Below are 144179 nucleotides of genomic sequence, written 5' to 3'. Positions count from 1 at the left end.
TAACGTAAGTCAATAAACTCACGGCTCTAATGCGTCATTCAATCATGGAACACAAAAACGCTTATTGAGATATCAAGTTCATTGGACTACTGATAATACTGCAACTAGGTCCACAAAACTTCATCACCTCTAACAGATAAACAACATGACATTGGTTACAATTCGCTGATCCGTCAATTTTAATATTCAGCTCATACAGGAGATTAGTTGTAGCACAAATAGCTCAGTGGTAACATCTTCAAAAGTGACAAGGGTTGATGTGAATTCAATTTTCACAGAGGGCGACAGTTCCCCCAAGGTTCCAGTTTCAGTCTTACAGTAACAAACTATCACTGAACCTAGGTCAATAGTTTCGTTACAACCACCTCCAAACACTTTCAACACATCACAGTGCACTGCAATGCCAAGCCACTTAAACTAGCGGTCACATTGCAACTTCCTCAATAGAATTTCATCACAGTTAAAGACAAAATCAATCACTCTGTTATCAGTTACTGAAAACACTTAATATGAAAACACTTCTGTGGATAAAACTAATCACAATGAGTGGTGAAATCTATCTCAAATATCACTAAGAAATAAAACCTGATTACTGCTCTAATAACCATAAGGTAACCATAACGAATTGGAATGAACAACAAACTTTCCTTTATAAAATAGTCTTTCGTGAGTGACGAAAATATCAGTATCACACTGATATGTGAATTATTTTCAAGAGACTGACAAAAGCCTGTGGAAAAGCGACCGATGTAATTGAAAATAACATGCCTTCAGGTGGTTACATGGATTTTCGTAGACATGTTAATGGATGTGATTTAAAATCCTTACACAAATCTATTACAAGGGTTGGTTCTCAAACATTCTGTTCAACATAACTATTCCACACGGCTATCAGAATTTACCACTCAAACATAACAACATTCTGTGACTCTTCGTGGATTGCCATCGCTAACATCAAGAGACGAACAGAGTACGTTGAAGTTACGCTGCTGCTAGTCGTGGTTTTTTGACAAACTAAACAGATCGTCTTTCCATAAGTAACACTATCCTGAAATGCCGATGTCACTCATGACTCCTCAGATTGTATTATATTTAAAGTCATTTCGTGACAAAGAGGTTGAGTGAGAAATCAAGAAACATTATCTGAATGAAGTCCATCCTTGTCATGCACGTTAGTGGTGTTAAGCTGACATTCAATGTTTCGATTAAGTCTTACGCATCAAACTAGCAGATATGGTTCCGAAGAAATTGCAGAACGCATTACGCGCAAGTATGAGTTCCTGTATAAACAAGTAGACAGAAATCGAATCTCAACCATACTGGCTACAACCAACCAGCGCTTCAAGTTTATTTCACAATATTAACAGGTAAATGCAATCTAACAACGAAGTTTGTTGAGAAACACAAGATTTATACGACTCACTTCAAGAATAGCCTTATGGAGTATATCTCGTATACATAAATTACTTGATTCAGACATGTTTGTAAAGTTAGCTGATCCTGGACAAAAAGCCTCTCTCATTCCCATTTTCTGTAGATAACCTACAAGGCTTATAGCACTGCCTTCCTTCAGTTTGAACTTTGGTAAGTACAAATGTATACTGGTATCCGTAAAGTTAGAAGAAAGAATTGATGAAAATTCATCATCTCTATGTAACGCATCTAGTAACTCAGATAATCCATCATTTGCGTTTGGAAGAATGACCAATAATGAGAATCTAAAACACGAAAAGGTTGGAAAATGGATAATACAAAATAGAATATTGAGCTATAAATGAACAATCAATAATATCTATACACTTCATGACTGAATCAACTCCTATTGAGTAAACATTACATGGAGCTAAATTGCAATAGTCTTGATTCTTAGATTTCGTTTACCGAATAATGAATCCAAATATAATCTGCCTAGCATGAATTGTGTTCATATGTATTTATCACTCTACGCTATTGAAATACTGTTTATTCATCAAATTCTTTATAAAACTTCTACACTTCGTATGTTTTTCTCAAGATATCTGAAGCTTAATACTTAAATGACGGTACCTGGTTAGGCAAAATAATACTACACCTGAACATACCGAAAAGAGAATTGATATAAAAATGATGTTAAGTAGAATGACACGGTATATTTAACTATCAAGCTGACTAAAGAGAGGCAGAAATGTCGACTCATTTAATCAGTGGAGTACCAATAAGTGTCATAGATACCTGACGTTCTGACATTAGCAAGCTGACTTCACTAAAAACTAACCGTATCCGAGTCAAGTTCAGAATACCTATTGAAATTTCCTTGTAGGTTTGCGAGGATCTTCAGAGGTTCCCAATTATAATTTTGAATCATATAGGTTCACCGTTCGTAGACAATATTTTGGTAGTTCACGAATCATATTGGTGTTTGGTCGTTTATCTCTATACTAAAGTCATATTACAAGAAAATACAGTTTGTATTGCTTAGTCCTTCGTTTTCAGTTGGTCTCCAACAAAACGTTTTAGCGAATACGTGTTTCACAAAAACCTTAACACGAAATTTTGCAAATCATTAGAATAAACCAAACTTAAAATATGATGTCAGATTCTGTAAACGAATGTTGCTTTCTAAAGTAAAGAAATTAGTTGTTGAGAGCTTGACAGTCAATTGTGATTGAAAAAGTACATATTAACGTGTTCAAAATGCAAAAGTAAACTACGCTTAAACAGACATAGGACAGTGAAATTACTTTTAAGTCATGTTGCCTAAGCTTTTGACTAATGACCTTAAATGTACAAAAAATCACAAACACTAAGTTCATATCTCTCAGATGACAGAAATTAGCAATCACTGACTTTAGAAATCTATGTGTATTTGTTGTAGGCTTTTGCTACATCACCCAGATTGTAGCCGAGATCGTGACTCATTATTAGGCCATGTGTTGCAATACAATAAACAAGTAAAAAGCCTGAACAAAGCTTTCTAACAACTACGGCCAAAAGATCTAATGGTTGTACCCAGTCATTCACGGTGATTTAGGAAAAATCACACCTTGAATAGTTATAACTCATAAACCAGTGCTTAAGCTACTAGTACATAGATCACCGAAAATAAGCTTGTTACGTTTGTCCTTAAACTCATTTAAAATAGGTGTTCTATACATGCTCCAAAATACACATACTTACCTAGGATCTTTAAATGGTATCTTAATAGCACGTGATTTCAAATGTGGTAAACTGACGGTTTCAAATGAGGAATTCATATACATTAACTTTACGTTCATCGTTGATCCGTCAAGTTTAAAGAAATCGCTTTCGTGTGAACTTCCTTGAAGAAAGGGTAGATTCCACAGACCTAGAAGACAAAACTATTTATGGAATTACTGATAATTACAGAAATTATAAACAATGACGAACTCAAATTTTAAAGGACATTCATAAGTATCATAGGTTGAATATATAAAATTACCTTCAAAGTATGTAGTGGTTATTACTAAAACTGATGTGTCGGTTGACAGCGATCCAGGAGAAAAAAGTTCACGAATTTTCCCTTTGGTCAGTTCACCAACCCAGTGGTTTATTCGTTTTCCAGCACCTTCCGGATCCGTCTGAAATGTCACCTACACAAAAGATTAGTAAGTTAAGATATAAACTCACAGATTCTGTTTGTGCGTTGTAATAACTCTTAAGAGTATTTTCGTAATCTTTTTTAACATCCACATCTTCTGCTGTAAACAATCCATTCCCAAACATTATCTCAACACCTTCACCACGTTCTGCACAGTTAAACAGAAGTCCACTGATTCCATGGTGAATTGTATGATGTTCCAAACAAGTAGATAAGTGCATCATTTTCATTATCTCCGTTTTTGTATTCATTTCACTGCCGGAAAGGATCATTCCCAGGGCAGTATATATATTAAAAGGAGAGAGAAAAGTATTCTCAAAATGACCTAAACATACCAATGAGCATATTTTGAAATACTGACTTACTCTGGTTTTCTTCCAACATTTCCCCATAAAGCTTTCCACTGAAATTTGTAAGGGATTGTAATACATCCATTTGTTTGTAGTCTGTAAAAATAAAGACGGAAATAATTTGTCTCTATAGTGCTAGAACATTTAAGACGTACCAATATATTTATATTTAGAAAGAGATATTGATGATCTAAGTGGACTGTGTACAACAATTGAACGCAATTTCTATCGTAAACATGATAGTTTTATGATTTTTTTCCCCATTGTTTCAGTATTATTAGCTATTTTTCCTTGATCTAATTACCTGGATGTCATCACGGTGAAATATTTGTCGCGGTATTTATGTTTATCTGACTCTTGCATCGATGAACTGTGCTGCTCTCAGACCGATATATACTAAACTTTATTCTTATGAATAATACACACCTGAAAGTCATGCTACTGAACTGAAGCTAAATACTCTAAACACGTTGATAAGAATGAATTACAGGACAGTTTATCGGCAAGACTATAATTTATGGACAAACCAAAGCATTTAAGAACAGAAAGCATTGCATTTTGGAGCAAAATTCATTTATCTATATAGTTAAATAGAACTTCAGAATTATATTTGATGTCAGTTTGAGACGAAAGCCCTTGTTTCAAGTCCCAACCCTTAAATTCCAATAATAATTCTTTATACTCATTTACAGACCCTTTTGACCCATAGTAAGTAGGTGGGTCGCCTCAAGGTTACTATCGTCGCTCAAGATTCGTCCACAAATGATAGTTTCACCTGTTTATCTTGCAAGTATACTTATAACCGAATGCCTGGAGCCATAATGAAACAAGAAGCAAGTGCAATGAAATCATTTGGTTCATACAAGCTCTTGATAAAAAGATTAAATATTAGACTACTGATTAGAATTGATAAAACTTAACTAATTATCAGAGTAGACACTGCATCAGGATATAAAACAAAGTAGGTATAAGCAACATTACTAGGAAATTAAATCGATGTGTTTTTAGTGAGGTACTTCAAACAATTCATCTTCGACAAAATGTAATTTTTAGGGCACGCATTCTAAAACAAGCCATTTAAAGAGAGTTCTAACGATAAAGATAGATTTATTTAAGAACATTTTGAGGCAATGGAGAATATTATTCAGCTGAGAAACAAATCTCGTCTGGAAGTTTCATTTACAGTGAAATTATTTACTCTGAACCAGTACACAAATATTCCAAATTTCCCAAACATCAGAGACAAGTAGGGCCAACCTTAGGAACTTCAATAAAATGGACATGTACTTTTAGGACCAGAAAACAAACCAGTACCTGATATACACAAACCTTGAACCAGAAGATTTGAAAACCAGCAACCTGTTAGTTTACCAGATGTCGCTACCTATATATGTTCTCGTCAAGGTTGTTTTCAATTTTCAACCTAGTTGTTTTAAGTTTACACATAATAGTTATTTTTCTGGTCTCCATTTCTTGATTTTTAAACTCTGCTTTTATGTATACCAATTCTAATAAGATAGTTAATCTATCCATTTAACTATACTCCTCCAACCGAGTTCTAACAGTGTCTTTTGAAGTTAGTGTTGAGATAGGAGCGGTGTAGTTGTTGAATTAGTAGCTATAATGTTTACGAATGTCCACGTAGGTATTTTAGTAGAAAGATTATAAAATTTAAGCTCAGATAGATGGCAAGATAGCAAAGGGTTTATTATTAAGTAACCTGGTGAAATATACGTGAACAGTTAATAGACAGATAACTTAAAGAAATTAAGACGGATCAACAAAATTGACGCGGGATTAACTGAAATACCTTTTGTTTTTAGGAGTAGCAAAAGCTAAGAAAAATTTTTTGACTTAAGTGGATCGCTACGTTTCTGTGTTTCACGAAACCCATTATTTTGATTTTATTACTTCCAGCCGTCATGTAAATAACCAACGACACCACCCTCTATTGACCAACGAATCAGTCATCACTACAAGTAACGGAAAGTCTGTGAATTCTCTTTTTTAAAAACATTGCACGCCGCCGATGTTTCCAAATCAGTCGAACGAATGTCAGTTGACTCACTATCTACCGAAAGTTCCGTATATATTGTCGTTATCGATAGTGTAACAGACGAGGGACAGCATCCAATTAATTCAGCAACTCTGTTATACAGAACATCAGCATTTTGATATTGTTTACTCGTGTAGTTAACAAGTCTTCTGAAATATCCTCAGAAGAAATCCCGACAGAGTGCAGCTTGTCCTTCAGTAAATGTGAAATTCGTTGACGCCTTTACCGAGTGTATCCTTAGATTCATGGTGTTGGAAATATCACAGTAGTGAACTATCGCTAACATCTTTGTGACAATACACAACTGCCTCCGACATTTCTTGATAAGTGACTTTCAAGTACAATAATAGTACAATAGTAGCAATCACTGAGGGGTTGTTTGACCAATGGTTTACAAGAAGATTTTAGGCTCAAGAAGCGGAAACATGTGTAATATTGTGGGACAATTCAGCTCTCAATGGAGTCAGCTCTTCCACTACTTTAATATACGCCTGATCATCCACAAATTATACAACATACTAACTTTGATTTCCCAGAGAAACTTCATATTATCAGTATACCGTAATTTACTTAAGACAGCAGTCAGTTACGTAATCCCGACCAAATTTACTTTCGCATATTTATTACTCTATTTCTAATCAGATATTAGAATCATAGAAAACTGAATACTTAAACGGTCTGAAAAATACGGCTTTCATTTTCTAATCCTTCATGGAAACAGGTTAGTTCATTTATTTACTCCAATAATTTACGTGCATGATCGTTCATTGCACAGACAACAAAAGTAATTCAAACAACGTCTAACAATAGGGGAACATGCTTCGTCTTGGTGGACAGTAAGTCTACATGAGGCCAACTGAAGAACAGTAACCTAGTATATCATCTGATGGGCATGAATTTTGGGTTGAACAAAACAACACACTTAATCAAGTTTGGACGACATCGGGAAGTAATTAAAAATCAAACATGAGGATAATTTATTGATGGTAACTATGAGCAGGCCAGAAGACAATAATAATACGATCGGCTATAAATGAGTAGAGGAGTAGCGTAACATGTCAGATGAAACAGGAATACGGAAATGTGGAACGTACGTATGTAAACACTTGCACACGTACAGGTGCATACACATATAAACGAAAAGTGAAGCCGTGCCTTATACAGTCAAAAGTTTCTCTAGAAAAAAACAACGTACCATACATCTAAATGCGATGACGCAATACACCTATTTAGTACTTGCAAGTAAACATAAATATGTTTGACAGAACGAGACTAGTTTTCCCTCCTAAGAACCAATGGATTTTTCATGCCTCTAGGTAACCTTCGTGCCATTGATAGAAGAAACCAGACAAGTAGTCAATAGGTCTTTATTTAGATCTTCACGCAGTCACAGTGGAGCTTGAGATTATTTGTTAAGACAAACAAAACTTCTCTACATTCAATATAAGATAATAGGAAATATAACGTCTATACAAAATTAGGAAGTGAATGAAAACGTGAACTATACTGTTTCGACATATGCTTAGTTGTTTGGGGTGAACTCTTAACCAACCAACCTAAGCTGTTACAGACTGACAAACACTTGGAATAGACAGTCAAAAAGCAACGGCGATCAAGGACTTCACACATCTTGCTTTGAGTCAACTACTACGTTGTTGTAATTAGTCTGTCATTACACAACAACAATAATAAAGCGATCAGCCGAAATTTGATCGGAGTGAGATAAAAAGACTTTCATTAAAAGAGCTTGAGAAATGTGAAACATGGCTGCTTGTGTCCTGGATGAAAGTTAATCCACAAAGCAGGGCAAAAGCTCTAAGATGTAGACGGCGTTATAGAATATGCTGCACAGGGATTTTCAAAGCATACAATTTCTCTACGGCGATCGAGTAGTTTGAAAGCACCCCCCAAAATGAGTTCTTATTCTCAGCCAAAACTCTAGTTCTATCAAAGATGTGATACGCATTTAAAGTCATGAAGAAAAACGTGATCGTGCATAATCTGTGACTATTTTGGCAAAAGAAAAAACATACAAGAGCATGTGAAGCCGCTGCGCACATCATTCACCACATTTTGTTGGAACATCAAAAATGGAACGAACGAAGTCAATGTGTGATAGCACACAATCAAAATAATTTCTTTGATACTTCAAAATGGTTCAGATCGTAAAAGTTACTTATTTTTTATGTAGATTAGATAAATTCAAGAATTGTCCAGAGAACTATCCAATAGCCTACGGGCATTCCCGTCGCTTGCGGTCTCTGGAAATAGATACCGATAATTGGCGTGCGACTGGAAATTATCGAAGATCCAACCACCACTTATCGTTACCCCTTGTCATACATCCAAGACCTGACATCTATCTTAAAAGTTATGGCTGTCTTTTCGAAAATCGATTCTCTTAAGGCGAATAACCAAGCCTCCAAAAATGGCTTCCGTCAATTTGTCGGAACACCATGAAATTTTGTCGATTCTTTTTGGCAGAAACTTCTCAAGGAGATTTATCGATGACGTGCTCAAGAGTATCAAGTCCGTAATTTCTTGTAGCCATGGAAGGGATAGGGGGTTACAAATTTCTTTTGTACACATAAATTGGGGTAACATGTACGAATTCCAATGGCTTCAGCTATATGCAGGAAATGGGAACGAACTCCGTTGGGAAATGATCATTTACACACTTATTACGTAATGATTTTTATGTTTTGTGATTACTATTTCTAGTCTATTTACCCACGTTTGACCCTCTGTTCCCAACGTTTAACTATTGATAAGACTTTTGTTGTCGTATTTTATTATTCTTACCACTATCAGTACACCTGTCTTCCTACTATCTATTTGTATATTTACCTACTATGTGTAATAATAATAATAATAATTTATTCCCAAATAACAGTTTGTTACATGAGGCATGCCAGTTTACAAGCAAGATCAAATTGTTACAGATGATACATTACCCACTGTAGTAACTTACTCAGCTGGGTTGATAATTTAAAAGATATGAATGTAGATGGTTTTAGTCAGTATCACAGTTGGTGCGCCACATGAAAGTTGCGTTGAGAATGTATAACTGATGGTCAAAGATAGGTCCATTGAAGGTGGGAGCTTCTAGAAATCGCAACCTTATGTCCCTTTGGAATATTCATGGCTTTAAGGATGGTGCAGGATGAAGTCACCCGTTCCATATCTCAAGGGGGTGGAAGAGGGAACAAGTAAAAGAAAACACTAGAGGCAGAGTAGCCAATATTCATGAACGAATGTTCAAGGTATGATTACTCAGTCTAATTTTCTTTTATTAGGGTATTTGTTAAGCAAGGGAATTTTAATAGGTCAAAGAGAATAAGTGTCAACAAGGTATGGGCGGACATACAACTGACAAATGGAGGGGGTTCAGAAAGGAGCTGAGAGTATGGGATTATGTGTGGTTTTCGTGTCTATAGGTAACCCTCGTGCTATTGATAGAAGAAACCAGACAAGTAGTCAATAGGTCTTCATTTCGATCTTAGCGCAGTCACAGTGGAGCGTGGGATTATCTGTTCAGACAAACAAAGGCTCTCAACATTCAATATAAGATAATAGGGAATATAACGCTTATACAAAACAAGGAAGCGAATGAATACTTGAACAATACTGTTTTGGCATATACTTGGTTGTTTGGGGTCAACTCTTAACCAACCAACCTAAGCTGTTACATTAGCTTCCCCCTAGAATCGACTTCCGTAGGAACGTCGGTTCGATTAACCTATCTATCGAAAACACCTTAGTTCTATTTCTCATCCCAAGGGAAAATTAACAACTCCCTCACTGTTTGACTTACAATCAGTGACGACTGACGCTGTCAACGATAGTCCATGGATGTCTCTTCTTTACTAGCTTGTCATCTTATTTTGTAGCATGTGATTTCTTCTACAACTATCGACGACGGTCTGCTGCGTGCTTTCAAGAGAAAGTGTGAGAATGTGGAATAAGAATATCTGAGGAAGTGCCGCGAGCGGGCTACCCAACACCATGTTGGTGAGGTACGATTTTTCCGTGCTCAGACCGGCCATCAGGTGTTTACTCACCTGCCTCTTGAGTCGCCCTCAAGTAAAAAGTAAAGAAGAATCTACTTCAAAGGTAATGGTGAAAATCAAGCAAACCTAAAGAACTGCTCCACTGCCTGCATAAAATAATGAGATACAAAATGGTAATACATAAATGTAATTGATAGTTGTTCGGTTCCATGTAAGTGCTTGGTCTCCAGAACGGATTGGTATTCTGGAAGAGAATATACATAGTGTAGATATCTTGTGCACGAAAAACCATGAAAACAAAAAAATACTCTTTTGTAATGCATATATGTAAAAGGGTCAACTTGCTAGAAGTTGGACTCTTTAACAAAATCGATCAAACGCATGACCTTGAGGCTGTGACGACCGCGTTTTACAACTAGGTGCGTAACCAAGGGTGCATCAGAATACTCCACGAAAAGGAAAGGAATATACGGTTAAGAAGCAAAAAAATTGTGTAGAGTATGCGGATCAAGTACAGTTGTGTCAAATACCCTTTTCTTGTTTGATTTAGGTATGCATGATATATTGAAGCAATATATCGTCAATTCATCCAAGTAACGAATTGGTTTGCACCTCAGAAGTGTGTAAGTCCTATTACTCATTAGTATTATGAGTGATTAATTGGTGTAAGGAAATATTGAAGTCACTTTCTCCGTGGTCTGATGTGGCTTAACGGCTAAGCACGCGGTCTAGCATTCGGGAGGGCAGAGGTTCGAGTGCGTGTGGAGCCTGCGTTTTTGTTCACCAGGCCCACCTTCAATACGATGTTTGTTGCCCGTAAGTCGCGCACATATGAGAGAAAAAATGACAAGAGGACAGATTGATATATCAAAGTGCCATATTGGAAAAGTATAAGTTCTTTGTTTACATGAATATTATCACTATAGAAAAAAACTACAAGTTTAGTAAATTTCCATTTTACGTTATATTTAAACTAACGAATATATATATATGTCAGTTATTGACATAAAATGTCTTTTTTATAACGCTAATGTTAAGTTCCAGGACTTTGTATGGGCCACTAATAATAATTGGTTTAACGTTAGCATAGTCGTGATATTCATATTGTCAGTTCAATGTTATGATTACTAAACAGTTCCCTTATAAGTTGTTTAAAATTAGGTATGTGGAATCAATGCGGCTGATATAGTAACCTTACAGTAACGCACTGTACTATATCTTCACGGTTATTGATTCTTAAATGTCAGAAATTAAAAAAAAATCTGAATATTGCCAATAAAGATGGGTTATATGATCACACCAAAAAGCATGCTGCAGGGAAACTGGTTAAGTCATTACGTAAGTTTCCTAAACATGAAAAAAAATGATGAGAACTTTAGTAAGTACTTGACTATGGTTTAATCCAAAATGTTTTGTCTAGAAAACTACTTATTAATGGTAGTATTAATCGTATCAAGCTACTAAACATATCCTCAACCGAAAACTTTTAGAAGTAGTTCATATGGTTATATGTATAGCCAGTCTACGTGAAAAATGTATATAAATATATAAGAAGTACAGCCAACATAGTTAATTAACCAGAAAAAGATTATAAAACTCGCCTGGGTTGCTTTTTGAATTCGTTGTATTTGCCAGTGTTAGTTGTATGAGTTTGATTAAAATCCTCAGCCATCGTTGCGGAATACCTAGCTTATGTGTCCAGTATTTTAAAAAAATATTTAACATAACACGTATATATCAAAGGTAAAAGGTCTGAGGAGTTGTCGGTGAGACGGAATGAGGAAAAAAATTATTTTTAAGTAGATGCAGGGTGTGATTAGCTGCGTGGTTAGATTTTATCCTGCAGCCGAAACTGTCAACATCCTTGACTGACAAATTGGATGTGCCCAGCGAACCGTTTTAGTCATTTGTAAAGATTTATTATCTTTACATTTCGATTCCGTAATGGATTTGTCAGTTAAACGATCTAACAACACGTATGGTGGTTCATGATCTAGATAAGCCGGCTTTAGCCTATCAATACTTACTGTGTCGATGTTTCCATGTTTTTCTATCACGAAATATTTAGATTTTCTTGAGACGACTTTGAAAGGACCTTCAAATGGAGGACTGAGTGGTGCTTTTATTTTGTTACATCTTATCCAGACGTGCGTGCAATTGCTTAGGTCTTTAGGTATATATACGGCGCGCGATTGTTCACGAGTATTAATCGGCTTAATTTTAGACATGTGGTCCCGTAGTTGATCTACATAATTTTCTAAATTAAGTTTTTGACTGTTAGTATTAGGGTTAATAAATTCACCTGGTAGTCTCAGAGTTGTTCCGAAAACCAGTTCCGCAGCTGAACACTGTGCGTCAGTTTTGACAGATGTTCGTATTCCCAACATAACTAACGGTAGGAATTCTGTCCACTGATTGGGGTTTGAGTGAGATATAAGGGCGGTTTTTAGCTGACGGTGAAAGCGTTCTACCATCCCATTAGCCTGGGGATGATATGCAGTGCAGCGTATCCTATTGGAGCCTAGAAGTTTAGCCAAGTTATTAAATAGTTCGGATTCGAATTGCGCTCCTCTATCCGTCGTTATTGTTATGGGTGTACCAAAAATGGTTACCCAGTTCTGCATGAAAACCTTGGCTACTGTTTCCGCTGTGATATCCGCTAACGGGATGGCTATAGGGAATCTGGTAAATCGATCTATGCATGTAAACAGATAATTAAAACCGTTTGAACGTGGTAAAGGACCTACCAAGTCGATATGCACATGGGCAAAACGTGCATCTGGTCGCGAGAAAACACCTATGGGTGAATTTGTGTGACGATTAATCTTTGATTGTTGACATGCTGAACACTCTCTAACCCATTTGTGTACATCCTTCTGTAAATTCGACCATATATATCTGGCATTGATTAGTTTTGTTGAAGCTTTTGCGCCAGGATGAGACAAAGAATGAAAGTTATCATATATCAACTTTCGCATATTTTTGGGAACGAAAGGTCGCGGCATTGCCTTGGTCGTGTCACAATAAATTAGAATACCATCGATATGTGATGGGAATTGTTTTAAATTAAGACTTGAATTGTTTGTTTTAAGTAGGTTTTGTAATTCTAGATCCTGCTCTTGTTCGTGTCTCAAAGTTTCGAAGTTTACTGTAGACTGCTGTAGCACGTTCATTTCTAGTCTGGATAAAGCATCTGCCGCCTGATTGTCCTGACCTTTGACATGTCGGATATCGCTTGTGAACTGTGATATATAGTCAAGGTGTCGGACTTCTCGAGGTGAGTATTTATCGGCTCTCGCTTTTAATGCATTCGTTAATGGTTTGTGATCCGTAAAGACTATAAATTCCCTACCTTCTAACATGTGTCGGAAGTGTTTAATGGTCAGGTAGATTGCAAGAAGTTCTCGCCCGAAGGTAGAATACCTTGTTTCGGCTGGAGCGAGTCTTTTCGAGAAGAAAGCAATTGGTTTCCAGGCGTTTTTAACCAGTTGGTTAAGGGTACCGCCTACTGCTTTATCTGAAGCATCCACCATCAAAGCAAGTGGGGAAAGAGAATTCGGATATATCAACGTAGTTGCTTGAGCCAGTTTATCTTTAAGCTGTTTATTAGCTTCGATGGCGTCAGAAGACAGTTTGAATTCTTTTGGTTTTCCTTTAAGTGAATCTGTCAAAGGTTGCATTAATTGTGCACAACCTGGTATGAATCTGCGATAAAAGTTAATTAGACCTAGAAAACTTCTCAGTTGTGTTAGAGAACTAGGTATGGGGTATTGTTTGATGGTATCCACTTCTTTTTTGATCGGTTTAATCCCTTCTGGGCTTATTGTGTGACCGAGAAATTCTAAAGTTTGAACACCGAAAACACACTTACTTTGATGTATGTTTATTCCATGTTCATCCAGTCTTTTCAACACTGCTTGTACATGCTGTTCGTGTGATTGCAAATCGGGGCTGGCAATTAACAAGTCGTCTATATACCCCTGCGCAAATGGCATATCTCGAAGTAGGTTATCTATGAATCTTTGAAATGTCTGTACTGCATTTCTCAGGCCGAATGGCATGCGTACAAACTCGAATAAGCCAAAGGGTGTAGTAATAGCTGTCTTGGGAATATCTTCATCAGCCACCGGGATATTGTGATATGCCCTGACTAAATCAATTTTAGTGAATATGTTCATACCCTGTAAACCGTTGGTGAAATCTTGGATATGAGGTATTGGGTACCTATCTGGTACGGTTTGACGGTTTAGGGCTCTGTAATCCCCGCACGGTCGCCAGTCACCTTCATTCTTCTTTGGGACCATATGCAAAGGGGATGCCCATTGACTATCAGAGGGACGGATAATACCCAATTGTAGCATATAATCAAACTCGGCCCTAGCGATTTTGAGCTTATCTGGTGCTAGTCTCCTGGGTTTTGCAAAAACCGGTGCACCTTCGGTTTTGATAGTGTGACTTACTTTTAGTTTGTCTTTAGAAGGCTGTGGGTTTGGTTTAGTTAAGTTTGGAAATTCCACGAGTATATCTTGGAATTTCGCTGTTGTTACTGGAGGAGTTTGAATCAAGTTAAGAGAGCTGATGTGACTTTCTTCGCCCTTTGTGTAATACGAAGTTTCTTTTAGTGTTAATCGCCGTTTCTTGGTGTCAACTAGAAATTCGTATCTCTCTAGAAAGTCCATCCCCAGTATTGCCAGATCTAAGTCGGCTACCGTGAAAACCCAAGGGAATTGCCTCCTGAACCCCAAATCTAGGGTTAAAGTTTTCTGCCCAAATGTCGCGATTTTAGTTTTATCTGCAGCTTGAAGTGTAATTGATGATGTTTCTCGACTAATCTCAGTTTTATTTTGAGGGATGATGCTAAGAGCAGCGCCAGTATCCACCAAGAAATTCAAGCCAGAGTTTCTGTCTCTAACATAAAACAAGCGACTGCTTAGGCGACCCTCCTCAGTCGTCGCGACCTGGGGAGGGGTTACTCGTTTCCCGCTGCCTTAGGATAATGCTTAGGCCAGGCGCATGGTTGCATGCACTTGGTTGAGTTGACACCAAACTTCCAGTGGTACCAACAAAACTGCCCAGATTGTCTGGACATTTGTGACCTGTTTTGTGACTTGGCTCGTGGTCGTTGTGGTGACCTGCTCCTGTTTCTATGACCCATTTGCATTCTGGTGACAGCCTCAGTGAGACTCTTAACACTCGCAATGAGTCCTTCTATTACGGGGTCTTTTGTTGATTCTACTTTTTGAGTGTGATTTATTGTGCCTGATCCAGTTGGAGGACCTCTTTCCATTATTCTGTCGGCTATACGCGCTAAATGAGATAATGAGGTTTCAGGATCTTGTGCATCCAAACAGTGTTGGACGTAGCATGGGAGAGCTTGTATCCATCCTTGTTTTAGGACTGCTTCACCCACTGTGTTATCACCCACTAAGACTTGGAGGTGACGTAAAAACTGTGACGGCGACCGATCACCTAGTGTTTCACCTTGAAAAAGTCATTGGATTCTTTGACTATCTGATAATGATAAACGGTTCATTATCTCTCGTCTTAAGATGGTGTGTGGTTGTGGTGATGGTGGATCTAAAATCAAGTCACGGACTTCTTTGGCGACTGAAGGAGGAAGGATAGAACACAAATCTCTATAGCGAATCCCTTCAGATTTGATATTGTGTCTCGTGAAATAATGCTCTAGTTGAGCAAACCACAACTCAGGATCACTACGATCAAATTCTGGGAGTCGGGATTTCGTAGTCATAACAGTGTCTATCTCCACTGGTGACAAATCCTCCAGATTATGGGTTTCTATTGAGTCTGACATGAGGTATGTGACAAATATAGCAATAAAGTTAGCACGAAAAAATGGTTTCTATAACACGAATAACTTGAGGTAATTAAAAAAAAAGAAAAAAACTATTTATATATCCAACTTAGTTTACGGATAATCAGGTCTACTTTTACGATTGAGTACAAAAAATATAATATTAATAACAAAAATGAGGTTAAATTTGTGTTCAAAAGGGCTCACCAATTTCGTGTCTATAGGTAACCCTCGTGCTATTGATAGAAGAAACCAGACAAGTAGTCAATAGGTCTTCATTTCGATCTTAGCGCAGTCACAGTGGAGCGTGGGATTATCTGTTCAGACAAACAAAGGCTCTCAACATTCAATATAAGATAATAGGGAATATAACGCTTATACAAAACAAGGAAGCGAATGAATACTTGAACAATACTGTTTTGGCATATACTTGGTTGTTTGGGGTCAACTCTTAACCAACCAACCTAAGCTGTTACATGGTCATAAAATATAGTGCTAAAAACAGTTATTATGATATACAATTGACTATCTTCCTTTTTTTCGAAGCTGTTGGAGCCCTTTTCATCTTTTTTTGTATTAGTATTTTTTTAATTTTTAGTTTATTTTTTTAGTTTTTAGGTATTATAGGGTCTTGAGTAGGTTTCGTATATTATCGAATTGTCTAGTTTGCTTGTAATAGGATTACTGGGTAGGAAGTGAAACCAATTCAACGTTCGTAACACGATATAATGAGGTATTTTGCATGATAAATCAGCATTAATACCTTAAGTTCGTGACATCCCACAAAACTATAAGGAGCCGTAATTAAACAAAATGTTCTGCCCTACAGACATGGGTGAATTGAAGTTATCTTCCCACTGTCATGTTTGCTGGTGAGTAACGCCCCCCTCCTTTTGTGATGTTAGGCTCTCTTACGTTTGTGGTAAGTATGAATACTGCTTAAATCAAAGCAGTAAGGTAACGGAATTTGACGGCTTTAATACAATCCACGCCGATTCCTTCAGTTTGTTTAGTTTAGGCATATCACATAGTAGTGAGTTTAGGCTACAGTGAGCGTAAATAAGGCATCCTCCGCCTCGTCCATTCAATCTATCACTTCTATATAGGAAATAGTTATCAAGAGATATACTTCGGTCGGAAATATTACTGTTTGTCCATGTTTCAGATATCATTATAAGTGATGGTTGATACATGGATACAAACAGGGCTATATCCGACTTTTTGTTGCAAATCGATGGAGCGTTGATAAGACATATATTAAGCAAGTGGCCTACTAAGTTAAAATGGGTGAGGGTATCTCGGATAAAGTCGTCGTAACCCTCGCGGGTGCGAGATGAGTTTGAAGTGAGGGATAGAATTTTCTTCATTAGCTCGGTATTTTGATAGCTAGACTTAGTGGGAGATGTATCAAATGAGCTAGTGAAGTTGGTTGGGGAGTTTACCCAGGAGGAAAGGGTGGGAGTGCACTCTGATGGAAACTGTACGGAGGAAACAAATCTATGGTTTGCATGTGGTTTGAAATAACTTGGGCTATATGCTTCAACAGAGGTGTCACTAGGGGTCTTATTCCAAAACAATCTTGTACAGGCCTACTGTGAAGTGTATGGTTATTTTCAAAATAGTCTTGATGGTTAGACTCGTAGCCCCTGTTATGGCTGTTTACGTTAGCGTGAAAGGGGTCTGCTGCGCGTAACTGGAAGGAGTTGCGACTGTTATTATATATAGGAGCCTTTTTTGTGGTGGGTTGGTACTAAAGGGTGTGAAGAGTTTTCTTTCTGAGAATAATTACAGTTGTGATCCTGGGGGATGTAGATGGGGTGTGGAATGAGGAACCCATTACTACCATTCTTATTAATGGTTTTAGGCCTCAGGGGGCGATTTGGGTGGCCAGTTCTCTGGTAGTTTTCGTTAGTCTGTGTGTAAGACGGCTTGTTACGCTGAAGTCCACCACCCATTTTCCAACTTAGTGGTTTTGAAGGCAAGTTATACGATAGCAGCGGGAAGAACCTGTTCACTGTTCTTGGGATACCTATAGAGCAGTTGGGTTCAATCTTACGTGTTTCCCTATTCGGCATCGTGAGTTTTGTCTTCACACCCTTTATTGTCAGAGCTGGAGTCCTTCGTTGTCTCTGTGAGATGAACTCAGGCTCTTTCAAGTCTACTTGTGGGGTATCGTTAGAAGGACAAATTTTCGAGTGTATAGGTTAAGTTGGATGTGTGTTGTCCCACGACTCACATTTTAGTACATTACTGAGCGAACAGCTGGGATTAGTCATGTCGTCATGGTTTTTGGTGTCAGTTGGGGTCCGTATCTCATCCAAAGGTTTCTGACCTGCAGACTCATCTAGATCAACAGAGTGATCAGCCGTATGTGGAGTGGTGTCATACTTATTGTTCGTGTGTTTCAAACTATTTGCTGTGTTGCAAACTGTCTCTGGCTTATTATTAACTGTAACACTCCCATTCAATCCTATCGATTCACGTCTTCTTACACGACGTTGACAGGGCGTAAGGTCTGGAGTGACTTTTATATTTTTGTGTGGAATTGGTGAGCTAATATTTTTGCTCGAATCAACAAACGGCCTAGCATCGTTACAACAGCCAAACATAATCAAGAGGGGAAAGTTGATCTGTCTGACTTTTCTCTAAGGCAGATGACTTTGCAGTTAACGTTCGGCATACCACATGCTCTAAGGCAAATATCCCTTAACTTAGATGGGTGCGTGCGGTCGGGGAGGTTATACACAACTACATTGAGGGAGGACATCACTCTTTTCGTCACTTCTTCAGCCACAAACTCCGAAACGCACTCAGCTTTAGTGAGTTGCTCAAGATTCCTGTCTGTATCGAGGCCCCATATATGAGTGAGGGGTGCTATTCGCTCATGTTTGCCGTTAATTTCGGATAGAGAGTTTTGTAGCTGTCGGATATCATTACTATTTCTATCAGTATTTTGGTGTGTATGAGATGGACCACTGGACTCTTTAGTTCTTGAAATTTTAGATTTAGGCTTTGGTAGAACATACTGTCTAATAGACTGTACTGACTTTTCGATGCACGTCAGTATAATGTCTTGTATGTCAACCAGTCTTACCGTTGGCATACTGCACGTAGAGATAGAGGGGCTGTGACATAGAAAATCTGGTGGTGATAGAGACTTTTGTGTACAATACACATATTGTTCAGTAGTTAAAGCTTCGACATTGTCAGGCACCGAGTCGTCAGTTATAGGGGTTACAGATTTGGACCTTTTATTTGGCTTAGAAGTCGGTGAAATTTCTCTTCAACTGGAGTTATTGGTCATGATTTGAAGATGGGTGAGCATAGTGCTCGTTAAATAAAATATAATATCTGAGTATTAGTTGTTATTAAGTATTAACTTGGTTAATACTAGGATTAGAGACTATGAGTATATAATAAATTGCAGATCTATTTAAGACTTAAGTCCGCAATTGGTACAATACGAACTGGTAATTGTCCGTCGAATAAAAAAAGTTATTTTCTTATTTTTCGGGGTAAGATGTACCCCATGTACAGGATAGGATGATAATCACAGTATATTACACTCTACAAAAGAGCAAGTCGGAGAATTCCTAAACTACGTGAAAAAATGTTACCACTTTCAAAGTTCGCGCCAGACTCATTCTATTTCATTGTGATTATTGACCCATATTGCCTTGATTGGTTTACATTTTCGTATAAATATTCATGTATATAAGAGTAGAGCCTGATGACGATCTAATTGAAAACAATTGTTCGCTTATATTTGTTGTTCTAATGACTATTTGACCGGAAGTTCAGATATAGAATTTCATCTCCAGCAACCTCACCTTAACTGTAAAACAAGATATTACTGCAAACTTTCTGAAATGTCGGATCAAAACCGTCTCCCTAAACTTTATTGCAGCATTAATATTCAAGGCATTCACCTTCTGCTAAAGAGACAGTCAGCCTGGACTGCCAAGAACTCATCACAGTCAAGCTATTCAGGAAGTTTAGCGATCTGATGCTTTTTCAACGATTTTACATAACGGACCACCCGTATCTCATGAGATTCTTAACAGACCAACTCAATAGAAATCACAAATCTATGGATTCAAACGACAATAAAATAGCATTCTACACAGTTAAGTAAACTATCTCAAAATCAAATTTACTCACTCATCTCAACCCAAAGGCTTTCATCCTCGTAAATGTTTCCGACGTGGCAGTCAGAGAAGTCTGACGACAGTTGCTAAACAACTGGTAACCCTAGGCATTCTTCTTGAAACGATAATAAAACACTGGATCGAGGTGCAACACTTTCAGAAGTTAACTTTCAACCATTTATCGGGATGTAGGGCTCTATAAATACTATTTGGCAAACCGATAATTTACCATGTTCATGGGCCATAAACTCATGACCTCTTCATAACTCGTTTCCAAACGATCACACTGCTCTAGAGTCGCAATATTTGAATATCTTTCAGCCTACTGCAGATGTATAACATAACTTTCTCAAGTACTTTGAAGAACTTTGACTCCTATAAACCAGCTCGGATCACAAAAGCGGATGTCAATTTTCAACATATGCTACCATTGACAACTCTGAAACTACGAATGAAATAATCGGAAAGTGGTAAGGAAACCTTACTGTGCAACACACGAGTATAGATTGTCCAATCTTACCGAAATGTTATCGATGCAGTGTCTTTCATAAAGTGCACAGACTTGAGCATCCGGATATTTTAACAACGATCACATTTATAGCAGTAAGATTTTGGTGACCTAGCATGAATAAAAATTAAAACAGGATAGCGTGCAGTTATGTAAGGTGTCAGGCATTGAGGATGGTTTGGCACAATAAATTTCCCTTAAGTTCTTAGGCAACTGTAGAAGATCGTTTGGACGACTTCGTGGAAGGGTGGGCAGCAAACATTGACTGCCGTTGTCAATTGGTGTACATCCCCAAATTTTCTACAGCAGTGAGGACACATGAACGGTAAGCAATAGATCCTGTGCAAAAATGTATCTTCTGTATTATCCGGACTCATGGACTCAGATATATAGAAATGCTAAATACAATACTATGAAGCGGCATGTCATCAATACCAGAATGGTAACGTTTGCGACACTTTTGTAAGCAAATCAAGTGACCTGAATAGTGATGAGCTGACTGTAATATATCAGTTGTTAGAAGATGAAACGAGTAAGCGAGTCGAATCAAAATCAGAATAAAAGCTATGTAAAATTGCCAATTAAACCATTCACATTTGAAATAAATATGTGTACTGATTGCGCACAAGTTCTCACTGAATTTTACAAAAGAATGTCTTTCTGACTTAAACCTAGTGCAAAGACAGAAATTTCAATATTCCGACTAAACTCCTGAGTCTAGCCAAAAACAAATCCATTGACAATCGCAACATGGAACTGTAAGATAAACTTGTAACGGTTAAACTGTAGAATTATGATCTACTTCGTCATTACTACTGTTCTAATAATAGACCTTATCCTAAAATTGTAGATCTGTCATGATGTAACTTCCATATCTGTAAGATCTTACATGGAAATCACAGCATTGTCTACACTGACTCATCATATCGTAACAATCACAAATATATGATGGGGAACACCTATAGGCAAGATATAGAACAATATGTTTAATATGATTAAACGTTATAAGCTACACAGGAGTGACCACGTTTGCAAGGCCGAGCCATTTCATTCGATTAGTTGAATTTCGAATGGGCGTTACCGCGTACACAATTATTGACATTACTTTAGTGTTGCTGTCAAAAGTCCATTTTCCCAGTTATCTCATTTTCAGCCTTGGAGATTGCGGCTAGGGTCCAATGCCATCACAGATCTCTGACCAAAGCCAAATAATAAAATTGTGGACTGCAGAATATAAAACATGGTTACAAGAGACCTGAGAAAAAAGTAAAGTATAAAACAAGGAAAAAGAGCGAGGAAGCAGCAATACTGTTCAAAATATCGGTTTGAAGAGATTCTCAGCGTACGCATCCTTTTACAATGATGCCCATTTAAATGTTTTCATGATAATTAGCTGGAGGATAATGTTTGTGCCCCTCGTTCAACCGATAGTAGAAACCAAACTAGTGGTGAATAGGTCTTTATTTAAATAGTGAAAGTGGACAATTGGATTACGAGATTATCTTTATCGGACACATAAAGTTTTGCAACATTCAATACATAATAATAGGAAATATGATACTTACACAAAATAAAGAAGTGAACGAATACTTGACCTATGATGTTCTGACATTACTGAGATGTTTGCGGCCAACTATTAACCAATGAACCTATGTTGTTACATCAGCTTCCTCCTACAATCGACTTCCATAAGAATGTCATTTCACTCAACTAACCGACCTAAAGCATATCAATCTAGCTTCCGCATCCTAAAAAAAGAATAACCAGCGTGTTCATTGTTTGACTCTCAGTCAATGACGATCAACGCCTAGTCAGTATTCGGAGGTACTCCATAGATGTCATATACTTTACTAGTTTGTTATCTTGTCTTGTAGCATTTGACTTTAACCACAAATTATCATACATGAATTGTGGAACGTATTCTCTCTATGAAGTCCAGGACTTGTAAGAGAATGGAGGTTAGAAAACTATATCCCTGCTGCTCAACAACGACACAAACCTCACTAAATACACGAAGCTTCAAATTCAAAGTCTACTAGAACTCATCGATTTATGCCTAACAACACTTTCAATTCAACAACAAAATCTACGAACAAACGAAAGGGACACCAATGGGATCAACAATATCAGGACTGATCGCAGAAACAGTGGTACAAAGACTAGAAGCCGCGATATTACCAGTGATCAAGCAAAAAATTTGGATTCGCTACGTAGACGACACCTCCGTCATCGTCAAAAAGGATGAACTGGAAAACACATACAAACTGATCAACAACGTTTTCAATGACATCAAGTTCACAATGGAACAGGAGTCAAACAACCAACTAGCATTCTTGGATATATTGATCACTAGAACCGAAACAGGAAAACTGGGAACTCAAGTATATAGGAAACCGACTCATACAGATCAAATTCTCAACTACAACAGCAACAACCCAAGAGCTCACAAAATCAACTGCGTACACACATTGTTCAAGAGGGCGAGGACACACCGCAGCACACTGGCAGCACGAAGAAATGAAGGGAAATACCTAAAGGTTGTATTTCAGAAGAACGGCTACCCCATCAACTTCATCAAAAAAATACCAACCGCACGCAGCATCAGAACCCAAGTCAAGCACAGAAATCAACAAAAGGATCCCCTACCATACATAAAAGGCATATCAGAAACCTCAACGAGACTGCTAAAAACCTTCGGGATAGGTGCGGTACACAAACCAACAAAATCACTACAATCAATCTTATGCAAACCAAAGGATGAAATAACAAAGGTAAACAAATCAAACATCATCTACAAAATAAATTGTGCCAACTGCGAAAAACACTACATCGGACAAAGAGGACACCCCCTTCACCTTCGCCTACATGAACATCAATTAGTAGTCAAACGGCATGATATCTCTTCACTTATATCAATACACATGAACAACTGCGGACACTCATTCGATTGGAAAAATGTGGAAATCTTAGACAGAGGAAACTTTAAAACCACCAGAGAATTTTTAGAAGCCTGACACTCAGGTCAGTCAGCAATCAACAAGCACATTGATATCAATCCAATTTATCAAACAATCAGAAAAATCATGCACAAGCATAAGAACAAAAATCAAAACAATGGGAGACGCAACCAAAAAAACGAAGTAAACAATGACAAATTTAAGGTCAATAAGAACCAATCAACGTCGAGGTGCACAGAACAAGCTTTGAGACACATATGGAGAAATTCAAACACTTCACTTCTATCTGAAGTTTGTGCTGATGATGTCATTCAGAAGAACGATGAAAGCTCCACGACCAAACCATCCAGCTCAGAGAACAAAACTCCACCAAAATCATCCACCTGAGCTACAAATCTTCTCCACCATCTCAATATTGAGACTATATTTCCTACGGTCACCTAGGAACCAAGTTGCTTTGCCCCCCAGACGAAAGGATGTTCTGTTAGTTGTGGGTATCGCTAATAATTTACTAATGTAAGGAGATATTGCAGTCAGGTCTACTACGGACCGGTGTTGTCTTTTGGTAAAGTGCGTCACCTAGCATTTTGGGGGACAACGGTTCGAATACGTGCGGGGTCGGTGCTCTTTCCCATAAACCTCACATTCATACGATATTTGTTGAACGCAAGTTACTCAGACATGAGAAAAAAATAAAAGAATGGGCTATTACACCAAGGTGTCCTGATAGGTCACACTGGAACGCGTAGCGTTAGTCGGCGGTTAACCGCTTAAATTATGAAGAGAATAAGTGTCTTCTGCCCACATGCGTTGCAAATTTTAGTTATGCACTAAAATATGTGGACTGTTATAAATGTAAAACAGGGGTTCGTCACATGGCTCTAATGATGACTTCCAGAATTTCGTACTGACGACTGACAACGTTTGTTTCAACAGGTTTATAGCAGCGAGGGTGATGCTGATTACCTAGAGGACGAGCTATCTGTATTGGTGCTAATAGATGGTTAGTTGGGAATAACCGCGAATATAGGCTAGTTATAAGCCTTAGGTCAAACAGAATCTGTAATTCAGTCCATTTGAAATTAAGTACGTGAAATCATCATAGCTCATGAAATAATATTAAATGTGATGTAATGTTCGAAATCTTCAGTTAATTGATTATCTATAGGTACATAAAGCGGGTGCCAGTCATGTGGTTATCAGAGACCACACAGGTCATCGGCAAGGAGTTCATAACTCTCAACTCATTTCCATAATAATAGTACGAACGTTTAGTCGGTGTTTGTATAAAGTTGACAATGATACTCACAGTTTGCAGGAGATTCGCTCGACTGCTGACGTCGAAGATATGCGCAAATGACTGTCATCAAACCTCTGGTCAAACTTATATTGTTCCATTGCCCATAACAAGGGGCCAACTGATACCAAAATAATAACCATCGATTAAGGATAAAGATGATCGTTGGGAAACAATACTATTTGTGGAAGTAGTCATCAATCGGATCATTGGCTCCTACAGTTCTTGGTTTCATTGTTTACATCGACCATATTACGTGACTGTTATATCGTAACAAAGGCTTATGACGATGTCGAGAGACCATTATAAGTAGTTACTTATCGCTATGATTTGACGTTAGCTATGGGGGAAACCAGGTTATGTTGATTGAGATGCCGAACAATTTCGATCGTTTAAGATACGATCTCGCTTATTGTTTCGGAAATGTCAGCAAATAAAAATCAAAAAAACCTTTGAATAAAGCTAAATAGTCTGAGATGCTGATTACATTACAAGTCGTGTCGCAGAAATTTTCGTTAACCTAGTGCACAACGTTTATATGCATGTAACAATAACAATCAGAACCACCAATAAGTATTGAGCGATTGATTGATCTAAAATGCTTCATCTAAGAACCATTCGTCCATAGTAGTTTGTCTTACAAAACCAGTAAATATGTCTTACACAACAAATGGGTGTGTGAGTGATGTTTTAAAGATTATATATATATATATATATATGAATAATCCAACTCCGCCTGGAGTCCCTCCGGGGGCTACTGCCGGTCCCAAGCCCGGATGAAGGAGGAGGGTTGGGCATGGGGTTAGCGTCCCCATCCCGTAGAAAACTAACTCGCTAAAAAAACGCTAACCAGAAAAAATTATTCAAACCTTTTAAACTCTGCCCTGGGAGTCAGAAGATCTTCATTTAGAAGAATTATGACGCCTCATGATGAAAGCCGAATCCCTTCGGAAGTTACGAGGCCGATGCCCCTTCTGACAACCAGAGCGACCATTTATTTAGGTACATGGAATGTTCGTACAATGTGGGACACCGGAAGAGCCTTCCAGATTGCTGCAGAAATGAGAAGATACAACCTAGAGGTACTTGGGATCAGTGAAACACATTGGACACAAGTTGGACAACAACGACTAACTACAGGAGAGTTCCTGTTATACTCCGGCCATGAAGAAGAAAATGCACCACATACACAAGGAGTTGCATTGATGCTGTCCAAACAAGCGCAAAATGCACTTATAGGATGGGAATCTCATGGGCCAAGGATCATCAAAGCCTCGTTTAAAACAAAGAAAGAGGGCATTTCAATGAACATCATCCAATGCTATGCGCCTACCAACGACTACAATGAAGACGCTAAAGATCAATTCTACAATAGGCTGCAGTCAATAGTCGAGAAGTGCCCAACAAAGGACCTGTCCATTCTGATGGGAGATTTCAACGCCAAGGTTGGAACGGACAACACTGGATATGAAGACATCATGGGACGACACGGACTGGGAGAAAGAAACGAAAATGGTGAGAGATTTGCAAATCTATGTGCCTTCAATAAGCTGGTCATAGGCGGCACCATATTCCCACATAAACGCATACACAAAACCATATGGACTTCACCGGATCACTCTACACAAAACCAAATCGACCATATTTGCATCAACAAAACGTTCAGGAGGACTATAGAGGACGTGAGAACCAAGAGAGGAGCTGATATAGCATCAGATCATCACTTACTGGTCGCTAAGATGAAATTGAAACTCAAGAAGCACTGGACAACGGGGCGGACAATATCACAGAAGTTCAATATGGCCTTTCTTCAGGATACTAACAAACTCAACAAATTCAAGATAGACCTCAGCAACAAGTTTCAGGCCTTTCATGATCTACTCAATGGAGAAGGAACTACTGTGGAGAGCAACTGGAAGGGGATCAAAAAGGCAATCACTTCAACATGTCATGAGGTCCTGGGTCACAAGAAGCACCATCACAAGGAATGGATCACTGTTGATACACTGGATAAGATTCAAGAAAGAAGGAACAAGAAGGCAGCGATCAATACCAGCCGAACAAGAGCAGAAAAAGCCAAGGCACAAGCTGAATACACGGAAATAAACAAACAAGTGAAGAGGAGCATCAGAACCGACAAACGTAAATATGTGGAAGATCTAGCAACGGCGGCGGAAAAGGCTGCAAGAGAAGGAAACATGAGACAATTGTATGACATAACAAAGAAATTCTCTGGAAATCGCCGCAAACCAGAACGACCAGTGAAAAGCAAGGAAGGCGAGGTAATCACCAACACTGAAGAGCAACAAAACACGTGGGTAGAACACTTCAAAGAACTCTTGAATCGACCAGCTCCACTGAACCCACCCAACATCGAAGCAGCACCCACGGACCTCCCAATCAATTTTGGCCCACCAACAATTGAAGAAATCAGCATGGCTATCAGACAAATCAAGAGTGGCAAAGCGGCAGGACCGGACAACATTCCAGCAGAGGCACTAAAAGCAGACATAGCGGCAACTGCAAGGATACTCCACATTCTCTTCAGCAAAATTTGGAATGAGGAACAAGTACCAACAGACTGGAAAGAAGGACTTCTGATCAAAATACCGAAGAAAGGCGATCTCAGCAAGTGTGATAACTACAGGGGCATCGCTCTTCTCTCAATACCGGGAAAAGTCAACAGGGTATTGTTAAACAGAATGAAGGACTGCAAAGACTCCAGAATTCGTGACCAACAAGCTGGATTCCGTAAGGATCGATCGTGTATAGATCAAATCGCAACTCTACGGATCATTGTGGAACAATCACTTGAATGGAATTCATCACTCTACATCAACTTCATTGACTACGAAAAGGCATTTGATAGCGTGGACAGAACAACACTATGGAAACTTCTTCGACACTACGGCGTGCCTCAGAAGATAGTCAATATCATACAGAACTCATATGATGGATTACACTGCAAAATCGTGCATGGAGGACAGTTGACAAAGTCGTTCGAAGTGAAGACCGGTGTTAGGCAAGGTTGCTTACTCTCACCCTTTCTCTTTCTCCTGGTGATCGACTGGATCATGAAGACGTCAACGTCTGGAGGGAAGCGCGGGATACAATGGACATCTAAGATGCAGTTGGATGATCTAGACTTCGCAGACGATCTGGCCCTTCTATCCCAAACGCAACAACAGATGCAGGAGAAGACGAACAGTGTGGCAGCAGCAATAGGTCTCAATATACACAAAGGGAAAAGCAGGATTCTCCGATACAACACAGAATGCACCAATCCAATCACAATTGACGGAGAAGATTTGGAAGATGTAAAAACCTTTACGTATTTGGGCAGCATCATTGATGAACAGGGTGGATCTGATGCAGATGTGAAGGCGCGGATCGGTAAAGCAAGAGCAGCATATTTACAACTGAGGAACATCTGGAACTCAAAGCAACTGTCAACCAACACCAAGGTCAGGATTTTCAATAGAAATGTCAAGACAGTTCTACTGTATGGGGCAGAAACCTGGAGAACTACAAAAGCCATCATCCAGAAAATACAGGTGTTTATTAACAATTGTCTACGCAAAATACTTCAGATCCGTTGGCCGGACACTATTAGCAACAACGTACTGTGGGAGAGAACAAACCAGATCCCAGTGGAGGAAGAAATCAGGAAGAAGCGCTGGAAGTGGATAGGACACACATTGAGGAAAGCACCCAGCTGCGTCACAAGACAAGCCCTCACATGGAATCCTGAAGGTCAAAGGAAAAGAGGAAGACCAAAGAACACATTACGCCGAGAAATGGAGACAGACATGAGAAAAATGAACAAGAATTGGATGGAACAAAAAAGAAGGCCCAGGACTGAGTGGGTTGGAGAATGCTGGTCAGCGGCCTATGCTCCATTGGGAGTAGCAGGCGTAAGTAAGTAAGTAAGTAATATGAATAATCCAATTGAGTGTAAGATGCTGCATGTTATAAATTATTGAAAGCCCTATGGATCATTTAGTGAAGCAGTGAAACTCTCCTACATTAATTTTGGAATTAGTCGTTATTGTGAGGGTTGATTGCATGTATTTATAATAATTATTCATAGGGATTTTGTTACATGTTACCATCCAACTTTCGCATTGTCTTCTATTAAGAAAAGAATATAAAAAGTGATTGATTACTGCTCTTACCACTCACTTTAGTCGAAGTATCTTTGTTCCTTTATGAGTTACTCGTGCTAGTATAGTGTTTTCCACATATATTTATCCGTGTATCGTTTAGGGATAAATCGCTTATGTACTTAGTGTGGTAAATAAAAAACACTCTCCCGGCATTTCATATTCTGGGTTTCGAATATTTTCAGGCAAATAAATTGTCTCTCTAGGAAAATTAGCCTGCTGAAATACTCAGTTAACGGAACATATATTGGAGTCAAATAGAAAGGAATTAATCTCTAGATACACCAGATTACTCCTTTCGATGATGACATTCGTAATACTGTTGACTTAACAATTTTTTCTACTCTCAGATTACAACCTTCAATTCGTTTGTTATCAAACCATCTGGGGCCTACTAATTGTTGACCATGTAATATCCTCTATGATTTCATGATATATGATTAGAGTTGCAATATGACATGTAGAAAAGGATTAAAAGTTGGAAAATACATAGTTAAAATTACACGACTACCATGATGGACATAATGATTGTGATTAATCTAAATAAAAAAAAGACTGTACTTCTTATATCCCATGGAATTCATTCAATGAATTGTTGAGCTCATCCTAGAAATAAAGGGAAACATTATTAGTATTGTCTGTGACGTGCGTTGTTATTCTTGCTCATCGACAGACAGGCTAAATATGAACAAATACTAAGATCGTCAATTTACCCAATTACTTTGTTTTGATTTCAACCGGGCAAGTGCGAGTATCTAACCCACCTAGACAGCTATTCTTCAGTCTAAACCTTAATTTGGATCTAAAGTTTCCCTGAAACAAACAGGCTACACTAGAGGATAGAACTTACCGAAGCCTGTTACACCTTGTAGAGCGTGGGTCGCTCACCAGAAGTCCCCAAAGAACTCTGTCCTGGGCAATCGTTGGCAAATGTTCCTAGACTTTTTGATGTTTGCCTCCGATTCACAGCGCGATTTCTTGCATGGTCTTTTTCCCTCCAACTGCGGCTTTCATAGGGTTCCGTTAGTCCTAAGCCCGTGTAAAAGAGGAGGGTTTGGCATGAGGTCGTCAACTTCATCCCGTAAAATACAACCTTGCTAAAAATGACGTTAGCCAAAAAAACCTATCCTTATTACTGAAGACTGACTGCAAGTTACACATAATCACAAATAACCACCAAACTAGCTGAAACTACCGTAGTTGATTGGCTAGACTAACATCAGTTGGACATAGCCAAATACCTGGAACCGTACTGAAACAATAATAAACGAGCAAAAAAATCAATTGGTTTGTACAAGCATATTGCTACGGTATTTGTGGGAATAGTTAAAACAGACCTGTTTTGTAATCAGCTGTTGTTGTTGCTTGCATTTTTCATCAATTCTCACAATCTTTACAATTACCATCAATAATTGCAGAATTGTTGCTTAGAAAATAGCGAATTGACCTTTGACCTTCCATTCCGGTTTGTGAACAAATATAACATGACACACAGAGTATCGCTCACAAATACACTGCTACACTCAACGGCTATTCTGGTTTTGAGACAGATCAACCTATTCATTCTTCTCAATCCACATTTTCACCTTGTCACTTACTGGCATATTAACCCCAACTGATTTTATATGATCGTATGTGTGCTGATTGCTTGTCCTACTCATTACAACTTATTTTTGGTCCGACTATAAAAATTGAGTGACGTTTGATCAGATTGGGTTGGTTCACTAGCCTTCGTCGATCCGCTTCGCGTTTCTGCTCCCTATCATGAGTCTCTGTCTAGACAAAGGAATGCTTAAAATAAATTACTCCAACATCATCCACATTTGACTTCTTATTACCACCGTCAAACAAACGAGGTTAGCCTACATAATGCACGGAGATAATCGAAAGATTTATATTTTAAGCATATTTATACATTCATCCATGGAGGAGTACGAACAACTGGCTCACTACATATTGATATTGGATATTGGATTAAGTGTTAAGAGAGCGGGAGGATTGGAATTTGTTAGGCGTTTTCACTGTGATCGTCAAGATCTTCGAGCTCATGACTACCATGTTTAACCAGATAGTATTTAATTCGTTTGAACAACAGTGATCTATATTTTGATACAACTGTATTCATAGATTCAAAAGACTCCATTATCTTTGTCCTGTTAACGAAAACGGACTTCGAATTATACGATCGTAAACATAGGGATAATTAACTTTAAGTACAAACGTTAGTATGATCCGTTTGTTCTCAGCAATCCCCAATATTGGGATAAAATAATAGAAGCAAATATGACGAAATCGCACCACATTTACAGCCTCGAGCGAATAACCAAAATTAAGCTAGAGGATGTATGGATTTAAGATACGATTGTGGTTAGTATGTTGCTGAAACTCGTGACTTCTATTGAATTCCGTGTTTTGGAAGTATTGAGTCTTGGGCTAGGAATTATGGTCTAGTTAAAATGCAGCACTGTAATTTAAATCCAAAATCTTCTGTATTTGGTGCTAACAATGATTTCAAGACTAATAACCAGTTTTTGACGTTTTTATGTGTCTTGGAGCTCTCAAAAAGCCGCATTTTGTCTGTCCTTGGTTGATTAATCTCAAGGCTTTTCTAAATTTTCTTAGAGTCCTTGGCAAAATATAGTTTTTCCGCTACACCATTCAAACGGTATAATTAATCTTTAAACATTGTGTTGCAGATATTTAAGGTTGTGGTTTTTATCATGAACTGACGTCATTTATAATGCTCAAATGCTATCTAATCATGTGGATGAATGAATTTTACGTCAAAATCCAAGTTTTGTTATCCTAGATCTAGTTGGTTCATCCACAAATCATAATCTTGCCGCCATTCTCTTTGAAGAACAAACTACGAGTGAATGGGACCACTCTCAAAGCCTTTGATCTAAAGGTGTCATCCACAAAACAGTGGGGGCAAAGTCAGGAGATTCAGTTTCATAATAGCCGCTAACCAATAATTGGTTCATACACCATTTGTCCCCTCAGGATTCTAAAGCCCGTTTGCACGGTTGGTTTGGAATCAGGGTTTACCTACTTTCCCTGGGTGAATCCTCCATATCTACCTGCTCGGTTAAGGTGCCGGACATTCTCCTTTGGTCCTTTCACGTTTGAGACAACACCCCCACCACGAGAAGGCAGTGAGTAGGACTTCCCTGTCAGTGGCTGTTTACGCGTTATTATGTGAAAGCATTTCGAGATGGAGAGATGACTCTCCCACCCTCGACCGTATTCGGGGGCACTATTAATACAATGTAGGTTTTGCGTGTATCCTAAGTAGTTCATTAACAGCGTACCTTTTTCTTACATGACAATAACTTGTTATTATAATAATGAGTTTCAACACAGTATTTTAAAGAGCGATCTATTTGTATATAGTTTTAGGTATTCTTGTCACACAGATAATTAATTCTAGTTGTCTTGACAGACTGCAACTTCAAACAAGATGGATGTACGATTATCGCTTATGAACTTCAGCGAAAAGTTTTATGGGAAGTTATTGGAAGAAAACAAGAGTAAGATAGTCTTCCATAGTACACTGGTTAGTATGCTTAGACAAACTGGAGAATACTTTCCTCTCTCCTTTCAATATCTATACTACCCTCGGAATGGTTCTGTCTGGAAGTGCATTGAACACAAAGGCTGAGATAATGAAAACAATGCAATTATCTGAATGCTTAGAACATGATAAAGTTCATAGCGGAATAAGTGAACTTCTCAATAACTGTTCAGAACGTGGTGGTGTTAACATTATCCTTAGCAGTGGACTTTTCGTTGAACGTGATGTTAGTATCAAGCAGCAATTCGAAATTTATTTGAAGACTTACTATAATGCACTGATAGAACATGTGGGTCTTTATTTTGAATCATTAATTATCTGTGTAGATGACATTTCAGACGGACATAGAATGTGCTCGTAAACGAATAAACAAGTGGGTTAGTGAACAAACCAACGGAAAGATACAACAACTCCTCTCACCTGGGTCCCTAAAAGAAGACACACGGGTTGTAGTGTTAGCTACTACATATTTCAAAGGTGAATCTATCTGTTTGGCTTACACTACCTATAAATGTCTTTAAAGTCTTAAATCCTTCATTTTATTTGGCGATGATAATTTTCATGTTTGTTAACAATTTTATAACCAGTTTTGCTTTCTAGGTTTATGGAAATCGGCTTTTCCTGTGCGCAACTCTCACGTTGATAAGTTTTTTCGTCTAGACAGGTCAAAAATAGACGTAAGGTTTATGTATATTAATTCCTCATTCGGCATGGTCAGCCTGCCACATTTGAAGTCACGAGCTATCAAGATACCTTTCAAGAGTCCTAAGTAAGTGCAAGTATTTTGAAACCTTTTTAAAATACTTATTTTTATTTTATTTTAGTGAACAAAGTTTTAGGTTTGTTCACGAGAATCCTCATGCTATTCTTTCAAGTACTGAATTATGAGATTTTACTACTCAAGAAGATATGCTTCTTTCCAAATCACTGTAAGTAAGTGAGCTTATGCAGCCATTAGATCTGTAAGACAAAGATGCTGAGAAGTTTCATAGTCCTCATGATCGAAAATTCGAAAACGTTTGACAACTATTACAAATGCTCAGTAATTTTCAACTAAATAGTTTACTTCAACGTATAATTTAATTCAATCGTAATTTTGTCTAAACTGCGAATGGAGTAGAAAAATCTCTAGTAAATAATATCGATATTTAAAGTCTCTGACTTAATGTAGAATAGATGGGTTGTGGCTGGCAGTGAAGTCCAGGACGCAATGATCGCCTTGTTTTAGACTATATCATCTAAATCTACCTGCATTTTGAACCTGATGTTCGTTATGGGGGCCGAGCTCAGCACCGTATATTTCAAGCACCACCTCATCATCCAGTTAGCTACTGAGTCCAGATAACCCACATCACTTCACGGACCGTTAATTTTTGACATCTGGGAGTTATGGGCTTTGTCGTTGTGATCAACTATTTAGCTGGGAAACTTCAATAATGTATCCTCAAAGTAAATAGGCTTTGTCTCATTTGGTTAGGCGTAATCCCTCTTTGAATTTATAAAACGCTGCTGTATACGTTTTATGTACGATTAAATTTCAGTAAATATTCTTGTGTTTTTCCTGTGTACTATTTAAATTTGGATTATTTTTAATTTGGTTATTTGTTCTCTGAAGAATTGGCTTACACTGAGTCACGAAACTTCAGCAAATCTAATTTTTCCACTCATTGAGATATTATAAATATATTATTTATTTATAGCAGTCTACCAGATGCTAAATTTATTCGAAATTATCAAGTCAAACCTTGGTAATGATGCCTATAATCTATCTCTAAGTTAATCTTTATATCGATATATCCAATCTTTGCATGCCGAAAATTCTAATAATGCAGAATGGTTACATAAATTGTAAAATTCGAGCCTGCTCCCATATGGTTTTGCTTGCACATAAAAATTTTGACAATCAATTATTAAAATCTTAAAAATACTATCAGGAAGTATAAGATTTATTTACAAGATCTAATAGGTGAATAGTATCCCAATCAAACGAAGTAATCATTTCAATTTAAGAAGCAACGACGTCTCAAAATGTAAAGTGGATTACTAGGTGTATACACAACTAGCAAAGATGATAGAATAACTAACATTTATCGAAACTCTGTATATTTACGAAGTAATTCTTCTTAAGTAGATCTTCCGGTTAAAACTGACCGATACTAACATGATACAAATTTTGTGCGAAATCAGATAACTGGTTATAATTAAGCCGTGAACACAATCAACTGGCTCTAGCCAAACCTAGAGGTCATCGAGACACTTGGACGCCTATAATTTTTACCTGGTTTTTATGTTTGCTGTTACTCAATATTTTGAACAATTACATGTTAGGGTTTTCGTGAAATGTCCTTTTGATGTGTGTCCACGGATCCTTTTTATTTAAAACCAGATGAAAAACTATGGAGAAAATGAAGAACTAAGCAACACGATTTGTGTACTTGTTTTCATCAAACAATTCCTTAGCCTCATTATAGATGATTGTATAGTACTAAGTTCGGTGACTATCAATAGTGAAAGCAACCATCTATGCCATTTCTTGAAACTTCACCGCTAACACGAGATTCTTTCCATCCTCTCTATAGTCAGCTTAGCAGTCTTGCTTTCATTAATCTTTAAAAGTGACAGAATATAATATTTCCTCTTGACAGATATCATCTGGTTTTCTTGACAACAATCTGCTGGATACTTTTAAGTAAAATATTTGAGGAACATGTTATCAATTAGTGTCATATAAATATTGCACTTCAGAAGTCTTAAGAAAATAATCCGCGGACTGGAGAATTTTCTACATCGCTTAATGAATCAATCAAACTTTAGCTTTGTAGAATGATCCACACTATTGAAAAGGAGGCCAAAAGTTATATATTATAGAAACCTAAAGAGGTCGATTAGTCTTGGTTAAGGGACTTAAAATTTGTTTGCGAAATGACTTTGATCTTTTTGCTAAAATGTTGAATACTTAAATTATTCACTTTTATGTGTAAATATCTATGGTACTAGAAAGACAACGGTGTGCAGTTTTAGTTACTTCACGTCATTGTGTAAATAGTTGTGAATGTTTACTTTCTAATACTTTAGTTGAAATCATCGCGACAATAATTCAGATTGAACTGTTAATGTGTCATTACAACAAACAGCAGACATACATATCTTATACGGTTTGAAAAGACTTACAATATGTTATGCAAAAGTTGAAGACAGCTGTGCAATGACTTGATAAAAAATTTGTTATGACTGCGAAAAATTGCTACTTATTACAGTGTAACAAAATTGATTATACATCTATCCAAAAAGCTGGCAAGACTAAAAATGAGGATTCATTGACACCACAAAGTAAACCCACAAAAGATATGTTCACTGATTCAAAAACCATGTCGAAAATATAATGACATCTATATTTCACTTGTCTGGTCGGCATTAAAATTACCCTAATATTCTGTTTTGTATTATCCCTTTTCCAACCAATTCTTGTTATAGATTCTCATTATTGGTTGTTCTTCCAAACACAAATGACGGATTACCTGATTTACTGAAATCATTGTGTAAAGACAAAGGAATTTCATCAATTCTTTCTTCTAACTTTACGGATACCAGTATACACTTGTACTTACCGAAGTTCAAACTGAAGGAAGGCAGTGCTATAAGCCTTGTAGACTATCTACAGAAAATGGGAATGAGAGAGGCTTTTTGTCCAGGATCAGCTAACTTTACAAACATGTCTGAATCAAGTAATTTTTGTATAGGAGATATACTTCATAAGGCTATTCTTGAAGTGAGTCGTATAAATTTTGTGTTTCTCAACAAACTTCATTGTCAGACTGCATTTACCTGTTAATATTGTGAAATAAACTTGGAGCGCTGGTTGGTTGTAGCCACTATGGTTGAGATTTGATTTCTGTCTACTTGTTTATACAGGAACTCATACTTGCGAGTAGTGCGTCATGTTATTTATTCGGAGCCACACCCTTCAACATATAGAGCCGATTACTAGTTTGATTCGTAGGACTCTATCGAAATATTGAGTCAGCCTAACACCACAAAATTGTATCACATGGATGGACTTCATTCAGATAATGTTTCTTGATTTCTCACTCAACCTCTTTGTCATGAAATAACTTTAAATATAATACAATCCATTAACATGTCTACGAAAATCCATGCAACCACATGAAGGCATGTTATTTTCAATTACATCGGTCGCTTTTCCACAGGCTTTTGTCAGTCTCTTGAAAATAATTCACATATCAGTGTGATACTGATATTTTCGTCACTCACGAAAGACTATTTTATAAAGGAAAGTTTGTTGTTCATTCCAATTCGTTATGGTTACCTTATGGTTATTAGAGCAGTAATCAGGTTTTATTTCTTAGTGATATTTGAGATAGATTTCACCACTCATTGTGATTAGTTTTATCCACAGAAGTGTTTTCATATTAAGTGTTTTCAGTAACTGATAACAGAGTGATTGATTTTGTCTTTAACTGTGATGAAATTCTATTGAGGAAGTTGCAATGTGACCGCTAGTTTAAGTGGCTTGGTATTGCAGTGCACTGTGATGTGTTGAAAGTGTTTGGAGGTGGTTGTAACGAAACTATTGACCTAGGTTCAGTGATAGTTTGTTACTGTAAGACTGAAACTGGAACCTTGGGGGAACTGTCACCCTCTGTGAAAATTGAATTCACATCAACCCTTGTCACTTTTGAAGATGTTACCACTGAGCTATTTGTGCTACAACTAATCTCCTGTATGAGCTGAATATTAAAATTGACGGATCAGCGAATTGTAACCAATGTCATGTTGTTTATCTGTTAGAGGTGATGAAGTTTTGTGGACCTAGTTGCAGTATTATCAGTAGTCCAATGAACTTGATATCTCAATAAGCGTTTTTGTGTTCCATGATTGAATGACGCATTAGAGCCGTGAGTTTATTGACTTACGTTATTGACTTTCGATTTCCAATTATGTCACACATATTTCTATTTACCCAGAATCAATCACGACGCACTACGATTTGGAACCACATTGGTTCACAGAGTTTAGTTAACGTTGGAGACAAGGTGACTCAACATAATTAAATCTGAGTTGACTAATCCCTCTTACATTGTTCACGTTGATGAATGCTTCAGACAAAACGATAATGAGTAAATCTGGAATTTCAGATGACGTGGAATATTGTTATTATTTCTACTGTTTCTTCCACTTAAAAATTGTTAATATAAGTTCTATTGATTTTTGTCCATAGGTGGATGAGCGAGGTGCAGTGGCAGCTGCAGCCACTTCTGTAGAATTTATTAATCTTTCTTTATGTGAATCTGAAGAACCTGAAGTGGAATTCCGTGTTGATCATCCATTCTTTATTTCAATTATATGGAACAATACTGTGCCAGTATTTCTTGGACATGTAGTAGCTCCAACGGAGTAGTAGCCTAAGTAGTATATTCAATAATTAAAAATATTTTACTGATCAAATCAGTGTTTAAATACTTTCTTAATTTTATCTAATCATTTATTCGGGATCTTTATACTTTTAATATTAAACAGTTCTAATGAGCAGTTGCTTATAATTTCATGGACATGATATGTTTTTTTTTTCAATGACCCCTTTGATTGTTGTCACTTAGATGTCGTTGATCAAGGTAACTACAAATGTTTTGTTATTTCGTCATACAGAATTTATTAAATTTCATTTTCATTAATTTCTTGTCGATTGTGAAAAATATAAGTCGACTACATTAAGGAATTCCATTTGCTGACTAACTCAACTTTTGAAGATTTATGCATAAACTTTTGAAACATATTTAAGTGTGAAGACAAGTGATACTACATAGTTGTTTAAGCACAAGTAGACTTAGTGGGGTTGGAACATGCAAGTTTGTAGTTGAGACTGGAACACCTCAAGCCACTGAGACACTGATCCATGGAATAAGGATTAGACTGCATCATCTATTATAAGTCCAATTATTTAGTTGATGAAATTTCGGAAGTTGAAGAACTGTGTGTTATTATAGTCGTTAGCAATGTCAACTCAAGGTGATAGCCTTGGTTAAGTTCATGATGGAGTCGAGAAAATCCCATGTTGAACAGTTACAAGTAGCTATTGATAGCTCAATGATCACCATTGTATTTTAACTGATACTTAAGCTGCACATTATCTCAGGCCTTCTCCATCAAAGCTGTTATGTGAGTGAGTCGAAACTGTCTGAGAATATTCTCTGTATATGCAAATCAATTGTGAAAATTATTGACTTGATAAGTTTTTGAGCAAACATATTGAATGTTGCATCTTACCAAAAATCTCTGCATTTATTCGACATATCTACAAGTTTAACCTGTTTGATTTGTCAGCTTTTCGCTACATTTAAACCTTTGATCATACTAGAGTGAAATTTCGTACCGGTCTTCAGGATGTCATACACTGTTGAACCACTGTTGTTCAGGTACTGTGAAATAGAATTGGGGAGATGTATGAAAGAGGTAGAGATTGATAGAGCATGTAACAAGTGGACTGTCTAACGTCAGTCCAGTTATTTATATAAATGAATCTAGTATAAAATCCTATTTAAAAACAATGAAATTTAACATTTTATTGATGAAATTTCGAAAGTTTAAGAACTGTGTGTTATTATAGTCTTCATACAAAATTGAAAAGTGACAGGGTGAGGATCAGGCTATGGTTGTCGGCAAAGTTTCTCTTTGGGATCATGAATCGACTGATGTCTGATCACTAATGAAAACCTAGAATCACTGAACGGCCGTTTCATCCTATTGCGAGACCCTTCAGCAGTGTGCGCCTGCGATCTCTTTCGCCAACGCTTAACCTCTAAAACCACTGAGTCGTCACCTAACAGTGTTAATGTCCAACCTCAACAAATCCACGAAACAGCCATTCAGTGCTTTCAGGTTTAAATGTTGGTCTAACATCAATCGATTCGTGATCTCAATCAAAAAATTAATAATCTCCACAACCTCATACTGATAGTTTTCAATGTGAAATGTTTAAACAAGATATTCTCATGCATCATTTCACATGAACATTGTACATAATGATATGATGAAAAATCCAAAAAGAAATCTTCACACAATATGAAGTGGCACAATTGAGATTGTATTCTAATCATCATTAAACTAATCGTTTGTTGTATAATCTCCATCGAAGTAATAATCAAGTGTGATATCAACTTTGTACAAGTTATCATCATCATCTGATGTATTTACATGTGTCGTAATTTGCTCAAATGGTTTCATCGAAACAATACAAACTTTTCATTTATTATGTACATGATAAAGCATCATTAGATTTCCTAAAAGAGCTGTTGTTTGTTAAGCACAATACTTGACATAAGTAATTCATTATACATTAAGGAAATATCAATCATTATAATATTAAAGATTGTAACTATATGCTGTAAAGAGGGATTTCACCAAAAGTAATTACTGCATTACCAATGATAAGCTATTAGTTTTATTATTTTGGAAATGATTGAAAAGTTTATGATTTAGGTAAATTGATTTTGTATTCTGATACCTTTCAGAGTTTTATGGTTTGAGTCTGTCAGATAGTTGATAACTATGGTTATTGTCATGAAGTCTGTGTGTGTTGAACCAGTTTGTTTTCTATGTTAGCATGGATTTATTTGAAATTGGCAAATTCATTTGATTCATATCACGTTACCATGTTTTGATTTGAATTAGTTGATCACACGGTAACATTGTTTTGTTGTGTGTGTATGTATTTCAGTTAGGTTACTATGGTTTTCCTAATGCCAGACTAACTTATATTTGCAAACAGTATAGATTAAAGATTGCTGTGAAACATGTAAACCAAAATGTTGGACAATAACAAATTAGGAGTTTGGGGTTTTAAGGACTGTTTAATTTGACTAGAACCATGAATCGATTTGAGTTAGATAACTGTTGGAAATATGGAAGCATATGATGGTCGTTTCATCCTAATCGACGACTTCTCAGCATTACGCCTTCACGACCTCGTACTAGGATGAAACGCCTGTTCAGTAATTTTGTTGGTCGGACTGGCTCATGATTTCGTTATTCACCTTTTCCCATATCGATTTAGATAATGACATGGTGTCAGTGACCTTATCTAGGTGAATAATCTATCACCTCACCATTACCCATGATCAATAAGTTCTATTGAGATGTTGATATAATCTATTGTTAGGCTGCAAGTAAACATGTTTTATTTCCAAAGGTTTGATAGATCAACATACATTCTTATTAGCGACCAATAGTATGATCGTTATCATGTTAGCTGTTAGACATTGCAAACTCAGATTTCTGGGACAGAAAGCTTTATTCATTTTGACATGAAGTACCATTTCTTTATTGTGAAAAACTGTCTAAAAAACCCTACAGAAGAAAACTTAACAAGTACCAATAACCAGTAGACATTGTTCAGTTAATATTACTATCTGATTTCAAAAACATTCCCACACAATTTTCATCACTTTATGAGCATTTGGTTTTCTCAGAGGTGTTTCATTATCCAAAAATTTGATATACTTGTTTTCCTTCACTTGATATTGTTTATTTGTATCTTTCCATTATTGTTTTAGGACTGAAATTGATCAGCCTCTTTTTGACATATGTACATACTGTTCGTATTGCCTCGATATTGCCTGAAGTCACAAGCTTTATAAGCAAAGATGGATAGTGGCTAGCAGTGGAATCCAGGACGCACGTTGCATCCTGTTTAGGACTTGTCAGCTGGATGTACCTGCATCCCAGAATTGATGTTCACCCTGGGACTCGAACTCAGCACCGTTCATCCAGCTGACGAGTACTAAATACGATGAAACGCAAGTCTTGAACTCCACTGCTACCCACTATTCATCTTTGCCTACAATACTCATTTTTGTTTTTAAAAATACCCAGAAAAATTTCACAGATTTACAAAACGAAACGAATTTTTGCATATTTTTAGTTGTTCTAATCCTAGTTTACATTAATAGATTACTCATCTAATTTTGTGCAGAAACCTTTGGAATCACGTTATTTTCAACACACATAGATTTATAGTAGTTTTGCAGATTGATACAATAAGAACGAAACACCTAATTGGCGTATACAGTATACTATAAGAAAATCAATAGATTGAGACACAGTAACATTGAAATAATAAATGAAGTAATAAATGATTATCGAAATATTTGATGTAGTTCACTTGATATTGTGAACTTGAATCTTCTCATTGATGTTTATGACTCCAATTTGTCGGTCTAAGTGGATAACGCGACGGCATTTGAAGCGAATGGTGCTGGTTTGGAGTCCCTAAGTGAACCACCCATTCTGAAATGCAGGTATATCCAGCTGACGAGTCCAAGGATAAGACGAAACGCGCATCGTAGATTCCACGACCAGCCACTACCCATCTTTGCTTAGAATTCTTGTGAATTAAGGCAATATCGAGGCAATACACACCGTATACACATGTGTCAATTAGAGACTGATCAATTTCAGTCCTAAGCATCAATGGGAAGATTCAAGTAAACAACAATACCAATTTAATTTAAACTTCACTCGACTGCAAAAGGAAGTGGCTATGTGGATAACGCGATGGTGTTTGAAGCAGACGGTACTGTATTCGAGTCCCAGAGTGGACACCGATCCTGTGATACAGGTGCATCCAGCTGACGAGTCCCAAATGGAACGAAAAGCGCATCCCAGATTGCACTGCTAGCCACTATCCATCTTTGCTTATTTTAGGAGGTAGTTGAAGTTGAGAATATGAATTAATTGAACAAAGTGGACTGAAGATAATTTTATCGCGGTGTATTCTAAAGTTTAAAGGTACAACTTAGAACACAGTCGTAGATGTTTGCTATCGTAGTGTGACAAACAAGGATGAAAAACTTATCCTCTATATTCCCCAAGTGATGTTGTTATATCCCAGTGAAGATTAAATTACGGGCAACTTCCGAGGACTATTAATGGAATAATATTCTATAAATATTCTTATTGTATAATTATTCAATAATTAGATTATGTGTATTAATATTCCTCTTATTATAAGCTTCATTTTGACCTATAATTTATTATTAAACGACCTACTGTCCCTAAATTATGCTCAGTTTATTAACTACTGCCTCCCATGCTCACAGCCACTTTTTGGCTTTATTGTGCACAAATGTTATTTCCTATTTTATGGTGCGTTGCTGTCTGGTTGTTTGATATATAAACACAGTATGTTTGAAATATATGATTCGCGTAGTGGAAGATGGTATTTGTGTTCTGGACTCAAGTGGACGGGCTAAGCGGACATAGGACCAATAAGGACGCTAGGCTGCTCATATCGGTCGAACTTCATTGGTTTGGCACAATGTTAAGATAGTATAAGTCGTATTTTGATTGGTGGATAAATCACGTGACAAAAAGTCGGACATAAAGTCATAACAGATGTCAACGGGTAATATAAACGAACTAGAGATATTATCTATCACCAAACAACCCCAGTAACTATTGGATATCATAAAGTTATCAAAGAGGTTTACATCTGACGATTAAGTTTGATCACAGATGCACAAAGTCGAATAAGAGTTATTCCTTTAAATAGCTGCTTATGTGGGATGCTTTCAGTTACATTTAACAATAACTACAATCAGACAGAACTAATTTAACGTCTCGTTGTAGTGTGAAAAGAATTAGGAGTGTACATCAACCATTTTACATAATGTCAAAGTACCTGATTCTTGACTAGTAGGTAGCGGATGTGAATTGCAGCAAGGTAATATTGCTAGTTTTTCTAAATAAACAGCATGTAAATTGGCACTGGATAAATTTAATCCAAAAGTGTTTTTATAGTTGAACTCGTGAGTCAAATAAAACTAGACCATCATAGAAAACCTGGAAGCACTGGACGGCCGTTTCGTCCTAGTATGGGACTCCTCAGCGAAGCGCATCCAAAACCCCGCACGTGTGACTCGAACCCAACACCTTTTGTCTCGCACGCAAATGCCTAGCCCGTAAACCACTGATCTGACGTCCAATGGTGTTATTGTCTAACTTCAACCAATCCATTATATTGCGCGATCGTTTTCTTCAGTGAGTAATTGCCTCTCAACAGACACAGTCCAAATCAATTGATCACGGCTTCTCAATAGAAGTTCAGAAAATTCATCTTTTCAACGGTGATCTAGACTAAATCGACTCATTAATTCAAATATTAACATTACTACAATCTCCACAAAAACTCATTCTGATAATTATATATAATAGTAAAATTACTTACTGATTAATATTCTTCTGTAATATAAAGTACTACTACTTAAGTAGTTAGTATACATTAAAGGATTAAAATGTCACTTCAGCGTTAATTTGATCTAACACAATCCTAAATTCAAATGCTGTTATTTTAAAAGATGTATTTCTCTTAAAATTGAATATACATTTAGATTAATTACCTGGATGTAGAACCGTGGAATTTGTGTTCTTCGTTTTTATCTCCTTGTTTCTAATATATTAGGGATTTGTAAACTGAATGTTTATCGATTGACAAAATTCTTCTAAAGTTAAGTTTATTTCTGGAAACAAATTATTATAAAAATGTTGTTTACAAATGACTTCAAACATCAGACACAGTTTGTATCTTCATCAGATGTAGATGGTGGCTAGTAGTGAAATCCAGGAAGTGCATTTTGTTCTATTTGGAACTCGTCGACTGGACGTACCTGCCCCTCAGAGTTGATGTTCACTCACGTTCGAACTCAGTACCGTCCGCTTCAAATGCTTTCGCGTTATCCACTTAGCTAGTCAGTCCTTATAGCCACTTACTTGTGCAATCGAATGAAGTTTAAATTAAATTGGTATTGTTGTTTACTTGAATCTTCCCATTGATGCTTAGGACTGAAATTGATCAGTCTCTAACTGACACATGTGTATACGGTGTGTATTGCCTCGATATTGCCTTAATTCACAAGAATTCTAAGCAAAGATGGGTAGTGGCTGGTCGTGGAATCTACTATGCGCGTTTCGTCTTATCCTTGGACTCGTCAGCTAGATGCACCTGTATCTTAGAGTTGATTATCAGTGTAATATTATACAACAGATTGAGGAAAAGGTACATGAAATTATACTGTTAGCTTATCATATGAATTACTCCTGCTACTATTCAAATATTTTATTCTTTATTTATTCATAAACTGTCACTGTAACAATTTTCAAGCCAAAAATTCATCCCTTTCATAAAAACTTTATAAGTAACATCAAGTTATGTTGTTATAAAAACTTTTATAAGTAGTACATACGTAGAACTAGATAAAATAGATTGATTTTCCCAATGAATTAATAATACTTATTAACTATCATATTCAGTGTTCTAGAGGTTAGGCTCCAGCGTGCGAGACTGATAGGTCCTGGTTTCGAATCTCACGAGGCGGGATCGTGGATGCACACTGCTGTGGAGTCCCAAAATAGGACAAAACGGCCATCCAGTGTTTCCAGGTTTTCCATAGTGGTCTAGCCTCAATCGTCTCATGATGTCAACTATTAAGGTTACTGTAATATCCACAACACCCATTCTCACAACTACCATATTCATTTGGTAAACAGGAACAAACAGCAGAATTGAAAATTCAACTATTCATTTTCCCTATTATACATTATGATATCGTGTTTCGGATTGGTTAACTGTCGATTCATCATATCTTCTCGAGTTTCATGGGATTAACTTGATTTTATGCTTGTAATTTCTGAAGTATTTCAGATTAAATTAGTTCCCTATTCAGATTAATTGACACACTTTACTTTAGTTTCTAATCAATAAATAGTTATTTTCTAGTATTCCTGGCTGATTTAGTGTCAGCTTCAGCACCTTACAGAAACTGTTATCACCGAAGATCTTAAGGTATTGACAATGCAATTTCATATGTATAAAGCAATGATCCAAAGACATGCTGAATTTAGAGAAGTACTAGAGGTGTGTCCGAAAAATAATGTATTATGTGATTGGGTGAAATAGCTTTTGTTTGGAATATTCACACAAAACTATTTAACTACTTAAATCGATTTAAGCAGTAACGACCGTCTGTTTTAAAAGTTATAATAAGCTTATTGTGACCAACCTTACAATTTTAATTTTAATAACTGAAATCATGGGTCGATTGAAGCTAGATCACCATGGAGAACCTGTAAGCACTGGACGGGAGTTTCTTCCTATGGTGGGACTCCTCAGCAGGGTGCACCCACTATCGTGCCTCGCAAGATCCCTACCTAAGACCTATCAGTCTGGAGCGCGAGTTGAAGAGTCCCACAGTAAGACGAAACGGCCGTCCAGTGCTTCCAGGTTCTCCATGGTGGTCTAGCTTTAATTGACTCATGATCTCAACTACCGAAATTATTATAATATCCACAAACCCCCTTCTGATATTAAAATTTCAATTGAAAGGGAAATTGTCACTGGATTCGTTAGTTTTACAAAATGTCAAAACGGGAATTTTAACCGAAGTAGTTAAGTGATAGGTACACATTAGACTTTATGGGTAAAAGTGTTAAATCCGAACGAACAATAAATGACTAGCAACTGTTAGTGATTATCTATGAACTATTATAACATATATTCCCGTTGGATTACTATTTAGTAACTGGATGATGTATATATTAATATTCCTTTTACCATAAACTTTCGTTTGACCCGTTAGTTACTGTTATGCGATTTAAAATCCTTAATTTATTCCCAATCGACTAGTTACATTCTCCTATACTCACAGCTACTGTTAGGTTGATCTTGTATAATTATTATTTCTCATTTTATGGTGTGATGATGTCTGGTCTACTTGTACATAAGCCAAGTATGTCTGAAATATACGATTCACACAGTGGAGGTTGATATTTGTGTTTTAGACTGAACAAATGGGCTAGGCGAGAAGTTACTATACAGAGGACCAATAAAGATACAGGATTGACTCAAGGCTCCTATTTCTGTTTGATGAATCATTGTTCGGTACAGGGATAATGTCATATAAGTCGATGTTCCGATGAGCACATTTGTCACATAATAGTTGGCTGGCAATAAGACATATCAAAACATTATTGAATGCAAATATTCAAGAGAGCTTTATGAAGTTCGACTGATAAAATGCAATTATATTTTACGATACAATTAGTCAATCAGAGATTTCTATGTGATAAACGCAAGTGACACCGCGCACCACAATAAATACTATACAGGTTCTGTAATTTACTTTCATCAGTGAATTTCTGGAAAATTTGGTGTATCAGAAAGTTGAAATATGATGAAAGGTTGATGTTCAAGAATCATGGGTTATTTAAACGGTTATTCGATCGAATATGCTACTTGGAAGTTGTGGTCAAGTCTGTTTTTTTCTCATGAAGAATCAGTCAGGTCTCACCTACTGAAGCACTTCTTTCTTTAGGTCATGTCATATCAAAGTGGTCAGTTGGAAACTGGCAATACCAAAAGTAGCGAATTAAGCTGAACACCTCATATCAACGGTACTGGGGTGTTTCCCCTAGACAACTGGCTTTCGGAACTATTCTGACTTCGTACAACTGAAGTAGGATTATGAAAGTCTAATTGTAAAAAATAATCACCTCGTTTGTCCCAAGGATTACATAAGCCGGGATAAGTCTTCTAGAGTGTAGAGCTAACAAATCAAGAACTACTCACAGAAAGGCATTGTGTACTTTTCATCAAGCAGTTAGCTTTTGAGTTTTGCAGTTATGCTTTCGCTTCGTCAAAATCATATTTGATCTAGATTCAATTTTTCGTTTACTCAAGAAGAAATATTTTTTAATGGTCTGATTGATCGATAAGTAACAACTGCTATAACTCGTGGTCTGTTAATACATAACGTACTGATACCGTCAATTAGAGAACAGTGATTTATCGACCAGACCAATGACGCATAAAACCCGTACGAGCAGTCTAGATTCCTTATTGGTCCTGCTTCCAGTCTAGCCCTGCCTGTTAAGTTCAGAACACCAATCTCAGCCTCCGCAGTATGAATCATTTATTTCAAACATGCTGAGTTTATATACCATCCAAACAGACCACATCGTACCATAAAATAGAAAATAACAGTTGTACAAGATTTATCCAAAAGCGGCTGTGAATATAGGAGATAGTAATTCATAGACCAGGCATAACTCAAAAATGGTAAATCATATAATAACAGTTCATAGGTCGAAATAAAGCTTTATTGTTTATTTATTCATTTAAACACATAAACGTTGGTACAAGAAGGCATCAAATAGGTATGCGCCACATAAATCATTTGATTTGTATGAGGGTTGGGATGCTTCCCGTGTGTTCATACCGAAGCAGGTAGTTTTCCTAGAGGACCAAACCCGGAGCCTTCGGCGTAAAGGTCTAATCCATATAACAGTGGAACAACGTCAAGAGATACAGTTTCATGATAGCAGGTGACGAACGATTGATTCATACGCCATTTGTTGCCTCAAGATTCTGGAGCCCATGTGCACCATTGCTTTGGAATCAGGGTTTTTCAACTACTCTAGGTGGATCCTCCATATTCACCTACCCGGTTTAATAGCCGGACATTCGCTTTTCGTCCTCTCAATTTCTTAAGCAACACCCCCGCCACGAGAAGGCAGTGAGTAGGACTTCCCTGGCAGTGGTTGTATGCACGTGGCCATGTGAGAGCATTTGAAGATGGAGAGCTGACTCTACCCACTCTCGCCCATAAAAATTACTGGTCACCCACCCAACTTCTATCACAGTGATTCGTAACACATGTTTACTTTAAATACTCGGAAATACATACGTTCCCTTCATAATAAGGTTGAACTAATCTATCTCCAGTAAATGTGTGATCGTGCCAGTCAGTGGTATTGTACTTAGAAACAAAGCAGCTCCCATCAATTGTCAATATTAATATCCAATACACATTTAAAAACTAGGAACTATTAGAGGATAATATTTTTTAGTAATTAAAGACTTATAAACGAAGATGGATAGTTGCTAATAGTGGAATCCAGGACGCGCATTCCTTCCTATTTCGGACTCGTCGATTGGATGTACCTGCACCTTAGTGTTTACGTTTACTTTGGGACTCGAACCCAATACCGTTCGCTGAGATACGGGTATAGCCAGCTGACGAATCCCAAATTCGACCACTAATCCATAAATATGAATTACATGACTACATGATGTTTAAAAGTTAGAATACAATTTACTTGATAAACTTTGGAACTATTATAGTGGTATTATTCATAGTTCATTTAACAACCGAATAATATTAGACTTCGAATCATTTTTGTCTATAATAAATGATAGAGTATATAATATACTATACAGCTAGTGATTAAATAATGCATAGTTTATAGTCAGTAAACTGTTAAGGTCCTGAACTTTTATGGTATCAAGTGTTTGACATAGTTAACCATCTACCTCATTAATCGGTTTGATGTTGGCTGGTATATATAGGGGTCTGACGACTCAATACATGGCATCAATCTTTGTGATATTCATTATATTTATTTATTTGAACACATAAATATTGGTATAAGAGGGCACCAAATATATATGCACCACACAAAACAGTCAGAATTCGAAGAGAAAGGAAAATAAAAAGATGGAACAATAACGAACAGATTAGTGTAAGGTAGTGTTGTATTAGTAGTATTAATGGGGGAACGGAAAGATACAATCAGAAGAAATCTTTCAGTTAAGGAAGAAAAACCATTCTTTTATGAAGAAAGTAAAAGAAGGCTACAGCAGGATCGCCACTGGCTTCTATTCTGAGCCATATCTGATAACGTCTCTAACCACTGTGTAGCACCATCTCTCAGACCCCAACCAGGGAGTCGTGAAGGACCGACAGAAGCCAGTCCTTTTCAGCTTTCTTTCATACCCCGACACCATGTCATGCACTGACCACCTCTCCGCTTCTTCCAACCAGTCCCAGAGTCGGCAAATAATGCACGACGTGGAATTCTCTGGGACGACATTCGTGGAACACGTCCAAGCCACAGAAGTCGGTGTTTCAAGATGGTGACACCAATTGCATTATCATCTCTGTGCCCGAACACACGATGCCGAACCTCTGCATTACTAACATGGTGTTGCCACTGAATGTCAGCAATCCTTCGGAGACAGCGATGATCAAACACAGAGAGTCGTCTAACATGTTCAACTCGGAGAGGCCAGGTTTCACAAGCATAGAGCCCGGTGATTTGTAGCGTTTCAAGAGTTGGAGTTCCTTGCGGACTTCCGCCTCATTTGATGGATCAGTCGTCACCGGCCATCTTTGTGGTAAAAGGTTAAAAGATATTGATTAAAATGTATTCAGTAACTATAATTTAAGGTTGAACAGTTTGGGTAGAATAGTTCAAAGCAAGCGGGAATAAAGTACATCTGTTCATACTTTTTACTGAGATTGATCGACCGAATATGATCAGCGCCAAAGACTAGATCAAGATAACATTCACCACTACTCAGTGATTAATTAATATAAATATTATTGTCAAATGGGAGATCATCACGGATTGAAAGACACGAAGGTAGCTGTTGATACCATGTGTTCTGATTTTTCTATCCCTCGTTAACTACTTTTATGGCCCCGTGCCTTAGAAGTGACCAAATTCATCGTCTAAACTGCACTATCAACCTAGAGCCGTTACAAGTTTATCTGCTGTTGGTCTGCTATACTCAAGCTTTTCTCTATTCCTTGCCTAGAGTTCAAAGAGAAGTCAGGAGTTGACATCTATTATATACTCGCTTTAATCATGACTCAAAACTCACATTAAAATAACGTAAAATCCCGACCACAAATCAACATAATTCAGGAACTAGGTCATAAGTGGGAGGGAACTGAGTACTAGGTCCGTAATAAATTAACAGTAACTTGAGAAACCAAGATACTCAACATCTATTGACCGGATACCATCAGCAACAGCCTTCTGTGGAAGAGGACAAGCCAGCTTCCAGCTAAAGAGGATATTAGGAAAAGACGATGAAAATGGATAGGACATACATCACAAAAATTACCAAACTGCATTACGAGACAAGCTCTGTTTTGGAATCTTGAAGGGAAGCAGTAAAGACGAAGGTCAAAGAATACATTGCGTCGGGAAATAGAAGCAGATATGAAAAGGATGAATAACAACTGGAAAGGATTGTCCAGGGCAGGGTTGGATGAAGAGTGCTGGTGGGTGGCCTATGCTCCTCCACGAGGGGTCACAGGCGTAAGTAAGTAACTTAAGGAACGTACAACGCACAAAAAATGTTTACTCACTACTGGAAAGCCTGCAAGGAGGGTGACATAAAAACACATTAATTTGAGTATTAAATAATTAAAAGAAAACAAAATGTAAACCATCACTTCAGGTAGAACACATAGAATCGGATATATTTTCGCCAATGACATTAAACCGCGAATTTAGCTTAGATATGTATATGATACCTATGTTGTGATAAAACGGATCGGTACACTTTCATATCACATCTAATTAACAAACGAGAATCAAAGTGAACATGATGAGCTACCATTTTCAGATTGCTTAGTGAAAAGAAATCTAAATCTATCCATCTACCGAAAGCCTACACACTCAAATCGTTATATTGACTCTAATTCAGCATGTCCATTCAAGGCAAAGATTTCGTTAGCCCTAAATCTTTTTAGAAGAGCTAACAGGATTGTCACATTGGAAGAGGATAAACAAAAAGAACAAAAGCATATAATTAACATCTTTCAATTGAATAGTTTTCCTATGAAGATTATTAGAAGTATATTAAAACAAAACGTCTCCCTGCTAAATAATGACTCGAATGGATTGGTATTGCAGTTTTACCACACCATCATGATAAAACAGAACTCCAAAGAATCTTAAAACAACACAGAATTAAAGTATATTACAAAACAACGGACGCACTTCGAAATACTTTAGTTCGCTTAAAAGAAAAACTCCCTTTACGTCAACACAGAACTGTGTCTACAAATTAGGATGTGTCGAATATGGTGCCTTCTACATTGCAAAGTTATCTTGCGAAATTTCGACTAAAGCCAAAGAATATATTAGGTACACAAAGTAGTCCCGTTTCAATGGATAGACTTCAAGTTAAATCGGCAGTAGCAGTTCACACCATTTTCAACAATCATCAAATCGTTTTCAAAAACATCAAAACATTACAAAACGGCCTTACTAATTACAAAGAAAGGAGACTAGCAGAAGCTGTCCATATAATGCTTAATCCTACTTTTTGTAAGCAATGGTGGATAGTGGCTAGCAGTGGAATCCAGGACGCGCGTTTCGTCCTATTTGGGACACGTCATCAGGATGTACCTGCATGTCAGAGTTGATGTTCACTCTGGGACTCGAACCCAGTACCATTCACTTCAAACGCCATCACGTTATCTCAGAGTTAAGATGCAGGTACATCCAGCTGACAAGTCCCAAATAAGACGAAACGCGCGTCCTGGATTCCACTGCTAGCCACTATCCACTATTGCTTACGAAAAGCTTGTGAGTTAAGGCAATATCGAGGCATACACACAGTATGCACATATGCCGATAACAGACTGATCAATTGCAGTCTTAAACCTCAATAGGAAGATACAGGCCAAATAATACCAAATGAGCTTAATCCTACTGCTCGCAATAGAAAAGAAGACCTCACTATACATCCGACTTGGACTATCTATCCTAGCTACCTAGTCTGATATTATTCACATTTCACACTATTACCTTACATACAAATTAAACTTTATCCTTTCTCACAATAAAGGTCACACATTTTTATCCCTAACCTTGCACACATACACACACACAAATTTAAATACAGTCGATTATAAATCACCTTGAATGGAATGATATAACATTGACTTGACCAGACGTGCTTTTGATTGGTCACACCTAATATTCATAATTTGTTCCATTGTACTATTTAACTTCGGTTAATTTTAATTTGGTTATTTATTCACTGAAGAGGTGGTTTACACTAAACCACGGAACGTCAGAAAATCTAATTTTTCTACTGAGATTGTGGAGAAGATTTTTAACTCAGGTGGATAATTTTAATGGAATTTCGTTCTCTGAGCTGGATGGTTTGGTCGTGGAGCTTTCGTCGTTCTTCTGAACGACATCATCAACACAAACTTCAGATAACCAAATTAAAATCAACCGTCCTATCGTGGGATTCCTTAGTAGTGCGCACCCACGATCCCGCGCGCGAACCCTTAGCCTCCGGACCACTGAGCCGGCATCCGACGGTGTTAATGTCTAACCTCAACCGATCAACGAAATTGCGCGATCATCTTCCATTGTACTGAGATAGATACCTGTCTCTACCCGACACGGGTTAGCTCAACTGGTCACGGCTTCTCATCATCAAAAGATAGATAGGGAAATTATCATTGTGAAAGGATAGCTCAGCATGATAAATGTTGAAATTGAGATAAAATTTATTCAGGATGATCGTAGAAACAGAAATAAATCAGTTGGGGATAGAATATCTGAGGGGAAGATGGTTGTAAAGGAAGAAGAGTATGAAGAAAGAAAAAGTTATGAGACATTAAGACTATGGTAGAAGAAGAGGTTGTACCAATCTCTTTTGCACACACAATTCTGGTTTTTCCAGATGTATGGCTATAGCTTCGGCAATGCAAAGAAGATGAAATCTAATTGTCTTTGGAAGACTTCTACTTACCTTGTAAATGACTTTGAACGCAGAGCCTGTCTTGAATGCGTGAACTGTGTTCACAAGAAGTTCGACTATTGAGCCATTGCCCCTTTTTTAGCCACGCCTGATAATGTTCTTGAATACTTTTGGATAAAGTACGCATCAAACGACCTATGTACCTAGCTCCATATTAGCAGGTAAATTGGTAAGTGCACATTAAGTTGGTCAGATGCGATAATTTATCTTTGAGATTATTAGTGAACAATGATTAGCTGGAGAATACCATTCGCAATGTTACTGGGAAGAACGTTCGTTTTAAAGAGCCACAAACATCTTAGAGAGGAGAATTTCCGATTCTTTGAAAGTGAATTCGACAAAAAGAGAACTCTTTGCTGGACTAATCTTTTTTATTTAATGTCTTAATGGGTGTATTCTGTTTACTAAAAACGCTTTGTTGTCTATTATCTCCAACCATTAAAAACACAATACTATTTCCTATTTCACATTTACTCATTTGAAGCTCAAGTAGATGATTTTGATGGAGTTTTGTTCTCTGAGTTGGATGATTTGGTCGTGGAGCTTTCATCATTTTATTCGTCCACTGTAAGGAATTCTTTAATTTATATTATTGTTTCCTTTATGTAATACCTTGAATCGATAAACATTTATGCTAGATACTATGTTTCTAATAATGAATAAACGAACAAACAAACAAACAAACAGCGCCACATTACATTTATAGAAATTCATAAAATTGTCATCTGATTTCAATGATAACTGAATAAACACACATGTTTATATTGTCATAGTTAACACGTTCAACTTGTAGTTATTATACACAGTATAATGATATAAGATAAGAAATCTGCCATTAATTAGAATAATAATGCGACTGAATGTAATGAATCGTTAAATTTTTATGATTTATATTACAAAATGATATGAATCAGATAAACATTGAAAACTAGAAAGCATCGAATAGCTATATCGTTTTAGAATGGGACTCTTTGAATAAGTGAATTCATCATCTTACCATAGACTAAAACCAGAATCTCTAAGTTCCAAGGTGACTGCTTGGCATTCATATCTGAGTTTGAGTCCAATGGTTTAGATTTCTAACTTTAACCAATTGACATTTCACTGAACAGGAGTGAAGTATTTGAATACGTCGATCACTTTCCTTTCCTTGGAAGTTTCACCGGTCCTGTTGGGTTGGTGTTTGACGGAATCTCTGTACGAATTCAGCAAGCTTGGTTGACTTCTAACCAGTTGCATCACATGTGACTTAGGCAAGATGTCCGTCTGCCAAACAAATGATGAGTTAATTCCTTAACATTTCGCTCAATTTTACTTTGTGGCTGTTACACGAAGTCGTTAAAAGTAGAGGATACTCGTAGTTCACTAATATTTGATCATGTGTCTTCGAACTATTTTTCTTATAGCTTGAGACCATTGAGTTAGCAACTCTGAGTATCAGGTCTGACAAATAGGTTTAGGTAGTGAGTATTTATCGATTTAGACTAATAGGACACGCTTTATGTAAGCTCACCCACAAACTATCTTGACGCGTGATCGTGTTCACTGTAGTATGATGAGAGAAACAAAGTGGGTGCCAAACTAAGATATGGCACCTGTTCTTGAAGACATTCATCATTGGACTGAGTCTGTAGGTAGGTCCATACTACTTGGTTTAGGTCCACGTGAAACAAGCACTCAGGAACTTTAGGTGACATAGCTAACAATCGTTTGATGTGGCATAGCTGTATTCACTATTTGTCTTCCCCTTAGATTCCAAGTTTATAAATTCCCTCATAAAGGTTTTTTAAATTTCGCTAATTTATATTTTTTTCTAGAATCGTACCTTTGGCGTGTAACCTTTTTTTTATCATCACTAATACTGTTATTAAACCAAATACTCAGGGATTTTCCCTGAAAGTTTCGTCTTGCTGTACTGATGGGGTATGGCAACTTGAATCAAATGACACATGTGTCAGGTTCTACGTTTAGTTTGACTGACTAACAGCGACTGGTAAAAGGCTGACCCACAACCGACATTGTTGAACGACACTGATCATGACCTCTCATTAGAACTACAGGAATTAACACTTTAAATGATTATCATTAATATAAAGGTGGAGTAGCGTTATTAAAATGTTCCATAACTATTCAATCCCTTCTCTTATTGAATGGTTGTCTAATTGAAGTTAGTTTGTAACGTAAACTATAGAAAAATGAGATTTACTGGCAAACATTTTTTTATGTAAAAGTTGGTGATTGTACGACGTGGCTACCTAGAGAAGAATTTTACCTTGAACATAACAGGTTAGAAGTAGAGTCATTAGTAAGCTGATAAACTATTGCTCAAATCGATATTCAAATAATATTTATGATAATATTGGTAATGGTAAAAGTCTTCAATTATTATTTGTAACATTATACTACTAGATAATAAATAACAGTTAAATCCAAGACGGGTATATGCATCCAACAAGGAATTTCATCAACTGGATGCATACCTCCAGCTCCAAGTATTGATGTTCACACAATAAACATTCATCAAACTTAACTAAGTATATCAACATTATCAGTGTCGAAACCATTACAATGTACATAACATATATAATATTCATTTAGTTGAATAGTAGCTATTGATGATTACGTTATTCAGTAGACGACCATTAAAAGGTATAAGGGGATAGGCATTGACATCTAGGAATGGACGTAATTATGGTATTCGTTGAGGAGGAAAATGCACACTTACCTATAACAATCAAATCAATGAACAAAATGAAAATGTGTTATTATTTTGTTACGCAAAAGTTACAATAAAAACATGAAACTACAAAGAAAAAGTCAATGGAACTAGAACAAAATGTGTAAATGTTTAGGAAATAATCAATTACATAATAATAGGCACATACATACACATCCACACACACACACACACACGCTCATGATAAGAGAAAGAATACATGGGAAATGTCAGAAAATTATTATTTTTCTTCAAGATATTTGAACGATCATTTTTCTGCATCTGAATATGAAGGTCGATGTAAGTGCAGCAGATTTCGGATAGTTTTTGGACCAGACCATATTCCTCTAGTAAAAGAGAGAGAAAGAAAAAACAGAACACGATTGATTGCAGAAGAATAAATTGAAGATAAGTTTTTTAATGATTAGGATCACGAGTCAATTGAAGCTAGACCACCATGGAAAACCTGGAAGCACTGGAAGGTTGCTTCCTCTTACTGCGGGACTCCTCAACAGTGCACATCCACGATCCCGCCTCGTGAGATCCGAACCCAGAACCTATCGGTTTCGCGCACTGAGCCGGTCGGCGTCCAACGGTGTTAAAGTCTAACTTCAACTAATCTACGAAATTGAGCGACACATCCACCATTGTCATCAGTGAGTTACTATCTCACAACAGACGCAGCTGAACTCCATTTTAAGCTTATCACTTATTCGCTTATTAACCCTAACTGTTTTTATATGATCTGCAACTGATTTTTGCCTGACTATAAATATCGACATACACTTGATCAAAACGAGTTGGCTCACTCGCCTTCTCCGCTGAGCGTCATTTCGTTTCCCTGATTGTTTGTCCAGGTCAGTGGGTGCATATCATGCACGCAATCGAATTTCACTCTCGTAATTAACTTATTTTTATTCCGTTATTCTCTAAACGTGAATTAAGTCAATAAAAATATACGAGGGTTAGCGACATGTATATTGCGATAACAATCAGCATACAATTAAACTGAATTTAGATACAGGATCGTTAAAGTATCATAGCTTTCTATTACAATAGAGAAGTACACACATATATAGAATGCACTTAGTTAAGATAATTTATGCACTCTGATCATAGTCAGTATTAAAAATTGGTAGTGCATGTATAGTTAGGATTGGTTGAAAAATGAACTCGTAGTAGAAATGATTTGATTATAATATATAATATATGTAGAGGAAGACATCAAATAGGATTTTGGGAGGGAATATTTACTCTAATATGGAGTTCAACAGATAGGTGTAATCATCAGACTATTGATAGGTGTTGATATATGAGTATTAGTAAAAGTATAAAACATCCTGCTATAATCTAGTAGGAGATAAAATAGTTCTCATATAGTTCCCGATTAGACCTTTTAAATAAATATAATTAAATATTATACAACTGAATGTGTTCACAGATTCAATCTGCAAACTGTATCAGTATAGCTAGATTATAAGTTACTATCTAAACTTGACTGTCAGGGTCACGCATCATACAGACTTTATCCAGTAACAGTAGTTGTAACACTTGTTCCAAGAAATAGTAGTAGTACCGAATGCACTGCAGTGTGATAGAGATAGAATATTTTTAACAGGTAACAGACATCTCCAGCAAAGCTGTTTGTGATTAAAGAAATTTCATCTCTCGAAATAACACACCCTACTTCGCCCTAAATATTGCGGGTATCAGTCAGTTAGTTAAAACGTAGGACCAGGCATATACATGCATCGGTCCCAGTTGGCACACCTCATTTTTCAGCAAGGCGAACACCGGATTCATTGAAGCAGTTAACTCAATGGTGTAATATATAAAGGAAAGATTTTATGTAAGGATATAGTACAGAAAGAAAGAATTAGTTCGTAGAAGGAAAGATGTGAAATAATTTCAATCTCATAGTTTAAGGGAAGACAAAGAGTGTATACACCTACGCCATTGTGGTCGATTCTGATTCATGTCAACCAGAGTCTCCAACCATTGGTTACGATAGTCGCGCGGATCCCAACTAGATAGTCTGCACCTACCAACATGGCTAAGATTAGAAGTTAGTAACTTCAAGGAAGAATCACACAGAGTAAAACATTTTTAAATAATGTTAGGTCATGTGCCTCTGAATTCGCGGGTTTTGTTGTTGAATCGATAAGAACTATACCATTCATTCTCGGATTTTCATTTACAGATCTTTGAAGATGAAATATCTTCTCACTTTGTGGAAGACATGAAACATCATATCCATTAATATATCTCTAACAGAACTCAACCTCGTCTTATGTTTAGTATGTTGCATAATATTAAGTTATAAGACATAAATATTACTAAAATAGAAGAGAGGTGTAAATTACAGTTAAATAAATACCAATGTGAACTCACCTTAAAAGTCCATCCCAATAAAGTGGTGGTAGAAGGTATGTTTTTGTAAAATAGAATAAATAACGTTCTTTCCCTTGATCAATAGGCAATGTTTCTAATGGTTTAGCTCTATAATCAAATTCCGCTATAATACCACGATTATAACCTGTAACTATAGGACAAGCTGTATATCCGTCGTACTGAAAAGTAGAATAAATAAAAGGAGGATAATATGAACGTTAGTCAGTCAGTCAGTCGAAAGTAATGTAGAATCTTTTACATATGTGCATTAGTTCACGTTTCCAATACACATCACCTTATTAACACAACAAGGAAAATATCATCACGTCAAACATCATAGCAGTGTAAGTGACAACAGTATTAATAGTAGTAGAAAACAATAAAATCATCCAATATTATTGGAGAAGGAACTCGCTGAATACAAAGGTAAATAGAGAATGAATCTACACCATTGAGACCGATTCTAAGGCCATGTCCGTTAAGTTGTTTAATCGTTGGTCATAATAATTGTGCACACCCCAGCCGGGCAGTTGGCACATAGTCTGATTTCGTTCCCGACAACTTATCAATACATCAATAATCATTGCTAAACGATATAGGCGTTGACTATTATGAAATGAATATAGTGAATACTATTGATGTATGAACAGAATACTTGATTTGTGTTTGTGTGGACAATAATTTGCAAGATTCAACTGACTTATGAGTGAAAAACGTATGTTAGTTCTATATTGAATAACTCATGTCAGACTATATTCAACTGCACTAAATGTATGTGCAAAAGCACGTACATTGAAAGGATAAAAGGATGGGTTATCATTTACGCATTCTAGTAAACACTAAGATGAGGTTAAATGAATTAAAAGTTGACTCCAGCTGACAAGACGATTAAATAGAAGTCGAAAACATTAGATATAACAATGGGTTCATCAATTCAAGATGACACAGTGTGAGGTCTCGTCATGAAAAGATAAGCAGTTGTGACAATTAGGATAGAAAAATCAGAGAATAAAACACCTTCAAAACACTCATCTTCAACAACAAATATTCATTAACATCTCAAGATAAATCATTGGGGTTTCACGAAATAAGTCAATTTGAATTAGTGATATGGAGAGCCAATCAGCAATGGCCTAATGAGAAAGTCAATCGATGGCAATCAAAAGTGACACAAAGGTCAAGTGCATTTTATTGGGGTCAATTTTATAAGGATAGAGTGGTATATGTATGAATGAGTATTTGTTCATTTTATTCAGTAGTCTAATACACTTTCTCGGTCACTCTTATGTTCTCACTCAAGTAGTTAGTTGGGAGATTAGAGCGTAACACACCACATGTCAATATCAGATTTTGGACACCATCGGTAACAATAATTATTCATAATCAACACTACTTAACGGTTCACTAGACCACATTTATGAGATTGGAAGATTTACGATTCTGAATTGTTCTCAGAAAAACAGAGATCTCCCAGTCTATCATTTCAGATGGTTGAAATATTTGCTTCTTTGAATTACATATTTTTACAAATGTACATTGAAAATAATTCAAATACTTTGACTCGAATATCACTGTAAATTTCGTCCATTATTCTATATTATTAACTACATTAGAGAGTTTATAAAGAATGAGGTTGACTGATGTTCATTACTGGTGAATATCTACTAAGAAAAAATAAAAACCAAGAACCAGTAGTAGTGGATACTTGATTTGTGCCTAAATAAAACTATATACCCATCAAGCATTAGACCAAACACCTTTAAATTTCATGATAAACGTATTAAAATTAGATAAAGTGACTCATTATTGATGAACACGGTGGATGTGATGTAGATGTGAAGGCGCGGATCGGCAAAACAAGAGCAGCATATCTACAACTGAAACTCAAAGCAACTGTCAAACAACACTAGAGTTAGAATTTTCAATACACATGTCAAGACAGTTCTACTGTATGGGGAGGAAACCTGGAGAACTACGAAAGCCATCATCCAGAAGACACAGGTGTTTATTAACAGCTGTCTAAGGAAATACTTGGGATCCGTTGGCCAGACACTATCAGCAACTATGGGAGAGGACAAACCAGATCTCAGCGGAGGAAGAAATCAGGAAGAGGCGCTGGAAGTGGATAGGACACACATCGAGGAAAGCACCCAAATGTGTCACGAGGCAAGCCTTCACTTGGAATCTCTAAGGCCGAAGGAGAAGAGGAAGACCAAATAGCACATTACGCCAATAAATGGAGACAGATATGAGAAGAATGAACAACAATTGGATAGAACAAGAAATGAAGGCCCAGTACAGAGTGGGTTAGAGAGTGCTAGTCGGTGGCCAATGCTTGACTGGGAGTAACAGGCATAAGTAAGTACGTAAGTAAAGTGACTCAAACAAATATCAAACATTGAAAATCACAAAAGAAGTACAAACACTCACTTCAGAAACATTCCCTTGACCACCATTAATAATATCACAGATATTCTTTTCTAATGTTCCCACCTGACCAGCTATAAAAAATACATCATAAAAAATGAATTTACTCAATTTATATGTAATGCATGACGGGAAATCTATGATTAATATGATAACAGTTGTCTTACAGTAGGGTAGAACTGAGTGAATACCAAATCGAATATGACATTAGTGAACAACATTGTATGTGATTAGACTGTCATCAGGTTTTACGCTAATTTTTTGATTGCGATCATGAACCAATTGATGTTAGACCACCTTTGGAAACCAGGAAGCACTGAACGGCCGTTTCGTCCTATTGTGGGACTTCTCATCAGTGCGCATCCACGATCCCGCCCGCGGGATTCGAACCTAAGGCCTTCGGTCTCGCGAGCGGGACCAAGTGTTTCATATCCCCAATCTCCGTCTACCGAGGATCGCACAGTGGTTTGTTGTGCGGGTGGCACAACCATGGTATTATTCCATGATGTCATTAACTGTTATTCTGACTCATGCAAGTGGGTGTAGTAAGCCAGTTACGGTTAGTGAAACTATCGTAACCAATGGTTAGAAACTTTGGGTGACATGGATCAGAATTCTTTATACTAGCGCAGGGACATTCAGTCTTTAATTTCCCCAAGGTCCTGAGTTCCGAAATTTCCTTATTACCTTTTTTTCATTTTTCTATTTCGAATGGTCTCGACTACTACTGATACCATTACTACTTCTTATACTCTAGAATTTACTTGCATAATTTTGTTTCGCTGTGGCAACTTGAATCGATGAGCATGCGTCGGGTTGTAAGTTGCATATAAATAGAAAATAACACACATACATAAATATATATAAAAAGATAAATCAATCAATACAAGTAATGAATAAATTGTAACCAAAACGTAATCGGTATATACAGGTTATGACACATTCAAGCTGTGTACTCCAAAAAACGAGACCTTTAATATAAATATCGATTATTGAATAAATGATTGGTGTCGGTTACTAAAACGTTTAAGATTTCACAAAAGTAAAAATTCACATGATGTTGTTTTACTTGTATCTTCCCATTGTTGTTTAGGACTGTAATTGATTAGTCTCATATTGGCATATGTGCATCCTGTGCGGATTGCCTCGATGTAGCTATAAGGCACGTTTATTTAAGCAAAGATGGATAGTGGCTAGCAGTGGAATTGAGGATGCGCGTTTCGTCCTGTTTTTGGACTTGTCAGCTGAACGTACCTGCATCCCAAAGTTGATGTTCACTCCTATATTCGAACCCAGTACCGTCCGTATACAAACGCCATCGCGTTATTCACTTAGCTACAGAGTCCTGGTAGCCACCTGGTTATACAATGGGGTGAAGTTTAACTTCATTTGGTGTTGTTCTACTTGTATCTTCCCATTGTTATTTCGGACTGCAATTGGTCAGTCTCATGTTGGCATATGTGCATCCTGTGCAGATCACCTCACAAAAGTAGCTTTAAAGGTTATTCTATTATAGTCTCAACGTATTCACAGTAGATGGTAATTGATATAATTGATAAGTTTTCATGTACTTAGGCACTTAAAATGAACAAAGATACATTTCATTGTACTTAATCAGGTGTATGAAAAAATGCAGGTTATTTGTAGGAAAGATTTGAGTTTTAAACTTTTCAGTAATCGACTCGAATCTACTCTCTTAACACCTCTACTTTGATCTGAATTCTATGATTGTATCATTAGGCTCTATGATTGATAAAGAAGTTGAATTAACAGTTAGTAACAGAGATAAGAGAAAAACCCCAATAAAAGACACTAACCACAATTAGTTGGTAAATCTAAGTATATCAAATTGTCTACTTTTTGGAGTGAATGAATGATGTACTTGACATGCGACTCTTGTTCAAAAAGAAGTAAGTTACGGAGAACTATATCAGAAGTGGTTAAAATTTATTTTCTATGAGAGTTAAGTGGTAACAAAGTGGATAATGCTATTAGCTCAAAAGGATCCGAACAAACATTATGAAATAAAAAACAATTACCCTTAAATTTTTGAAATTGTAGAGGATTTTGCTTTCTGAACTAGACAGTTTGCATGTAAAAGTAAGCGTCGATGACGTTTTCCAGAACGAACACAATAGCTCAAATTATCTTACAGTCGTGTATTGATTTACACTAAGGATAGCGATCGAGAGATTGTAAGTCACAAGCTAATAGAATGAGAATGATAACCAAGTATGTTTAAACACATATATATGACTACGCAGCCGGGAATCGATCCCAAGACATCCTGGCACGCACGCAAACGCGTAGCGCTTAGATCACTGACTAAAGCGGAATCCCCAATAGAAACTTTACACTGAAAATAATCGTGCGTTCACAACTGCTTAACTTCTAGATGAAATTTCTAGAGCTTTAGAGAGAAGCGACGACCAGAGCAGTTTAAACATTTATTGTGTGAGACAGTTACTCACCACAAATGATAGAAGGTCGTTACGTAACATCGTGTATTGATTAATGTTAGACATCAATACTGTCGCACGTGAGACCAGTGGTCTTGAGTTCGAATCAAGGTTTTGGTTCGTACACACGCTCTGTTGAAGAGTCCCATTAGGGTTGAAACGGCTGTTCAGTGCCCCTAAATTTTCAACGATAGTCTAAATAAGATAATAACATTGTTCAATCATAAAATGAAAGTTTACTTTCTCTTATCCAACAATTTGAAATAATGAAAACACCAAACTACTTCAAATACCATGAGTGAATTTAGTAAAATCTACCCGAAACACAAACAACAATCCCATCAAAATAACACCTTCGATTATTCTGCTTTCAACGGAGTGTCATCAAGTAATTATCTTTTTGACAATAACGTAAATTCATTAATAAAGTGGCCAAAATAGCAATAATATGATTGGTAAATTAAGCATATATATATATATATATATATATATATATATATATATATATATATATATATGAATTTAAGTAATGAATGTTCTAATCTTTCTACATACCTTCATTAGGTAACGTAGACTATACACGTTATACAATCAATAAATCTGATACTGATTTTATTTTTCAATAACAAAACGCTTCATGAAAAAAGAAACAAATTTGTCTATAGTAAAGCAAACTGAAATAATTCATTGATTTACTAATACTGTTCATTTAATGATTATAAAATATCAGTTGTTGTTGTTGTTAAAATAATACAAAGCATGAAACATGTTGATAAAGCTCATAGTTGCCTAGTAAAATTAAATAGATAATATGAATAATTTTAATAGTTAAATTCATGAGTTGATTTAAGCTAGACCATTAGTAGAAACCTCGAAGAACTGGATAGCTGTTCCGTCCCAGTATATGACTGCTCAGTAGTGTGCATCTAAGACCTCACACGCGGGTCTCGAACTCAGAAGTCCCATACTAAGACGAAATGGTCATTCAGTGCTTCTAGGTATTCAGTGGTCGTCTAGCCTAGATCAACTCATGAATTCAACTATTAAAATCTCTACAACATCCACAAACCCCCAGTCTGATAATACGAATAATGATGATTTCTAAATGAATAATTAATCAAATATAATCAACGTACAAATATACGGACAAATATACATTAGACTAACTTGTCATAACTAAATCAGTAATAATAAAACCAAATTAAAACGATGATTTGCAAAAAGATCGCTATAATTCTACGTTAAATGATGACAAGAAAGATATAAACTACAGAATATGACGTGAGAATATGAAATGGAAAGATGTATGTGGAGGAATACACGAGAAAAAGATTTAAAGAGGAAAAACAGATTGAGCGAATGCATCTATCGAGCTATGATCAATTCGGATAACTAAACATGGTTGTTTCAACTCATGAATATTGGTACAAAGGGGCACCGAATACATATATGCCACACAAGTCACTTGATTTGTGTATGGGCTATGATTCTGCTCAAGTTCCCAAACCGAAGCAAGTGGTTTCCTTGAGGGGCCACATCCGTATTCTTAGACCTAAAGGTCTAATCCACAAGGGAGCGGAACAACGTTAGGAGATGCTGTTCTATGATAGCCGGCGAATAATAATTGGTTCATACGTCATTTGTTCCCTCAGGTTCTGAAGCTCATGTGCACCAATGGTTTGCAATGAGGGTTTTCCAACTTATGTTTTTATTTATTTTATTTGAACACATAAATATTGGTACAAGAGGGCACCAAATATATATGCGCCACTTCCTTATGTGGAACCTTCATTTCCACTAACCTGGTTAAAGCACCGGAAATTCAATTTCCTTTCTGTCAATTTCGTAAATACCCCCGCCACGAGAAGGCAGTGAGTTGAAATTCCCTCACAGTGGTTGTATGTACGTGGTCATGTGAGAGCATTTGAAGAGGGAGAGCTGACTCTCTCCACTTTCGACCTTACCAGGACATTTAGTTAGTAAGTTCTGTATACTAGAATGTAATATTCACTTAATACTTCCCTTTAAAATACATAGAGTCATTCAAGAACGTCTGTCAAAAAACATATTTAATGTTGTTGCTACCTTATTTATCGGATGAAAAACACAAGGCTAAGTAAACCTTAGACCATGAAACGAAATTCTTAATGAACATTACACATTATTACGTAACAATCACGTATAAAATTGTTTACGAAAATATCCAAATATACTCTATGTGGAGACATTAAACGAAAATTGAAAATGTTGACATTAGATGGTGGTGGGAGGTAGTCAACAGGAAACCCTCCAACCACCATCTAATCTCAACATAGTGCACGCAATGTGACCACATTGCAACTTGGTCGATAACATTCGATCTGCACCAAGAAGGAATCGACACACATGACATTGATCATCATCCATTGATCAATCAATTGTGATTGAGAATGTTTCTGATAACACAACAATCTCAATACAAAATTATATTCTTGTATAGTAATTAAGCTAAACATAAATTGCCATCTATTAAAAACAATTTATTATAAACTTTAAACTTATGCATCAACTGACTAGTATTATCAAAAATCAGTAAATCATGATCATAGTAGGATCTGAGTTTTAATGTGTATCGGTTTTGATTTGCCATATCTTAACATTAATTAAATTGAGAGAAGTGAATAAAATGAAGAGGTAGTGAATAGTTTAACCTAAGAAATATGATTATAAATTAGGTATATGAGATCAATCAATGAAATGTATAGAATAATAACAAACTTAGGATTATGTCAGTCAGTCAGCAATAATGTAGAACTTCGTACATATGTTCATCAGTTAGAGTTGCCATAACCATCGGTTGCTATCGTCTTGTGGATCCCTACCAGGTGGTCTACATCTACCAACAAGGTTCAGTTCACTTATCAGCAACTTCATGAATTTCTACCATGTTTTAGTCTGGCCACCCCTAGCTTTATTCCATAAAACATCGCACGTCAGGGCAGTCGGTGGTTTGGTATACGTAACACGTGTCCCAGCCATCTCAACTGATATAGTTTCAATACCTTATCAACTGATTTGCCATCCTTACCTAGTACCCGTTTCCTAACAACTTAATTACGCACTCGGTGTTCACAGGATACACGAGTAATGCTTCGAAGACACCTGTCGTCAAATACTAGTAACCTAAGAATATTCTATACTCTTACCGGCCATGTCTCAATGCCATAAAGTAGGACGGATCGATTTGCTGCGCAGTAAACGCATCCTTACTTTGGTAGACGAATATCTCGAAGGCAAATCACACACACACAGAGAGAGAGAGAGTGAAGCTGGAGACAGGTGGACCAATAAGAACTTAGCTGTTGACTTGAAGTTAATAGTGCTGTTTGGATGCGAAATTGGTCCATTCAGCAACATTAAGTCATAGAGTAATTAGTCAACGCGAAATAGACCAAATTAGAATCGGATTTCGACCAGTGATTTGTCATGCGATTTTGGTTGTTGGCATTCAACATAATAATATTAATATGTTTATTAACTTACCTACAGCTGCAGCAGTTTTCGATGTGGGCAATGCAGCACAATCGCCAAGGGCAAATATATTATCATAATGATTATGTCGTAATGTTTTCACATTGACATCTACATAATCAGATGCTTTTGGATTAGTTAATTTTGGTGTTTTAGTTAAAATTTCCGGACAACACATTGGTGGAGTGATATGTAAAAAGTCATACTGCAAAATAGACAAAACAATAACAACAAAACGAAATGATATTGGGATATTTCTTGATGATAACGCTTCCTCAACGATAGAAAGAATTTGTGGAATGTTGGTAATTTAAAAAGCCAAAATGAAGTATTATTAGTAGTAGTATTTGATATGCGTAAATAATAAGCTTGTAGTAACTCTGTTTGATCAGAATGAGTTTTAAGTTTGCAGTGACCAAGTGTACCATCATATGATCAAAAGAATATACTACATACGACAACATATGAGTCGACAATTTATAAGATTTGGTTCATGTTACATTCTTTTCGAACATCTTATACAACTAAATGAGTCGCTGGAATATTAAAAGACAATAATTGATCAGCGAGTGAGAAGTAAAATTCTCATCTATCAAAACTAAAAATATTTATCACACGGTAAAGTTGTAATAATGGCTAACATTGGAATATAGGATAGGAATTTCACATTATTTGGAACACATCAACTAAATGTACCAGTATGGATGGTTACAGTGGGACTCAGTGAATAACGCAATCGCGTTTGAAGTGAAAAGTACTGAGTTCAAGTGTAAATGTGTACAATGAAACTGGGGTGCAAGTACACCCACCTGACCAGTTCTGAATAGGACGAAATGCCTATCTCTGTTTTCCTCTTCCAACCGCCATATAACTTTAATTAAAACTTATCATTCAGTACTAATATCGAGACAATTTAATCGGGAAGACCATACACTAAAAGGTACTGACCAATTGTAGTCAATTAACAGCATCACATGTTAATTTATAACCTAATTAGTCAATAATGCATCTATTAAGAGGAATGATTTCAGTAAGCAGATAACTGACATGGCTAAATGTCCTAGTGAAAAATCTGTTAATTAAACGGGATTCGACTTACCGATGACTTATTGTTGAGTGAATTTGACTGAAGTTTATTTTCAATATAGTACGAATGTGTGCTTTTAAGGCACTTATCTTTGTAAAAACTAAGGATCGGTTACTGGTGACTTTTCATGATTTGGGTGTGTGATTATAGAGCTCAAGTGATAACTGTTTGAGAACAGTCACAAATGGTGCCTCTTTAGGTTGTTTTGTTACGATAGCCCTGTAGTTTTGTGATTTCATTGCCGGTAAGAGAAGACGATGTAAGTTACTATTAGGCTCAACCTTTACTAACCCTTTCTTCCTATTGTTGGAAAGCAGTGTCACCAAAATGTTGATTGTTTGAAGAAAGCACTTTAATGCCATCACAATTCATTACAACTGGCAGTAAGATCTCACTGTCAGATCTTTAGTTTACTGTTTTTAGTATTACAGCTTTCCGATTGACCTGCCTATTACGGTGAAATCTTAAGGAACAAATGTTCCAACAAATGTAGTTGAATTCAGTTATCATGATATATAAAACAGTACATTTCTTTGAATGAGCTCTCTACTTGAACACTACTGATCGAGTCAGAGATTGGAGAGGACTAGTATGAAAGTTGTTACCTCAAGTGCTGTTCGTCATGGTTGTCCGCTTTACTCATTTTTATTTATATTTGTCATACATATTATTTTAAAAATATTGTCTGACTTTCCAGGGATTGATATACTACCAGGAGATTCACTTGCTGACTAATAATACGCAGATGACACGGTCACGATTGGTGAAGACGGAGACAAAATACAGTTTTTGACCTCCTGAAGGAACGATGAAAGCAATCTTGCTTCGGCCTGCAGCACTGCCTGAATTAACGACAATGAGTAAAGTAGTTGAGTGCGTTGACCGCTTTACTTACCTCAGGAGTTTCATCAATCCCAGTGGGTTGGTGCCTGACGAAATATTGACAGAGATTTGGGAACTCCGGTTACAGTTTGTAGCATCGCTTATTTTCAGAGTAAGCGAGATATTCACTTGCGATTCGAAAGACTAGTTCGCTAAGCGGAAGTCCTTCCGGATTTACTTTACAACTGTGAAACGTGCCCTTAATAAGTATATTCGCAAGTTACTAGTATTCGATCAAAGATGTATTCGAAGCATCGCTGATGTATTTTGAGACTACAAACTTGTCTATGCCGGCATAGAATTAGTTCATACAGACAAAGACTGTCGAACTGAGCAATTATTATTATTATTATTATTATTATTATTATTATTATTATTATTATTATTATTATTATTAATGGCTTTATTCAATATTATATTTTGGTAGACGTAGACTACATGATTAGGCTCCGTGTCATTTTTCTAACCAATAGTCAGAAACGATGTGTGACATGGTTTAGAATGAATTAATGAATAATTATATTACTTGTTAATGTAAACAAATTGTGACCTAGTTAATTGACAGAGTAAGTAATTCACGATAAAAACTAAATGTAAATGATTGAATTTTAACGCTGATAAATGTGACTTTGGAATCATTTATTTATTTGAAAACATAAATATTGGTACAAAGGAGCACCGAATACATACGTACCACACTAGTCACTTGATTTGTGTATGGGCTGGGATACTGTCTGGATGCCCAGATCGAAGCAGGTGGTTTTCTTAAGGGGCCACACCCGCATTCTTAGACCTAAAGGTCTAATCCACAAGGGGGCGGAACAACGTCCGGAGATGAAGTTCCATGATAGCCAGTGACTGATAATTGGTTCATACGCCATTTGTCCCCTCAAGTTCCTGGAGCTCATGTGCACCATTGGTTTGGAATGAGGATTTTCCAACTCCCGTAGACGGTGAATTTGCAAATCTACGTGCATTCATTAAGTTGGTTATAGGTTGTACAATATTCCCACACAAACGCATTCACAAAGCTACATGGATCTCACCGGACCAAACGACGAAGAACCAGATAAATTTTATTTGAATCAGGAAAAAATTCACAAGGTCAATGGAAGATGTGAGAACCAGGAGAGGGAGTGACATAACTAAAGATAACCACCTGGTTGTGGCCAAGATGAAACTGAAGCTAAAGAAGCATTGGACAACTGGACAAACAGCATTAAAAATGTTGAATACATCCTTCCTTCGAGATACTGACAGACACAACGAATTCGAGAAGACTCTCAATAACCGGTTCCAAGCCTTACAGGATCTATTGAATGGAGAAACCACTATAAAGGACAACCGGAAATAATGAAAGAAGCGCTAACTTCAACGTGTCACGAGGTTCTGTGCAGTAACAAGCATCATCATAAGGAATGGAAACCCAGCACACACTTCAAGAAAAGACGACCAAGAAGACAGCAATTAACAACAGCCGAACAAGTGCAGAGAAAGTCAAGGTAGAAGGGGAGCGTTAGAACTGACAAGCAGAAAAACGTGGAAGAGCTAACGACGACAGCGGAAAAAAACTATAAGAGAAGGAAATGTGAAACAACCATATGACACGACGAAGAAACTGTCAGAGAGATATAATAAACCAGAGAGACCGGTCAAAAAAACCGAGACCCAAGAACAGAGGACCAAATGGGTAGGATACTTGGAGGAACTCTTGAATGGACCAGCTCCAGTGAATCCAACGGACATCGAAGCAGCGCACATAAACCTTTCAATAGATGTCACTTCACGGAAGTAGAAGAAATCAGGATGACTACCAAGCAAATCAGGAGCGAAAAAGCAGCGGAAACTTTGAAGCCAGACATAGAAGTAACCACAAACACGCTTCACATTCTATTCAGGCAGATCTTGGGAGAAGAACAAGAACAGATGGACTGGAAAGAAGGCACCTCATCAAGATACCAAAGAAATGAGATCTGAGCACATGTGAGAAATACAGAGGAATCGTAGAAAAACAACATCAAAACGTTAGTCTGAACAGAGCCCACAAGTCATTTGATTACCACAATCATAAATAAGGGACCTTTTTAGTAGTCCTATTTGTTGTAGGCGCTCAATTATAATTTCTTTTCTAAATTCCGCTGTGAACCGATCGAACGTGTGCATCAGGTACTGAAATTGGTACTGTGACCTTGAAATTCCTAAAACGCTTTAGTACTGGGGTTGTTGTACGTGTATAGTTTAAGGTTGTTTATTATGAAAATTAAAACGTGTTATTATTTTGTACTATTTTTTTTATTTAGTCGTCAATGCTGTTTTGTTTGAAAAAAATATCTTGTCCAAGACGGTTACCAGATAATTAAAAGTCACATGTGTATGTATTTAAGTAATACATAAATGTGAAATTATTGTTAAAGGTGTACAACTGATGGTAATCGATTTAGTGAACGTTCAACTGTAGTGAACGAGAACTCAGATGGGGGCAGTCAGTTTATTAATCAATGCAGAATAATAAAGTTCTTTCGTAAAATGTAAATGACCATACATTAAATGCTTCATTTGCAAATGTCCCATCAATTATCGTAAATTCCATTTTTCCTTCATTGGTATTGTAATTATTCTCTGTCTACAATCCTGTTCTCTTCAATTGGAACTTAACCTTTTGCTGTCAGGCATTCCACTTTTCACGGATGTTACATATACTACTTATATCTGTCGACATAAGTAGCATACACCACAAAACTGGCTAAATCAATGAGTGCAAATCTGTCAACCATAGAGTACATAGCTATGTATTTATCGCCGAGAGATATAGCCTTAAAAGTTATGAAGATATGAGCCAATTCCTCGGATTCAATCATGATTCTAAACAGAGCATTGCTAACGTTAAGATCAGGTAAGTAGTGATGAAAGGTGATAATACAGTCGATTTATGTTTTGTCTGACAAGTATGGGTAGATCCAGGTTTACTGATTGAGATCTACAAGACATGGTCTTAGTCACTGTTTATAAACTATTAGCATGATAAGGCCTCGAACAATGCATATTCGAAACAGCAACACGCAAGAACAGTCTAACTGATTTTCATTTCGATAAATCAGCGCTAGAAGACAGACAGCGAAAAGACGGTAGGATAATTTTTAAGGTAGATTTTACATATCTATTAACATTTTTACTACGACAACTTTTACTATTCATTATTTGAAATGTATTTTAGCTTGTTATAAATTCTTCTTTTGATTTCGGACTCATCAAATGAAGTAGTCTATCCAAGTGATATGTCTTGTCACTAAGGTATAACTAGGCAGTGGAAATCAGAGTATAAACAGCTTATCACATAATCTCAGTGAGTTAGAGTGGAGCTAAAGCACTTAGTCATTAATATCTTAATCAATGTCACTTTTCTGTCCTATATATTTCAGATTAGTTATCAAGCACAGGTTCATTTACTCGGTTTTAGAGCACACTTTTTACATGTAAGGTAGTAAATAAAATGTGCTCATTACAAAAATGAAATTTAAACCTATAGCCAACTAATGGAAGGCAAAGTGCTGTACGAATATTAAGTTACTAATTGATTCCACATCATCGTTTATATTTAGTATAAGAATTATAACTGGTCAAGATATTGTTGAATAATTTAGTTGAAAAAGAAATGTAATACACACCCAAACTCTACTTAACAACATACTTTGATTCGTTTAAGTTCTTTAGTTTCTATGTGTTGAAATACTGCTTCACTAGCTTGTGAATCTACCTGAAAAAAACCCAGAGAAATAAGAACTCATATAGACATAGTTGATACAGAAATTTCCTATTTTATACTTAACTCGATGGTATCTATGTATATAACAATATTGCTGAGGTAACTGTTACAAGGAGAAGTAATATTACTCTTAAAATACTGTGGTAAATTATTAGGGTTGCTTAAACCTAAATGATTAGTATTATTTATAATCCAATAGTGGAGATTTTTAGCTCAGATGGATGATCTTGATGGAGTTTTATTCTCTGAGCTGGATGATTTGGTCGTGGAGCTTTCATCGTTCTTCTGAACGACACCATCAGCACAATAAACAAATACATTGAAATCGATCTAACTTATCAACCAATCAGGAAAATCATGCACAAATATAGGAACAAAAATCAAACCAATGGGAGACACAACCAAAACAAAGAAGTAAACAATGACGGATTTAAGGTCGACAAGAGCCGATCAACATCGAGGTGTACAGGACAAGCTGTGAACCACATGTGGAGATATTTGAACACTTCACTTCTACCTGAAGTTTGTGTTAATGATGTCGTTCAGAAGAACGATGAAAGCACCACGACCAAACCATTCAGCTCAGAGAACAAAATTCCATCATAATCAAATAGTATTGTGTAATACTTTTTTTCACTTAAAAACTCAAATATGTTAGTTTTACTCATACGATATATGGAAGAAAGTAAACAGAAACTTATAGACTTTCTGGTCTATGAATACTATCAAGCTATACCTCAAAATGCGACAAACGATATAAGATCGATTAACTCTAAGTTGTGATTTAGGAAATAAATCATCTTCTGAAAGAAAAGCTTTGAATGACGAAGAAATCAATGACTAATTAAGGTCTACCGTTCACACAATGCATAAGAGCATCAGTAATACAAAATGGGATAACGATTCGATTGTTATCCCGTCCAAAGTTTCCCGATAGTCAGTATATTCCAATGAGACTAAATTGTTCATATATGACGTTTACTGTAGTAAAAAGTTTTCATATGTGTTTATTTTATGTGTTCATCAAGCAAGTTCAAAAGATTTTTGGTAATGTTGTTATCACTGACAATATTCAATGAAGCTTCTTGCTCTCATTATCTACAATACCATTTCACAAGCGAATTACAATAAAAACGATTGTAGATTACCATAAAACATTTGTCAACACATCCTATTAAGCTAGGAATCTTACATGGTATATTGATATCTTTAAGAAATGTATTAATCAATATGAGCTCAGAAACACTGATAATAATTAAAATGACTTTATCTTTATCAGCAGTAATAATGATGAAACAAACTAGTAATTTAGTAATAAACAACGTAGAATCTTGAACACATGTGCATCAGTCCCACTTGCTACAACACCATATCAGTAAAGCCAGATGAAATGATTCATACAAATCCCACAGTAGTAACAGTATTACATGGAAAAACAAAATAGCCATAGATAATAAAATTCGGGAAGATTAAATGTTAAGTCTTGCGAATTCGAATGCTTTATTCGGTTCCTAAGCTATTCTGGTAACCCGCAAGCTAGAACTACGTGGCGACCTGAACTTGAGAGAAAATGTGAAAATAAGCGAAAAACACTACTCCAAAGGTTCCTTTTTGTACGGAAAAACACGGGTATTTATAGATGTTAACATCTGTTAAATCAACATCAAATTTTGGCCAATCCTCTAAAAGACATATTGTGCTACTGACCGATAGTAGCACGCCACGTTGATATTCTAGAAAGCTCCATCATGCTCTGATTGGCTAGGACTTTTCGGCTCTTTTAGGGCCTCTGGAGGCTCCGTTGAAGTTCTCGGAAAGGCGACTCAACAGTAAATGAATTTGTGAAATTGATCAGACTACATGGAAATAATAATTCATTAAATACTAATGTCAGACGTCATTATTGAAAATGATAGCTGACAGTTCATTTAAAATAATCAACTTCAGTCAGTCAGTCAGCTACAACGTAGGACTAGGCGCATATATGCATCGGTCCAAGTTTCTACACATCATTAGCACAACAAGATGAACAAATTCATAGAAGTAGTTAATTCATTGGTAGTAATATATAAAAGAAAGATTGTGTATAAAGGTATAGTACAGAAACAAAGGCTTAGTTCGTAGAAAGAAAGATATAAAACAGTTTTAATCGCATAGTTTAAAGGAAGACAGAGAGTGTATACACCTACGCCATTGTGATCGATTCTGAGCCATTTCACCAAGAGTCATCAACCATTTGTTACGATAGTCGCGTGAACCCCAGCTAAGTAATCTGCATCTACTAACATGAATCAGACCAGAAGTTGGTGACTTCAAGGACTGATGCCACGTTTTGATTTGGCCATCTTTAAGTTGGTACACCGACATCAAAAATCAAAAATATGGTTTTCATGAACTCAGTAACCGAATGCACATATTTTTATGTACTTGATTCTTAGTTGTACAAATCAAGTGTAACGGTTAACGCGATATTCATTAACTGTCCAAAGTGGATTAATTAAAACACTATATAAGTATACATCTGAGTGATTACCTGTTAAATAGTTCGACTACGCCAAACAATGGTCAATTTTTCAGCTTATACTTTAATGACATTTACCAACAAGTCTACATGATGCAATAAATCAATCGTTCATAAATTATATAAACATCATTGAGTAAGTAATGCTGAAGTCAAGTATAATAGAACTGATAAAAAGTGATTAATAACGTTGTGAATCTTGATAGAATGAGGAAGTTAAAGGACAAGTGTATCAGGCATACATAGTCACTGGATACTTTAAAGTAAAGATTAAGCAGAAAGTTCAGAGTGAACAAAACCTAAGACGATATCAATCTATGAAGTTACTGACCATTGACTTGAGCAGCTCGAAACAGTACATAATTCTCGAATAACAACTGCATGATAATCGTGATTAATGGTTCGAGACTTTAAGGTGACCGGTCTTAGTTGTACAGATTCAATGATCAATCGACTTGCTCTTTTGTACCTAGAACTCGATACCTAACCCCAACATTACTAACTTGGTAGTTCCAATATGAATGAGCAAGGTATAGTTTATGTATGTTTTACAGTTTTATAAGCCATGTAACACGTATTTGGGCAAGACAGTATGAACTGCCCCTCAGCGTACTTCCAATCATTTACCCTACAGGTAGATCCATCCACAGGTTTTCTATTCTTACCGAACTTTTGTGATTCACCTATCTATCAGGGTCTGTAAAAAAAATCAAGGATAAATGAAGTGATCACACGCTTGACAAGGACCAGTCCTAGAAGCAACCTTTGACATTTAATGATGGAGACAAATGCATTCCACGCTTCAGTCAGTCAGTCAGTAACAACGTAGAACTTCGTACGTACGTACATCAGTTCGAGTTGCCATACCACATTAGCACGCTTTCTTGCATCATTATTCACAGCATTTTGATAATTGTGAATGCTTTTCAGTGTCTTTATAGAATAAAAGTATGCTATTTTGATACATCGAATCAACAATTAAGTTTCAAGATAAGAGATTCATCCTTGAAATGTACACACAAAGAATGCATTATCTAAAATCAATAGATAACTGGCTATAAAGTATCTTGTTAGGATGTACACAGGCAAAGAAAACAAATATAGTTAAGTCAGTATCTGTTTGTATATATATAACTTAAAATATTACAGCTGATATCGTATTATTAAAACAATAATGAATTACTTACTTCAACTAAATTGTATGATAAATTACAAGTGATATTTCGTTTTTTACAGATTTCTGTTAAATTTTCTGAATATTTATCAACTGAGAACATTTTATTAGTAGCAGTAAAATAATGAATATTTGCCAAAATCTTTTTACCAGACTATCAATAAAAAAGAATGAAGAAAACATCAGGTAAATGAAATTTAAACTTGAAAACAAAAAAAAACCCATTGAAATATAATAGGAAATATTGGATATCAGGTAGTCAGTCAGTCAGTAACAGCGTAGAACTTCGTAAGTACATACATCAGTTCAAGATGTCACACTACATTAGTACAGAGATGCAGTTGTCGATTCAAATCCCGTAGTAGTAGAGGTAATAAGAGTATAAGCAGTAATCGGGAAGATTAGGGTTTGGAGATGTTATTTAAAGAATATAATCCAGTGAAATAAATTTGGAAAGAGGAAAAAAGGGACATGAAAAATTCAGAAGATTAGAATTTGGGATAACACAGAGAGTGTATGCACCTGCGCCATTGCAAACGATTTTGAGCCATGTCATTCAGGGTCTCTAACCATCGGTTGCTATCATCTCGTGGTCCCCAACCAGGTAGTCTACACCTACCAACATGACTCAGTCCACTTGTCAGTGACTTCATGGACTTGTGCCATGTTTTGGTTTGGCCGCCCCTAGCTTTCTTCCAACCTACTCCTATACCACTGAACATAGCACGTCGAGGTAGTCGGTCGTTGGGCATACGTAGGTAAAATCCTCCTGGAGCTCTTCTGGGGCTACTGTAGGTCTCAAGCCTGGATAAAGGTATAGGGTTGGGTAATAGGGTTAGCGATCCCATCTTGTAGAAAACTAACTTGCTAAAGTAAACGTTAACTAGAAAAAATAATTCAAACCGTTTAAATTCAACCCTGAGAGTTAGAAGGTCTTCATTTAGAAGAGTTTTAACGCCTCATGGTGAAAGCCGAGTTCCATCGGAAGTCAAGAAGCTGATGCCTCTTGTGACAACCAGAGCAACCATTAATTTAGATACATGAAATGCTCGTACAATGTGGGAGACACAGAAAGTCATCGACATTGCTGCCGAAATGAGGAGATACAACTTGGAGGTGTTTGGAATCAGTGAAACACATTGGACGCAGGTTGGACAACAACGACTAGCTACAAGGAAGCTTCTGTTATACTCCGAACATGAAAAAGAAAATGCTCCACATACACAAGGAGTTGCACTGATGCTAGTAAGTAAAGATATCAGTTAAACAATCACTGAAAATCACGAAGTATTCAATAAATGTTGCACCCAAGAATGGAGCTTTGAAAAAATGTCGTTTGGCTGAACATATCATTATATATATATATATACGGAAGGCATTACATTCTGTTTAAGACTCGTCAATTAGATTTATCTACATTATGATGTTGACATTAACTGTTAAACTGCAACTTAATTATATGACAATTTACTTTAAACAGTGATACACCTTTAATTAGGTTACTAATCGATGACTGTTCTCTTAGTGTTTTAACTAACCAGTATGAATAAAGACTTTCGTTATAGTAATGTAAGCATTCAGCAGCAAAGCGACCAGTTTTTATCAGTATATGAACTCGTTAAAAACCAGTATAAATCTGCAATCTTAAGGAAGTTAATTGAAATAATCAATGAGATTCGAATTTGCACAATTACATTGATTTATGATAATAATATTTAATGAGATAGTTAACATTAATTCATTTTTGTATTGGTTATTTGGAACTCCCTATTGATGTTTAAGATTGCAATTGATCAGTCTATTATTGGTATGTGTGCATCCTGTGCGAATGGCCTCAATATTGCTTTAAGTCACAAGAATAATAAGCATTTTATTGTTATTTTATTTTAAAACATAGATATTGGTACAAGGAGGCACCAAATACATATGCGCCAAACAAATCTCGTTTGATTTGTGTGAGGGCTGTGATACTGTCCGGGTGCCCAAAACGAAGCAGGGGTCACAGTCGGAAACTTCAACCTGAAGGTCTGATCCATAAGGCAGTGGAGCATCGTAAGGAGATGCAGTCCCATGGTACCTGGTGACTAACAATTGGTTCAAACGCCATTTGTTCCTTCAGGATAATGAAGTCCATGTGCACCATTGGTTTGAAATCAGGGTTTTCCAACTCCCCTAGGTGGACTCTCCATATCCACCAACCCAGTTAAAGCGCCGGACATTCACTTTTCGTCCTCTCAATTTCGTAAACAACACCCCCACCACGAGAAGGCAGTGAGTAGGACTTCCCTGGCAGAGGCTATATACGCATGGCCATGTGAGAGCATTTGGGGGGAAGAGCTGACTCGCCCCACTCTCGGCCGTACCAGGGCATTTGAGGGCAATAATCCGTGCAAAGACGGAGTTGGAAAAAATGAGATAAGACTCATGGTATTAAGCCTCCCCACAGAAATCTCCAGTAAAAGGCGAAAGATTTATCCGCAAATGAGGAGACACCAGAGTTATAAGCAGAGATGAATGATGGTTAGCAGTGGCTCAGTGGTCTCGCACGCGAATGCGAAACCGAAGCTGTTGGGTTAGAATCCCGGAATGAACACCATCTCTGCGTTACAGGTACATCCAGCTGACAAGTCTCAAACAGAACGGAACACGCGTCCTGGATTCCACTTCTAACCGTCACCCATATCTACTTACAGTGATAGTTATCATTAGTTTTTAAAGTACTGAGAAAAAAATACACTGGGAAAAATATTCTGACTTAAATAGGAACTCCCTAACAGTGTGACCAAACTAATGATTGTGCCCAGGACTAGTGGGAATCGTGTAATCTTTGCAGCAATGGTTTAATGCTTGGACAGAAAGTGGCTCATGTAAAAATTGACATTTTAAACCAATAAATAGTGTAATAGGAATTTTTCTATTCTACACTTTGATACATGATGTTAAGTGATTGGAACTATCTATTTTGTTATAGAACCAATCGCCTATTCAATATGGTTCTATGTTGCTTAAAAGTGTGTACAAAATTGGTATTTTTCGTAGTCAATGGCTGAGCTTTTGCACTTGATATATACGATTTTATGGAATAACAATCATATTTGTTCAAGTGTCATCAGTGGAAATCTGTTTTGATTATTGTATCAAGATCCACTCGTTTATATCATTATTTAATCGTTTATACATTTCCCACTACAGAACATTTGTGTTAAAGTGTAATAACAACAATCCAATCTCATCAGTGATACACAGTTAAAATCAACTCGTCATCAATCCCTATTACAACATAATGGATTCTGGTACTTAAGTTGGTTGGTTGATTGCATAAATTGTCCTAAACTAGAATAGCTATTCAACTTCTCCGGCTTTTCGTGTTGTTTATCGATTAGATTCCGTCTATGAAGAAAACTTTCTCAAACTTGATTAGATCGCCACAATCGAAAAATTGACGATCGATGAGGGAGTGAATGATCATCGATTGGGTTGGTATGCACATTTTCTATGGCCAATCAAAACAAGGTATTAGTGTTGACTGATCCCAACAACACTTTCAAAGTATTTTTCCTCTTTAAGGGAACCGGTAACTAATGTATATCCAAAATGTTAATTACATTCAGATGATACTTTTCAAGGTACATTGCTTTTTTTGAATATATGCAAAAAATCTATCCAAACAACTACAATTTTGTGTACTAAATGTCAAAGCAAAGCTATGGTGTAAAACTTAGAAAAACCCGAACTATCCAAGTCGTAGTTGCTATGATAGAGTTTAAGTATATGTAACTCAGCTTTTTTCTGGATAGCGTTTTTTTAACGAGTTAGTCTTCTACGGTATGGGGTCGCTAATCCCATGCCCAACCCTCTTCCGTTATCCGGGCTTGGGACCGGTAGTAGCCCCAGAGGGGCTTCAGCCTCCCTCTGCATATCTGGGCAGCATCATTGATGAACACAGTGAATCTGATGTAGATGTGAAGGCGCGGATCGGTTAAGCAAGAGCAGCATATTTACAACTGAAGAACATATGGAAGTCAAAGCAACTGTCAACCAACACCAAGGTCAGAATTTTTAATACAAATGTCAAGACAGTTCTACTGTATAGGGCGAAAACTTGGAAAACTACGAAAGCTATCATCCAGAAGATACAATTGTTTATTAACAGCTGTCTACGAAAAATACTTCGGATCCGTTGGCCAAACACTATTAGCAACAACTTACTATGAGAGAGAACAAACCAGATCTCAGCGGAGGAGGAAATCAGGAAAAAGCGCTGGAAGTGGATGGGACACACATTGAGGATGGCACTCGACTGCGTCACAAGGCAAGCTCTCGCTTGGAATCCTCAAGGCCGAAGGAGAAGAGGAAGACCAAATAGCACGTTATGCCAATGAATGGAGACAGACATGAGAAGAATGAACAACAATTGGATCGAACTATAAAGGAAAGCCCAGTACAGAATAGGTTGGAGAATGCTGGTCGGTGGCCTATACTCCATTGGGAGTAACAAGCGTAAGTAAATAAGTAACTTAGCATTTTAAAGTCTATTATTCCTCTAGTTATTGAATACATCCAGAACATAATAATGAATCTCTTTAGACTGTTTAAAATTTTTGGATAAAAATAGTATTTCAGATTCTGAAAGTTATTTCGAAGTTATCTACAATTTAGTAGAAAAAGTTTATTTTCAATCACCCTTGGCTGTCATATTATACAGTACTACAACAGAATAGAATAATTTATATGTTTGGTGAGATTTTATTTAAACGTTCAAGAAGTTACCATTTGATTATAGATAAATAAGTTTGAATCAAACTTCAGTTACTTAAGATTTTCAGTAGTCATTTAGTATTGCTAACTTTGATATGAAGCACATTTAGTTCAATAATTAAGAAAGCATAAATTACAAAGTAATTATCTCTTATACTACCAATATTGTAATGTTAGTCTGGATACTCAGAACATATTTTCTACTGTTCTGTAGTTTTAAAATGACTGTTCACTGTATATAATACAAAAAATAACCGTACAAAATAAAACATAATTGAAGTATATCATGTGATAAGATTCTGACTTGTGGAGTCAGAGATCCGCATTACCATCAAAAAGATCCTAATTATCATCATTATTTAAACATTTAAACATTAGTACAAAGAAGAACTAAAATAAGAATGCGTTACATAATAAAAAAAAGAGATTGTGAAGAGATAAAAGAGGGAAGTTGAGAAAGTAGGCTTATCCCTTGAAAGCTGTTTCATAGATGACGTGAACCGTTTTTCAAGATAAGGATAACTATCACCTCATTTTAGAACGTTAGTATACTATTGTAGTGAACATAACACGAGTGAGGACAATCGAATGTATTTGACACAAAATTACAGGACTTGTTAATAAAATCCAACAATCAAATAGTAAATACTTAATTTGCAAAATGTCCATCAACTGTCTCATAATGACTCAAACTTCATTGTTCTTGCATTTTCATACAAATTGTATTTGTTTCCATGTTCTACTGTTCTATCCTCTTGTCTCTCTGCTAGCAGACATTCTGTTCACGACTAACATCATCTACTACTTATGTCAATATAAGTAGCACACACCACACTATAATTTAAAAACTTGTGCAAACAGGTCAAACAATTCCCTGATCAGAAATCCATTACCGTCTTTAAAAAGGGCCGGAGGTAAGTCATCGAGGCCTGGTGACTCATTTAGCTTTAAAAGTTAGGGTTCCTTCCGGAATTCCACCTCGTTAGGTGGATCAATTGAGAATGGTCATGGAGGACAGAGAAGTCTGATAGATGTTATTGAGGCAGCATAGAAACTGGTTTGTTCCTCAAAAAACTCTGCCCATTGTCCAAAGAATCATAAAACTATGATAAAATATTTGCTATAAATTACCTGATATTTTTAATGTTTCACTACACAACTGACAAAGGTTAATTATGAAAGTAACTATACCACTTTAATCAAAACAAGAATATTCTCTTACCCTTTTCATGTAATCTTCAAATAGGTACATAACTTTTTGTGGTGCACCAGCGCATTTAATTGGTCCAGCTGGTAATGTGAACACAGCATTACCGCCATTGAAATTTTGATAAGCTTTATAAGTTTTTTCTACATAATCTGTAGAATAGTTTGAACAAACACGCGGATCATTTTTCAATGCTTCTTCAGCTCCAATAATCTTAGAGAAGAAAATGGAAAAACAATTAATCAAATATATATAGAGGCAGGAAAATTAGTGCGAAATTAATGAGTAGGTTGTTTGATGATTGTTAAAGTCATTCTATCTATACCCATAAATTTACTGACTGTAATTCCCGTTAAACACAACACGCAGTCAGTCATACGCAACGTACAACCTGAAACACGTTTCTATTGATTTACTTTGTAACTAAGTATCTGCTTTTGATGAAGTTTTGTTCTCTGAGCTAGAGCTTTCATCGTTCTTCTGAACGACATCATTAACACAAACTTCAGATAGAAGTGAAATGTTCGAATTTCTCCATATGCGTTTCACAGCTTGTTCTGTACACCTCGATGTTGATTGGTTCTTATTGACCTTAAATTTGTCGTTGTTTACTTCTTTGTTTTGGTTGTGTCTCCCATCGGTTTGATTTTTGTTCCTATATTTGTGCATGATTTTTCTGATTGGTTGATAAATTGGATTGATATCAATGTGCTTGTTGATTGCTGACTGACCTGAGTGCCAGGCTTCTAAAAATTCTCTGGTGGTTTTAAAGTTTCCTCTGTCTAAGATTTCCACATTTTTCCAATCGAATGAGTGTCCGCAGTTGTTCACGTCTATTGATATAAGTGAAGAGATATCATGCCGTTTGACTACTAATTGATGTTCATGTAGGCGAAGGTGAAGGGGGTGTCCGCTTTGTCCGATGTAGTGTTTTTCGCAGTTGGCACAATTTATTTTGTAGATGATGGTTGATTTGTTTTCCTTTGTTATTTCATCCTTTGGTTTGCATAAGATTGATTGTAGTGATTTTGTTGGTTTGTGTACCACACCTATCCCGAAGGTTTTTAGCAGTCTCGTTGAGGTTTCTGATATGCCTTTTATGTATGGTAGGGGATCCTTTTGTTGATTTCTGTGCTTGACTTGGGTTCTGATGCTGTGTGCCGTTGGTGCTTTTTGATGAAATTGATTGGGTAGCCGTTCTTCTGAAATACATCCTTTAGGTATTTCTCTTCATTTCTTCGTGCTGCCAGTGTGCTGCAGTGTGTCCTCGCCCTCTTGAACAATGTGTGTACGCAGTTGATCTTGTGAGCTCTTGGGTTGTTGCTGTTGTAGTTGAGAATTTGATCTGTATGAGTCGGTTTCCTATATACTTGAGTTTCCAGTTTTCCTGTATCAGTTCTAGTGATCAATACATCCAAGAATGCTAGTTGGTTGTTTGACTCCTGTTCCATTGTGAACTTGATGTCATTGAAAACGTTGTTGATCAATTTGTATGTGTTTTCCAGTTCATCCTTTTTGACGATGACGGAGGTGTCGTCTACGTAGCGAATCCAAATTTTTTGCTTGATCACTGGTAATATCGCGGCTTCTAGTCTTTGTATCACTGTTTCTGCGATCAGTCCTGATATTGTTGATCCCATTGGTGTCCCTTTCGTTTGTTCGTAGATTTTGTTGTTGAATTGAAAGTGTTGTTAGGCATAAATCGATGAGTTCTAGTAGACTTTGAATTCGAAGCTTCGTGTACTTAGATTTGTGTCGTTAGTGAGGAGCAGGGATATGGTTTCTCTTGCTAACCTTGGTTCAATTGAGGTGAATAACGCTGTTACATCGAAGGATATCATCAGTTCGTCGTTGTTGGTTTGAATGTCCATATTTTGGTTCAGGAATTGTGTGGGGGATTTGATGGAGTGGTTGGATGAATCGACTAAATGATTCAGTATTCTTGAAATTTCTTTTAACAAATTGTATGTGTTTCGGAGAGTGCTATAATTAGACGTAGTGGAATGTTTGGTTTGTGTATTTCGGGTCTGCCGTAGAATCGAGAGAGTACTGGTCCACTGGATTTCATTCTCCATCGGTCTTGTTTTGTTATTTCTCCTGCATTGACTAGCTTGTTTAAAGTCTTTGAGATTCGGTTGTCTAATTTTTTGACGGGATTTATATCCATCAGTTTGTATGCACTCTTACGTTCAAGTAGTTCTTCGGTTTTTTCGACGTATTCTTCTTTGTTCATAGTTACTGTGGTGCGTCCTTTGTCCGCTGGAACTATGACAATATCCTTTCTGGTTCTGAGTTCCTTCAAAGCTTTTTGCTCTTGTGGGGTCAGTTGGTTGTTTTCCTTCACCTGTTGAGTTAGCGGTACTACAGTTTGCCTTATTTCTTGTTGTGTTTCTTCACTGATTCCGGAAGTTTTGAGTGATGAATCTAGTGATGCGAAGAATTTAAGTTTTGAGGCGTCGCTTGTACTGTAGTTTAGTACCTTTCGGAGTAGGTGTTCTTCCATCAAAATCATCCACATGAACTACAAATCTTCCCCACCATTAAGTATTATTACATTGAGATAGAACTGTCAAGTAAAGTCCCAGAGTAGTAACAGAAGCAACGTACGAAGTTCTACGTTGTTACTGACTGAACAGAAGCAACAACATTAGTGAAACAGCCATTAAGAATAAATGACATTCTTAGGCTGCTAGCAGTCGATCATAAGTGTTTTGGAAGAATCACTGTTATCTTTTGAGACTGTCTAATGATCCATGTCGAGGCTATACATAAGTATTAGGTTGGATAGTGAATTAATTAATGAGGTAGTGAATGATTATCAACTGAGTTAGTTCTGATATATGTTAAGTATCCCGAACCTCCACTTATCTCAACCTGTGGTGTTATGTGGTGTAGGATTAGGCTGGAAGAAATTTAGGGACGGTCGAACGAAATGTGGTCATGTTAATAGATGTAAACTATCTGGTCATGGGACCGCGTGATTATCGTAACCAATGGTTAGAGACTGTAAATAATATAGCTCAAAATCATTTGGAGTGGCGCATTTGCATCCATTTTTTGTATCCTCCTTAATTCTGAGCTTCTGAATTCCTCATAATTCTTTTGAAGTCACAAATTTGTATTTTCTCTAATCGTATCTTCGATGCTCAGTTTTTTCCATTTCCACTGATACTGTTACTACTTCTATCACCACTGTGTAATTCGCCTTAATAATTTCATCTTTCTGAGCGAATGTCGTATGACAACTTTCATTGATGTACATACATATCAGGTTAAATTTTGCTACCGACTGACTGTTTGAAGAAATCTTTGTTCAAATACGAATATCCTTTATTCATATATATGTGTATAAATTTTATTGTACGATTGGCGTAAAACCTGATGACAGTCTAAGCACAGACAATGTTGTTCACTAATGTCATATTCGATTTGGTATTCAATCAGTTCTACCCCACTGAAAGACAACTATTATCATATTAATCACAGATTTCCCGTCATGCATTACACATAAATTGAGTAAATTCATTCTTTTATGATGCATTATTTATAGCTGGTCAGGTGGGAATATTAGAAAAGAATATCTGTGATATTATTAATGGTGGTCAAGGAAATGTCTCTGAAGTGAGTGTTTATACTTCTTTTTGTGATTTTCAACGTCTGATATTTGTTTCTCATTCTCAGTTAAGGATATACATTTTGATCTATTCAAGTAGGATACTACCTCCAAGTTATATTAATTATACACATATGAACCAAATTCTACGTTGCGACTGAAAGATCGGTTGACCACAAACTGACACAGTGTTCAGAGGAAAAGCCGGAAATCAGAATGACACAATTTATGCAGATGTGAAAGATCAATGAACAAGCTCAGCGATTCTACTACTTAAAGGTTACAAGAAGCTTAACTACAATATAAGCATGAGATAATGATTTCAAAATTTGTCTATGAAAAATGGACATATACGTTACAAATATTTACCTTATCATAACGTAAAGTTATTCCAAGTGCCAAGATTAAATATTCATATGATATCTGAAAGGAAATATCATAAGAAAGGAAATTTATGAAGATTATTGTTTTATGTGGAGAGACTATAATTTAGGGATGAACCAATCAGGTATAAAATGACAGGTCCTAGATTTTGGCGCGAAATGTCACTCAACCATTTGACTATATAGAGTTTTGGCATTATAGTTGATGTCATTTCGTGATGAAAACCCTAAATCTAATTTCTAACTTTAAATATCAACTGTAAATCATAATTATGATTCCCCATACTGGTTTATAACTCTCATTTGGTCCTAGTTATTAGGTGGACACTCTCAAGGTTACTTTGACGCCGCTCAAAGGTCGTTCATAAATTAGTCTCACTGAATAAAGTAGTATATTGTGCAGCCCAGAATATCACGATGCTGATAAACTTTGAAAGAATATAGTAGAAAAAGTTTAATGCAATGAGAAGACAAAGGTTATCAGAAATATGTGATTTAATTGCGCAATAAATTTCGAACAATCTGATCACATATATACTTGTTAAGAACACTTTTATATGAAAACTAAAAGGTCAACTAGATAGGTTAAAGGTAAGCCATAACAAAGAAAGATAAAATATCAGAAGGGGGTTTTGTGGAGATTTTAGTAATTTCAATTGTTGAGATCATGAGTTAATTGAAGATAGACCAACATAGAAAACCTAGAAGTACTGGACGGCCGTTTCGTCTTATTGTGGGACTTCTCGGCAGTGCGCATCCACGATCCCACCCCGCGGGATCCGAACCCAGGACCTATCACTCTCGCGCGCCAGCACTTAATCACTAGACCACTGAGCCGGCATCCAACGGTGTTAATGTCTAACTTCAACTAATTCACGAAATTGAGCGACACATACATCATTGTCATCAGTGAGTTACTATCTCACAACTGACCCGGTTGAACTCCACTGGTCACTGCTTCTCACTAGATCTCCAGGACATACATATTGAAGCCAGTCACTAGTGACTCATGATCTCAACAATTGAAATAACTAAAATTTCTACAAAAACCCCTTCTGATATTAATCAACATATGCTCACTAATGAATGGCTTCAAGATGTATATCCTGGAGTTCTAGTGAGAAGCCGTGACCAGTGGAGTTCAACAGAGTCAGTTGTGAGATAGTAACTCATTGATGACAATGGTGGGTGTGTCGCTCAATTTCGTGGATTAGTTGAAGTTAAACAATAACACCGTTGGATGCCGGCTCAGAGGTCCAGTGGTTAGATGCTGGCGCGCGAGACCCGCAATAGGACGAAACGGCCGTCCAGTGCTTCCAGGTTTTCTATGTTGGTCTATCTTTAATTGACTCATGATCTCAACAATTAAAAAATATACAAAAACAATCTGACAGCCACTTTGGATAATAAACCAATATTACTAGGCTAGGTTAAGGGTAAGAACGAATTGTTTATGAACACATAAAGGGGGTTTCAGTTTCCGTATAGCCAAGGCTTCAATAAATCTTAGGATACGCCCTTGAAGGCTTCTGTACAACACTACAACTGCTGACTTGATATCAACCTTATGATCAGTCTCTTATTTGACCATTGGAATTCATTTGTTAGAAAAAGGTTAAAATATTCAGAAAATAGATCATAATAGCCAAGCTCCTAGAATAGTCATTAAAGAATAGTGTATTTGTAAAATCTCAGCAAATGAATTCGAAGTAAATCCAACGTATAGCCTTGCAATCTGGTCTAAGCTTTTTCAAGGAAATTTCCTTGAATAGTGCTTAAAAATGTGTGTGCGCAGTAGAAAACTATTTCGAAATTCATGTTAAACGACTTGGAAGTAAACGTTAAGCATGAACAAAGAAAATGTATTATAAACCAATCAGATGTTACAATCTAAAAGAGTCTATATTTTTAATCAGTTGAATGGATATAATTTGTGGTCTAAGTACTGATGTTCATACATAATTTCGAATCTAGTTTGTGTTTTAAATGACAGAAAGTTATAAACCACTGGATCACAGTACCCGCCAAATATTCAGCCGATATGTGAAACCCACCATTCTATCTCAACATAGTGCACGCAATGTCGAGTCACCTAGACTAAGGCCACATTGCTACTCGGTCGATAGCATTCGATCTGCACTAAGAACTTGATACACATGACATTTGTTATAATCTCACTCAGTGATCAATCAGTTGTGAAACTCAACAATATTATATGTGATAAAACATCACGAGGATTTTTAAACATCCTGCAGTCAATGTTACTAATAAACCAATGCAGTGACTAAAGTTTATTCTATGCGAACCCAAAGACACAACAAAAAAAGAACGACACGTTTCACATCATCAACACAATAAATCATAAAAGCTGTAGCAAACACTACATTGGACAAAATGAACGCATACACGAACATAAAATATCAGTGAAACGACGCACTACGTTATCATTAATATTAATGTATGTGTAAACAACCATGGATACAAATTCGAGTGGGATAACGTCTAAATTCCACACTGATGGGATTTTCAGAATGGCAAATAATTTCTAGAAACGTAGCATTTATACCCATTGGTCATCAATAAATTATATATGTTAACCCATATGAAAAAGGTTCATCCAGCACATGATGAGAGGACAACAGAACAAAACAGTCAGATTTAATATCAAAAAAAGTGAAAATGACAAAACCTACAAACATAATCAAACACAAGCAACGATACCAAAATGGGCTGATTAAGAGCTCGTAGAATAACCGAGAAACGTCTAAATTACGTAATCATTGAACTTGTTCGGATCACTAATGAAAGATCCACAATTAAGCCATCTACCTATGAAACTTCAACAATACCAAAATAATACTAACAATTTACATGCTGATTAGCAACAAAGTTTGTTAAATTTTGGTTTAAATTCTAAGAACAGAAGAACGAGATCGAAACCTATGCGAAAAATTCAATACATACAGAGCGTAACATATGATAGTTATGAAATTGGTATGTGTGATAGATGAAGATCATAACTAAAATCAGACCATAAGAAATCAACTAATCTTATAGAAGCGAGATAATAAAGGACTTAATACATATCACATAAATCCAGACCACAGAGTGATCAAACAAAAAGATATCGTACAGAAAAGGTCAACATCTAAACGAAATCTTAATTACTGCCAAGGACAGTAAAGAAAATATGTTGTTATTAACACAGGAATTCAGACAGCTCATTGAAAATCTTATCAGCCCTAATATTATTAACCTATATATTTATTTGTAGGTTAAAAACTGAAAACACAATTGTATGAACGAAGTATATTCTTTTCAATAATTTCTCATCAGATTCTACAATTATAAATCCAAATTAATAATCCATAAAATTGGCCAGATTTAAGGCAGAGAGTACATCATTTGGAAATTGTAATATGTGAATCACGAAACGCGCGTCCTGGATTCCACTGCTAGCCACTATCCATCTTTGCTCAAAATCGTTAATGTTGGGGCTGACCAATATGGAGTTGTTAACTTGACTCAGTTTATAAGTGAAATGAAATTGTGAGATAAATTATCAGAATAAATATGGTCAACATGGGGTAAGAGAGAGAGAGAGAGTATTAACATTACAAATCGGAAATTGCGTAATATGTAAAATAATTAGGTCAAATATAGTAGATTCAGGGGTGGATATTGAATAAATCCCTCAAAAAGGGGTTATCAAGTGTAAAGACAATAATAATAATAATAATAATAAGTTTGGGACATAAAATGAACATTAATCAGATTACGTCACCACATTATAAGATTGATTATTAGCTAGTTGGCCAGGGTAAAAGGAGTGGCTGAACACACTTCTTTTGGATACAAAGCTCTGGCTTTTTGATCCGAACAGCAATTGTTTCAGCCGTCTGTAGGATTCGCAGTCTGACGGAATTAGGTAGACTGCTGTTGACACGATAAACTATTGCAAAATATTGTTCCATGTTGGCTGTATGTCCTGTTTGGACTAAATGGTCTAAGATGGAGTTGTTAACAGTTTTGACAACACCTTTGCTTAACCACACGGGTAGGTGCTCACGAGCCCGAATGTACAAATTCCTAGAACATCTACCAATATAACTTGCTCCACAGGAGCAGTTGAATTGATAGATACAGAAGAAGGTGGCTAGTCTAGGTAATTTATCTTTCAACCTCGGAGTGATTATTGGTCGTGTGGAGAATAGTAGTTGTAGTTTAGCTGCGTTAAAAGTCCTTTGAATTGATCTACTTAACATTTCACTCGGCGCGTCGCCTCTGAATTGTAAGCGTATATATAGAGGCTTTCTATTTACCGTTGGATATTCTCTACGCTGTCTTCTTTGGCTAAGTTTTTATTTATAAATTTCTCTGGATATCCATTTTCTTTCAGGGTTGTAAACAATGTCTTTGTTTCATCTTCAATCGTATCCATAGTGCATATAGTCTTGATTCTATGATGTAGTGTCTTGATAAGGTTCCTTTTTTGTTGTAGAGGAACGAAACTGAAAAAGTTAGTATATTGACCCGTCCAGGTCATTTTCCTGTTTATGTTTCTTTTTAGCGATCCATCTTTTCTCCTTGTAAGCAGAACATCTAGGAAGGCTATTTTACCCCCATTTTCTTTCTCACATGTGAATTTTATGGACGGATGAGCTGTATTGAATTCCTCGAGTGTTCTTATCAAGTCCGTATGCTCGTTACAAAGGATAAATGTATCATCCATATATCGACAGTACAATGGAAACTTATCGATCTCTTGTGCCAGTGGGCCGTTTTCTAGTTTAGAAAGGAAAATGTCTGCCAATATGGGACCCAGGGGTGAACCCATCGCGACGCCATCTATTTGTCTGTAGATTTATTTTACATATTACGCAATTTCCGATTTGTAATCTTAATACTCTCTCTCTCTATCTCCCTCTCTTACCCCATGTTGACCATATTTATTCTGATAATTTATCTCACAATTTCATTTGACTTATAAACTGATTTAAGTTAACAACTTCATATTGGTCAGCCCCAACATTAACGATTTTATTTATATAATAAACAATTCCTGATTCACATAATACAATTTCCAAATGATGTACTCTCTGCCTTAAATCTGGCCAATTTTATGGATTATTAATCTGGATTTATAATTGTAGAACCTGATGAGAAATTATTGAAAAGAATATACTTCGTTCATACAATTGTGTTTTTAATATAATGGGAATTTTTCATCAATTAAAAACTGAAAGTAAATATCGCAAAATGTTAAAAATTATGGTGAAATTTTTGTTTTCTGAGCTCAATGATTTGGTCATGGAGCTTCAGGTGGAATTTTGTGCTGATGATATCATTCAGAAGGACGATGAAGGCTCCACAACCGAACCATTCAGTTCAGAGAACAAAACTCTGTCAAAACATCCACGTGAGCTACAAACTTTCACTTTCGTTAAAAATTGTATGTATCGAAGTATAAAATTCCACCGAGTAAGTAATGCAGTTGTTAGAAAACGGGTACTTAGTAAGGATGGTAAATCAATTGATGAAGTAGTGAAACGTCATCAGTCGAGATGACTGGGACACATATTGCGCGTGACTAACTACCGACTGCCCTGACGAGCGATGTTTCATGGTGTAGGAGTAAGTTGGAAGAAAGCTGGGGCCGGCCAGACCAAAACATGGCAGAAATTCATGAAGTTACTGACAAGTGAACTGAACTATCTTGGTAGGTGTAGACTACTTGATTGGGATCCGTGAGTTGATAGCAACCGATGGCTAGAGACCTTGAATGACATGGCTGAAAATCGTTTGCAATGGCGCAGGTACGTCCACTCTTTGTGTTCACTCAAATCCTTATCTTCTGAATTTTTTGTGCCCTAGTTTTTTTCTCTTTCCATATTTATTTCTCTGGACTATACTCCTTGAGTAAAGTCTTCAAGCCCTAATCTTTTTGGTTACTGCTTATACTTTTACTACCTCTACCACTACGGGATTTGAATCAACAACTGCATTTCTGTGCTAATGTGGTATAGCAACGCAAACTGATGTACGTACGTACGAAGTTCTACGTTGTTACTGACTGACTGAATTTATTAAAATAGAAATTTCATTTTACATATCATATTTTTTCTAAAAAAGTAGATAAGTTTATTACTAATATTCATGAGTATAGTCACTTTACTTGTAGCTACAAAAATAAAAATAAAATTCAAATAGAAAAAGATACATTTTGTAATAAAATTAGCTTTTCTTAGGAAACTACAAGTAGGTATTCAAAATTTTCTTTATTAATTGCATGTATGTGCTACATTATATTAAGTAAATAAAAAAAACAGTGAAGGAAACAATATGCATTTTGCATAACTTTTTTTCAAATAAAAATTAGTTTCATGAAAGTACTCACTTTATCTCCATTTGATAGTACAACATAAGATTCTTTTGGTTCAATATGTGTAATTTTATCCTTATACAATGTGGCTTTTGATGTTAAAACTTTTTCTAGAGGTTGAGCTGATTCCTTTAACGGTTTAATACCAGCACCAACAAGTGTCCATAAAGGTTGGTAATAATGAGTCTGAATAACAATATTATTGAAAAAAAAATAATATAGCGATATCACGAGGAAAAAGAATATGGAATAGTAAAGGCTGACGTTGAAACAGGAACACAGTTAATATATCAATCCTCCAAAAAGTATGTTCTATCGCTCACCAAAAAAAGCAAAACCTCAATTACACCAAGGAGTGTAATTGAGTTTCATTTTGACCCATGCCTGAAAAAGTATTGAGTCATTAAATTCCAAGGCTTTTAGGAATTTGTCCAGGTATTTGTGATAGACTGAAAGCTAATAAGTCAACAACAAAAAACTTTGTCCTGTGGCGTTACTTTTTATCGAATTCATGCAAAATCAGGTAAAACTAGACACCAAAAATATCACGTGCTATACAAAAGAGAATTTGTGGGTTGAGATAGTGTATAGTCTCCCAAGGTGGACCAGGTACTTATCCAGGAAGATCACTTCGAAAGCCTCTGACTTGGAGGTGTAATTCTTAAACCAGTGAATTCACGTCAAACGTTGTATCATTGTAACTGGTAACCAAAAATAAGTTCCTATATCAATCATCTGCTTAGGACCGTGGAGCCTAAGCACACCATTAGTTTGGGATCATATTTTTCCAACTTTCATGAGTGGTACAAACTGACCTCCTGTCCTTTTTACTCAGCTTGAGTGTCAGATAATGTTTAGCATGAAGGTTACTGAAATTACAATTAAAGTGTATTTGATCCGTCAAAAATACTGTTTGGAAATGGCAATACTTATGACATTGTTGTGCTCAGTTTCGGTGTTACTTATACGGCAGTGTGAACGAATAAGAATAAGCATAGTTGCAGGAGATTCTTAGCTCGGGAAGTTGTTAAAAGAAGAAAACCCAAGCCATACAGGAATTTTGTAATGATTAAAACAAGACAGTTGAAATAAACGTAAGACCCAACATGGAAGTCTATCAGCCTACGTTATCGTATTATAACAGGACAACCAGATGAAATTATTAAGATAAAAATATCAACATGGTAGAAAAGAGTAATTTGCCATAAAGGATTTCCAATAAGATTTAAGAATTACTTACTGCAGACGGCTCAATGACAGCAACTTCATTCTTTTCGAAATGTTTACATAAACGATTAGCTATTGAACAACCACCTGCGCCTCCACCTACGATAAGAATTTTATGCTTTGGTTGTTGATTTGTAGAACTCATATTTCTTATAGAAAGAGCAAAGACTCGAGTGAATAATGTTGGTTTAGAAAATACGTCCATCTGTAGTTTTTTAATCAAAGCAAAGCAAAAAAGATTAGTTTCACTGGAAAATGACTGACGAAAATGCACCTATACATTTACAGTTCGTAATAGTGTATTGCTGTTAACCTATTAAATATTTATCGGTAAACAATTGTACTAGTGATTGAGCTTAGGTTTCGACGAGAATGAACTTAACCTTTGAATGTCTATGGACAGGCTTATACACTATAATTATATTTTGAATCTGTGGTAAGTGTACTAAAATTTGTTTATATGGTGGGTTACTAAAATTTGCCAGAAGTATGATTTTCTATATTTATTACATTGAATAAACTCTAGTAAATAGATAGACAACAATATACAGTAATCACAGGCTATTTTTTATTATTCTGAAAGCTAACCTAGCTTACCAACGTTTAGATCACGTAAAACATCCCTGAGCAGAACTTTAAGCTGAGTTTAACACAATTAGAAAAGATAGTCTGGCTTATTAATAAGTGTTCAAGGTCTCTGAACTAGGTTACAATCTATAAATAATCTTTTGTTTGATAAGGTTCTTGAAGCTTAAAACAAAAAGTATTAAGTTGGTATGGTGATGAGCTATACGATAAAGACTGACCTACAGATTCTAAATACCACAAGATACATAGGTGACGGGTTTATATCTGAAATCGCATTTGGAATCACATAATTACCTGTTAGTATCCATGTATCTATATAGAGATGAACAAGAAATAAATCAATGTTATGTCGTACGGATAGTGTGTGAACATAAGTCAATCATATACCATGAGAAATAAAAACAGGAAGCAAACAATAGAATGCCAGCATGATTTTGCAATAAAACATAATTTTTATGACATTATTTATGAAGCTTTCTCAACGTGCTAGTGAACAATTCATCTATTACTTATTTAGACACCAAGTTGTGAAACGAGGAGTAAAAATGTATTAGTTTGATACTTAGTACCGCAATACTTCTGAGTGCAGTGACAGTTAACATAAACTCAAGAAGCTCAAAAATCAAGTTGGACTCATTTGCTACAAACAAGAAAAGGAGGAACAGGAAAAAGTTACTCGACAGGCTTTTAGTTATCTTAGTAAAACGAGTTAGATGAGTATAAAATCGATTCATTTCCTTGCTAAATTTAACTATCATTGATTATCAGTCAATTTGCCATAGTGGCCCTGTATCTGGCTCCAGTTAGATCATAGGCCGATTGTTATCGAAATATACATGCCAACTACCCTCGTAAATAACTATCGACTTGAATCCTGTTAGTGAATGGTTGAATTAAATAAACCAGATACGAGAATGGGTTCTGAACACGTTTATTTCATATACTCGTTTATCTGGACAGAAAATTAGAGAAACAAAGTGGGGAAAGCGAAGCGAAGAAGAACAGAGAAAGCGAGTGAGCCAACTCCACTTTAGTAGCTATGTATCTGACTCCAGATCGGAAGGCTGCGTGTTCGTATCACGTCAGACTTACCAGATAATTGTGGTGGACAAAAATATACCATTTACAAAAGTAATGATAAAGTTATTACAAAATAAGTCTGTGTTAGCTCTCCTCACAGAATGTAGAAGAGTGGGCCAAACAGGAAAACAAATGGTTGAAGCTCCTGTTAACCAAAATGAAGTTTGTAACCAGGTGATAGTTTTCAAGTGATCAGGAAGAAAACGAACTAAATTATAAACACTAGCACAAAACATGAGCACGGGAAAGCGAAGAAGGACGTCAACCTGATTCCAGTATAGCACTTAAAGACAGGATAATATAAAATATGAACACAAATATGATATATTTCTAGAGATAATGAACTAGAGGATGTAAGCAGAATTGTACATCTATAAGCACTTACTTCTTCCTTTGGAAAACGCATAAAGTGAAATAACTTGTAGACAATTTCAAGGCGAAACATATTCAAATAGAAAAGAAATAGAAGTGAGTGCTTTTAAATAGGTTTGCTATTTCAGTCACGACAACAAACTGAAAGCTTCAAATTTCTACAAACGTTGTTTTGTTTCAGGACTGCTATTTGATTGGCCAGAAACAATGAATCCGATGTCCAATATCTTTGTCTCGATATTGTATATACTGTTGTATCAGTACAATTCGATGGGTTCGGTTTTGTTTAGGGAGTGGTAGTCTACCCACTAGACCGCAATAATTTCATTCAGTTTGTTAGTTATTTGTAGATTTGTATATCATAAAGTTGGGTGAGTCCGTTGGTCTCAGGGCAGTACGGAGTCTTGATACCAGCAGCTATCACATTACCAGGTAGGAAGCTGGTTGGTTGCAATTTGAAGATAATGTGATAATAAAAGTGTCAAAAGATAATTGTCCCGCGAACAAATGAATAAGTTAACTATAGCGATGAAAATTCCCTAAATAAATTGTTCTGTAAGTCTTTGACATTAATGCTGACCTGACTAGTTTTACTGGACACATCTAGATAAAAGCGTTAGGTCACGCATACACATTAGAGAACGAGTGGATATGCCGTGCTACGCATCCCCTATAACTGTTGTCCATCTTAAACCAAACGCTTTCTTATTTATCGATAGCCTTCCAAATATATCTTCGTACCCCTTCATTTCTGACTTCTGATTTGACTGAGTTGATATGCTTTGATCATAAAGTTATTACTTGTTTAGGCGTTGCCAAACTCCGAATACCTGTCGCATCTTTACAACTTATTGAGAATGAAGACAATGTTAGGAGACGAAACTAAAAAAATAATAGGGAAATCAGAGATATTATTATGCGAGATAGTAGGACTTTACGGATTGTCGGTCATGGTAATCGTGGTAAGTTGTGAGACAAGTATCAGACGTAGCTGACTCAAGGGACCCGTGTTGGGCTTCATGGAGGATGTTGTTTTTAACCTTTGACAGTAATAAGAGAAATACGCTTGGTCTGTAATGAGCTGAGTCATTTCTAGCACCCTCTTGAAGACTGGAGAGAGCGGCCTGCTTCTGTTATATTGTGAGTCAGTGTGGATCTAATGAGTGACTGAGCAGGTAACACTCTAGTGTCCCGATGGCTTTTGCGCACTGTTTTACGATTGTAGACCGAATGTTATCGAATACAGGAGACTTTCCTAAACGCAAACTTTATAGTCTTTTTATTAATAACTCGGGAGTAAGTTGAATATATCCTAGTTTCTCCACTATCAAAATGAGTTCACAAATGTTCCGTGGCTGCGGAATCCTCGTTTAGTTGACCTGTGAAGTCAGCACTAAAGATCTTTGCCATTACTAGGGTAGTGAGATTTTTTCTGTTTAACCCTTTAAGAGTACAGATCCCCAGCTTTTTTGGTCTTCATCTGATCATGAGTCTATGTAGATGTTTGGAATCGGCTTATGTTTTGTCTGCTAGCTAGGCCTATAGAAACCCATATCTCTGCGGAGTTCAGTGTTGCATTCGTTTTTGAATGTCATGTAAGAGTTTTAAACTGAATTCTTCTGAAAGACTTTCCACTTGTTCAGTAGCAAGCATCTTGTGCCTCGCTTAGCTTTGAAACTTCGCCTTTCAGGTATTTCAGATTTGTGTAGTAAGGACAGAAGGCCTACGGCCTATGTTATTCCCTTTCTAGTACGCTTCTGTAAGTGTCCAGTCTTCTCTTGAAAGCGTCAATTGAAGGTGCGGACACCACTGCTTCAGGCAGCAGGTTCCAAGTATTGATGACTCGGTGTGAAAACCTGTATGCCACGGGTATTTTGTTCGTTCTTGACTTTTCCACTAGCCTGCTATGTCCTCTGAGGTGTCCCGATCTAGTGTGAAGAAAGAGAGAGAATTAGTTAGGTCCAAAATCATTTCTCAGTATTCTGTACATCAAAATTAGATCTCCCCTTAGTCTGCGATAGGACAGAGTAAAGAGATCCAGTTTTTCAAGCCGCTCTTTGTATGAAAAACTCCGGAGTTCCGGAATTGCACGGGTAGCTGCCCTCTGTACTTTTTCTAGTATGTCCGAGTCACCTTTTAAACAGGGGCTTGCAGCCTGGACACAGTTCTCTAGCTGGGCTCTCACTAAGGATGTGTATACTGTGGTGAACATGGTAGTATCTAACTTAGTGAATGTCCTTTTCAGAGCCCAGAGGGTTCGAAACCCCTTGGCTGCGACCTGCCTGCAATGGGCCGTCGTCTTAAGATCGTTACTCACTGTCACCCTTAGATCCTTATGAGACCGGACTACGGGTAATGACACATCCCCTATGTTGTATGTATTAAACTTTGAATCCCCCAAGTGCATGTAGACACACTTTTCCGCGTTGATAGGCATCAGCCACTCTTTAGATCAGTTTATCATTTTATTTAAGTGTGCCTGAAGAGCAAATGCGTCTTTGTCTCCAGTTATTACTCGCCAAATTTTTACATCGTCAGCGTATAATAACATTGGAGACTGTACTATACTTGTAAGATCATTAACGTACATTATAAAAAGTAAAGGACCTAGGATGGAACCTTGGGGTACTCCACTAAGTACTGGTCTCCAGATGGAGCACTTGGAATTTATTCTTACTTTTTGTCTACGACCTACTAGGAAATCTTTAATCCATTTTAAAAGAGGTCCGGCAATACCAAGGTTTTCCAACTTCAATAGCAGTCTATTAGTTGCTACCTTGTCAAAAGCCTTACTGAAATCTATGTAGACAACATCCATTGAGTTTCTGTTGTCTAGCGCATCGATCCAGAACTCTCTTGCTATAAGGGGGTTCGTTGTACAAGATAGACCCCTCCCAAAACCATGTTGTTCTATATTTAGCAGGTTGTCGGTTTCCATAAATGCCATTATGGTCCGTTTGACTATTGTTTTCAATATTTTAACTACAACACTGGTGAGGCTTACAGGTCTGTAGTTCGATAATTTTTTTGGTCCTGTTTTGTGTATGGGAGTGACGACCGCGTCCTTCCAGTCCATAGGTAGCACTCCCTGATCAAGTGACATGTTGAATATCACAGTCAGTGAGGTTGCGATATATTGTGCCATATGTCTCAAGATTTTAAGGTATAGTTCATCTGGTCCTGTTTACTTTTCCACGTTTAAGTTGCTAAGAGCTTTAAGCACATCGTTTTGGTCGAAGTCCACGGTGAGGAGGTGGTTTGTTGACTGTTTATTTTGATTTGGTTCTTTTTCTAGTAGAGGTTCCTGGGTGAAAACTGCCCCAAACTAGTCAGCCATAGCCTCTGCTTTTTCCTGATATCCCTCTATCACTTCGGATTCACTTCTTACTTTAATTAAGTTGGGAATCCAATGATACATCCTTGTTCTGTAGTTTATGTACGAGAATATTCTCTTGGGATGCTTGAGTGCAGATTGTACCAGCTGCATTTCATATTTTTTTTGAGCTTCACGAATTTTTGTTATACACTCGTTTCTTATCGATCTGTAGCGTTCCATCGTACCTGCTGTGCCGAGGTGGATGGCAACATCCCAGTATTTTTTCTTCTGTCTTAGTAAGCGTCGAATATCCCGCCCTATCCAGGGATGTCTGTGCTTCTTTTTCTTTGGGACAGTCCAGGGTATGTATGGTTGAGTTACCCGATTGTATAACTGCCTGAATAGAGTCCATGCCTCTTGTACTGATGCCTTTTAGTCAATATCCCAGTTTCCAGCTGATGCTGCGGAGTTAGTTGCCCGCATATCTGCCTTCCATATGTTGGGACGGGCCGGTGCAACTGTTTGACAGGTAATCTCAGCCATGATGACTGCATGGTCACTTCTCCCAAGTGGTGGGAGAAAAGCCATTTGACCAACGTCATCACCGTGTGTGAAGACTGAATCTAAAAGAGAAGAGTTTCGTAAGTCGTATCTTGTGGGATCTCTAATGTGCTGGAATAATGCTAATCCAATCGAGGTTTTTAAGTTTGCAGTGGAACGACGATATGTATGACCCTACTTCTAAGTTAACCCAGTTTATATGTGCTGCATTAAAGTCGCCTACCACAAGACTTTTACCGTTGTTACACCAGGACTTAAGTTTATTTAGGATAAAATCATCTGCTACACATTCTGGACTGCGATATACTACAACTAATTCAATATCTTGCCTCCGGCATTTCAACTTCCATCTCACCAGTTCACATGTCCCTGAAACATGTGCTACTGTCTCAGCTAATCTTATGGTTAGGGTACTTTTCGTGTACAGAATAACCCCGCCTCCCCTTCAGTTTAATCTATCAGCCCTACTGGTTATGAAACCAGTCAATTGGATTTCACTATCTAATACTTCTGACGTTAACCAAGTTTCCGAGACAGCAATAACGTCCGGTTTTTCTTTATCCACCATTGACTTGAGCTCCGCCATTTTATTTAGAAGGCTGCGAGCATTTGTGTATCATACCTTTAAGTCTGTGGAGAGCTTTCCCCTGCTACCTAGAGTGGCTTGGGGATCGTTTTGCTCCGAACTTTTACAATTTGAAAACCCTTAAGAACGAGGTTTCTTTTACTGTTTTGACGACGCTCATTTATTTCCGCTTCTGTAGCTCGTCTCTTAATACGATCAGCTAGGCTGAGGTCCTCACGGACATATATTCCGGATCCAATCAGTTTACGTGAGTTACCTAGAATCAGGTTCCTTTCTTCCACCGTGTTGAATGTAACCTTTAGGAGGCGGTTTTTCTGAGGACTTCCAGAATCCACCTTTTTTCCTGTTCTATAAAGCTTACAAATACTAACTCCTGAAACTGTATCTGCGATTAGTTTCCTTAATGATGTCTTAATATGATTGAGATCGTGTTCAAATCTTGCCTTTGGTTCTGTATTTAAAGATTCTCTTATCTTATGAAAAACGACTGGTCTCTCAGAGAGATCTGTGCTTACCCCACGGTACATTGTGTAGGATCGCATTCTAAGTGAATTACTTCACTACTCCTTGGTAGTCATACACTATTGCTTCCCATCAATCTTGAGGCCATGGAGCATGTTGAAAGTGCTCTCTCACAATCGTGTATTATTCCCTAGAGTAGCTAAGAAGGGAAACAGTTTTGTCCTTCTGAATTATTCCGTAGGTGAAACGGCTAACATAGCTATGCCGTTGTAACTACTTCCTACTGGTGCGTGAGCATGGAATCCCACAACTAGAAGCTGAATATCTATCAACAAGTAATTCGACTGAGAGGGATTTATATCGCCGTCCTGTCTTGTGACGCCACCCACATGTAAAGTCAGTAGTAAACTCCTAATGGCCACGTCAAGCCGTTTATGGAAACACCCTGCTTTATGAGATTTATGGTGGAGTGTAGAAGTCTCCAGCTAGTACTACTTCATCAAACCCTAGGTATGGTAGTTATGTTTGCTCCTGTATAATCCAACAATTTTGTGCTTTGGAATCTATACTCACCCAGTTTATTCCTTCAGTAAAATACTTTGTGCTGTTCAAGTTGAATCGACACCTGAATTATTCTATCACCTCCGTTAATTCGGTAATAGGTGACGCTAAGATCGGTAAGTGATCATTATTATATTTCGCAGCTTCAACTCCTTTCTGTGTACAGTATTGTAAATGAAAACTGTCCTGCCATTGTGATAGATGTGTGTGAAATATTATACAAACTAAAGATTGAACTAGGTGAGCCCAAGCGATAGAATTGTATTTAGAATTCAAAATAAGGCAGACATCAGGTACTAAAAAATCGTTAGTTCGTACAAACACTACATCCACCACAGCCTAAATTGAGTTCCGAATTTCTGTAATTAATTGTACGTCTTTTCCTCGGGTTCGTCGTGTGTCTGTCAGAATGTATATTGGATTTAGACGTTTTACGATCTAGAATACACTCATTAGTAATAGAATGAACAACCGAAATTGGAATGGGCTCACCTGCTTCGTGGAATTGTATATGATCAAAATGTTGTTTATGTACTGGGATAACTAATATCTGGAGTTTAAGCCCTAGACTCTCCAACACCGTCCTCCCCCACGAAATAATATAGGGTTCTGATGTCACAATGTTATAACCATTCTGATCTTTCCAGTTTGCATTATCTTCTCATATATCATAATTTGATTATTATCTGCTAGTGTTTGTGATATACACTGACACATAATTTGAGGCATTCCATCATGTGACGTTGACGCGCATAAACGACTTGGCAAAAGTTTCTTTCACATTTTGTGTTAAAGTACACAAGGCCACTGTTCCAGTTATCAAATAAATATGCATCGATATGTGAAATTATCACATGTGATTCAGCTAAGCTTGACAGGCCTGTGAAACAATAAAACGAAAAATATGCATCCGCCTCATACGCATTAGGGAAATCTTGGACATGATTTCAGTTATCTGTCTATGAGAATTTATTATCTGAGGAAACTGGTGTAGTTGTAAATAAATCCCTAAAATAAATAGCTCTATAACTCTTAGACATTGGATGCTGACCATACTAGTTTTATTGAACTCACCTAGCTGAAGGCGCTCGATCATGCATCTGCACCAGATCATTCGATCCTCAATATGTTGATAGCCTATCAAATATATCTTCGCTTCTGTGTTTTGATTTCACCTGGTGGACACGATTCATAGTAGAAGGAGGTACTGGTTGAAGCGTTGTCAGACTGGAAACACCTGTAGCACCTTCACCGGCTCTCCAGCTGCCTCAGGAAAACTTGCCATTACTTCAGATTTATCATACCACTGACTGTCGATTCTTCTCGACGCACACTGGTTGTTAGACTTTTCAACATCTGATACAATGACATCAGAAGTGTGACTGGACTTCTATTCATTCGAAGCATATATGTCACGCTCATTAGGGATATCACCAGGGATAAATCCATTAGGAAGACAAGTAACATTTGATGCAAAACCATAAAAACTGAAATAAGATTTCAGGCTACTAAGAACTTGTTCCCCGTATCTAATTAGGATTTCACTGGAAATAGATGAATCATCATGACAAACCACATCTGATAAAATAACATCATAGTTCTGATCGGGATTTGGTGCACTCAACATCTCTACCACATATTTGTAAATAATTTCACTGGAAATACGTGAATCATGAGAACAACGCATATCTAGCCAAATAATATCATGTAACTGGTCGGAGTATGATTCTTTGAAACTTTCGGAACTACAAAGTTTAGCATTAGTTGCAGTGAAATGAAAACCAATTTTACAAACTGTCTGTGTGTATCCGAACAAACCACATTTTAAGCATTTAGAATCACGAAATATAAATGAATGAAATGAGCAAAACTCACCACAGTATATACATTTACATCTTCGTGACCAGCTTCACAACTCGTTACCTGCACAACCTTGAGTACGCATTGGATTGGTATGACATATTAATTTATCGGAATACCTGATGTCCTGACGAGTCATTTTGTGAAAATTTCCTCCTTTGTAGCACTTGAAATGCATATATTTTATATGATTTAGTAGTATTGCTTTAGGAGTGGTATTAGTAAGTGAAATAGGCCCGTAGTGTGGCGTCGAGTCGCGTTTGACTATGATCACCAGTACAGGAAGACTACGTGCCAGTTAACCGATAAGATCCCACGTAAGCCAAATACAAGAAGGCAGTTGATGGCTGCAGTCGAGATTTAATTGTTGACGATCTCGTGGTATCGGAAGAATACCGAGATCGTGCCAAAGAAGTATAAGTAAGGTGACTGAGCGTAACCGAATTCGTGCATTGTTACAATCCACGGAATAATGTATGTTTTTAGTACAGTTAAACGAACAAGTACAGTAAAACAATACCTGTAAATGACAGAGTTTTAATGAACAGTAAGCTTTTTTTCCTATGAATAATGAGAAATGAGTGACATTATTGACATCCACGAAAACGTCTTTGGTCATAGTGCAGAGTGCAAACCTTTCCCTGTAATTATCATGTAGCGGTAAATAAATCCCCAAAATAAATAGCTCTGTAAGTTTTCGACATTGGATGCTGACCACATGTTTTAGTGGACTCAACTAGCTGAAGGCGCTCGGTCATGCATCCGTACCAGATCACGTGTGGTAACGCCGTGCTCAACTGCTATTGCAATGGCTAGTCAGATTAGATCAGAGAATTCGGAAGTTGAATGAAGGTTGAACTTTTACGTCTCAGGCTCCGACGCAAAGCCATGGTGATAGTCTGACGTATTTAAATTATAGTACAAACTAGGAATCCCAGAAACAACGCAATTTAACCAAGAAGTATTAAATGGGCAAGAACGAACGTATTGTATTTGGAATTCGAAATCACACAGCCCTCGAATAGAAAGAGATCAGTTGTTCAATCAAACACCGCTCTATATTATTACAGTCAGACAAATTTATACAGAATAACAATGAATAGTGAAGAAAAATGTGACTACATAGAAAGTGTCGAAAATAGAGAGACAGTGTGGCTGTTATCTTGTATTTACAACAAATATTGAATATATATGTCAATAAAAGACTCCAAAGTAGTGTGCATCTACAAACACGAATCGAATTCAAGATCTTCCCTATCAAGAGTGAAAGATTCAGCCCCGAATCGATGAATGGGAATTCGATAATGGACGAGCAATAAATGAAAAACTATCAGTCATGAGATTAGTTCTTCTCATTGACCAAGTGTGGATTATTCTACTTCGATTTGTGATTTTGCGGCATTGTATCCAAACCTCGTTCGTACGTATTGTGATTATTATTGAAATATACGTCTCGGTAACCATTATAGAAGTAAATACGAGGATGAACTTTGAATGCGTATATTTTATTCACTCGTTGATCAGAACAAACATTCGGAATAAGAATAGGGGAAACAGAAAGGAAAGTGGATCGGAGAGTGCGATTGAGCCAATTAGATTTGATAAAGCGTGACACAGGATTTATAGTCCGAAAAAAATAAATTACGGACACTTGATGAACAGGATAAACAATGCACCCACATACGCTTATAAAAAGCAGTCAAGACGAATAAGTGAATAATTGACAGAGTTAAAATGTGACTTAGGAAGAACGAGCAAACTGATTCGCCCGGAATCTAAAATAACCCATGTGAGCGGCAGGCGCTACACTGCCATTCTCGTTAGATGCTTACCAGGGCTTCTGAGCACGGTTTCAAATCAAAGTATTTGAAATGAGGTTTGATTTCTGTAAAAGATTTAATAAAGTCCGAATTCTTTGATTTTTAGGCTGACTTACTACTTGATTTATAATTTGTTCGAAAACTATGGTCATATGGTTCATCAGATAAACACGTGAACTACTACCATAAAGATCTGTTTGCTAGCTAAGAATTCACGAAATACTGCAATTTACAGCAAGTAGAACTAGACGAGTACAAATGTACGTAAAATATTTCGAATCCGAAATCAGCGGGCATCAAGTGAAGAGGAATCGTTAGTTCATATAAAAACCACAACCTCCACAGCTTATGTCGAAATTCAAATTACTGCAGTCCACTATACCTTTTCCCCTTAGGTTCCTCCAGTGTCTCTTAAGTTGTGTATTGGGTATAAGCTATTCAAGACCTAGAATGTACTCATTCGAAATAGAATTAACAATGAAAATCGGAACAGACTTGCATGGTTCTTTGTAACGTTTTCAGTTGTTTTGACTGGCTTGCATATGAACCATACATCAGCTTTAGCAGACTCCAGATTTGGAAAATTAAATAATGTAGTAAAATACTTGATGTTCTGTTGATCAACTTCATCCACTGCCTCATAATTAATACACACGGTTCTATTATCTTGAAAGGAATACTTCAGCAGTTGTATGAGATCTCATCAGATTTGGTATGTTGATGCCTACAATCGGCCGATCACACACCTACACATGAAGTCGATCACCAAAATGACGCTTGGCGGCTTGTTCCTCCAATTCAAGGATAAATTCTCTAACCTTCTGGTTGTTCTGACGAATCATTTTATGGAATATTGTTGTAGTGTCCATAGATTTGAAATTAGACTGTGATATTCATGAATTGTTTTCTGGATCAATAATTCATTTCCAGGGATTTCGTATTCTTTCTCCATTGTACTGTCATTGATCTCAAAGCCAAAACTATTGTTTTCCGTTATTTCGCACACATCTTGACAATGGAAAAAAAGGATTATAACATCAATTAAGTAAATATCATGCACTAATTGTTACAGTAATCAGTTCACTTTCAAGAACATCTTGGCACTACAGAATGTTTGCAGTTACATCTTCAATTTCTTTAATTTTTGTTTATGCAGTCTATAGTTTATACAACATAGTACCTGTATGATGTTTTTTCTTTCTTAATACAAATCTTAACTTATTGTTGTGCAATTGTCATTTACTTCGCTTATAGCCATATGGTATCTAAGATAAAGACAAAGTGTTGTTTAACATTTAATCAATGTTTATAAATTTTCACAGGTTGAAATCATGAGTCAGTTGAAGCTAGACCACCATTGAAAACCTGGAAGCACTGGACGGCCGTTTCGTCCTGGTATGAGACTCCTCAGTAGTGCGCATCCACGATCCCGCACCACGCGGGGCTCGAACCCAGGACCTACTGGCTTCGCGCGCGAGCACACTGCTGAGGAGTCCCATACCAGGACGAAACGGCCGTCCAGTGCTTCCAGGTTTTCAATGGTGGTCTAGCTTCAACTGACTCATGATTTCAACCTGTGAAAATTTCTAAAACTCTCCACAAAACCCATTCTGACAATGTTTATAAACAAAATATATACAACACTGATGCATAAACAATGAATGGAATAAGTTAATCGGATTATACATCTCATTGTTTAAGTACATATCAATACGTTAGTGTAACAGAGAAATAAGGAGGAATAATGTGAATAAATAAACATGATATTAAGAGTACAATTTGCATTATATGAATGAATAAAGTTGTTTATTTACAAAATGATAATCAAAATAACAATTCAAGTTAAAGGTCAAAGTAATGGTAGAGATAGGAAATGTCTCATTTGTAAAGGGAATTTCAATTTTATCTCATTTATGATCAAAACTCCTGTAGATTTAAGGGGCTTCAAATAATGAAATATTGTCAGACATTGAGTAGTTTGTTTAAACGACAATGAAATACGATTGTGAGGTAACTGTCCTGTAGAAGTCCATAAAATGTTTGAAGATTAACATTCTAAATGATCTCGTTTCATACTTGTGGAGATAAATCGAGACGAATTATCGTTTATTTGGTGAAAGTCAACCGTATCCTCAACTAATACATCCTTTATCATAGTAAGATTCAGATGCTATTTTTGGCATATGATAGATGAAACGTCAATACCCAACAAATGAGCTTGTTATATTCCAATATCTGGATATCACCCTGAACTAGCCTATTAAAAAGGTAGTTGAAAGTACTTTGTGGATCACATATACACCATTTATTCCTCATGTCTATCAGGATGAAATTGTAACCACGAATGACAGATTGTAGATTGCAACTTCTCACAAAATCATCCGTAAACTGATTCGAAATCGATGTCTGCATTTTACATTGAAAAATGTTGATCGTCGCATAACGATATTTCCGTTGGTAAATTGTCACAGGTTCTATGACTTGAGGGTCAACCCTATTTATGAGTTATAATCTAGATGTGTATGCATTCGTGGTAACATGAATATATCAGCTCAAACAATGTTCTTTTCGTTAACCAGGATACTGAGTCATTATTACTACTGTGATTTCATTGATGCATATGATACTTACAAACAGTCAATGAAAAGATTTCAATTTTAGCACAGGGTAATTGTCAACGGAATAGTTCATTGAGGATATGTCATATCGTGAAGTTTGATGTTGCCTGTTCTAATCACACTGACAAATGTCAATTGACACGAGATCTAGTTACATGTTTTCTTATTGACTTTCTACAGAAATCTAATGTCGAAATTGTGCACAATCAATATTCAGTCATTATGACTAATGGTCCTATTCCCACTTGTTTAACAGAAGTCAGTCATCAGCAATGACAAGAAGAATACGGAATTAGTCTCTACTAAATAGTCAATCATGTGATTTTTATGGTGAGTAGAGATGAGTAAGTCTTTCTCTGTTGTCTTATTGAAAGTTGTTTCTACTTCATTTCACCATATAAATGAGGGAGAATCGCTACTGAAAACCAAGTGACAACCTACAAATCTCCAAAAATATCCTCCAACGCCACCCAAATGGACAACAACGAAGATTTCAAACATCACAGATAGTTGTAAATAAACATTTGTGATCATGTCACGAATTGCCCTTTGATGTTAGTAACTTGGGATTTATTATTTTCAAATTTGTACTTTGGAGTTTCCTGGAAAGGTGGAACTAGATAGTCTGATGAATCGTTTTACAAAGTCAATATATCTTAAATGAAAGCATGTGTACGAACATGAACAGTGGTGAATAGAGTTCATCCTAGTCTGTTTCCACACTCGATTTCACACTTCATCGGTGTTCATAGGTATCATTCACTGAGTATGTTTGTCCAGAAGGAAATCGTTACACTATCCGTTCTAACATTTCATAACAGCTAGCGCAGAGTGTTTACATGTTTGTTCCTTTTGTTATCATGATATTTGTTGAAATCGTTAAAAGTGGGCATTGTTTCATTGACCGGATCAAAATTATTATTTTTCAAGCGGAATCTCATATTTAAACATTATCTATGCGAAGTCATAGCTCCAAGTCAGTACTATCAGAGTTAATTTATTGTTGAATGCTAACCACAAAATGGGTTATGTTCGGAACGATTTTGGTGTTGAAGATTCCTATCACTTTTTGGTTGAAACTCATTACTGTCAGCAGCCATATTTTACGTAAACATTCTGTTTGAGTCTATTATTTTATAGTTTCCTGTAACGCGACGAGTAACAATAAGAACATCCGTTATAACTGATGATGCAAAGTCGTTGACGAAGATAATTTGGTTATTCATTTATAACTGTCGCTTTTACGCTGAGAGCCATTAATAAACAAGATAACTAGATTGTTCAATGCTTCACGTTGCAGGCAACATGAAAAGGCTGATTTTCGCTGCGATATTTCGATCGTTCTCTAGAAGCTGCATTGGAAGAATAAAAATCCCGTGATATGTTCTTAGGTTGTATGTTGTAAGCTAGGTTATCTTGCACGACGTATGAAATGAAGTACAAAGTGTGGATGGCTGTCCAAAGTAAAAGTGACCATTATAGATTTCATATGTATTACTTATTAACTGCAAATATGTCTATTACTTTTGATGAAAGGTTCACCTTGAAAACGGTATTTACTGTGTAAATTCTGTTCAGCTGACTTCATAAGTACTAACCGATCTAATTGGAAGTATTTAATTCGGCAAACATTGTTTATATTAGCGTTCGAGCATAATGTACATTTCACATAGGCTCTGACAGCGTTCATTGTCAGGTTCAACGGTTATTGTTACATGATGCATTTGATTGTGTACTGTTAACATGGAAACGTTCGACATTACGATCTGTGCACAAAAGACCGACTAATTTCTGTTTGTGAAACACTGATAACGGAAGTTCAACTCGTACGTGACGAACACACCAACGATTTTATCTTAATTGTAAAGAATATCAGGACGATAGTTATTCCTAATAGACGTATATGTACTTCTTTATATTTCAATACAAAATCTCATATGTAACACATCAGTCTTTAAACTATGAAGATTCTTATTTATTGCGTTTGTTATCACAAGTATTGAGAAGATAGTACTACTCAGATGATTCGACTAAACTGTGTCCACGTATTCAAATTACGTTTTCTTTTAAGAATTATTTACTTACTTCACCTAAAAACACTTACGAAAGCTACATTAGTCACTGCCTTTGTAAAGGTGTGCAAAGGAAGACATGTGGATGTAACGAAAAATGGTGTGATAATAAAAGAAATACTCCAATTAGTAAAGAATTTCATCTGTTGAGAAAATCTCGGCTATTTGTAAATGAAAATTATACAATTTGCTTGAAAAGTCGGATACTTATTAAGATATTGCCAAAGAACTCCGGACCTGAAGGAATTTCGAGGCATTAGTTTTATTCCATTAAAGTTAAACAAAACAAAAACATTCGGTACACATGGCTGTATGTCATCCGACATTTCTTGAAATATACACGTCTGATAAGGGCACACATGCAAGTGAGTTTAACTAGCCTAAAATCAATTGACAACTCTAATCGATCTGAAAATACATTACGGTTTGAACCGAAACCAAACACCAAACAATGTGCTATTTAATACGCCATACATTTGTGCAATGAGAGAGATAACACAAACTGATAGCAACACAGAGAGTAAAGTGGACACCATGATTGTTCGTGAATAGCGACCAGTTACATCCATTTATTTCGTTCACCTTACACATAATCCATCCCATTGAATGACAACGAAGTTAGTTTCTCGATAGTTACAATCTATTCAGTAGGTCATACTCGAATGCCACTTGTTATTTGCGCTACGTTAAAACGATTAAACGTGTATGTGAAAAAGTCAAGACTGGTTAAAATTAGTGTTCGATTTATTCCAACATGGCAACTTGATGTAACTTGTGAAATTGTAAAATTACTTAACAGTTATGGGAACACGGTTATGAATTGATGGTGTTGGTCAGTACATCGGTATACGAAGAAACACGAAGAAGTCAAGAAAACCGGGTTCATGGCTACACTTATGCGTATTGTTGCGACTGTCAGGAAAGAAAGTGATTTAGATGTCAGAATGAATAAGCTAACCTAAATGGTACACTGTCATTTGCTAGTGAATAATTCATCCCAATTGAAAGATAATAATGATATTTCGAAAGATCTAACATGAACTCAATTTGAAGTCAGAATATTACGGCTAAATTAAACAACTTGATGTGACTAGGAATCGATAGAAAATAGTCAAGGTCGGTTTATTGAGAAACGACTGGTGATGGAAAATGTAACAAACATTTTAGAAGGAGGTCGGCTGATTCACAGTCACTCCCACGTCTTGTATTCACTGTCTTACAAACTGATATTAGTTCTCTAATCTAAACGAGAAATTTGCTTCATATATACAACATAAGCGAACTGATTAATTTGTTTGGAAACTTATAAAGCACAGTGTTAATGCATTAAACCAACACATTCTGTTGAGAAAATCACATGCTCCACTATTGAAATTCAAAATGGACAGAAACAGTTAAGATTATGGATTGATTTTCATGGATAACCCATTCAATTTAAGTAATGTTGCGATCATCAGTGATGAGCTCATTAGATGATAAGCGGAATGATCTCTGTTCAAATCAATCACATCATCAAAATTGAATTGTTATTAGTTGTGATGTAGGAAGCAGTTATCGTCAGTGCATTGAGATATTCGAGAAGAACATAAGTAAGTCGGTTTAAGGCAATGATGTTTAACGAGAATGCAACACTGAATCACGCACAAACATCAGTTATGTGCACATCAACATGCAATCGGAACTAGACTTAATTGACGAAGTAAATGACACAGTATCCTCAAATGGTTTAACATCAACATATAAGTGACGAAAACATGGGCATGTAAACTGGAAGAAACTCACCGTGGGAGCCATAATGACTATTCATAATGAAATAAATGACCAATACAGTTTGCATTCATCCAACTGGTTAGAAATTATTCATTTTATCAATTAGCAGCCACCCAATTGGTCAACTTGTGGAGATAGGAAATTCCACCAATCAATTGATACATCTCTACTATATAAACAGCTGCAGCAACAGCAACAGCAGCACCAGCAGCCGCAGCAGTTGATATTGTCGAACAATAAACCATTTCTTATACATTTCAAGTTACATCAAATGATTCAATATTCATTCTTGATCACTGTATACATATCAATTCATCTTTCATATTGTTTGCACACACAAACAAATGTGACAAATCATTTGACATTGTTATCCTCATGTGAGCAGTGCCACAAATGTAATACAAATATGCATTGCAGCTATTCACAATGGATAAGCAGATTGGGATTGCCAGAGCAGACATTCTCACAAAACCACTGGTTGAAGATAGTCCGAACGAAATCAGACTGCCTTACTGAATGCCGATCTCATCCACAGTGTAATCTATACACATATCAAATTGTAAGTTTAACATACATTTTCACTAAATATGTAAATGTCTAACTGATATATCACTGTATACATACTTCCAGTTGAATTGATTATCACCGATTCATCTCAACATCAACATATTCTGATATCTTAACAGAAATATTATTGTTATTATTAGTTGTAGAGAATAAGAAACGTTTGCAATTTTCGACTGTATGGAGCGTTTCATTGAGATGTCAAGTGTCCAATTGAAACTGTTATTATTATCATCATCATTATTATTTTTAGAGGGAATGCCACATCCATCAACCATTTGATGTATGAATAGCAGATAGACGTTACATTTCAAACTTCTCCTTATTTACAGCTCGAATCGAAATGGTGCAATCTGTATTCTGGACTGTTTGAAAACGCTACGATAAACATCAATTCAACTGACCATGTGATTGGAGGAAGAGTGTGTTGTTGTAAGTTGAAATCATGTTTATCATGGTAATAATAATAATAATAATAATAATAATAATAATAATAATAATAATAATAATAATAATAATGAGGAATGTTTCGAATACCCATAATTAGGGCCAGTGTATTATGGTTTGAGGGTAGTTGTGGTGTTTTATTCGGTGAACTGAAATGACACACATGTAGTTGGCATAAAGAAAGAAGCAAGTGCTTTAATGTCAAGTTAATCTGTAGATCAGATCTAGTGTTTACTGATGAATGCAGCAAGTGTCCATTGTCCATAAAAATGTCAGTCAGTCAGCAGTCAGTCAATCAGTAAGCAACGGTTGACAGACGTTACAGAAAAGTTTTAAGTGAAGTTCACGAGTGAAATAAGTTTTGTGTGTGTGTGTGTGGGTGAAGTCCCAGTCAACATTCTCGGAACTTCAGAAATGTTAGAAAGCCTTCGCTAACAACATTTCTCATAACATCAGTAACCACAATGTTTAAACGTCTCTCATCGAAGCAACTCCTTCCACTATTATGTTTGCAAAGATGCTTCACATATCTGATGTTCCTCGAACCACTAAATTGTAGACTATTAAGTGTGACTAATTAAGAATCTTTGTGGTTATCAAATGGACACGTTCACACTGTACACTACGTACAATTCATGGTAATCGAAATCACTCATCATAATGAAAGTTCTTATTAAGTAAACTGTTTGCTGAATATCTATCTGTTTAATGTTAGTTATCGGTGAATACTTCACTGGATTTTTATGTTTACGTAATTGGTTTGCACTAATGTCAGTGAACCATCTATGTACATCGGTAACTCTTTCAAACCATTCTCGTCTTGTTTATCTTACATCCTTAAACCATTGTACACTTCCTTGTGCATTCAATGTAAGTTGTAAATGTGTTTCGTTCGTTCCTCTACTTACTACTGTACTGTACTTTACTTTACTGTACTGCACTGCATTGTACTTCACTATGTCAGACATTCTGTGACTAAATGTAAATAAACTATTCACTTGTTGTTGACCAAGTGTTGTTCTTGTAAATAAATTGTTGAAGATCATATGTATAGTCGAAAGGACAATCGTATGCATTGTAATTGACAGGATGATTGGATCGTGTTTTCTTTCATGGATAACACTGAACTATATGTGAACAATCTGAAGAGATTGTTGGACGAGTAGGTTGAGCGATTCGATTATTTCAGTAAGTGACACCATTTGACTGATTGCTTGAAACGGAATATTCAAACTACTGAACATATAAGTCCGTCTTACGAAACCGATCATCATCATTGGAATTATTCCGTTCACTTGTTATAAGGGAATTAGTACATTGATTACATAAAGTAAAATATGAAGCAGTAAACGGTTTTAATCTTGTATATATCAGTTCGTAAAAGTTCGAATAAGAAGATCACTTATTTCGTGTTGGATCAATCAAAGCGTCCAGGTCACTAGATTGAAAATATGCACAAAACTGAATTTCGCAAAACAACGATTTGTCTAGATTAGCGGTTCATTATTCAATAATACATAAAATTAGACACAAACCTCAGTTTGTGAGGTTTCTGTGACGTTTAACGCGTCCGTTTTTATGAAACAAAAGACGCTTGCTGTAAGAGTAGCATAAAGAATAATTACAACATACGACAGAGCAAATGACAGCTGGTAGTTGTGTCTGAACTTGATAACAGTTCATCAATATGCGAAACCCGAACCAAGAGCAGAACAATGTGGAAACTGTTGCGTTCAAGCAAATGCACAAAACCATGTGGAAACTGTTGCGTTTAAACAACGCTCAAAAGAGTGTGTATAACTGCTATAGTGATTTGGATAAAGTAATTGCAATTATAAATACAATAAACGTTATAAGTATATGTAAATATTTCAGAGTATGACACGACCAACTTGTCTGACAACATAAGCGTGAAAATTGTTACGAATACAACCACTTACTGAATATTATTATTAAGTAGTATAAAACAATACGCAAAAGAGTGGAAGAGAAGCGGGTAAGAAAAATGTTATACTAACTAAACAATTCGTGTTGAAACATCTTCCAAATACACAAATTTACAAATGTCAATCAAGTACGTGTTGTTCTGATTAGCAATGTAAACTACATCTGCTCAACAATATGCTAAGATTTGTAGTTAGGAAACTGAGAACTGAAACGTGCACAACGTTACATGAACTATAGACTTAGTAAACAAAAGTCAAAAAGATTTATACTATGGATTAGGCATAACTGTGCAGTGTACAGTACAGTGTACATTCAGTATGTGCATTTGAATAAATACCAAGCAATGATGAGCGGAGACCTGTCGAAATTTTATCAAAAATAGATTGAGTACAGTGATGGTCAATTGATGACGTTCGCACAGTTGATGTTACATTCCACATATTTTCCACAGTTAAGATGGATGAAGGAAATTGGGAAAAGATTGTGTTTGCTCTGAAACCTATACTAGTAGGATGAAGATAGAATGAGGAATCTCTTGGAATGAATTATTGCTTCAGAATAATATTCCGATTCATGCACATTGTAGTCGGATTTCAAATCTGTAATCAGTGATTACATGTTGTACAGATCTACCTTACTGTTTACATATTGGAACTGATCAAATTTATCACGATTGTTTGTGGCAAGGCGTTATCGACGTGAAAGGAAGCATATGGTTGAATGGTGGATCCGGACATTTGGTGGATGATCACAGATGTCTATTCTAGTCGAACGACCATTCTTACAATGTCGAGAAACGGTTAAGCTGAACGGTTCCATCATGTTCACTGTTTCGATTTCAGGTATCTCAAGTCTACTACATAAATATTATTTCTGATTGTTGCTACGTGTCCACACACAACTGTTGTCCATATCTCAGTCACTTTCATGTTATTCATACACAATATATGCATATATATACAAGTGTGACTGCAATCATCATTTGAATAGTATGAGATGTACAATGTGTGAGTGAATCTGAATTGAAGTAACCACTGGAATTATCATTTCTAATCACTGATTAGACTACTCATCACACATAACATGAAATGAACACCGATATCAGTAGATCGAATACTAAATAACAAACACATTATATTTGACATAGGGAATATCAATTATGCATTAGATATGTGTCTGTCAACTTTCATGACAATCATTTCAGTAGTGTTATAATAGAACATACGAATCACTGGGGTACCGTACTGTACGCCTTCATGTTGTGGTGTCGTCAAATTCGTAGGTGGATTGGAATTGGCTGACAGTTTTACAAAGTATAGTATGTTCAACTGACAAAATTCTCATCATATGTGTGTTCGAATGAAGGTTGTTTGGTAAGCTCACTGAAACGTAATGTTTTCAGTTAAGTGCTTGGAAGTGAAAATGCTTCAATAAGTTGTTCGACGTTGAATATTGTTCAATTCGTCACGTCAAACTGATTCACTGATCTAAAGCGTGAAGTATAACTTTGTACATTGAAATATTTATTTATTCGAGTGATTGCAGTAGTGATTGGTCAGTCAGTGTATTCTAGTCAATTGCATTAAAATAATGAAATGTCGACATAGAATGTGATGTGAGTAGTTTTGTGTAAACGCACAAATCGGTAGAATCGTACATATATTTACTGACTACTATTGATGACTGTTGTTTACATCACGGAGAAATATTCATGGGAATTTCAACTTATTTACTTCTAAGACTGAAATGAACTACTCGAATAACATCCAAATGTTTAGTATCATGAGTGTACTGTGAAACACAGTTTGGTATGTAATAGTTATTAGTACGATGTACAACAGATCACTGAATCCTAATTGCCGTAAATTCCTCGAAGTATTTGATGTTAGAGAATGGTGAATTAAAATATCAGTTTCAGTATAAAAAAAATTCGTTAACAGAATAATTCACTTGGGATTTGCCATATCGTGAAGCTTGATAACGTTTGTTCAAATCACACTGACAAGTGTCAACGATCACAAAATTTTCCTATGCACTTTTCTTAGTAATCCAGTGTGGAAACTGTGTACAATGAATATTCAGTCACCATAACTAATGGTCCTGTTTTAACTTGCTTTACTGAATCCGGTCACCAGCAGTGATAAGGCAAATACGGAATAGGTCTCTACTCAGTAGAATACGAATTCAAACACTTAAGGAATGATGTATTGCATGGAGTCAGAAAATGTGAATGCTTACACTCATCGATGAGTTAAAGTATTTTCAGGATATTTGGTTCGCTTACCTCTATAGTGTAAAACACCTACAAACAGAGAGAATGATGTGTATCTGAAATACTGAAACAGAGTGTAATCTGCCATATTCATTTTGGAAAATACATGTGCTTTCATGTATCCACTCATTCATCGCTGTTGTTATTGATGTAGATTTACAAAACTACTAATTTTATCCGAGACATTAGTGATATCGAATTCTCACTACAGTTTCCATGTTCACAAAATAGCAAATCAAAAAGTAGACAAAGTTGAAACGGAGAAAGAATTTCGTCCTTCTCAGAAGTGCAAAGAAATGAAACATTGAAGCTTGATATATGTGATTAGGAATAGCAAACCTGTTTTCATAGGTCAAATACAGTGCAAGTTGAGTGTAACTCTGAAACAACTAATTATCCAACTGTGTACTTCACTCAACTTGAATATTTTACGCATCAAAATAGCTGGAATCTCGAACACGAATGATGTTTCACAACAGCATAACATACAAACTGACTGATATCAGAATACTGTGTGTCATGTCACTGAGAATAAACTGTGCTTTATCATGTAAAATTGTGTGCATATGTACTGGAATGAAGTCAACTGGTAATCTTGGGCGACACAAGTGAATACTAAACATTTACCTTATGTCATTAGACAAGGTAAAACATACTACATTCTTCAATTGTTGCACCCACGAATTGAATGAGGTGAACACCTGAACTTGATGAAGCCTTCAATCAAGTAAATGTGAATAAAACGAGATCAATTGGTTGAGTGGAACATTTTCATTTCACTCAATGTTGATTGTATTTCTTGTGCATCTAAGTATACTTCCGAACGATTTAAACCATCATTTCCGTTGACATGATCTGAAATAGACTATTCATGCGATTGAATTTAGCATATTTGCAATTGATATGTGTTCTGTTATATTCATTGCATTCTGTCCATTCGAGTAGTTTGACTAACGTTTTGTATATCACTCTACATTACTACTTATCAGTATTCAGTAGTCTGTTTGATTACCCATAACTTTCTTGTATCAAGACATAGTGATGTGTGTTTTGTTAGAGAATATTCTCGACCACATCCATACACTGAACACATTCAATTTATTCATTGATACAATCATGTCACTTCAATGCTTGCAATAGAAATTTCAGAATCTAGTGTGTAAATTGAATGTTCGTTTGGAAGTAACAAATCGCATATTTTGATGTTCTCCCATGTCATTTTCACATTGTCTATCCCACTAACTTCGACACATCAATTAGTTGTCACATATTGTATCGTATGTTCTTACAAGAATATGTTTATATTTTAGGAAGAATACTTCTCTGAATGTGCAGGAACTCGACAGACATCTCATTTGTTTTGTTTGCTGTTTCAAATAAGGCTTTCGTTTACTTCTCTTACTTCTCTTAAGAATTCACTATGTAAAACCCATTCATGATGTAAATAGGTTCCGTTGATGGTCGGTCAGGTTTAACATATCATATCATGAATATCTGTCTCATTCAAATGTTTCATTGAAGACAGTTTGAGTATTGATAATGTTAAACCAAACCCCAAAGATATCTGTCCTTCAGTAGATACCTATGTAGAGACTAGATGTAGAACAGAATATGAAACTGTTTCTAGGGAGAAAGAGGTAGAGAAGATTGAGTTAGAGATTCGAGAGCTTCAACTTCGTAAGCGATTGTTGGAATTAAGACCGAAACCTTTAAACAAAGTGAGGAAATCGAGGAAGATTACTGCGTTACCTGGGTCTCGATCCGAAGATATAACTCCCATAACTACGGCAAGGCGCCGACTCACCAACTCAGATATGAGAGTCGGGATGAAGGGATTCAGGCCTAACATCGCCGACAGAGTAAACTATGACACTCAGCGACTGATGTACTTGATACACTATTGTGAACGTATAGCAAAAGATACTATAGAACACTGTGTTTTACTACCAGAAGAAGAAGGTTACACTAAAGCAATTAGTATTCTACACAAGCAGTTTGGCAGACCACATGATACCGTAGAAGCGTTTTTAATAGAATTATTAAACGGATCACCACTAATTCAGGACGATGTAGCGGGGCTGCAGAAACTAACTAAACTTATGACCAATTGTAAAATGGCCTTGTCACAGACGGGACGAAATGTCGACCTGAATTGTTCGACTAACATAAAACGAATAGTAAAACGACTGCCACGAACTACAAAGTTTAAATGGGTGGACGACGCAGATGATATCTTAAGAAGAGGGCTGGAGCCCAATTTCGATGATTTGTTACAATTCCTAGAAAAGAAAGTGTCAGTCGCTACGAACACTTATGGACTGTTAGCAAGTGGGAGCTACAAAGCTCAAACGACATAGAACAACCAGTCTGCCTTCATTAGGGCTAAGATTCATACCTTGTCGAGCAAAGGAAAAGTGCATTGCGTAATCTGTTCTGATGCCAACAAAGTCACATCTTGCCCACAGTTGCTAGCGGTAAGTCACAACGAAAGGCCAGAATTACTGAAGAAATTTAAGCTGTGCTTTAATTGTTCAAAGCTCAATCATCGAGCAACGGACTGTCGGCAACCCATGTTGTGTGAAGTCGAGGGATGTAAATGACGCCATCATAAAATTCTTCACATCACAGACCCTGACTCTAAACAAACACACCGAAACTCCATTTATTCTACTGGAACTTACCTGGGGTTCGTACCCGTCAGGTTACATGGGCCCATAGGACACGTAATTACATACACCTTGTTAGACAACGGTTCAGATTCGACCCTAATACTTAGTGATGTAGCGAATCAAGTTGAAATTTTGGGTACAACGACTCGATTGAAGATATCCTATGTAATCGGAGCGTTATCCCAGACTGCCGAACTTATCAGTTTCGAAATCGAATCCTTAGATAAATCTAACCGGATGAGGATTGAAAGTGCATACATTATCAATAACTTACTGTCTGTCTGTCTGTTTGTCATTCGTGGTAATAATGTCATCCTGATAGACGTATGGAATAAATGGTGGCATATATAAAAGGTGATGCACAAACTGCGTCCAACAATATTTTCTATAGCCTAGTTCAGAGTGATATTCACATGTTGGAATATAACAAGTTCATTTGTCTATGATGACTTTCCACTCATCATATGATACAACAGACTGTGAATGAAACATGGACGATTGCAGAAACCTGCTACGATGAAAGATGTATTGGCTAGAGACAGGGTTCACTTTCGTCAATTAAATGATAACTCGTATCGAATTCTTTGCACAACTATAAAACCAGATCAGTTGGAATGTTTATGTTCAAACACCTCATGGATTTGTATCACAAAGACCACTAGCAACGGTATGTCACTGTCCTTCAAACAATCTACTCAAATGTGACAATTTTCGATTATTTGAAGCTCCCTAAATCTACACATGTTTTCACTATACATGAGATGAAATTAAAAGTCCGTTTACAAATGAGAGATTTCCCATTATATGTCTACCATCACCTTGGCCTTTACCTACAATTGCTATTTTCATTATCATTTTGTAAACAAACAACTGCATCCATTCAAGTAATGGGATTTGTACTCTTGCTATCATGTTACTTTATTCACATTATTTCCCCCCCCCGACCCATTTCTCCGTCACACCAACCTGTTTATTGTTATTACTACTACATGAACAATGTGACGTATATTCCCATCCACGTATTCCATTCACTTTGGAATTCGTTGTTTATGTATCAGTGTTGTGCATATTTGTGTTTACAAACATTGAGTAGATGTTAAACAACACTGTGTTCTTCTCATAAACACCACATGGGTTAGTTGTATGATTGTTATTGTTCCCTAACCATGCTTGTTGCCTGTTCACACTTCATGTAGGGCAATTCACGTCAACATTTCCCATATACAAGAAATGCTTGGAAGTAAATTCTATGTCAATGTATATGTATGTCTATCGGTAATATCGAATTTACCCATCTCTGATAAAATATACTTTCGATATTCTCAAATTTTCTGATCTGATAATTGGTGTCATCATGGTGGAGAAGTACGCAATGAATTTGACGAGGTGTCGTGGTGGAAATATCCACAACAGTCAATTACTAACTAAATGCTCATGAACATAAAACCAGGTTGGATTCAGAACTGTTGACTGTTGACTACAATGTAATCAATCATACCTGAACATAGTTATTGATAGGGTTAATAAATGACAATCTCTTTTGTGCAATGAAAACCTCATTCACACTGTTGAAGCTGGTATTGTCACAGCAGCTTCACTGTTCGTTGATTTGCTGCTGTTGTCTTTAATTCACCAATTTTTCCATCTATGTCAAGATCCTGATTCGATACTACATACACATTTGTATTGTACTTATTTATGCCAGTCAACCCTCGTGAAGGAACATAGTCCGCCCACCAGCCTTCTCAACCCAAATTTTCCTGTGCAATCCTTTCAAGTTCTTCTCAGTTTCTACTTATCATTTTCATGCCTTCTTCTAATTCATGATGTTCTTCTGCCCTCCGCTCTTACGTTTCCCTTCAGGAATTTGGGTGAGCGCTTGTCTCATAATGCATTTTGGTGATTTCCATAGTGCATTTCCTATCCATATCCAGTGTCGTTTGTTAAATTCCCCCTTAGCTGGAATCCGGCACGTTCTCTCCTACAGTAGGTTGTTGCTGATGGTTTCTGATCAACGGATATTCATTATCGTGTGTAAACAACCGTTTATAAATACTTGTACCTTTTTGATGATGATCGTAGTAGTTCTCCAAGTTTCAGCTCCATACAGTAGGACTGTCTTGAGTTATATATATTTTTCAGTTGTAGGAATGCATCCTTTGCTTTACTAATCCTTGCATTTACGTCTGCATCGGATCCTCCTTGTTCATCGATGCTTCCCAGTTACGTTGAAGAAGTTTCCATAATCTTCTGTAAACAATATTAAATGCTTTCTCGTAGACAATGAAGGTGATGTGTAGTGATGAGTCCCATTCATTTGATTGTTCAACGATGATCCGTAATGTTGCTACTTGGTCTGTTCACGACCGATTATTGCGAAATTCGGTCTGTTGATCTCGGAGATGGACGCCTAGTGAATGTTTCATCCGGTTCAGCAACACCCTGTTAAAAACCTATCTTGTTACCGATAGTAGTACGATTTCTCTGTAGATTTCACATTTATTCAGATTACTTTCTGTGGTATCCTGATAAGATATCCTTATTTCCAGTCTATCCGCACTTGTTCTTCCGCCCAAATCTTCTGGATTAGAACGTGGAGCATGTTTGCAGTTACTTCAATATCTTACTTCAGTGCTTCAGATGGTATATTGGTAGGTCCCCCTGCTTTCCTACCCTTGATTTGTCTAATGTACGTCCTAATTTCTTCTATCGTTGGTGGAGTGACATCTTTAGGAAGTTCTGTAGGTGCTGCTTCGATATTCGGGGGACTCAATGGACCCGGCCCACTAAGAATTTCTTCAAAGTATTCTACCCATCTGTTCTTTTGTTCTTGAACCTCAGTGATTGGCCTGCCTTCTTTGTCCTTGACTGTTCTCTTTGGTTTACTATATTTCCACGCTAGCTTCTTTGTTATATCGTACGGTTGTTGCGGCTTGTTTCGATTTCTTTGCTAGCTATTCCATACATTTTTGGTTGACAGTTCTAATTCTATGTCAGCTTATTCCATTGTTCTACGGGACATTTTACTGATATAATCTCACTGGTTAACGGTGGTGTGATCCTGTGAGACCCATGTAGCTTTGTGTATGCCTGAGTTTAGGAATATTGTGCTACCTATAACCAGTTTGTTGAATGTACATAGATTTGTAAACCACTCCACTTTTTCATTTTTTTTCTCCTAGTTCATATCTTCCCAAAATATGTTCATCCACGATATTGTCCAATCCGAATTCGGCGTTAAGATCTCGCATCGGAAGTGTTAGGTACTTTTCTGGGCACTTCATCATGATTGATTACAGCCTCTCATAAAACTAATCTATGTTGTTATTGCTATCATTGGTGGGTGCATAAAATTGCATGACACTCATCGTAATCCCTTCATTTTTGTTTTGAAGGATGCTTTGATGATCTTAGGTCCATGAGGTTCTTATCCTATAAGTGCATGACATTCTTCGTTGGACAGCACCAGAGTAACTCCCTGAGTGTTTGGAGCATTTTTCTCTTTGTGGCCAGAGTACAGCAGCATCTCCAAATCTATCCCCTTCTATCCAGCTTGGGTTCAATGGGTTTCGCTGATTCCGAGTACCGCCATGTTGTATCTCCTCATTCCCGTTTCTGTTTGACTGGTCCTACACTTCACATTGTCCGGACGTACCTATGAAAATTATTGCTCTGGTTGGCGGAAGGGCATCGGCCTCATGACTTCTGAGGAATCTCGGCTCTCATCCTGAGGCGTAATAATTCTTTCTACAAATCCCATAGCAAAGTTTATTTTTGTGAATTCTGGTTTTTTAGCAAGATTTTTTTCTACGGAATGTGTTCGTCGACCCCATGCCAAACCCTCCTCCTTTACCCGGAGTTAGAGACGGCGGCAACACTAGAAAAGCTACAGGCGGTGTATATTAACATTGTGCTTCACTTGAAATGTTGCTGTATATCAAATATTTAATGCACTCCTGTCATCTACTTGAATTTTTTTACTGTTACGTTTTAAGGCCAATTTCTGATGAAAATCAGAAGATGAGTTCGAAGCTGTTTTGTCAACACCGAAATTCTTTTCCCTCTGTTCTACGGCGTAAATTCAAACATTCGAAGAAAATATGTTAAACATTACTGTTCTACAAAAGAAGTAATTCTCAATTTTTCCAGTGTAAACATTTTATTATTTTCGCAGTTACATAGATATGTGTACAGATCAACGATTGAGATCAACCAATTCTCGACAAGCTTGTTCATTTGCTGTAAAATAAAACAAAAAACCAATTACAATCATGTGGAGTTTCCACATTGAACTAATGCTGTTTACACAGATTCGATTGAAAATAGTAAAATTGTTTATCGTACATATATATGTTGGTGAATAGCATTCCTAAGAGTTTGTGTCTTTCATTCATGTTATGAATACTGCACTAGTGTTTCGAACATTAGGGAGTTGGTTCAGATGTAGCTGACGAGTATGAAATAGAACTACATGAACACCAGAGATGTCACTTCACTTGAGAATCAAAGACTATCTCCTTCGATACTGAATGGTTAGTACAGTTTTCCCTATACATCTAACAGTTGAATAAACGAAGCATAGAATATTGTCTTATCAATTTATAATCAACATATGGAAACATGAAAAGTCAGAGTAATTTTCTTTTAAGGATCAAGCATTGGAAATAATGAACATTTGTAGTTGTTTAATGCTATGCTCTGTACTAGTTGTGCCGCTCTCTATCACATGTTGTAAGATTATTCTTCAGGTAAGATTACATATTAGGTGTGTTGTGTGGTTAGATCTTCCAAGGACTAGTCGAGTAAGTCAACGGTGAACTGATCGATAATTGAAATACGGATTGAGGCATAAAGCACGTGGATATTCACTGACATCTCGGTACATGGTGAATTAGTGACGACAGGACAAAACAGCTTATCTAGTTATTTAAATACATTTCATAATCAAAATACTAAATTGGATTATCTGGTCATCAACAAATATCATATCAAATTGAAATATTTCATCTCATTTATGTGGTTGTGGTTTGTGTCTACGAGGTCAGTCTGCACTGTCATAATAGGTGATCTTGTTACGTCAATATGAATTTACTTTTATTCAAAATCTTACGTTTTATTCAAAAATGTTGGCCCAGCCAAATCTGAAGAGAACTGAAATCAAAATAATGAAACCAGCATTTTCATTTTTGTTCAGTGAAATTCACATCTGATATCATTATGCAAAAATGGTTTGAAGTAAAATGCAAGTCCACTGATTTTAGAGAACAATCCACATTAAATTCGAATGCTTTGATTCAATTTTAGTCAACGGTATCTTATAATGTAAATGATGATAGTACGGTTGAGTCTAACTCGATAATCGTTGAACTTGATTTCTTATATCTCAATGTTGAAATAAATCCCACAACATGTAACTAATAGCTCTTGCTTTGAACAGTCAAGTGACGTTCAACGAACTGATAAGTTTATGTAACTGAAACACCGATCCAACGGTTATGATATTAATAATAAAGGTTTTTCAATGGTTTGATATTTTTGTTTCCAGTTGATCAGTCAAAAACAACACGATATATGAAGACTGATTTTCCCCATCAGCCATCACTACTCATAATAATACATTGAGCAACTGAAAATCTTCAGTGATTTAGATACTAGATCATAGAATGTTTTAAAACTTGTAGGAAAAAGAAGTTTGAAATGGGAAATTGATGAAGTTTTTCTAGATTCGTAATGAATCGATCAAAGTTCATCATACCAGACGGGCCAATAAGTCATAATGTACACTGTATTTTGATGAAAGTGACTAACTAATCATCTGTGACATGACATAACAGCTCACATTGAACGAATCAAACAAAATGTTACGACGAACAACATGCGTTGCGTATCCACTCAAATCTCATCTGCACACACACACACTATTGAAATGCATCGACTTTATGTACTTACACAAATATTTACCGAATTCGTAATACATACGATATAAATTTTCAAATGTTTCATCAATCTTCTGGATAACTTTTATGAAAACAAACAACATGAAAATCAACAGATTATTTGACTACGGTGATAGTGAAATGAAGAAGAGAATCCCTTATTGGGAACAAACACATTGTCTTACCTTCAATATATTGTGGTGATAGGTTGATGTAGCACACTGAACCATTGCGACTATCTGCCTCTACTGTTCAATTAAGAAAAGTAAATAACTTGAAATACATGATCAACGACAAGATAAAATCATGTCAAACTGATGCTCGTTGAGTGAGGTACGCGAACTACATGTCATGTTGTGTTCACATGTTTGTACACGAGGTTACTTGAAGTATATTTGTGCAGTGGTATTTCTAAAGAAGCAGGTATTTCAATGATAAATACTGTACTTCAATATGGAAACAAAATGGTTGGAACTGTGTCTTTATCTTGTCTAATAAAAGGATAAACACAAGTTAGTATTTGGCAGCGTAATCGCTTGTAGTTTAAAGTCATCGGTATTATAGATGGTTAATTTGGTACTATGTAATAAGTGCGTGTATTTTCAACTCAGTTAGCAACCAGTTGTTTATTTCACTGTTTATCTCATATTTTTCACCTTCTCATTCAATAACTACTATACGTTTGTTACCAGAACATATTTCAACTTTACATGTTTCCATAATCATAACGATGGAAGTGCCACTTCACTGTCATCATTTCACTAAATATGTATGTGGCATTGCAATTATTCGTGTAAGTTGAAATGGAAGATATATGAAGTGATATCATCCGAACAGGTGAAAAATCCACCATACTTAATCCTTTATAAAAGCAACGGCAAGTTCGCTTCTCTATCGACATTCTAGTGTCAGTAACGAACAAACGAGCAAACGTCTTTAATGAGCATTCATGGACACAAAAATGTCGAGGAGTACAAGTGTGAGACAACATCTTGAGAAATATATCTCTTACTTTGATGATGCTTCTTTTGTTTTTCGAAACAGTCGATCAATTCAGTGAAGTTATAGCTGGTAACTAGGGCTGGTGAAGTAGACAAATTTGAAACATTCATCAAAATACTTAAAAGACCACTCTATTCAAAAGTGTAATTAACTGTCTGAAAGTATCACTATCTTATGTGTAGGTTGAATTGATCACAGATTATTGATGTAGAACGGACTGAAGAGAGAACTTACGACTTTTAAATTTGTTGACATGAATGGTTTCTATTATATCTGAAAGTGTATGAACATAGAACTTGATCTCATATCGATGCATTACGGTATTTCGAAATACACAAAAAAGATGCAGTCAGTACAAATAGAGTGATGAATGTCATAGAAGACAGCATCATTCACCGATATTATTCATCAGTTAATAGAATTCATTATTGGATATGTGATACAAAACCTGGTTGGACAGACGGAAATAACACCATGCTGCATTAGATAAAAATACGAATCTTCCACAGTAGTCAATATCAATCAATCAACATGACATCAGGAATCTATCGAAAACTTTGAGTAATTAGTCGGAATCAGTCTTTATTTACACAAATTATTTGACAGATTCACCAATTTCCTCATATACCACTCTGAGAAACTTAACAGCATCCACTTCTTGATTTCAGCAGCCATCAGAATCAGTCTGACGATGTCTGTCATCAATTGTGAGCAACCAATTTATCTTCATTACCTCTATCAACTTCACTTCCACAATCTAACACAGAACGCACTGATCTGCAAAATACTAAATGTCATAGACTTTTCTGCGATTCCTAAACCCTCCGAAATAATTAAATGGACAGTACGAATGAAAATATGCTTCACACCATTATTGTGTTATGTTTGTGATTAACGAAGTTGGTCAGAACGAATTCAAAGTGAAATATTTGCTTTAAATGAATTTTGTGAACTTTCATTGGTTCAAATATCCGTAATAGGAAATAGTATGAAGAGAGTATTGATAAACTTATCAAACTATTCATCTATCACGTTGAATTCAATAGGTATTGTCGATGGATGATGATGGAAATGGAATATCGAACCTGACCTCTATATAATACAATGAATATCTTCAATTAAAAAGAAGTCAACGTAATACACAAAAGAAGATGAATTTCATCAAACATGCACTCATGAATGCAGAAGTTTACTGTCAGAATTGAATACATTACAGGGCAAAATATATGAGTATAAAGTAACAACCGATAGAACAAAAGTTATTGCCTCATAAAAAATCCTGCAAAGCTGATCATCTGGGTCACGAAATAGTAGCCACCATATTATACTAAATTCACATAATTTTTAGTGAAACAAAAGATATATAGATTTTTGACAGTCACTTACCATTGAAGGTTCTTGCTCCTTGTTTCCTTTCATAAAACATGCGTCGACATTCGATAGCTGAATTTACTAATTTCATAGTTTAAATATTAGTATTTAATAACTTACCTTGATCAGACTGCACGCTGTGATTTTTCACATCCTCTTGGATTTCCTCTACGATCAAATGCATTTAAAAAAGACAACAGCAATACATCATAGTGCAGGAATATGAAGGGATTGTCGAGGTTCATGGTTTCAACTCGACGACTGGCTTCATTCAAACAATCGTTGAAAGCCATTGAGCAATGAACACCTGCCGTGCAAACTGATTTCTGACTATCAGTGATTTTCTATTTGTAAACGGTCAATAATACATAACTATACAAAACTGCATTATCCTAAACTTTGTTACATATTGTCTAAACAATGCCTACTTACATACCTTGTCCGAATAACCACTATATGAAATGATGTGGTTCGTTATTTATTTTGTTCTCTTCAACGTAAATCCATCTTAGCTTCATCATATAATTTCCCTACTCGAACCTGTTTTGTTTGCACTGCTATTGTTCAAATCATTTTTAGATCTCAGGCGTTTATTTTGCATTATTTGTGATAACAAAGTGGAGACTGGATCGCAAAACTATGAAGGCATCCTTCTCAACTCTAGTCGGGGAAAAGTGAATTGAAGAATACTTCCAAATGCAATGTCATCAACTCAGAATGATCCACTACAATCCCTTGCACAGATAATAGGTGTGATCGATAGTCGTTCGAACTGTTATAAGGGGACGAAGAATGGTAAGTTTTTACCTTTCAAGACTATTTTTAGAATTATTATCATTGTCGACATTTTCACTACACAATTAGTGGATATTTAATTGTTGCATTTCGACATTACACTTAATGTAAGCTGTCGATGGATCTTTTGATTATTTTCATGCGTCACTTGGTTGATTTGGAGACAACAGAGTATTGATCTGCTTTCTACCTTAGTCTTCTGAATGTTCAAATAGTTTGCTGCAGATCAAGAACCAATTCGTGACTGTGGTTCATCGGTCACTGAGTTAAGTCGTGAAATATATCATCGGTCCAACTGACGGCGTAGCACATGAAAATGACCCGAATACAACACAACACATACCGCGAGGGGGTACACGTGAAGAACAAGCAACTTTACATGTTCGTTGTGTTCATGAACATGTGAAATCAACAAATGTCCATAGTTCACAGTCGTACTTGTGAAGTTTTCTGGTTCACTAAACAGATATTGTAACTGGAAAACAAGTATTCATGGTAAGTACTCCATGTTTTGTAATTTTGACTCAATTAGTCACGATCTGAAATCGGGCAATATGTATTCAGTACACACTTCACAAACAGAAATATCAGTGAAATTCATTGGGTCATTTATAATGACGATTTGATAACACTCAGATTTAATAAATTTAAAATATTCAAATAATTGACGTACCTAATACCTTTACAAGATTACGTTCCGTCCTTGGGACATTCCTGTCAAACCATTTCAAATTACCTGTGAAAAATTTATAGAAAGGTTTGTCTTGGTTGAAAAACTTATCTTAGTTTATTACTGGAAAATCAAGTTGAGAAAACATTTACTTGATGGATTACAGTTACATACGATTATTCGAGATTCGGAAGTTGTACATGCAATCACTCAATTAATAACTTAAAATATGCAATGTGTTGGGTAACATAGATGCCTAAATATAGGTAATAACTACTTCCTACGAAAGAACGATAAACAGTCTTCAAATAGAACTGTCGTTGGTCATGGAAATGAAATCCTCGATGTCTAAAAGAACTAGGTCAGTACCTGTAAAACAATGTGATTTTGTTGGGGAGGTTAGACCCCCAGAACTCACTTGAAAAAGGACTTAATTTTGTAATTTTATTTAGAAAAATTGAATTTCTTTGTTTTCGAGCCAAAGGCGCTCTTGTCACCTTCATATCGTATTTACCACTGGGAAATATCTTAAATGTTATTGATCCGTTGCGTCGTTTAATATGCTATTTGTTCACTCTCCTCAAGGACGGTTTTATACTGTATATATACGTTTTGAATTGTTTGTTGTTATCGCTCATTTCTGGCTGTTTGCAGAATATACTTCCCCATTCCAAGCTTGGAATTCTCCCTCTAATTAGCGGGGCTGGGACACATCAAATAGCTAGCTTACTGGTCTTTGGTCACCGAGACTTGTTTCTCGTTCGCAGATTAAGTGAACTCGTGATAGCTTCAACCCTAGCAGATTTATGATCTTCAATCGAAAAGGATGAAAAAATAATATGATTTAGGTTACTAAACAATATTAAATCATAGATAAATGATTCAGTGCTTGAGGAAGATAAAGAAATGGTAACTTGCCTTCGTTATCTTTCATTGTTTTTTCAATTTTATCCATATCAATTTGTGAAGATTTCGCTTCTAGATATCAGAAAAATCCAAAATATCAAGTTCTTATTCACACAACAAGTAAACCACGATCATAAAAGCATATCCCTAGGAAGTCGGAAGATGTGATGTGTGTATCATTGTCATATAATTGAACGTATCAATTGTATATGCGTATGGAAGAACAACTAACTCTTGTTGCTGATGTGAGAAAACGTGACTTAAATGAAGTATGATCGCTTTGTCAGTTGAGGTTATAATTAAGGAATACCGTTAGAAGAATTATTGATTATTAGTTTACCTGTCATTACATTCCCGTAGTTATAATGCGGAGTCTTGATTAAAATAGCCAATCATGTCAGGGATGAGAGTTGTCATTCATTATCCTTGTTTCACGATTATATTACTCTTAAAATTACTGAACTTGTAGTTGAGAACAATCAAAATATCTGTCAGTGATCTATATGTATCTTACTTGTCATGAGACATAAATGGTTTATTTTACAACGTTGAGAGGACCTGACTGGCTATAAACGAATTCACAGTGCTACCTGCTGACTTCTATCCCGTTACCTCATGGAAGATTACAAGGCTAGTCATCTTGAAATCACATCTGTTGACATGCGATCACCAGTTATTTATAAGCAAATTATAACTGATAACAGACATCTTCAGAATATGAGTGTTACAGCGTAACTTGAGCACTGCCATTTCAATAATACATCTTTATACATTCATACTAGTTTGACAAACACTTCTCTTTAGTCTTATGGTGTCATTCTGTGTGGTTGGACTTTAATTGTCACTGACATACAAATTAGCCTATTTTAGTATAAAATAAGTGGGTATAATGAAACGTTGGCAAAGTCACAGCAAATAGCCAAGTTTAATCCGTAAAATGCTCGATGAATCGCTCTTTCAATGATCCGCGAATCGAACTGTTCATTTCATGATATCTGATACGGCCATGTTGACTGTTACAAGTTCATGAGATTACAAATTACTGTTTGATTATATCAAGGAAATTTGACTAAACAAACATAAATTAACGTCAGAAAACGAACAATGAAGATTCTAATATGAATGATCCAATTTCAAAAATGATCATAGTATTCATGTCAACCCCTGACATTTGCGTATTGAGTTCTATCTCCATTGACTGATTTTTATAGCGATACATTCACTGTGTCGTATGGTTGAGTAGTACAGTTATTCATTAGGATGCAACTAACTAATCGGATTTAAACATCGGCATTATTATACTTTCAATTTTCAATAAGTTTCTTAACATGAATTCATTACTCAATAAAATCATTGAAAACATTCCGTCTTCTTGCCACACGACCTGGTTTTTAGCAATTCAGAGGCATATACTGAATAACTCACCAACCACAAAGTACAAAGTTGATGTAGGGATTGGTTTCTACTACCTTAAACTATGAATGAAATTGATTTCACAAAACAAATGCGTTCTTCTTAGTTGATATTTTGTGAAATAAAGATCCTAAAAATGACTAGAATCGATGCTAATTTACAGGTATGATCACGGTAATAGGTCGTAGACATGTATTATTGGTATAGATCTAATTCATAAATCAACTTGTTTTAACGCTCATCACAATGTGTTAAATGATGGGGAGCATGAGATTCATACAAAATGAATAATTAGAGGTGATATTATTGTTAGTATAAACTGTTGCTTTATGGCGAAGTTTGTTATAGTTTATTTTGGCTCTTGTTAATTAAAAGGAGCTTTCTTACATTGAAATGGTATCAGTGGATAAATCTGAATTAAATTGAATGACAAGGATTCAAATGTTCATCTTCGTCATTCTGTTTCTACTTTGATAATGCTGAAACAGAACCACAATTCAAATAGCTTATCACTCGAGGTAGATTACAACAAATCTATGTCAATATAACAATCAGAACACTATGTTAACTATAACTAGTCAAGTATGGTTAAAGTCAATATTGGTGACATATTATGTCCTACGAATACTCGAATACACTCACCCATTTGTATGGTTATACACAGCAACAAAATGATGATGATACAGTTGTATGCCATAGAATGAAGTACGACTCTGATGTTTCTCCTAATGAAAAGGCAGCTATCACTGTCATTCTTTATATAGTGCATACAGAATAGAAAGGTATTCACCAATCACATTTTGATAAATACAGTAAAATATTTGAATAACGATGAATGGCGTTGATGATTTCGATAATCCATCTTCATAGTCGGTCGTTCCACACATAGAAAACACCCACACTCATATGGATCGGAAGTATTTCTTTGATCACATTAAATGATTGAAGTTTATCTTCTGTGATTTAGCTTCACTTAATGAATGATTGTTGACAAAGAAAACAATACCAGACTAGTTGTATCTTAGATGCGCTAATCCTGTCTGGTCAACACTGATATGCTCACAGTAGTGTACAAAAGTCTATAAAAAGATAATTAGACTGAAGAAATATTTCTTCTCAATTAGCTGCTCATTAAGGCTCTATGGAGATAGTTAGGTTTTACAAGTGAGTAGAAAGTCGATACCATTTAGATGATAGTGAGTCTAGTTAACATTTGAATAATTGAAATCATAACTGAAGTGAGGTTTCATAATCACCTAATTAGCACAACTAGTCACATATGAGATACAATGGGAATGGAAGTTACAGATGAACGATGTTGATGATGTTTTCTTTACCGGTGAGAATATTGATTAGTTTTCAGTAGAATTTGTGCAATAAAAGTAGACAATAAGGTAGAAGGTCTCGATGTCAAACTTGGATCTGATAGTTTCAAATAAATTGAATATTGGATGGAAAGTGAATGACCAAATTCGGTTTATTGTTTACTCTGAAGAGCAGGCCTACACTAAGTGACGAAACATCAAATACACCATTTTCTACTAAATGAGACATAGCGAAATCTACGTTTACTATTAGATATCAGAATTATCAAACAGGTTACACACAATTAGAAATCAAATCTAATATGTTAATAAAATAGAATTATGTATGATTTTAAAGAAGAAAACGATTTGAAATTATGACAGAATTTGTATGGAATCTCAGAGTAAATTCAACGGCTTTATATACTTTTTCACTTTGTGCGCATTAGGTTATGATTTTCAGTGTATGTAAGAGTTGGATTCGGGAGCCGTAGACTAAATTCTGTGATAATAATCTAACATACATGATATTGATCACAAACCAGTGACCAATCGATTTTCGAAATACCCTTGGTCATTTGATCTAAATTAAACTAATACTCAGTTTTAGAACCAACTCTACTGTTGATAACGAAAAGAGAATATATAATACATTTCTTGATTGAGATCATGGACCGATTAATGTTAGATCACCACTGGAAATCTTGAAGCACTGGACGGCCGTCTCGTTCTATTGAGGGACTCCTCGGCAGTGCTCACCCTCGACTACGCCCGCGGGATTCAAACCCAGAGCCTACACTCTCACGAGCAGACGCTTAACCTATTGGACTACTGAGCCGGCAACCATTGGTGTTAATGTCTAACATCAACCAATCCACGAAGTTGCGCGACCACCTTCCATTGTACTGAGGTAGACACCTGTTTCTACCCGACACGCATTAGCTCCACCGGTCACGGCTTCTCACCAGAACTCTGAGAGTTTTCTCACGAAGCTAGTCACTACTGAACACATGGTATTGTGGCTAACATCAATCGGTCCATGATCTCAATCAAAACCTTACCAACCTCCACAACATCGATTCATCATTTCGTTGAATAGAATAGTTATAAATTTGACATTTTGCTTTTCCATAGTGAAGTGGTGCTTAGTCCACGAGAACTTCCTAATCGCATTGTTTCTGTCAATATTTCCCACAGTCACGTAACTTCCAGTCAACCTCATTGTCTCCAATCAATCTGAAACACAATCAACCTATTCTGTTCTTATTAAATCTATTGTTATTAGTAGATGACAAGCATCGTTCGTAGATTCAGTGTACTGGTCGTTTCAATGAAATGTTAACTGTTGGATTTGGATTATGATTACTATTATTATTATTATTATTATTATTATTATTATTATTATTATTATTAGATGTAGTAGTAGTAGTAGTAGTAGTAGTAGTGGTAGTAGTAGTAGTGGTAGTAGTAGTAGTGGTAGTAGTAGTAGTGGTAGTAGTAGTAGTGGTAGTAGTAGTAGTAGTAGTAGTAGTAGTAGTAGTAGTAGTAGTTGTAGTGGTAGTAGAATTAGTATTCGTATTATTACTATTGGATCGAATGGTACATTTCAAGCATTTGATGTATGAATTGCAGATATAAGTTACATTCCCGACTCGTTCTTATTTCCAGCTCTATTGTTAACTCCACCTGAAGTCCGTCCGGGGGCTACTGCCGGTTCCAAGCCCGGATAGAGGGAGGAGGGTTGGTCACGGGGTTAGCGTCCCCATCCCGTAGAAAAATAACTCGCTAAAAAAAACGCTAACCAGAAAAAATTATTCAAATTTTTTAAACTCTGCCCCGGAAGTCAGAACGTCTTCATTTAGAAGAATTATGACGCCTCATCATGAAAGCCGAATTCCTTCGAAAGTTGCGAGGCCGATGCCACTTCTGACAACCAGAGCGACCATTTATTTAGGTACATGAAATGTTCGTACAATGTGGGACACCGGGAGAGCCTTCCAAATCGCTGCAGAAATGAAAAGATACAACCTAGAGGTGTTTGCGATCAGTGAAACACATTGGACACAAGTTGGACAATAACGACTAGCTTCAGGGAAGCTTCTGTTATACTCCAGCCATGAAGAAGAAAATGCTCCACATACACAAGGAGTTGCATTGATACTATCCGAACAAGCACAAAAGGCACTTATAGGATGGGAATCTCATGGACCAAAAATCATCTAAGCCTCCTTCAAAAGAGAGAAAGAGGGCATTTCAATGAACATCATTCAATGCTATGCGCCTACCAACGATTACAATGAAGACGCTAAATATCAATTCTACAATAGGCTGCAGTCAATCATCGAGAAGTGCCCAACAAAGGACCTGACCATTATGATGGGAGATTTCAATGCCAAGGTTGGAACGGATAACACTGGTTATGAAGACATCATGGGACGGCACGGACTGGGAGAAATGAACGAAAATGGTGAGAGATTTGCAAACCTATGTGTCTTCCATAAACTGGTCATAGGCGGTACCATATTTCCTAATAAACGCATACACAAAACCACATGGACTTCACCGGATCACTCTACACAAAACCAAATCGATCATATTTGCATCAACAAAAAGTTCAGGAGGACGATGGAAGACGTGAGAACCAAGAGAGGAGCTGATATAGCATCAGATCATCACTTGCTGATCGCCAAGATGAAATTGAAACTCAAGAAGCACTGGACAATGGGGCGGACAATATCACAAAAGTTCAATATGGCCTTTCTTCAGGATACTAACAAACTCAACAAATTCAAGATAGTCCTCAGCAATAAGTTCCAGGCCTTTCATGACCTTCTCAATAGCGAAGGAACTACTGTGGAGAGCAACTGGAAGGGGATCAAAGAGTCAATTACTTCAACATGTCATGAGGTCCTGGGTCACAAGAAGCACCATCACAAGGAATGGATCACTGTTGATACACTGGATAGGATTCAAGAAAGGATGAACAAGAAGGCAGCAATCAATACCAGTCGAACAAGAGCAGAAAAAGCCAAGGCACAAGCTAAATACACAGAGGTGAACAAACAAGTGAAGAGGAGCATCAGAACCGACAAACGTAAATATGTGGAAGATCTAGCAACGACGGCGGAAAAGGCTGCAAGAGAAGGAAACATGAGACAATTGTATGACATAACAAAGAAATTCTCTGGAAATCGCCGCAAACCAGAACGACCAGTGAAAAGCAAGGAAGGCGAGGTAATCACCAACATTGAAGAGCAACAAAACAGGTGGGTAGAACACTTCAATGAACTCTTGAATCGACCAGCTCCACTGAACCCACCCAACATCGAAGCAGCACCCACGGACCTCCGAATCAATGTTAGCCCACCAACAATTGAAGAAATCAGCATGGCCATCAGACAAATCAAGAGTGGCAAAGCAGCAGGATCAACTGCAAAGATACTCCACATTCTCCTCAATAAGATTTGGGATGAGGAACAAGTACCAAAAGACTGGAAAGAAGGACTCCTGATCAAAATACCGAAGAAAGGCAATCTCAGCAAGTGTGATAACTACAGTGGCATCACTCTTCTCTCAATACCGGGAAAAGTCATCAACAGGGTATTGTTAAACAGTATGAAGGGCTGTGTAGACGCCCAACTTCGTGACCAACAGGCAAGATTCCGTAAGGATAGATCGTGTGCAGACCAAATCGCAACTTTACGGATCATTGCGGAACAATCAATTGAATGGAATTCATCACTCTACATCAACTTCATTGACTACGAAAAGGCATTTGATAGCGTGGACAGAACAACACTATGGAAACTTCTTCGACACTACGGCGTGCCTCAGAAGATAGTCAATATCATACAGAACTCATATGATGGATTACACTGCAAAATCGTGCATGGAGGACAGTTGACAAAGTCGTTAGAAGTGAAGACCGGTGTTAGGCAAGGCTGCTTACCCTCACCCTTTCTCTTTCTCCTGGTGATCGACTGGATCATGTAGACGTCAACATCTGAAGGGAAGCATGGGATACAATGGACATCTAGGATGCAGTTGGACGATCTAGACTTCGCAGATGATCTGGCCCTTCTATCCCACAATGTACAATGCTGAATGATGCCAACTAGCACAGAACCAACATGGATGAGCATCTCCTTCTGACTATCCCAACCACATAATATATCATACTCAACATTGTATAATAATAATAATAATAATAATACAAGATTGAGTGTAATTCGGTCTTGCCAAACCTCGTTGGTGTTCACGCTAGATTGCTTACAGATTATTTACAGAGGCTAGCTTTCGTTTGTAACTGTCGAAGTCGTCCATGATTTGAAAGAAACAATAAATGACGAATGATGCAATACACGCAATCAGAAAATGTGAATACTCACACTTACCGATGAGGTAAAGCATTTTCAGGTTGATTGTTTGCTTTACTTCTGTAGTATAATACACCTACAGATAGGAAATCAAGCACTAAACATAGTTCAAACGGAGAAGGAATTTGTGGTGGTCGATATTCAATATAATCCTTAAAATTCGTATGCAGTTAGTCTTGATAACCGTCACGAAGTGTTGATTACGTTTATTATGGGACCACACAGAGATATCCCAAATTACAGATGCGTTAAGCTAACGTGAAAGAGTTGTACCGAAAAGCCAGCAGGCAAGCGAGCGAGTTAGTCAGCGAATACGAGTACGAGTAAGCGAGTACAGATAAGAGAGAGAGAGAGAGAGAGAGAGAGAGAGAGAGAGAGAGAGAGAGAGAGAGAGAGAGAGAGAGAGAGCAATGAACATGAATAGCATCCACATATATATACATAGTGAAATGAATGAATCATCGAATCACTTAAGCGGTTAATAGTAAGGCTAGCAGCGTGAATAAATTCGTATGCAGTAAGCAATGCTCAAGCATACATGTTCATACATTCGCAACGACAATAAACATACAATGATATAGATAAGTTGTTGTTGTTGTTGTTGTTGTTGTTGTTGTACGGATGACTCAGTTCGTTATTAAGTTAACAAAATGACTTCATCGAATTAAATGTGAACAAACTCAATTGCACGTGAGTTGCCAAAGAAAATCATGGTTTTCAGAAGTGCAAAGATGTAAAACAATGAAGCTTGATCTATGTGATTAGGATCAGCAAATCATCTTTCATAGGTCAAATGCAGTCCACGTTGAGTGTAACTCTGAAACAACGAATTATCCAACTGTATACTTCACTGAAGTTCAATAGTTTACTCATCAAACTAGCTGGAATCTATAACAGAAATCATGTCTCCCAACGTCATAACACGCACACACATCGATCTGAGATTAAGTTGTCAATGAACATTTGAGCACATGCACTGGAATGAAGTCAACTAGTAATTTCAAAAGACACCAATGTTATGCATTGAATGCTAAACATATTCATTATGTCATTAGACAAGTTAAAACATACTACATACTTCATTGAATTATTCACTGATTTCTACATTGATTCTATATTCAACTTTCAAATGTAACTCCTCATGTATTTATTCCACTGATTCATGTTCACCGACGTGTTGAATAACGAGAACACGTGAACTGGAAGAAGCCTTCAACCAAGTGAAATTGAATGAAATGCAACCAATTATTTGAGTGGAACAATTTGTTCCAAGTTCATTCGACTTCGTCTCAATCATAATTGTTCTGCATCTCGGTATACTTCTGAATGATTCAAACCTTCATTTCCGTTGATATTATGTGTATGAGACTAGTCATGTGGTGACATTGTTGATATTTCCAATGGATATGTGTTCTGTTGAGTTCGTTGTGTTCCTCACATTTCTCCTAATCGACTGGAGTTTTGTGTATTATTTACACTACTTATCAGTATTGAGTAGTCCGTCACATTAGGCAAAACATTCTTGTTCTCGAATGCACACATACTGATAACTGTGTTGTTATGGAATATTTTCCAGCACATCCTTACACTGAACACATTCAATCTATTCATGGATGCAATCATGTCATTTCAATCATGCCACGTAATAGATATTTCCGATTGTAGTGTGCAAGTTGAACGTTCGTTTAGATGTAAGGAATTCCATATCTTGGTGTTCTTCCTTCTCATTTTCACATTGTCTATCACACTAACTTCCACATAACTATTTGTCGTCACATATCTCATCGTATGTTGTTACACAAATACGTATCAGTGTGACGATGGATTCTTCTCTCAATATACAGGAACCTGACAAATATCTCATTTGTTTTGTTTGCCTTTGCAAATGACGCATTCGTGCACTTCTGTTAATAATTCACTTCGTGAAATCCGTTCATGATGCAATTTGGTGTCTCTGTTAGTCAGTCACCTCAAACACATGATATCATGATATCATTAGTGTATCATTCAAATGTTGCATTGAAGACAGTGCGAGTATTGACAATCAATACTGTAGGATCTGCAAATAATTATTGAAGGAATAATTCGATTCATATTGAAACAAGTGAACAGCATTGAAACCAATGAAATTGGTCAATAGACGATATTCAATTTCTAGACGAAATGCCTCAATCGTTAGCAACCATAAGAGGTTGTGCAGTTCGAAATGCACACTCATGATTCACGGGCTTCACATGCCATATGGAGTTTGGCAAGTAAGTGATATGAAATGAGATATTTTTATAATCTCTTATCAACAACCACCTGATCACAGTAGATCCAAGTAATCGTTGTTAACAGTTAGAGAATAAATATAAGTAGTGATTCAGGCAAAATAGTGAAAGTGTACAGTTGCATTCCGTGATGAGAATGTGGAAATAATGAGGCAATGCTGGACACGAGAACGTAACGAACACGGTTACGAAACCTAATCGCATAGGGTAAATGATTGTGAGACCATGTTGCTGTTTGAATTTCACAGGTTGTTATTGTAAATAAACAATGAGTTTAACACCGATAAATAAACATTGAATTATAATGTGAATGGAATGAGATGATGGGAACAAATGCCTTATTGACTACAATAACAATAAACATGTTGATATAAGGGAAGGACGTGTGAAACACAATATGACGAAAGCAGATGTCGAATGAGTAAATTGTTCAATGGGAAGAAGTAAATATTTGGGTGAAGGCGTTCACCAAACAACAACAACAACAACAAAAACAATGAAAATAGAATTGATAATAAGAATAATAACAATAAAAGATTAGGGTCAAGATGGATTTGAATATGGGAAATAATTCATTTGTAAACAGAGTTTTAACACCATTTGATGGATATCTGAATGATCATTTGTGTGAGTGGGTTGCTACTGATGACATTTGAAGATATTTGTGAACTGCTCACACAACCGTGTGGATATTGTGACAGCGTCAAAATGAGAAGCTCATTTCCAACTAATCTCATTTGATTTTGGCATCAACAGTGTTAATCAATCGACTTCATTATATTTGTAGTAAGATTCATCAATGTGTAGTGTTGTCTTGACACTTCCATTGATGTTGCATAGATGATCTCAATAAATCAAACGGAAACAAATGCAAATATTCCATGATGAAATGTAGCTATTATGTTCACCTATGCTACTTGACAGTCAGTAGGATGATCCTTCCACATCATACACATGCAATTAATGGTGTTTGTTGATCAGGATGAAATTGTAAGCACGAATGATAGACGGTAGATTTGAACTTTTCTCACCAACAAGAGAATAGTTGAATTGGAATCGATGTCTGCATTTCGCAACCAATCTATGTAGTATGGATAATGGTTGTATTCACAAGGTAATTGAGTAAGATATGAATGTTTATTGTGTTTGTTAGCTTTATCGTGAATGTGTTTCAGAAGAAAGCTTCCTTATACATGAACTATGTGATGTGCAGTGATAAGGCCAACGGATGTTCGAATAGGTCACTTGCTTACTTACTTACGCCTGTTATTCCTCGTGAAGGAGCACAGGCCGCTCACCAGTTTTCTCCATCCAACACTTGCCTGGGAAATCCTTTCCAGCTCTTTACAGTTGTTATTCATCCTTTTCATATCCGCTTCTATTTCAGGACGTAATGTTTTCTTTGGCCTTCCTCTTATCCGCTTTCCTTCAAAATTTTAAGCTAGGGCTTACCTCGTGATGCAGTTTGATGATTTGCGTAATATATGTCCTATCCATTGCCATCGTCTTTTCCTAATTTCCTCTCCAGGTGGAAGCTGGTTTTTTTCTCTTCCACAGAAGGCAGTTGCTGATGGTATCCGGCCAATGGATGTTGAGTATCTTGCGTAGACAGCTATTTATGAATACTTGTACCTTGTTGATGGTGGTTTTTGTAGTTCTTCAAGTTTCAGCTCCATACAGTAGAACTGCCATGACGTTGATATTGAAGATTCTGACTTTGATATTGGTTGACAGACAGTTGTTTTGAGTTCCATATGTTCTCCAATTGAAGGAATGCGGCCCTTGCTTTGCCAATTCTCGCCTTTACGTCTGCATCTGAACCTCCTAGTTCATCGATCATGCTTCCCAGGTATGTGAACGATTCTACATGTTCCAGAGTTTCGCCATCAACAGTGATTGTATTGCTGTTCTCCGTGTTGTATTTGAGGACCTTGGTTTTCCTCTTGTGTATGTTGAGGCCTTCTGATGCAAAGACTGCTGCCAAACTGGCTGTCATTATCTGCATTCGTTCGTGTGCATGCGATAGGAGGGCTAGTTCATCTGCGAAGTCCAAATCGTGTAATTGGTTCTGAGCTGTCCATTGTATGCCGTGTTTTCGCTCAGATGTCGAGGTCTGCATAATCCAGTCGACCAACAGAAGAAAGAGGAAGGCAGAGATAAGACAGTCTTGTCTGACTCCTGTCTTTACTTGGAATGCATCTGTCAGCTGTCCTCTATGCACGACTTTGCATTGTGGTTCGTTGTATGAGTTCTGGATAATACTGACAATCCTCTCAGGAACTCCGTAGTGTCGAAGGAGTTTCCATAACGTCCTCGTATCTACACTGTCAAATGCCTTTTCATAATCAATGAAGTTGATGTATAGTGATGAGTTCCACTCAACTGATTGTTCGACGATGATCCGTAGTGTCTCAGTTCGGTCTGTGCACGATCGATCCTTACGGAATCCAGCTTAGTGATCTCGAAGTTGGGCGTCTACTGCATCTGTGTGTGCTCCTTCGATGTCCAGTGGATTCATTGGAGCTGGCCTATTCAGGAGTTCCTCGAAGTATTCTACCCATCTGTTCCGCTGTTGTTGAATTTCAGTGATTGGCCTGCCTTCTTTGTCTTTGACCGGTCTCTCTGGTTTACTATATTTCCCTGCTAGTTTCTTCGTTGTATCGTCAAGCTGTTTCATATTTACTTCTCTTGCAGTTTGTTCCGCCGTCGTTGCTAGTTCTTCTACGTATTTCTGCTTATCTACGCCAATGCTCTTCTTCACTAGCTTGTTTGCCTCTATGTATTCAGCTTGTGTTTGGACATTCTCTGCTCGTGTTCGGCTGTTGTTAATTGTTGTCTTCTTGTTCTTCCTTTCTTTGATCTTGTCTAGTGTTTCTATAGAGATCCATTCCTTATGATGGTGTTTCTTTAGGCCCAGAACCTATTAACACGTTGAAGTTAATGCTTCCACGATACCTTTCCAGTTGTCCTCCATAGTAGATTCTTCTTCCTTCAGTAGATCCTGTAAGGCTTGGAACCTGTTGTTGAGAGGTATCTTGAATTCATTCAGTTTGTCAGCATCTCGAAGGAAGGCTGTATTGAACTTTTGTAGTGCTGTTTGTCCACTTGTCCAGTTCGTTTTTAGCTTCAGTTTTAAATTGGCCACAACTAGGTGGTGATCTGAAGCTACGTCAGCACCTCGCCTGGTTCTCACATCTTCCATTATCCTTCGGAATTTTTTGTTGGTGCAAATATGATCTATCTGGTTCTCTGTGGTGTGGTCCGGTGAGATCCATGTAGCCTTGTGTATACGCTTGTGTGGAAATATTGTTCCGCCTATGACCAATTTGTTGAATGCACACACATTTGCAAATCTTTCTCCATTTTCGGTTCTCTCTCCCAGTCCATGACGTCCCATAATATCTTCATATCCGTTGTTGTCTATTCCGACTTTGACATTTAGATATTCCATTAGAATGGTGAGGTCTTTTCTTGGGCACTTCGGTAGGATTGATTGCAGCCGCTCGTAGAATTGATCTTTAATGTCGTCGTTGCTATCATTGGTGGGTGCATAACATTGGATAATATTCATTAAGATCCCCTCCTTCTTTGTTTTGAATGATGCTTTGATGATTCTGGATCCGTGAGATTCCCATCCTACAAGTGCATTTCGTGCTACTTTGGACAGCAGTAGAGCGACTCCCTGAGTGTGTGGAGCATTGTCCTCTTCGTGACAGGAGTATAGCAGCATCTCTCCCGTAGCTAGCCTTTTCTGTCCAGCTTGGGTCCAGTAAGCGTTTTTTTAGCGAGTTAGTTTTCTACGGGATGGGGACGCTAACCCCATGCCCAATCCTCCTCCTTTACCCGGGCTTGGGACTGGCAGTAACTCTAGAACAGCTACAGGCGGAGTTCGAATAGGTCACACTGTACAGATACGATGACTAATATTTAAATCTCGACTGGGGCTCTGATGATGGCGATGAGAATGATTTTGCTTATTTTCACATATTTCTTATATCACACAACACTCTTGATATATTTGTGAGTAAAAATCTTTGACGATTATACTTTTTACTTGTATTTATTTTTTCCAAATATTGGCTGGCGTCCTTCAAATTTCCCAGATAATTCTTCTGTACAGTACCAATAGGGGACGCTGTTCTCAACTTCTGTAAGCGCTAGCCAATTTAATTCAGTCGCTTCTCCATATATTGATAACCTTTCAAATATAGTCTTCAAATTTCCTCGCTTCTGACTTTTGATTTCACTGGGTGGGCACAATCCAATCATAGATGTTGTTACTGGTTAAATTGGTGTCAAACTACGTATAGCTGTGACATTTTCAAAGTCGAGACACAATATATAATACAACAAACTGTAAATGAAGCGATGATGGTGGCAGAATCATACTATGATAAAAGACGTATTAGTTGTAGATATTATTCGCTTTCACCAACTAAACGATAACTCGTCTGGAACTGTTTCCACAATTATAAATCGAGATCAGTGAGAAACTTTATCTTCAAACACGTTGAAGATTTCTCAGATATACGTAGTTTGACAACACTTTAAATAGTAACACTCAGTGAAATCAAAATTCAGAAGCAAGGAGTTTCGAAGACTATATTTGATAGGTTATCAATATATGGAGAAGCGACTGATTTAAACTGGCTAGCGGTTACATGAGAAGTTTACCACGGTGAATCAGATGCATGACCGAGCGCCATCAGCTAGATTTCAGAGTTCGTTTAACCGAATGTGGTCAACATCCAATGTTGAAGACTTACAGAGCTATGGATTTTGAGGATTTATTTACCGCTACAAGCTTATTCACTTCTGTTACATAGACAACTAACAACCGTATTTCAATGTTATTCTCAGGATCTATTCACTTTTGACAATATCTGATTATTTGAAGATCTTGAAGACAAATGACGATTAGACTATACATGAGGTGAAATTAAAA

The 144179-nt window shown here is 36.6% G+C and overlaps 4 protein-coding genes across 5 annotated transcripts in view; 1 reads left to right on the top strand and 3 right to left on the bottom strand.

Annotated features, from left to right (window-relative positions):
- Window positions 1-5341, bottom strand: part of SERPINB4_2 (Serpin B4) — a 6682-nt gene extending 1341 nt beyond the window's left edge. The window contains exons 1-6 of the mRNA XM_012942080.3: window positions 5263-5341; window positions 3964-4044; window positions 3628-3923; window positions 3440-3590; window positions 3157-3325; window positions 1424-1718 (exon numbers count right to left, since the gene is read on the bottom strand). Of these exons, the coding sequence (XP_012797534.3) occupies window positions 1424-1718; window positions 3157-3325; window positions 3440-3590; window positions 3628-3923; window positions 3964-4033 (981 nt within the window). The 5' untranslated portion in view covers window positions 4034-4044; window positions 5263-5341. The remainder of the gene's footprint in view (window positions 1-1423; window positions 1719-3156; window positions 3326-3439; window positions 3591-3627; window positions 3924-3963; window positions 4045-5262) is intronic.
- A 25361-nt stretch (window positions 5342-30702) lies between these two features.
- Window positions 30703-39489, top strand: SERPINB4_1 (Serpin B4). 2 transcript variants are annotated; one of them, XM_051217215.1, is made up of 6 exons: window positions 30703-32432; window positions 32473-32765; window positions 32803-32953; window positions 33077-33245; window positions 35951-36245; window positions 37716-38200. In XM_051217215.1, the coding sequence occupies exons 1-6, from the start codon at window positions 32363-32365 to the stop codon at window positions 37893-37895; spliced, it is 1158 nt and encodes a 385-aa protein (XP_051065868.1). In that variant the 5' UTR covers window positions 30703-32362; the 3' UTR covers window positions 37896-38200. The 2 variants fall into 2 exon arrangements, with proteins under 2 accessions (XP_051065868.1, XP_051065867.1); XM_051217214.1 differs by having other exon boundaries at window positions 30703-32765; window positions 33077-36245; window positions 37716-39489.
- A 10021-nt stretch (window positions 39490-49510) lies between these two features.
- MS3_00008872 (uncharacterized protein) lies at window positions 49511-96243 on the bottom strand. Its single transcript, XM_035734326.2, has 12 exons — window positions 95677-96243; window positions 93637-93828; window positions 92412-92582; window positions 86001-86054; window positions 82034-82231; window positions 76067-76207; window positions 72284-72349; window positions 66639-66831; window positions 60661-60731; window positions 58231-58409; window positions 53115-56186; window positions 49511-49714 (listed from the first exon to the last, which is right to left on the bottom strand). Exons 1-11 carry the CDS (start codon window positions 95734-95736, stop codon window positions 56108-56110), a joined length of 1404 nt encoding a protein of 467 aa, XP_035587912.1. The 5' UTR covers window positions 95737-96243; the 3' UTR covers window positions 49511-49714; window positions 53115-56107.
- A 27085-nt stretch (window positions 96244-123328) lies between these two features.
- MS3_00000644 (uncharacterized protein) lies at window positions 123329-129086 on the bottom strand. The gene is made up of 9 exons (XM_051208336.1): window positions 128966-129086; window positions 127618-127665; window positions 127513-127578; window positions 126361-126399; window positions 126137-126205; window positions 125310-125372; window positions 125138-125206; window positions 124299-124339; window positions 123329-123427 (listed from the first exon to the last, which is right to left on the bottom strand). The coding sequence occupies exons 3-8, from the start codon at window positions 127550-127552 to the stop codon at window positions 124302-124304; spliced, it is 318 nt and encodes a 105-aa protein (XP_051065866.1). The 5' UTR covers window positions 127553-127578; window positions 127618-127665; window positions 128966-129086; the 3' UTR covers window positions 123329-123427; window positions 124299-124301.
- Window positions 129087-144179: the final 15093 nt, after the last annotated feature.

The sequence above is a fragment of the Schistosoma haematobium genome, chromosome 6 (genome assembly GCF_000699445.3).
Source record: "Schistosoma haematobium chromosome 6, whole genome shotgun sequence".
Taxonomy (NCBI): domain Eukaryota; kingdom Metazoa; phylum Platyhelminthes; class Trematoda; order Strigeidida; family Schistosomatidae; genus Schistosoma; species Schistosoma haematobium.
The sequence above is the reverse complement of the archived record's forward strand: the minus strand, read 5'-3'. Positions and strand labels throughout refer to the sequence as shown.

Bases quoted from the DNA above. Each gene is read 5' to 3' on its own strand.
- MS3_00008872 (XM_035734326.2), bottom strand. From the start codon at position 95,736: ATGTTTCGCCTTGAAATTGTCTACAAGTTATTTCACTTTATGCGTTTT. The intron at 72,350-76,066 runs GTAAGTAATTCA...GGTTTTTTTCAG, and splicing joins TATCATACAATTTAGTTGAA to GTAGATTCACAAGCTAGTGA. The intron at 66,832-72,283 runs GTATGTTGTTAA...TCTATTTTGCAG, and splicing joins AAGAACTTAAACGAATCAAA to TATGACTTTTTACATATCAC.
- MS3_00000644 (XM_051208336.1), bottom strand. From the start codon at position 127,552: ATGTTTTATGAAAGGAAACAAGGAGCAAGAACCTTCAATG. The intron at 126,400-127,512 runs GTAAGTGACTGT...ATACACTTTCAG, and splicing joins AGGAGCAAGAACCTTCAATG to ATATAATAGAAACCATTCAT. The intron at 126,206-126,360 runs GTAAGTTCTCTC...CTACTTCACCAG, and splicing joins TGTCAACAAATTTAAAAGTC to CCCTAGTTACCAGCTATAAC.
- SERPINB4_1 (XM_051217215.1), top strand. From the start codon at position 32,363: ATGGATGTACGATTATCGCTTATGAACTTCAGCGAAAAGTTTTATGGG. The intron at 32,766-32,802 runs GTGGGTCTTTAT...TTATCTGTGTAG, and splicing joins ATAATGCACTGATAGAACAT to ATGACATTTCAGACGGACAT. The intron at 33,246-35,950 runs GTAAGTGCAAGT...TTCTTGTTATAG, and splicing joins ATACCTTTCAAGAGTCCTAA to ATTCTCATTATTGGTTGTTC.